General features: G+C 33.7%; 16 protein-coding genes, 1 long non-coding RNA gene and 3 pseudogenes across 25 annotated transcripts; 12 read left to right on the top strand and 8 right to left on the bottom strand.

Moving 5' to 3' along the window:
- Positions 1 to 1994: 1994 nt before the first annotated feature.
- On the bottom strand, positions 1995 to 14289 carry LOC110602446. Of its 2 annotated transcripts, none has more exons than XR_006348803.1 (12): positions 14003 to 14289; positions 13556 to 13620; positions 12446 to 12544; positions 12119 to 12251; positions 11693 to 11752; positions 10342 to 10401; positions 9877 to 9999; positions 7919 to 7990; positions 5325 to 5462; positions 4560 to 4715; positions 2855 to 3062; positions 1995 to 2243 (listed from the first exon to the last, which is right to left on the bottom strand). XR_006348803.1 is itself a non-coding variant. In XM_021739972.2 (12 exons), exons 1-12 carry the CDS (start codon positions 14225 to 14227, stop codon positions 2211 to 2213), a joined length of 1266 nt encoding a protein of 421 aa, XP_021595664.1. In that variant the 5' UTR covers positions 14228 to 14289; the 3' UTR covers positions 1995 to 2210. The 2 variants fall into 2 exon arrangements, 1 of the variants encoding a protein (XP_021595664.1); XM_021739972.2 differs by having other exon boundaries at positions 2961 to 3062.
- A 5062-nt stretch (positions 14290 to 19351) lies between these two features.
- On the top strand, positions 19352 to 28013 carry LOC110601905 (probable bifunctional methylthioribulose-1-phosphate dehydratase/enolase-phosphatase E1). The gene is made up of 12 exons (XM_021739300.2): positions 19352 to 19764; positions 20438 to 20574; positions 21893 to 21988; positions 22901 to 23020; positions 23514 to 23603; positions 24753 to 24932; positions 25130 to 25285; positions 26348 to 26497; positions 26581 to 26682; positions 26923 to 27032; positions 27116 to 27234; positions 27820 to 28013. The coding sequence occupies exons 1-12, from the start codon at positions 19533 to 19535 to the stop codon at positions 27909 to 27911; spliced, it is 1584 nt and encodes a 527-aa protein (XP_021594992.1). The 5' UTR covers positions 19352 to 19532; the 3' UTR covers positions 27912 to 28013.
- A 2064-nt stretch (positions 28014 to 30077) lies between these two features.
- Positions 30078 to 31282, bottom strand: LOC110602672 (VQ motif-containing protein 19). Its single transcript, XM_021740241.2, has one exon. It carries the CDS (start codon positions 30925 to 30927, stop codon positions 30229 to 30231), a length of 699 nt encoding a protein of 232 aa, XP_021595933.1. The 5' UTR covers positions 30928 to 31282; the 3' UTR covers positions 30078 to 30228.
- A 3790-nt stretch (positions 31283 to 35072) lies between these two features.
- On the bottom strand, positions 35073 to 40554 carry LOC110602671 (dynamin-related protein 5A). Its single transcript, XM_021740240.2, has 8 exons — positions 40087 to 40554; positions 39428 to 39619; positions 39107 to 39313; positions 38291 to 38719; positions 37737 to 37964; positions 37449 to 37644; positions 36285 to 36972; positions 35073 to 35477 (listed from the first exon to the last, which is right to left on the bottom strand). Exons 1-8 carry the CDS (start codon positions 40438 to 40440, stop codon positions 35291 to 35293), a joined length of 2481 nt encoding a protein of 826 aa, XP_021595932.1. The 5' UTR covers positions 40441 to 40554; the 3' UTR covers positions 35073 to 35290.
- Positions 40555 to 45085: 4531 nt separating this feature from the next.
- Positions 45086 to 45828, top strand: LOC110602696 (protein GRIM REAPER). The gene has a single exon (XM_021740275.2). It carries the CDS (start codon positions 45146 to 45148, stop codon positions 45590 to 45592), a length of 447 nt encoding a protein of 148 aa, XP_021595967.1. The 5' UTR covers positions 45086 to 45145; the 3' UTR covers positions 45593 to 45828.
- Positions 45829 to 48031: 2203 nt separating this feature from the next.
- On the bottom strand, positions 48032 to 53538 carry LOC110601620 (proton pump-interactor 1). Of its 2 annotated transcripts, none has more exons than XM_021738823.2 (8): positions 53343 to 53538; positions 52257 to 52669; positions 50917 to 51102; positions 50598 to 50777; positions 50287 to 50481; positions 49333 to 49431; positions 48736 to 49248; positions 48032 to 48637 (listed from the first exon to the last, which is right to left on the bottom strand). In XM_021738823.2, exons 2-8 carry the CDS (start codon positions 52629 to 52631, stop codon positions 48314 to 48316), a joined length of 1872 nt encoding a protein of 623 aa, XP_021594515.1. In that variant the 5' UTR covers positions 52632 to 52669; positions 53343 to 53538; the 3' UTR covers positions 48032 to 48313. The 2 variants fall into 2 exon arrangements, with proteins under 2 accessions (XP_021594515.1, XP_021594514.1); XM_021738822.2 differs by having other exon boundaries at positions 53307 to 53537.
- Positions 53539 to 57897: 4359 nt separating this feature from the next.
- Positions 57898 to 61417, top strand: LOC110600704 (beta-glucuronosyltransferase GlcAT14B). Its single transcript, XM_021737541.2, has 5 exons — positions 57898 to 58244; positions 58970 to 59694; positions 59807 to 59882; positions 59976 to 60091; positions 60591 to 61417. The coding sequence occupies exons 2-5, from the start codon at positions 59136 to 59138 to the stop codon at positions 61088 to 61090; spliced, it is 1251 nt and encodes a 416-aa protein (XP_021593233.1). The 5' UTR covers positions 57898 to 58244; positions 58970 to 59135; the 3' UTR covers positions 61091 to 61417.
- A 569-nt stretch (positions 61418 to 61986) lies between these two features.
- Positions 61987 to 73197, bottom strand: LOC110600703 (protein SPA1-RELATED 3). Of its 4 annotated transcripts, none has more exons than XR_002485716.2 (8): positions 72940 to 73197; positions 71462 to 72504; positions 71151 to 71308; positions 69583 to 70555; positions 64989 to 65181; positions 64591 to 64902; positions 62866 to 62925; positions 61987 to 62461 (listed from the first exon to the last, which is right to left on the bottom strand). XR_002485716.2 is itself a non-coding variant. In XM_021737539.2 (8 exons), exons 2-8 carry the CDS (start codon positions 72341 to 72343, stop codon positions 62273 to 62275), a joined length of 2742 nt encoding a protein of 913 aa, XP_021593231.1. In that variant the 5' UTR covers positions 72344 to 72504; positions 72840 to 73192; the 3' UTR covers positions 61987 to 62272. The 4 variants fall into 4 exon arrangements, 3 of the variants coding, with proteins under 3 accessions (XP_021593231.1, XP_021593230.1, XP_021593232.1); XM_021737539.2 differs by having other exon boundaries at positions 65014 to 65181; positions 72840 to 73192; XM_021737538.2 differs by having other exon boundaries at positions 65014 to 65181; positions 72940 to 73191.
- Positions 73198 to 76930: 3733 nt separating this feature from the next.
- LOC110602522 lies at positions 76931 to 88485 on the bottom strand (annotated as a pseudogene).
- Positions 88486 to 89680: 1195 nt separating this feature from the next.
- LOC110602592 (probable hexosyltransferase MUCI70) lies at positions 89681 to 99399 on the top strand. Of its 2 annotated transcripts, XM_043951215.1 has the most exons (10): positions 89681 to 91086; positions 91974 to 92168; positions 92831 to 93044; positions 93962 to 94071; positions 94152 to 94351; positions 94419 to 94466; positions 95755 to 95858; positions 97936 to 98123; positions 98211 to 98410; positions 99002 to 99399. In XM_043951215.1, exons 1-10 carry the CDS (start codon positions 90852 to 90854, stop codon positions 99212 to 99214), a joined length of 1707 nt encoding a protein of 568 aa, XP_043807150.1. In that variant the 5' UTR covers positions 89681 to 90851; the 3' UTR covers positions 99215 to 99399. The 2 variants fall into 2 exon arrangements, with proteins under 2 accessions (XP_043807150.1, XP_021595839.1); XM_021740147.2 differs by lacking the exon at positions 94419 to 94466.
- Positions 99400 to 101902: 2503 nt separating this feature from the next.
- Positions 101903 to 103418, top strand: LOC110601614. The gene has a single exon (XM_021738808.2). The coding sequence runs from the start codon at positions 102587 to 102589 to the stop codon at positions 103019 to 103021; it is 435 nt and encodes a 144-aa protein (XP_021594500.1). The 5' UTR covers positions 101903 to 102586; the 3' UTR covers positions 103022 to 103418.
- A 546-nt stretch (positions 103419 to 103964) lies between these two features.
- LOC110601615 (cytochrome c oxidase copper chaperone 1) lies at positions 103965 to 106214 on the top strand. The gene is made up of 3 exons (XM_021738809.2): positions 103965 to 104147; positions 105137 to 105309; positions 105658 to 106214. The coding sequence occupies exons 2-3, from the start codon at positions 105283 to 105285 to the stop codon at positions 105937 to 105939; spliced, it is 309 nt and encodes a 102-aa protein (XP_021594501.2). The 5' UTR covers positions 103965 to 104147; positions 105137 to 105282; the 3' UTR covers positions 105940 to 106214.
- Positions 106215 to 106870: 656 nt separating this feature from the next.
- On the bottom strand, positions 106871 to 107806 carry LOC122721935 (metallothionein-like protein type 3). The gene is made up of 3 exons (XM_043951242.1): positions 107647 to 107806; positions 107417 to 107464; positions 106871 to 107179 (listed from the first exon to the last, which is right to left on the bottom strand). The coding sequence occupies exons 1-3, from the start codon at positions 107694 to 107696 to the stop codon at positions 107077 to 107079; spliced, it is 201 nt and encodes a 66-aa protein (XP_043807177.1). The 5' UTR covers positions 107697 to 107806; the 3' UTR covers positions 106871 to 107076.
- A 3400-nt stretch (positions 107807 to 111206) lies between these two features.
- Positions 111207 to 115429, top strand: LOC110601237 (annotated as a pseudogene).
- Positions 115430 to 119035: 3606 nt separating this feature from the next.
- LOC110601184 (E3 ubiquitin-protein ligase RMA3) lies at positions 119036 to 121189 on the top strand. Its single transcript, XM_021738231.2, has 2 exons — positions 119036 to 119267; positions 120207 to 121189. The coding sequence occupies exon 2, from the start codon at positions 120212 to 120214 to the stop codon at positions 120992 to 120994; it is 783 nt and encodes a 260-aa protein (XP_021593923.1). The 5' UTR covers positions 119036 to 119267; positions 120207 to 120211; the 3' UTR covers positions 120995 to 121189.
- A 3596-nt stretch (positions 121190 to 124785) lies between these two features.
- Positions 124786 to 125865, top strand: LOC110602577. The gene is made up of 2 exons (XR_002485990.2): positions 124786 to 125386; positions 125516 to 125865. It is a non-coding gene; the product is annotated as an uncharacterized LOC110602577 (long non-coding RNA).
- Positions 125866 to 126433: 568 nt separating this feature from the next.
- LOC110602447 (choline transporter protein 1) lies at positions 126434 to 134121 on the bottom strand. 3 transcript variants are annotated; one of them, XM_043951428.1, is made up of 10 exons: positions 133701 to 134118; positions 131625 to 131983; positions 131320 to 131465; positions 130346 to 130529; positions 129609 to 129682; positions 129395 to 129508; positions 128421 to 128777; positions 127521 to 127781; positions 127024 to 127251; positions 126434 to 126766 (listed from the first exon to the last, which is right to left on the bottom strand). In XM_043951428.1, the coding sequence occupies exons 1-10, from the start codon at positions 133883 to 133885 to the stop codon at positions 126671 to 126673; spliced, it is 2004 nt and encodes a 667-aa protein (XP_043807363.1). In that variant the 5' UTR covers positions 133886 to 134118; the 3' UTR covers positions 126434 to 126670. The 3 variants fall into 3 exon arrangements, 2 of the variants coding, with proteins under 2 accessions (XP_043807363.1, XP_021595666.1); XM_021739974.2 differs by having other exon boundaries at positions 126434 to 126856; positions 133701 to 134114; XR_006348817.1 differs by lacking the exon at positions 126434 to 126766 and having other exon boundaries at positions 127116 to 127251; positions 127434 to 127781; positions 133701 to 134121.
- A 1416-nt stretch (positions 134122 to 135537) lies between these two features.
- On the top strand, positions 135538 to 136248 carry LOC122721202 (glycine-rich cell wall structural protein 1-like). The gene has a single exon (XM_043951131.1). The coding sequence runs from the start codon at positions 135538 to 135540 to the stop codon at positions 136246 to 136248; it is 711 nt and encodes a 236-aa protein (XP_043807066.1).
- Positions 136249 to 136742: 494 nt separating this feature from the next.
- On the top strand, positions 136743 to 138505 carry LOC110601151 (putative disease resistance RPP13-like protein 1). The gene is given in 2 exon segments (XM_043951523.1): positions 136743 to 137898; positions 137901 to 138505. Coding segments are annotated over 2 exon segments (1680 nt in total). The 5' UTR covers positions 136743 to 136823.
- A 41-nt stretch (positions 138506 to 138546) lies between these two features.
- LOC110601153 lies at positions 138547 to 139876 on the top strand (annotated as a pseudogene).
- The last annotated feature ends 645 nt before the right edge of the window (positions 139877 to 140521 follow it).

Here is a 140521-nt window from a genome sequence, read left to right as displayed (position 1 = left end):
TTTAAAAAAAAAAAAATTGCACCATCTATATTTATATTTTCTTTTTTCTTTGATAAGATGAATATTTTAAAAAAAAATAATTTTGTAGCTTCAAGTATGCCAAATGGAAAAGAAATGACCAAGAAAATTAGTCATCCATCTAGATAATTCACATGCCATGTTCAATTTCGTTAGTGTTGCTTTCATGATCTGTGAAATTTTGTTTCTTAATTTAATTAATTTGTGGTATTTTTCTTATAATTATGAAATAAATATTTAATTAGAATTTATATAAAAAATTTTTTTATCAACTTTGAAAATTACAAGATGTTAACTTATTTAACGAGTTATTATGATATTAAGAAATTTTAATTTGTATATTAATTAAAGTTATTAAAATAATTAAGCGTATTAATAAATTTTAGTATTAAAATGGATTATAATTCATCCAAAAGAAATTGCAATAGCCCGAACATCAAGCGTTAACGTCTTCGGCTCACGTGGCAATGAAAAGTTCGACCTTTTTTTTTTTGGCTGAAAAGTTCGATTGATAACAGTCGACAGAAAGTCCCTTTTAATTGCAGAAACCGCCACGTTGGTTGTGACAGGACGGAAGAGGAACATCTGACATCACCTATTCATCCACGTAGTCTCGCCACGTCTCACTTAGGACAAAAGACTATTTGTCGGTCAGAGCTGCGAGTCGCTTGAGCAGATATTCAGTGATTCAAGCTTACAATAATCATATGGTACCTCTCTAATTGCCTTTAATCCCATAAATACTTGAATATTTAATTGGTTCTTTTTTTTACCTGAGAGTGAAGGAAATTATACAATATTCCTATAGCATTAAAAATTAGCGTTTCTTCTTTTTCCCAGAAAATCTGTCATTTAAGAAAAAAAAATTCTCTAAGTAATTGTATATTAAATAATCTCAACAAAATAAAATAAAATAAAATATTTAAGGGAAAAATTAGTACATATACATACATATAATAATTTAATTATGAAGACTTTTATGCAGTTCTTACCATAATGAATAATTGAATTATTGAAAATATGATGGTTAGTATAATAAAATTTCTATGTTTAAAGTGATATTATATCTCTATTATTAAATTTAATTTGGGCAAATCATAAATGTGACATTAATAATATAATTTAATAATGGTTCATTATATGAAAATCTCTTACATTTATTACTCTATTAATCACAAAACAGATTAAATTTAATGGCATTGAAACTATTTTTTTCAAGTAATCCCTCATTTCTTGAATATATATATTTTTAAAATTCCTCAACAGGGATGAGCCTGTATGTCAAGTGCGTAGACCCTCTCATACAAGAACATAGCAGGTGCATAGCAAATTTGAATGATGCCTAGTTTTCTTTCACCATCATGAATTTAATTGGCTTTTGTCGGCAAGATTGGATTGGATTAAACTCAAGAGTTTGATGTTTCTAATGTGGTTCTCTATTGACTTTTCGTGGAAACTCTCTCCCAATCCTTTTGCAATTAACTATGATTATTATTGAATTCACACAGAATCCACAATTTTATTTTTTTTTCTTCTTATATATATATATATATATTAAATTGCAAGAAATGGATCTCAATACTTCTAATGTATTTTATAATTTATTATTAAAAAAAAAAAACTCTCATGAATCTTTAAATAAGTTTCCAAAGCATACATATATATAACGGCTAAATAGTTGGATATTATTTACAATGTTTGATGGTTCTGCTTTTATAGCAAATGAATGTTAACCAGATGTGTTCAAAGCTGAGGGAAGATTTTTATTTAAATCCAAGTCATAATATGATGAAATTCATACCAAAATTAGATTTAACACTTATACTTTGAATCCACTATAGACAATCAAGGAGGGGGATGAAAGTAAGAAGTAAGGTTAGGAGAGTTTTGGTGCAGTCAAATTATAAACTGAATTCCTAACTAATAAATCAGAAAGTAAAATAAATAATTTTTGCCCAAATAAAAAAGGGAAAAACTTAAAGAAAAACAATATATCGAAGCAACATTGATTGTACGTCTTAAAGATATCCACATATGAGATATGACCAACAATAATGTGAAGCTACAACAGAAGTATTAAATAAAAATAGATAAGTGACAGAGAGAGAGAGAGAAGAAAGAAATGACTTGGGAGAACTGCCAATTATACATCTAGAGTCACCACTGAGATACAAAAAATGGCTAAAACAGCTTCAGAAAAACCACCATCTCCTTTGCCGACGACTCTGCAATAAACAGACCAACATAAGTTGCATAAGTTGCAGTATTTCAGTAAGTTTCTAAAAGTTGCATCCCCAACATAATAACCTTAAATGGTCACAGGCTAAATCAAAGAAACCAAAGAATCACTTTAAATGCAACTAATGGTGGGACAACATCAGGGATTTAAATTTGGCACCTACCTTACATTGCAAAAGCAAAATGCAGTTGAAGGATGCACCCATAAAATAATGTTAAAAAGCCCATCTCCTTAGAACCCTATGTTAAAAGATCATGCAAGTGACCAACTTCATTATTTGACCCTCTATTGGTTTTTTTTAGAATATTTTTTCCTCAATTTTCTTCCTCCAAGACGAGAAAATTGAAGGTAGCATATTTCTATTAAATGCTTCAATTGAAATCGACTTTTAATTCTGAAGTCTCAACTGAAGTTATGATGGAAAAATGACCCAACTGCACTAAGTTGGAGACTTCTCACGAAGTTTAAAATGGAATGTGATGCAGACTACTGAGCCTTCAATTACACAAGTTATACCAGAATTTATCATGCCTAAACATAGCATTTTTCAAGTGTAGAAGTGGCCCTTCCATGAAATGGAAAAATGAATGGCATTACCATATTAGATTGTAACAGTCCAGATAATAGTCTTCCTATTTTTACTCGCTTTGAGTCCATAATATAGGTAAACCATCTAGTGCTTGAAACAAAATAATGGTGCAACCTTTTTATCCTTCTGTGATTGTATTACAATAGGATGGGAAAGGACTCCATTATTCATGTTCTGAACGTATGGCCGCACCTTCTCCTCTAAAATCTCATTCAACTGCAAATCAAAGTAATCACTTATAATGCTGATGATTCATAAGGTTCTTACAAAATGAGAGACAGAGAGAGAGAAGATGAAGAAAGCTGGATCAAACATAGAGCAGTGCTACATGGGAAAACCTTTCTAATACCTGGAAGCTCATACTAACAAAAAATATGCAAGCCTTGCAACTTCTTTTTTTTTTTTTCTCTCTTCAAGTATTTAATGTAGTACCAGTAGATACTGAGGATTTGGGTTGTGAAACAAATTCTCAAAATAAAGATAAACTAATTCTCGAGTTATTTGCTCAAAACAGTAGTCAATAATCTAGAAAAAAATCTCTGTATGTGTAGAGATCCTAGGCCCTATTTACAAAGCTTTGTACCCTAATTACATCAGGATAAGGAAACTAATCCTACTTTTATTATGAATCACAAATTAAATCAAATAAAGCTACTAATTTCAAAAAGAAACTACTATTTGTGCATTCTTTTTCATAAAATAAATAGTCCTAATAGTCCTAAAATCTTTAGGATTTATGTGGTTCTAAAGATTTTTCAAAGTTCAAACGTTTATAGTATTACTTTTGCATTTGTCCCTTACAACATTAAAGAGTCAGAGAAAACAATCTATAAAAAGCATATTAATTTGATGATTGTGCTCAAAAAGTGGAAAGACAAACTAATATGGAAGAACCTTTATAATTTTTCATTGAGCAGTAGCAAGGAGGCAGTAGGGATGGGCAGATGGTGTTAATTCTAACTTTCAAACTTTTATAGTATGACGGCACTGCAGATGCATTTGCCCAAGTGTAGGCAAACTACCAGTTCCAAAGAATGTTGCCATACAATAACTCAATTACATCTTGAACTTCTCATGGATTTTATTTGAACTCTCTAATACTTTGCATAAGCAAATGCCATCTACAAAATTGAAGTTCCAAAATGGCTTAATTTCTTAAAAATTAATATACTACATACATGCTCTCTAATATACTCTCTCCGGCCCACAAAGATAGGCTTACAATTTTTTCATATGAATTAAGAAAATATTATTAATACAGTTAAAGCAATAAATTTTGTTTTGTCTTTCCTAATTTGCCCTCTAGTTATTAAATAATAAATTTTAGTTTTTCAATCCATATTAAATAAGAGGACATTAGGAATCTTACAAATAAATTATCATCTCAAAAAGGACAGTGCTCTATAATATCTTTGTGGGATAGAGGGAGTAACATAAAATACAATGTGAAAAAGTCAAATATTTTGTATTTTCAAGAAAAGATTTCTAGTCTTCAACAACAAAGCATAAGACTTTTTTTTAAAATATATATATATATATATATATATATATATATATATATATAAAGGATCACATGTCAATTAGATATTGTAGCACAGCATGATTATGAAGAAAAGACAATCTGAAATATGCAATTCTACAGAAAATAAATGAACAGCAAAGAGATCTGGTCAAAGATTATGGGGGTGGGGAGCAGATGAAAGTTATACCAACCTTTTCCTGGCGCCATTTAGTTTCCCATTGTGCATCCAAAATTTTATCAGCAATTTCTCTTTGTGCGTTCAAAAGAACAGTCATCTCATAGAATTTTTCTGGATTTTTAAGATCTTCCTCACTCCAGGATGATGCATTCAGTGGAAGGTCCAGCTCCTGTCAACACACTGCAGTTAGCCGCATTGCCATTCAAACAAATATTTAATTAACATCTTCATTTAATTGTTTAAATAAAATAATAGCCAAAAACCATTATTAAATAATATAGTTTAAGAGATTATTATCAACATATTTGTTTAATAGTTTATTCAAATTGTGAAATTTGAGAAGTATAACCTGACCCAGCTCTCCAATTTTTAGTTTATTTCAGGTTGCATGCATTTTGAGGTTGGATTATGCAGGTCAAATTTAAAAAAAAAAATGTCACCTCAATATCCAAACAAAATCCATATTCTTGTTATTCCCATTCTCCAGATACTTTATTATTAATAAAAAAGGTGGAGAATTTCTGGAAGTTTCTGTTGATGTCATTGTTAATTAGTGATTGAATCTTCTTTTCTTGTCTCTGATCATTAACATAATGAAATCGCATAAACATTGAAGGATAAGTACTGATGGGTAGACCAATGGGCTTTAGCTCATTGATACTAGAATCATCCCCAAGGCTGCAAGATCTCGAGTTTGAGTCCCAGTTGGAGCTAATTATATCCAAAAAGAAAAAACAAAAAAGAACTGATGGGTAGATCAAATATGACAAATACTCACCCCCCAGTTTTGGGGTCGCGGTGGAGGGTCAAATTTCATGACCTCTACCTCTAGTGCCTTTTTGGCATTGTAGTATGGGATATTTTTCACAATCACAGGATCTTCCCTGGCTCGGACAGGATCTATTGATATCAAGGCCTGCGGATGATAAGAAAATTCAAATCTTAAAACTTTTGGCAAAAAAGAAGCACATGCCAATGAACCAAGTACAAATAAATTAAATTTCAAGTTTTTGACTGGCAACACAAGTAAAGCAATTAGGAGTGACATTAGAAAAAGAATTGCAGGATGATGTATTATACTTGATAATGGATATCTAGAAACTTTAACTCAGGTATCAACTTTTCATCATTTGCTATAGCCAATGACCTATATCACATGGTTAGCTAGATGTTCATTCTTATCCTAAATAAATCGAAATAATCATTTTTGACACTTCAGAAGTGATCAGAATAATAAAAAATAGATAGGACAAGCTTGCCATTTATTTTGTTCCAAAATAGTCCCCCCCCCATCAATTGAAGCAGTCAATAAGTTATTGAAGACGTAATTTCTTCTCAATTGGTTTAATTCCAACCATTTTTATCCTGAACATGAAAGACCAAAAGAGTCCAGAGACCTAATTGCCAAGAAAGATGTCAATTGGCAATTGTAAGAAATGCTCCATGGAGGACTTCATATTTGCATTCCCTTTAGGTTTGCAATTCACAAACATCCTTAACTAAATTGGAAAATGTATGTTTCAGGTGCTTCAAGCAGGGATAGTTTTGCTCTGACAAGCTCTCAAAATATGAAGCTATAACTACAAAAATAGCACATACCTAGCTAGAGAAACATTTACAGTGAGGTGAATGAAATATTTTGGGGAAAATTACTATAAGATCTATGGATTTTAGGGAAATTCATTGAGTGGTCCTCATAATTCTTAGAGGTAATTAAAATGTCCCTCAGTACTTGAAAATATAACTATTTACATTTCCATCCTTATGTTAGATAAGGCTAACAAATTCCACTAGTCTAAAGAGAAAAGACGAATTTGACCTTGTTTAAAATTAAATTAACCCCTCTATAAAATCCCTAAACCTAATCTTTTCATCTCACTCTCTCGATTTCACACTATTGATTTCACTCTCCCATTCTCACTCTTGCGATCTCACAAGGAAACTTTAAATCATCAAATATTCTGCTTACCACATCCTTTGAACCCTGTGTCTCCAACTTTGCCCTTGCCAATCTTGCAGGACCTACCCCCACTCCCAACCGTATTGATGGCCATCGTACTCCAAAGGCGACAGATGCTCACAAAATATCCCAAAAAGCAGATGTTTACAACTTCGGTATACTGCTCTTGGAATTGCTAACAGGAAAGGATCCCACATATTTGCACTTGAATGATGAGGAAGTAGACCTTCCAAGATGCCTTCAGTCTGTGGCTAAAGATGAGTGGACTTCAAAGGTGTTTGATCTTGAGCTTATCCGGTATCAAAATGTAGAGGAGGATACGGTTCAACTCTTGCAGCTAGCAACCAATTGTACTGCTCAACATCCTAATAACCATCCTTCAATGGAGGAGGTGAGAAGCCAAACTGAGGAGCTTTGCTCACATGGGGGTGACACACATCAAGATATTGAGCATGAAAAGTCCTCCCAACAAACATGCTCGATGGATCAGGTGCACCTCCACCTTAATTCATTAAGGTTTAACGAAAGATATAATTTGATCTTTCATTGTCTCCCCATTTCCAATACACTCACTACTTTAGTGTTTCCATTGTTTGTTTATTCTTGGTTTCATCTTTGAAAACTAATGAATGAGGGGGCATTTTTAGAATTATAATAAACTCTCTCTCCTCTGACCACCTTTTTTACCATCTTACTAATGAAAATCTTGACAGAAGGATGAACTAGTTATATTTTCAAGTATTGAGGGACATTTTAATTACCTCTAAGAATAATAAGGAAGACTTAGTGAATTTCCCTAAAACCTAAGGACCTTATAGTAATTTTCCTAATATTTTATCTTCTAGTTGGCAATCACTTTTAACATAATACATAAAATGTCTATAATCACACAAGTAGGATTATGTTACATAGGAAGTATAGGAATAAAGATAATAATGAGAAGTGCAGGAACAGGTGATAAAGCAAAGTAAGCTAGCATTTGGAAAGAAAATTAGTTAAGAGGCAGTTACTAGATCTCCACTTTGTAATTAGCAGTAATTAGGATACAAAAAGAGTTGGAATAGCTATGAGATTGTCATTCCAAATTAATATAGAATATTTTCTCTCTCTTTCTTCTACTCTTTCTTTACTCTCTTTCTCTATGCCCTTTACTTACTCCTCTTTTCTGTGACCGAGAACCTTGTTTCAACAGATCATTGCAAGAGAGCTCATTACAAACACATTATCATTATTACGTATATAACCATGATCAAAGCACCACTGCATGGACACATTTATTGTTAAGTATCCATGTGGACGTCTTAAATGTAAAGACTTGAATATCACTGCAGTAAATATCAGATACAACTCATATGTTAACCGTGTCAAACAACATTCGAACAGCAAGAATTAATGCAAGGAAATTGTCTTACTTCCTGCAAGTGCTCCCAGCCCGGTTTTCGCTTTGCTACCAAATCTCGTAGTTGATCATATCGCATAGATTCCTAAACAAAAGGAAATCAAATTGTCAAAGAATCACACAGCATCAATCACATTTTAACAACTGCTGTAAAGATAATGTTAATACAATTTATTTTTTTTACAGACCAAGCCAAAAAAAAGCCCTTTTTTTTGCATTAAAGAAAATAAATTTAATTAAGAAGAAAGAGGGTTACAAGGTGGAAGATTCAATATGTCAAATTTTAACCAATTTTATATCAACGACGTAAGAGAGATTAAAAAATAAAAAAGGAGATCATTATAAAAGGGGGAAAGGGGTTTTACTAGTCAAACAAATTGGGCCAGCCCTTTGCTCACAGTAAGTTTTGGCTGTGCTCAGCTGCAATGACGATTCAAAAACTAAAAGGATTGTTGATGCTATCAAGACAAATTAGACTAAGGGATTTTTTATTTATTTTTTTAGATTTTATAGTTGGAAAATTTTATGATTCAGAAATTCCTTAGGAATATTTCAAAGTTGTTTGCTGCTTAACTTATTTAGTACTGGTTTAAGAATTTCTTTTTTACTTTGGGATTGCCAATCCTTGCAGGAGTCAGAGACTCAGAGTAGAGATTAATTATTAAACCTCTATAAACACCTATGTAACTCAGGTTTTTGCTTAAGTTTTTGATAATGGAATTATAAGTATTGATTTGAAAGGGTTAGTGCGTTGCTTTTCTCTTATTCTTTCCCTTTGTTGCCACTGCAGTACAGTTTAGGGTATTGATCATAGCTTCACAACGGCCAGCAATTTTCTCTCTCGAGCAGCTGTAATTCAAACTCTTTCAGAACCCTAAATACATAAATTGCTTTCAACTTGCTCACCATAAAAGCAATTGTAAGCTAGTTCCTTAACCTGTCCTACATAAATTGAGCTAAGCTTGGGCTTTCCTTCAATCAGGCCTGTTTATAACCCTAGCTGAAGCAAAAATTCAGAACTAGGGAATCAAACAGAAAAGTAGAAATATATTCAAGATAACAAATTTGGATCCTAGACTGAAAGGTGGAATGTAACAACAACATGTTCACACTTCAGAGTAATGCAATTTATATGCATGGGTTTGCCAATTGATTGACGTGTAGGGGGCCTAAGTTTCAAAAGGTACAGCTAAATCTTTCTACAACTACAGCTACAGGATGCTTCTGCATGCAAAATAAGTACAGCAACTCCCCTTAATGAGCGAGATGATACAATTTTGCTCCAACATGTGTGACTGTTTATGCTAAGAACCCACAGGAAGAAGATACACCAAGATAGATCTTATAACTAAAACGAATTGAAAAATTAAAGCACACGAGTCACTCTGCATATTTTATTGCCACTGAAGTTATTAAGCATGATATAAGTGATCAACAGACAAGCTCTAGATCTTTCAAAAGATGAAGAATCTAAATCGAATGGAATTTAGGAACAAATCTGTATTCCATATAGCCAACCCAACCCAACCCAACTAGTTTGGGGTTGAGTATTGCTTCAGTTAAGTATATGTGATTAACTGACAATGGCAATCTTTAATTTTACATGTGGCATAAAATTTCAAAAGACATCCACAAAGTGCTTCTATCTCTCTTCAAGTTAGTTTCTAGAAAAAGAGGCACAATAAATAAAAAGTGGAGAAATGCATAGTAGCACAAACTTCCACCAGATAAATCTTCAGACAAATATCCCACCAATTATAAATAAATAAACAATTAATGAGCAGTTAAATAAATATAATACATGCACCTATGACATAAGTACACCACTTTGCTTGGTACGGGTTAAGAAGTACAGATTGAGTCAAAGAAGAGTGCTCAAGCAACACTAGACAACAGGTAAAACTATAAGATGTAAAACAGCACCAAAAAACTGAATAAGGAAAAGGGAAAGAAGCACAATGGACTAGGAACCTTGTACTGCCACCAAATTTTTTGTTTTACGTCATCATCATAGTTGAATCCACCCACGATTTGAGGCAAGGAAAATAACCAGAATGTAGCAATACTGGGATCCTTCATGCTGTCTACTATGTGCTGAAACAGCAAATAGAAAGAAGATTATCCCATTGTATAAAAATTAGAAGAAACTAACATCATGTCAAACCACCACTTCCAAAATTATTTGCCACCCTGCAGCTACCAAAGCATGGTGATAACTTTTCAATGAATTTGCAATCACCAAGCATGAGGAACTGTCTACAATAAAAGTAAACCATATTTTTCTTAAAGTCAAGTTTCCATTCTAGTTGTCAGATTGTATCTCTTTTATACCCTTTGACCATTATAATGAAATCTATACGCTCATTCAGACCCCCTGTAATCATGACAAAAGCCACTTCCTACAAAAAATATATCACAATAAGACAATACGCTAACCTCATAAGGGTAGTCCATCTTTCTCAAGACATTATAGGCTTTCCATGGAGGTTCCATAATCTGTGCACAAAAATGATCAGCTATATGAGGATGGACAATTTCTTAATCATGTTGGAAAGAAAATTAGAGCATGATACAATAACAAATAAGCAGAGTCTTCTCAAAAAACTAAGGGATCCAAAGTCAAACGATCTCAACCCACACACACACTCCCCCAATTTATTATCTGCTTGCAACTGATGTTTATTAACATAGAGCCCCAGGAAAATGCAGCAATGAATTGAATCATCAAAATCTTGGTGAGCACTCCTAACAACTTCTCCAGCATTCCCTAGCAAACTGATTAAAGTTTTTGCCACTTTTCCTTCTGAATGGAACAATGCAACACCTTTGTTTTCCCTTAGAGCTTAAAGATTGCGGATTTATACAACAAAAGTTTATCTTAGTGCAGCATAACAAAGAGTGAAAACCGAAGGGTATAGAGTCTATAGACAATTAGACATCAATAAACATGATGATGCAGGGGCAAAATTTTAATTTTAAACTAGAATAATCAAAACTAGATTGGGACTGGTTTATTTTTTATCTTTGATTATGTTATGACTTTATTTTAGAAGGCCTACAAGGCTAAAACCTTGTTCTATTTAGATATATGTTCAAGACCTTATTCTATTAGGACTTGAAATTCAATCACTTATTCTAGAAAGATTTGTTGTATAATTTAAACAGGGCTATAACGTTCAGTTTTAGAGCAAAATTATGAGAACAAAAAACCAGTTACTGGTGGTCCACTATTCTAGACCCGTAACCACAAAATCTGCACTTCTGTTGATCCTTCCATCTCTCTGTTCTCTCATTTCAATGTTCTCCTATCTTCTCTACAACCTAATTAAGGTAAGGATCAGCTATCTACATCACATGATTACTGATTCCTGGATATAATAGCCCAAGGAATTTCATCACTTCAACAATAATTGTTTTCCTCCAAAGAAAAATTACAAAAGAACAAATGCAATGCAGTTGATTATAGTTGTTTTGCAGTTGCAATATTTACACCTCGGTTGATGATAAAGTTGTACATGTTTCTAAAATGTGGTTATATTTTCAGCCATCAGAAGTCCGGAACTAATAGGGAATTAAAAAAATGGGTGGGACAATTTTGCTAAGTTGTAACCTCTAAACACATGAAATAAATTATATGCACCCTACTTTTAGACGCTAATTTTACTCAAGCTTATGCCGCATGAATCTCATTGACCGCCTAAAATTCACTCATAATTTATTCAAACTAAGGCAGTGCATTTATATTTTTTTTTTTCTTTCAAAAAAAAAAAAGAGCAAATCAACTCACATCATCTGCAGATATCCTGACTTGTAATTTGTCTTTGCATTCAGGACAGCCCATTACACCCTGAAATAAGTATCGCATCAAAGATCACAACCTAACATTTCATGTTCAGAAACTCTTGCAGAGCTATGACCAAAGAGCGGTAAACTATGAACATCATTATCCTGAATTAATGCAACCAATTCTGGCCAAGAAAAAAAAGGCAACAAATAGAAGTTTCAAGAATGTTGAAATTCCCATCTCAACTCAACCCCTAATACAGAAGAAAAAAAAAAGCTGCACAGTAAGTTGAAAACACATTCATCCGAATGTAATAGATTATTATAAGTGAGAAGAACCTTTCATTTTAGGAGAAACTAGCCGATTGTGTTTAATATAAAGGCAAATATGATAATATGCCAGGAGAGTAAGAGTAAATATGAATCTCACTGTTCCATCACAAGTTGGACAGTCTTTGGACGGCAAAGGAGTATTGAGATCCACAGTGGATGGAAGGTGCACCAACTCTGCTCGATTCTCAGCAATAGCATCTGCAACACATTCAGCTGTTGCTTTCTCTCCACTGCAAAAGAATAAGAATACACAGATATATATATATATATATATATATATATACAGCACACTAAATATATTAGATAACTCAATAGAGAAGCTGCAACATGTACATGTGAAGCAAGTCTCATTTCCAACCATAAAAGGTCAGCCAAATAAATTTTTTTGTCCAATGACTTATATGTTCTGAATGCACTAACGTACCTCCTTAAGGTGTAATTTTTCACTTGGTAGTGCACTTTCCCTGATCCTTTGCACATGATACACTGCAATGCCTGCCACCCATTGCAAGTCCGACAATTCCTGCATCATACAAACCAATATTATGCAACTTATCACTCAATTTCAGTTAGCATGTACAATTGTTTGCCGCTTTTCAAAAAAACCATGTCAATTACACATAAAGAGGTAAATAAGACACAGTCCTCATAAACCGTGCTTGTGGATAGCATCGATAAACAATACCCGTAAACAGTAACTGAAGCTCTAAATAATCAAAAACCCTGATACCATATTATGATGAGAATAATAAAGAAAAAGATGAAATAAGAAAATAACACAAGAAGATTTACATAAATTGACTAGGAGAACCTATATCCACAGGCACAAAACCACAAAGGGGTACACATTTATTTTTTTATCTTATAATATAAAATTTGCCTATCTATACTGGAAGACCCAAGACATACATCGTATAATACCATAAATTAATGGATTACCTAACTAAATAGGAATATATCATATCCCCTTAAATAGGAACATAAAAACATAATTATTCTACTTATTAGGAACACAATCCTACATTAAATAGGAATAACTTTCCCTAACACTCCTCCTTAATTGAAAGCATGGAATTTCATTAATTCCAACAGATAATAACAAACAGGAACTTGTAGGCCTTCAACTTAAGCCATGAAAACAAAATGTTAATTGGGAGGCAGATCAACAGTTCAAGTAGAAAAATATGAAATATTTGAGAAAACAAAAATCAATCAGCCTAGTACATTGATACAAAGTGTAGATTCCTCAAACATGATACTTCTGCATGCCTCATCATTTTCATCAGCACAACATGCAAAAAGAACTTGAAACATACACTGCTTTTTGTCAAAGTTAACTTTGTTCTGCAAAATATATAAAAGCCGATTTTTCAAATTTCCTAGAAAGAGAACTAATAACTTCATTGAACCTGTGAGTTACATAAGACAACATTCAGAGTTATGATAAATATATAAAAAGTATAGTATGATACAATAGCAAGTCCGAATATCACTGGAATAGTATAAATTATTAGCATAAAGTAAGCGCATGCACCTTTGACATATCACCTTCTTCCCAAGCTCCAAAGCAATATCATAGGTTCCAAGAGTAGCAACAGCCTGGAATCAAGATAAGGAATTTTTGCATATGCTTCCACGAGTCAACAACTCAATTCGATATTAAATGTAATGAATCTAACTTGGTTAAATATCAATTTACTGGATAGCAAGAAGACACTAGCCCGCAAAGCAGTCTGATGGACAAAAACCCAGTAATCCACTTTCTTGCGTGGCAAATTTAAACAAACAGTTGATACAACAAGTATGCACAAACCCAAAAATGAATTCCGTAATTGGATATGTAGAAATGCTAGAAACTGGCCACATACATAAACCCATTTGACGAAATGACAAGTAGAAGTAAGAATCGAAGAAGTATCGAAATTTGCGAAGTAACAAGCATACAGATATAGATTAAGACTAGCATAGAATGAACACTTACAAAGACAGAAAGATAAGAGAGCTTAGATATGAGCTCAGGGACACCAAAGCCGCGAGGAGCAGAGCCAGCAATGTCCAAGGCAAGAGTGAAAGGAGACAAGACCACCTTAATTGGGAACTCGAAAATGTCTATCAGTTGCTGGCCATGACGAGATATAAAGTTCTCGTATTGCTCGCTGGCGAACTTCTTCACATTCCTTATCAGGCGGTCGGTTCCTCTTGGCATTGCTCAGGCCGACGGAAGAGACGATGGGAGAAGATAAGAATTTGGTCGTCTAAACCAAACCAAACCAAACCAAATATATATGCACACTCTAGCTGCAGACTCCAGTAGACCATTACTCCAGCTGCGGCCCACGGCTGACCAAACCGATACCAGTCCATGTATCGGTTCGGTTCCATCGTTATTTTTCAATTCTCCAATTTTTAATTAATTTAATATTTTAATTCAATTTGATTTTTTATATTTCTTTTTTTACATTATATTTTTATTTTAATTTAGGTCTTAATGTTGTAAAACAAAATATGTAAATAGTAATAAAGTCAATTATACCAAAAAATATATATTTAAATTAAATATATTAATTATTAACTTAATATAAAATATATACTAAAAAAAATAACTTAATATTGTATTTTATAATGGTAATTTTTGAAAAATTAAAAATTATAATGTTCAAATTTTTTTTTATAAATAAAATTATCCATTTATTAATTTATTAAATTCTTACTATATAACTCTATTTTATTATATTAATAAATAATTAATTTATATTATAATTTTAATTACCTATAAAGTATAATTATTTTAGTACTATATAATATATTTAAAAATATAGAGCTTATATATAATAAATTATTTAAATAAATAATAATTTAACTATTGCTCATAATTAAAATAATAAAAATAAATGAATTTAAGATAATTATATTTTTTAAAATAAATACATATTTTTCAATTCAATTTCGACATAGTTTGATTGGCTATTAATCAGTTCACTTGAAAGCCTCTCTTAAACATAAAATAAATATGCATAAATTGATAAAAATAAAATTGAAAGTAAAATTTAGAAAAACTTAATATTAGGTATGCGGATTTTTAAAATATTAGCTTATTCATTTTTATTTTAAAATTATTCATTTAAGGGGTTATAAATATTGTAAGATCAACCCTTAAAGTGATTTTATTAAAAATTATTTATATCGATAGTTTAAACAATTCTTACATCGTGTTTTATTAAATTGAATAAATATATTTTTATATTAATGTATTATACTGCTTATTAATAATAGGTAATTGACTAATAAATATAGAGTCGACTAATTCATATTTTATTTATTATACACATTATATAGTCTAATTTATAGTATGTGTATTTATAGCACTTTAAATATAGCGATAAAATGACCGGTTTGTAACTAAGTTCAAATTTAATTTTAGTTTCTTCAAATTATTCGAATCTAGCCTATTTAACTTATATTGGAGTGATTCTACTCGGTTAAAAAGGTCGTACTTCAATTAAAAGGGAGTTATTTTTTTCATATTATCAATACTATTTAGTTTTATAATCATACTCAAATTATTTGATTAATGCTTCATTTAATAAAATTATTGAATAGTTTAATTGTAAATAATATATAAACATTTTAACTAAATAATTTTAAAATATAAATAAATTAATAAATTTAAAAAACCATAAACTTGATAATGATTTAAAAAAAGAATGATCACACGCTGAAAGAGTTGATTGATAAAATATTAAGAAAGATAATTCATTTTCACTTTTTGAGCACGTATCATACTATATTACTCCATTTTATAATTTTTATATATTTTTTAATTATCTTAAAATTATTATTCATTTTTAATAATATATAAATTATTTATTATAATTTCATTTTATTTTTAAAAGAATTTTCAAAATATTTTTTAATATTTAATAAAATTTAATATATTTAAAATAAATATAATTAAAAAATAATAATAAAATTATTTTAAAAATTAAATGAATAAAAATTATCTCAAAAAATTATTTATTAGGAAAATAACTAGTAGTATCGCATAAAAATGTGGCATTATTATGTTAAAAAACGTGCAGTGTCATAAAAAAATAATGAAAAAACATTTTTATGCTATCGTTGTAAAAATTTGTAACTTTTATTGTAACGATCCAAAAATCGGACCGCTACCGGCGCTAAAATCCAGATCGGCTTAAGGCCACTAGGACCCGTAGCAAGCCTAACATACAACTTGTACATCTGTTTAATCCCATACATGATCAACACATACATAAAAATTTTAAACTTTTCTCATTCATTTACCAAACTCAACCTGTGCATGCACAACTCATGAGTAGAACCATCAAACCCCACACTGGAGTCCTTATCAAATACTCCAATGGGGTAACATATTATATTTTAAGTTTGGTTTTGATAACATCATAAAACATTTCATTAACAGATCATGTAACCAAAGAGGGATTAACAACATACTAGGGTCAAGCACAACTATAAATCTCAATAGACATCATTACATTACATTACTATACATTACACTATTCTCATGTCCACAGCTAACTATTACATAAAACATAACTTTACTCTTCTTGACCTCCTGGCCTATCCCGTACCTGCATACCTGGGGGATTAGGGAAAGGGGGTGAGCTACTAGAGCCCAGTGAGCAGAAAAATAAAACATTATATTTAAAGTTCATGCTTTCTTGAAATGCATCACATCACAAACAAATCACATTAAGGATGAACTTGTCACCAATAGTCCTCTACATATCCAATAGTGCCAGGGACGTAGAATGGGTCTTCCTGGACTTTCTCTTACATTGTGTTAGGGACGTAGAATGGGCCTTCCTAGACTTCCATATCGTATCATCATCATACCATATCATATGAGGACTAATGGATCATTCAATGTTCATCCACATCAACAACATAATATGCAATGCAACATATTCATGAATTCTAATGCAAACAACCTAATATGTCTCATGGTATTCATGATGCGTGAATCATGCTAAAACTTTCATTATTTGCTTTGAAATATAAAGAGTCATTCTACTCACCTCAGGCTAGCTCAGACAAGACTCTGAAGCAGCTATCTCACTGCTGGAGTCCTCGGTTCCTCTGGTCCGAACCTACACAGGTGGACTCAAATGAGGGACCAAACACACAAGAGCATGACTCTAAAATACTTCCAAAAAACCCCCTAAAACACCTTAAAACAATCATAGAAATCATGCAAAGGAAGGCTGAACAGGGCACTTTCGGCGGCAAGTTCGGCGGCCGAAAGTCCCTCCAGAGCCGAAAGTCATGCACTTTCGGCGGCACTTTCGGCTGCCGAAGGTTCCTTCCAAAGACGAAACTCATACATGTTCGGCGGCACCTTCGGCGGCCGAAATTCTCTTCCAAAGCCGAAAGTCCACTTTCGGGGACAGGGTTCGGGAGCCAAAGGCTGGCCTCCACAGGCAGGTTCGGCGGTCAAAAGTCATTTCGGCTGCCGAACCTGAGTTCTTCCAAGGCAGAACTCAGCCTCCAATCATGCACATTTGCCTCCCAAACCATTCAATTCAAACACAACACTTCCACATCATGCATACACACATACATAAGCTCTTAGGGGTTTCAAACTATCCTAAACCCCAACTACAACACATCAAACATACATAATAACCAACATTGCTAAAAAACTCAACATAAACCCATAAACTCAAAATAACCTAAATATGCATTTCTACCCCATAAATCTTTATAAAACTTGTTTAAAACATAAAATGAGCTAAAGATCTACTCTTACCTCTTGAAGATCGAGAGGAGAGGCGATCTAACTCGGAGATGGGAGAAATCTCACTCCTTGGGTCTCCAAGCTCCAAAACTTGCTATTTTTGCTCAAATATCTTCAAACCAAGATAAAACTTGTTAAAACTCGAAAGATTGGAGGAAAACATCAAAAATCAACCATGGGAGAGCATGGACTCACCGTTGGCCGAAAATGGGAAGAAAGCTCGCCCGTTTCAGCCATGAAACCCTTATATAGGGGCTGGCCAAACCACCTTTCGGCAGCCTAAAGTGCCTCCAAAACTCATGCAAGTTCGGCGCCCGAACATGGGGTTCGACGGCCGAACATGGGGTTCGACGGCCGAACCTGAGCCACTTTCGGAAGCCTAACTCATTCACAAACTTACAAACTTAATTTAATGGTAAATATATCTAAATAAATTTAAAAAAATATCAGATTCTACTTTTCAATTTTTAATTTTTATTTAAAAAAATAAAAAAATAGAATTTAATCTACTAAACAAGTAATTAGTTTTAAGTTAGGTTCGATAAATATAAATAATAATATTATTTATTTAATAGTCATACATGTTTTATATATATATATATATATATATATGATTATCAATATTTTTCTCATTTTCACAAAATTTTTAAATGCGAATATCAAATTATAATGATAAAAATATTAAATTATTCTTTACTTTATTATTATGTTTTTTTTTTCAAATAATAATAATAATAATAGGGTTGGCGGTAAAACCAAACCTAATAGCGTTGATAATATGCATAAAAAAGTAATAATTGTAAATAATAAAAGCTACAAAATATACATTACCTATTAAAGTTAATAGCAAATTATAAGATAATTATTAAAGTTTTTAAATTATTTATTTATTTATTTATTTAAATGAGATAATAAAATTTTAGACGTAAATAACCATTTGAAAAATTTAAAGGTTTAAAAGACTATTTCAAAAAATTCAAAGGATTAAACGAATACTTTTAATTTTAAAAATACAATGGTCATTCACTACTTCAATTCTTCATATTTAAGAAATGTACAATAATCCAGCAGCAAGAAAATTAATTTAAATTTTGAAAAGTTTCACTTCAATCCCTAATCACATTAGCTCTCTCTCTCTATATGTACACACACAGTAGCATGGTGCATGCCTTAATTTAACATTAATTATATATTACATGGTTGATGTGAAACACTGACCTAATTTGAATTATTAAATAATATTAAACTAAAAAGTTTCAATAATAGAGCAATATAAATATATAATATAAAAAAATAAAAAAAATATTAAATAATTTTATTTTTAAATATGTGGATGTGAAAGCAGACATAGATGAGGCATTTGAATTATTTACATTTGTAAAATTTTTTTATTTATTTGAATTAATAGTATTGAATACGCAATTAAATTTTCGCGTTAATTATTACAATAATTAATCAAAATCAAAGTAAATTCCCAAAACAAAGCTATTAATGACAGTCAAATCCACCGCCCTATGAAGATTAAAGACAGTCAAACACCTAAACACGTAGCGCGCGTGGCCCAATAGAAACCCACATTTCGGTGAAGTGTAGTAAGCTTATCACTTCTCTCCTTCAACGGAATCGAATTCGCAGCCGCTGTCTCTCTCTAACAACAGCAACATAAGAAGGTTGCATTTTTTTTCAGCTGGAATAAAAAATTCTCTCTTTTTCTCTCTCTCTGAAAAAGCAGGCAATGGCAGCGGCCGCGGCACCGGCAATGGTGGTGAACGGAGGAGGAGTGAAGGTGGCATCGCAAGCCTATCTGGAGAGCAAGGCTGTGAAGGACACGAGGGTGTTAATAGCTGATCTCTGCCGCCAGTTCTACAACCTTGGATGGGTCTCTGGGACTGGTGGTAGCATCACCATCAAGGTCCACGATGACTCCATCCCTAAACCTCAACAGCTCATCCTTATGTCCCCTTCTGGTAAATGTTATTATTGCTATGCTATTCCCAAACTTAAGCCCTTCTCTATAACTGTGTAAATGTTGTCTTGTCCGATTACTGGTTATGTAGTGCATAGATTAGTTTAAAATTTGTTTCTTTTGACGGCTTTTGATTTCGGGGTATTTGTTATTTCAGCTCAATCGCTTGTCTGTGTTACCGTTGTCCCTGATTACTGGTTATTTGCAATTAAAATATCGGCAGTTCTATATATTTTCCATGTTGTTTGATTTTTTTTTCTTTATTTAATTAATTGCTAAACTGCATATCTGTGCCTGCATGAGTGCTTCTTTGTTGCTAGAATTCTGGGGTCTAAATTTTTCTAGCTGTTGGCCAAGTTCTGTAAGCGTCTATTTTATTTCAGTTCATTTCGTAGCTTTAGTAAGAGCTCAAATGCATGGCATGATCATCTAGCTGACGGTTAAATTATGGTTTTTGAGCCTTTGTCTGAGTAGAAATTCAGGTGCTACTTTTCAAGCTCAATTGTTTAGTTACGAGTCTATGCAATTTATGGCCATTTTTTATTCAGCTAAATAATGTCTGTTCGTATTTTTTGTAGCTTATGGGGGCTCTGAAAATTTTTCATGTTCATAAGTGTTTCAATCTGCTTTAACCTTCATATTTTGTTGAAACTCAGTTGTTTGGAATTTCCCAGGTGTGCAGAAAGAAAGAATGGAACCAGAAGACATGTACGTATTAGCTGCAAATGGGGATATCTTGTCTTCCCCATCTCCAAAGCCTTATCCAAACAAGCCTCCTAAATGTTCTGATTGTGCTCCTTTATTCTTGAAGGTAGCAATTTCTTCATTCGTAATCTTTTGTCTGCTAATAATTAGTTAACCATGTCTTTTTCTTTCTTTCCTTTTTTTTTTGCCTGATATCAACCAAATGATGAAAGTTGATTTGTCTCTAGTGGCATTCAGTTCTGAAGTGGGTTATTGCGAGTGCAGTTGCACATGGAATTTCTGAAATAGTTTACCTAGTCAATTTATTATGGTATGAGATAGATGATATGGTGTTGATGTTTCATTGGTTGTAATATAAGACCTTACTCATTTTTCTAATTAAGTTTGGCAGCAACAGTTTCCCAAATTTTGTTGGCAAAAAGGGGACATTATGCTTTAAACTCTTGACCACAAAGATTTATGCCAATTTTGGTCATGATCAAAATGAAGGAAAGAAAGAAGGAAACTTGAAAGTTGTCTAAGGTGGAGGTTGACATCCTTGTTGTCTTGTGTGGACTGCCCAACTCTAGATATTGCCCTACTTGCCTTAACAAGCATTTCAGAACGTTAGTTTCTACAGACTACAAAGTTTAATGAGAAAGCAGCCAAGAGCCAAATAGTCACTCACGCCAAAATGGCAGAGTTGTTTGATTGCAATATAACAATCAGCCTATTTTACATTACTTAGTTTTGTATATCTAGGTCTGGGTTTTGAAATTCATTTGACCTACATTCTATTTCTTGCAATCCATTCGAACAAATTACTAATTGAAACGTAAAAAACTATACAAAGCTCCAAGCACATTCTTATCATTAACCCCCCCCCCCCCCTTTTGAATTTTTGTAATCAGATGAGAACATGTTAGATTGCTTTTGAGAAAGAAGAAAGGAGATTGGTATAAGATTACAAGTTAATCTCTCTTGATATATTTCTTATGAGACATTTCACTTTGTTTAAATTTTACTTCAGTTTTTAAGCTATCAATTTCAAGTGGTGTTTGGGACTGAGTTTTCTGTATTTAAGGATTGCATGTAACACTGATGATGTTTGAGAGCTAACTGATTCAACAAAATCCTGGAATTGGAATTGTGTTTGTGAGACTAGGTCCTAAAATTATTTTAATTTATAACTTTGAAATTTGTACAAATGTTCTTGCTTGCCCTCAATACATTTATCAATTTTGTAAATGACCTTATTAAATGTGCAGTACTGCTATAATACTGTCTTATTTATGGAGTTTATGGTTATTGAATCTTCATGTGAAGATGATTGATTGCGACACACATCAAGAATTAGGATGCTTGTTTAGTCATTTTTCTATTTTTTGGTTTTACAATTTATTCTTCATAATGTTAAAATAAAAATAAGTTTCTGTTTATTCCAGGCATATGACATGCGAAATGCAGGAGCTGTTATTCACAGTCACGGTATTGAATCCTGTATTGTAACAATGGTCAAGCCAGCCTCAAAAGAATTCAGAGTAAGTGTTTGTGTGGCATTTTGATAATTACCAATCTTCTTTTCCAACTTTTTTTTGGTTATTTTGTTATGATCTCCTTTTCACTATTCACCTGTTTGGAATAAAAAATTTCACAAGAATTCAATTCAATTTATTTCTTTTCTATTAACTTTTTTGTTTGGAATTGAAAAATTCATTTTTTTTAAACTTACAAAATTTTCATATTCAAAGAAAATGAAATCATGCATGATTTTATAAGAATTCATTTGAATTCTTTTCTTGTGAAATGGATTATGCCAAACAAAGGATATAGCTTCAATGTACATTCCCGTCTCAAGAGAGATCTAGTAGAGTTGTTGGGTAATACAATTTTGCTAAATGTTGGGGGACAGGGGGAGAAGTGCTTCCTAATTTACTCTTTTACTAAAGAGAGAAGTTAGTTGTATATTAGGCATTAGGGACATCTTTATTATTATTATTATTTTCTTTTTGTAATTTTTCCAAAATCTTATTGGTTTATAAATTCAAAATGGTGAATCATTTTTCACAAGTGTTTGAAATGTAATCCTCATTAATCCATTGTATTTATTCTTTTACAGTATTGATTATGTAATTAACTAAAATTTAAAATTTTTCTTCTTCTAAAGATGGCTTTTTTACTGTAAGTTCTCTGTCATGTTGGAGGGTTTTGTATCACATGATCAGTTTCACTGTAATCTTTGGGCATAAAGTGATACACCCTATGAAATTTTTAAAAGGATGTATTTGTGATAAGTTATTATTGATGTGTCCTAAAGGGCCAGACTGTGCCGTATTTCATTTATTCTCAAACAATCAACATTGTGGCATATGCAATTTTTATATTCAACTCAACTGCTTCTGATTTTCAATTTTCTTTTTTTTTTTCCCTTTCATTTTTTTTAACATTTGCAGATTACTCATATGGAGATGATAAAAGGAATCAAAGGTCATGGCTATTATGATGAACTTGTTGTACCAATAATAGAGAATACAGCCTATGAAAACGAGCTAACAGATTCTCTTGCTAAAGCTGTATGTTCTTGTTATAAATTGGACTCTGAAATGCATGTGGTGATTCTAGCATATGATTTTTATCTCCATCTGGTGAACACAACAATACTGTTAGAGTAAATGATCAATAATCTCTGTGGGATAGAGCCATGGAACTTGTCTATGATTAGGCTATTGTATTTTCAGATCATATGCGTGTATCACCTTGTATTGTTGAGTTGGCATTGTGCCAATATGAACGTGTTTCTATTGTAGGACAACCTAGATGGTAATAGAGGGCTGAATGATTTCCTCCATAGGAAATTGTTTTGCCTTGAGATATTCAGTAAAAATATTCATAAATTATATTTTAATAGGAGGATCCATAATGCAGGCTTAGTGTTTAACAGAGCTGAATGGTGAAAAATGATCTATCTAGCTGATCCAACTAGTTTGGGATTAAGGCTTAGATGTAGTTGTTACTCTTATATATTTTAATGCTCTAGAATATTTGAACCTTCATTCATGCTTTCAGATAGAAGCCTACCCCAAAACAACAGCTGTGCTTGTTCGCAACCATGGCATCTATGTATGGGGAGACTCGTGGATCAATGCCAAAACTCAGGTTTGTGCCCACCTATTGAATGATAAGAACCAAGTTCTTGCCTGTTACTCATGCAAAATGTTTATCCATAAATTTTCTTCTCTTTTTTGGGTTTTCAATTTCTACCTTCACTAGTATATGTGGGAAGGTAGAAATTGAAAACCCAAAAAAGAAGTAACATCAAGAACATAACCTTCAGTGAAGAATGGCCTGATTAATCCAGTTATTGGATATTCTTGCCTGTATTTCATATGAGAAGTTGCAAAGAGCAAAAGTCATGACAATCTGTTGATAAATATTTCGATAGTTTCAAATGTGAAGAGCATAGTTTAGGGCATAGCTTTGGAAGTATTCCAAGTGCAAATATTTTGAAGGGGAACAGCATTTAAATCGTGGTACAAAACGTGGAATATAACTTTAGTAAACTAAAGGGTACGGATCATCCCATATATAGGGTGCTTTCCAGATTTCATTTTTGTTTAATGTTTTCGTGTTGGTTGTTATTGTACATCCTGAAAAATATGTTAAGGGATTTCAAATTGTGCACTTTTCCCTTGCAAATTCAAATTAATTTTTCTTATACATCCTGTTAATTATGGAAGGTATTTGTAGCAAAAACCTCAAGGAATTTGTTTGTAGAAACCTTATTGGTGTTATTTTGCTCTATTTTTTCAACTAATCTTTACTTCCAATATAGTTGGGGTTACTATATAGGTTTTACCCTGTACTTGGTTTAAGGCTACATCTATAGAAAGGTCAATGTCAATCATGGGTGCTATTTCACTAAGCCAAAAGGACCTTGAAATCTACAATTTTTTTTTCCTCCAAAAAAAGGTTAAATCAAATCCTCATTCTTTCTTAAGAAAATTTTTAAAATGAAATCCGATACATATATGATGATCCATTCTCCTAAATACAATATCATAATTTGCATTTTACTCCTGGACCTTTTTTGTCACTACTGACTAGCGTTACAAGGTCACTTATTTGAGAACATTGCTGATGTCAAAAGTTATATTTCATGATTTTAAATGATGTTAAACTGACTTTTTTTTTTTGTGCAAGCATATGCTTGGTTTAGGCTTTTTTTTTCTCCAGTGGTTGATTTTTCTTTCAGCATCTTGTTGCCTTAGAGAGCTCATTATGCTTTCCTTAATTGATGACCATCAGGCTGAATGTTATCACTATCTATTTGATGCTGCAATAAAACTTCATCAACTGGGGTTGGATTGGTCTACTCCAAGCCATGGGCCACTTCAAAATGTCAAAGGAATTCTAGGTAATAATGTAATGAACACATCTGTGAAGGCGGTAATGAAGGATTCAAACCATGAAATTGAGCCTTTGCCAGTAAGTTCTAAAATGCTGGCCTGAATACTACTAATACTTAATGTTTTTTAACTTTTGCCAAGTCCTGTACCTCAGCCACAGGGCTTTGTAGCATTTGTAATTTTCTTTAGGATCCATGCACTTGGCTTTGTAATGCGAATTAAAATATTTTACGCAATCAAATTTGCATTTTCAATTTTCAAATTATTTGTTTGCAGCGCTGCATTGTCCTCGACATCGAAGGGACTACCACTCCCATATCATTTGTTGCTGATGTTCTCTTTCCATATGCCCGTGATAATGTTGGGAGGCATTTGTATGCAACATATGAGACTGCAGAAACTCAAGATGATATAAAATTGCTGCGCTCCCAAGTAAGAACATTTTTTGTTGGAAGTTTTGAATGTCTGCATTTTGAAGGACATCCATTTGCACTAGTACATTTATTTATGCTTTTTATTGCAATCTACCTCCAACTAATTTGGGATTAAGGTTTAGCTCTGTCTTCCTTGCTACCTATTAAATTGTTTGATGTATTTTGATTGCCTCATTTGAGTATAGGGGTGCAATTAGGAAAGCTGAGTTGGTACAGAATACTTGAACTTGAATTGACTCAGAACCTCGAATAAATTTGGTCAAGTTTTTCTTTTTCTATTCATTACTAGGCTGAGTATGGTAGTAAAAAAAGTTGAGCTTGATTGTTCACTCTACTTGGTTATCGTTAAAAATTTCAAGTCAACTTCTTTTAACCAATTTTCAGTAAGTTTGCATACTTGATATAGAATATGATGTTTAATGTAAGTGTGTGTGCGCGCGCGCGTGTGCGTGTGTAAGGTTGACCCGGTGCATAAAGCATTCCATATTTTTGGGCCTTGGGAAGGGTTGCTTTACTTAAATATATAATTTTAAATTATATGAACAATTGAACACTTGTCAAGGTATGCAAGCTACTAGAATTTTGTGATACTAGATCTTATGGGATGTTTAGTGTTTATGGGTCTTATATTGAACACTTGAGCTAAAAAAAGAAAAAAAATTCAGCAAGTGAACACGGATGTTTAGTGCTTATGGGTCATATGGGATCTTATATAACTGATGCCGAGACAGAAGCTACCTGATGGACATGCTTTATTTCCTTTCCTGTTAGGAGTCGAAACTCAAAGTTTGACAAAGCAGGGCAGAACATTAAGATTAGGACTTGAGGAGTTAATCGTTACCCCTATCCGACAGATTTCTTGGGTGTTCAAGTTTATTTATGGCATGAAACAACTCGAAGCATGGGCTTAGCTTATTGATACTTTCTAGAAAACCCCACTTGAATACACTTGATTTTTTATTTGCGGACAAAAACATGTACTTGAAAAAAAAAAAGAAAAAACAGGCTCCTTAAAATATGTTGTTATGAATTTATTAATTTTTCATCAATCATTCTCCAGGTTGAAGATGATCTGACCCAAGGTGTTAATGGGGCTGTGCCTATTCCTCCAGATGATGCAGGGAAAGAGGATGTAATTGCCGCTTTGGTTGCTAATGTTGAAGCAATGATAAAAGCAGATCGAAAGATCACCGCCTTGAAACAATTACAAGTAATAAGAAACAATGTCTGGTATCTTTTGTTGTAACTGGTGTGGAGCTTCTCTTAAGATATTTTTATGATTTGACGCTGCAGGGCCATATATGGAGAACTGGATTTGAAAACAATGAATTGGAAGGAGTAGTTTTTGATGATGTACCAGAAACACTGGAGAAGTGGCATTCCTTGGGGATCAAGGTTATCTTCCTTAATCCTCCACATCTTCCACTGCCATAGTGAATTCTTGGGCTGTGCCAAATTCAAGAATAGTCTTCCATTTTTAATTGTTCCTGCTGGATGGGAAATAAAATTCATGTATTTTTTATTTTATCTATGTTTCTTTGCTGACTTGATACATTATTAGATGTTATTTATCTGGTGTTACTTTGTATTTTTGTTATTTCTGTGGTGTTGGTTACTATTTTTCTCTTGCTTCAGGTGTATATATATTCCAGTGGTAGTAGATTGGCTCAGAGACTTATATTTGGAAAGACAAATTATGGAGATCTGAGAAAATATTTGTCTGGATTTTTTGATACTGCTGTGGGGTAAGCTTTGTGGATACGCCAGTTCTGATAGATGTTTTATTTGGCTCAAGTAACATCTCATTATTCACCGCTATTTCTTACAGGAACAAAAAAGAAACACGCAGTTATGTTGAAATTTCAGACTCTTTGGGAGTTGACAAACCATCTGAGATTTTGTTTGTCACTGACGTCTTGCAAGAAGCCGTAGCTGCAAAAGGAGCAGGTAACTACTGGCTCCCTTTTTTAGAAAAAAGGACTGTTGCTAGGGAAACCAGTGATTTTCAAATTTTTTTGCTCAGAGTTCTTTTCACTTGACGACTTAAACAGATGATCTCTTGCCCTTATTGGGTGTCTGAATAGCAAAACCTGTACACAGTTTTAGACAACTGATCTGAAAAACATAATGTGGAAGAGTAATACAGCTCCTGTCACTGTAATTACTAATTTTGTCTATCATTCATAAAGGGGACGGATTGGTCGACTTATTTTGTTAGCATTCTTTGCATTCTATGAAGGGAAGAGTTATTTTTCTTCTAGAAATTAATGAATACAAGACCTAAGATGTTCAGACTTAGGTCACCCCGGATGTTTTAATACCCAAACGAAAAGCATATCCTTTTTCTGTGGAAATTCTTGTCAGGAAGAAGCTAGATTTTACCAAGTGTTACCAGGCATGATTGATGGAGGTTTTCTCAATTCGTCTTTAGTGGTGTCCAGTTAATGGAGTTAGAATACTTATGTACAACGACTTTTGAATTTTACATTTGTCTTGTGCTGACTATGCCTTGCATTTTCATCCATGTTTTAGGTTTGGAGGCAGTGATTTCTATCCGGCCAGGAAATGCCCCGCTTCCAGAGAATCACGGATTCAAAACAGTTAAAACTTTTGCAGAAATCTGATGAAATCAGACTTGTATTTGTGTAATGACACTATATATGACATGATTTGAAACACAAATGTATGCATAAAATAAAAGACCATGTCAGCTTTCTTATGTCCAATTCTGGCCTGCTTGCCTCTATTGAATTGCATCAACATGTAGAGCCTTTCTCATTATATTTTGATTTTGATGCTTCATCTGAAAAGGAATCAAAATGGGTTTCTCGTAATAAAATCATTGTATATACAGTCTGGTAAGATTGATCCCAATACGCTCATTAAAAGGATGAGAGAGTGAAGAAATCTAATTGGATTTGAGTCTCTCTTCGCAACAATATAATAAATATTTTCCAAAGAAAACAAAAACCCATTATTGCTTTCACGTTTCAGAGTAGATAAATTTTATTTATTTAGGAAAAGGGTATTAAAAAAAAGAAGAAAATCTAGAAAGCATCACGAGAGAACAAGGCACTTTTGAGGAATGTCAAAAGGAGCATTAGTAATTTGAAAGAAAATGTTGTGAAGATGTTGGAGAGCTTTTGCACCAAATATTATCTAAACAACCATCATCACCAATTGAAACAAACAACCCATTAAGTGTTGACATTCGCTAAGCAGCCTCTGTTGCCTAATTATTATTCTGACCACTTGGTGCATATTTAAAACCAGATAAAACATTAAGATATTTATAAAAATGACTTTATTATTCAATTGCTTTTGAAAATTTCAATTACATTTAATTACGACTAATCCAAGTTGGTATCATTTTGTTCTATTGTTTATTTCTACTTAACATAAGCTTATCTCATCCTTCCACTTTTGGCCACCAGACTAATCATCAACGGCTAGTATTTTTATCGATTTTTTTTTTTAATTCGCTTTTCTGTTCTATTATTTATATCTTAAATAACAGAACCTCTGAAATTAAGATTCTCAACTTGCAAACAAATTGGTAAGGGAAAAAATGGAGAGAGAGAGAGAGAGAGAGAGAGAGGGAGGCTTGGCGGTTCTTTGTCTATTTCATCAACGCAGTCCAGCTTCATGCATTGACAAAGTAAAAACATTGAACAGAAACAACAAAGAAAAGTTTCTCACATTTTCTCGGCTTTTTTCCCTTCATTTTCAATCATCATCATACCAAAGTCCCACTTTCCCTTTCTCTTCTCTCTCTCTTTTTTTTTTTCATATGAGAACGGGTCTCCTATAAGTCAAAAAAAGACTGAACCCAAAAAACAAAGGAAAAAAAAGAAAGAAAAGAAAACTAAATAAGCAGCTGCATGATTGAACAGCAGCTTAAAGTTGTAGGCTTGTAGCAAAGGACAACGACTTCCCTTCCTTCTTGAAAGAAACAGCTGAGATGTGCCATTGATTTCTTTTATTCACAGTTCCTTACATATACACTTTATACATTTTATTGGATACCCTAAATTCTGACAGCCTTAGCCACATGTGCATTCTCACAACTGAAAAGGGCACTCAATAATCTAAGTACTGCTACCACTGCAAGAATATCTTATGTTAAAGATTCAGTCTGCTAAAATTTTCTACAGTAGTCAGAAGAGATATTATATCCTACGCATACATTCAAAAAGAAAATTAAAAAAGAGAAAGCATGGTAGAGAAGCTACAAGGAGCAAGCTTCTCTAAAAGTAGAATCTCTCCAGTGTGATCAAATTACAAAGTTAAAGATATTGGTAGCAATTTCAGAAAGTTGAAGTTTCAAATTTGCCATTAATATCACTGCGCCAAATTTATTGTTTGTTCTTTAATATACGTAGCCTGCTACGACAATGATTGAGCAGAAAATTTTCCCTCGTATTACATTTGGAAGGAAACATGGGTGGTGCAAGTATACATGTTTTGAAAAAATTAAATTCATGTCAACTGTTGATATGTGTACTGTCACACGCACACAGAGAGAGATATAGAGAAGGAACACGAGAAGAAAGATGGTTCTGCACAGGAACGAGCATGGGGAAAGGCAGCCGCAAAACTCAAGAAAATAGTCCACTTAGCGAGAAAATGAAGTTCTGAGAATAAAAGATTCCTTTTCCCATGCTGATATATTGTCTTAAAAATGAAAATTTGCCTAAATAATATTGCCTGAGGCTAATAGTCCTCATTTATGAAATAGGCTAAAGAAGAAAAACACACAAAAAAAGAAGAATCAAAAGAAAGAAAGAAGCTAAACAAAGATCACTTAACCATATATTATCATGAAAAGAGAGATGAGATTGTACAATTAAACCAAAGATCACTACCTCTCCCTCAAAAACCAAAACCATCCAAACCCCATAAACTCCTGAAGCTCCTTTTTCTCTTCCATCTTCAAGAAAATCAAGATCCTGAAACTTTTGGTGAGGTCACTGGAAATAGTGGCAGCAATTGGGGTTCTGAATCTCTAGGTGTAGATATAGGCGATGGATGCAAGTAAAATCCCTTCTCCGCTATTGCTCTCTCCTCCTCTGACGAAGAATTCCCTAAAGATGGGGGGCTTTTGTTGAAAGGATCTTCATTAGTTAATGGAGTTACTGGGCTAAGTGTCAGCTTAGGGAAGTCAAGCAAGCTTGGAGACAAGATCTCCTGCTTGTTTCTTGGCGAAAATCCTGAAACCGAGTTGTTACTTGCAAAACTAGGCAACAAAGTGTTGATCATGAGACTGTTTTTAAAGTTGTTGTTTCTCCTTTCGTAGAGCTTGAAGCTATTTTGTTGTTTCTTTGGCATGCTTTTGATAGGAGGGATGGTGAAGTTTCTTGTAGTAGTAGAGGTGGGTGTTGGTGGTGGATCTTGAGCTGTTCTTGAGGAAGCTTGCTTTGCTGTTTCTGTAGAGCCAGTTAGCATCTGAACTACTTGTTTGAAAGTAGAGGTATCTGCTTGGACAAATGTTGTCGGGTAAGGGTTAGCGTCAGATCTGGAGATGGGTATTGGAGAGAAAGGTAGGGTGTGGATTTGGACACCGTTGTTGCTTCCGTTGCTTCGAGGAGAGTTTATTGGAGATGGGTTTTTGCTTTCTTGAAGTCTTGTTGTAGTTTCCATTGCTGAGTTCTTCTCTCTCTCACTTCGCAATTAGGTTCGCCTCCTTCCCCTCCACCACCACAACCACTGGAGAAAGAAAGAAAGAAATGAGAAATGAGCTTTTTGGGGAGGAGAATAGAAAGAGAGATGGAGGAGGAGTGAAAAACAAGGCTTGGTGAGGAAGGTGTTAAAAGGCTATTTGCTGATTTTGCTTCTTTTTGTTTTGTATTGCTTTTGTTGTACTTGTGCCACGATAACATATATCCGCTGCTCAATTTCTATGCTTTTCTTTTCTTTTCTTTTCTTTTCTTTTCTTTGTTTTTTCTTTGATGGGGTGATTGGCTAGGTAGAAAATGTCCCCAACGGCTTTGGAATTACAAAGAAAAGATCAAAACTTGAAAAGGGTATTGGTTGTATTTGGAATTTTTGGGCAACAAGCATGAGTGCCACCATTAGCAAAGTCTATAGGAACCCAATACAAGAACATATATATATATACACACATAAATGTGAGTGGCATTGACTTCAGAGCCCTGACTGCAAAAGACTCTTGTGTGATGAAGGCGACATTTGATCAGAAACAAACCATACCATAGCCATTCATTCATGAATCCCAATGCCTTTGTCGTTCTGTATTGTCAGCTATGTTCTCACTCTCCATCCCAATGTTAGATGTTAAACGAGGAAACATACAATGTTCCTGGCGCGTGTTATGCAGTCTCCAACAAAGGGCTCCGTTTGGTTTATTTGATTCTTGATTCGTTGCCCCTTGGAGGTATTGAAATTATACATACATATATTAAAATTGAAATAGATGAAATTTTAATTAATAGGAAGAATATTTAATCCCATAATTTTAGGTTATTTCATCAATTTTACTATTAGTATTTTAACACAACTTACTATTTAGTCCTTAGACATTAAGGTTAAGAAGATCTTTCAGTAATTATGGATAAAATGCAGCTAGGGTTTCATTATACAACAACCACTAAGATTTTAGGGCAGATAAGATATCAGTCACCTATATTGAAAAGAAAGGAGTTGAGCCACCATATTGCAAAATAGTTAGAAACATTTCTTTCAACTTTTGTTATTCTTATTTATTTATTTTAAAAATTACTGGAGATAATTTTGAAATAGGTCCAAAGAGACATACATGAATGTGGAATTTGAAAGCAAAATGTAAAATTATGATTATGTGATCTTTCATCAAGATTATAAAAATTAGAAATGATTGAATGAGAATGACTGAGTTGCTTGTGCAGATAACATTTCAGTGTCAGCAATGTTCATTCATGAATCATTTCTCTTTTGGTAAGCTAATCCCAATCTGCCTTTCCTTCTCTTACTTGTAATATTGCAACTTATAATGGGACATTTGATTTGCATGAATCACCCTTTTATTTTACAAAATAAAAAAAAATTAATTCAAATTTTTAATTTTAATTTCTTGCATTGCAAAATATATAGAAACTCAAATTTTTTTAAAAAATAAAATTATCAAAATTTAATTATAAGCCTAATTATATAGTAAGAAATAAAAAATTATGGGTGTACTGGTGATCACTTAGATCTATTGAAATGTTGACTTGCATATTAATAACTAAATTAATTTAATTAAATGGACAGTCATCAACAATTAATAAGTTACATATTTTCTTTTTTTTTTTTAAAAAAAAGAAATAATTAATTAAAAATTTATTGGGTTGGCGTTGACTTATATGTTAAACAATGCAAGAATTAGGTGATTTTTTTTTAAATTAAATTAAATTTAAATATATTTTTAAAGAATTTGATGCGAATTAAAATGTTAATAATATTTTATTATATTTTTAAAAATAAAAAATTAATTAATAATTTTTTATATTATAAAAAATAAATAATAATTTTTTTATTAATACGGACACCACGTAAATAAATATAAGTAAATCACATTAGCTTCAATCAATATTTAAAATAATTTTTTAAACTTTTAGTTTTTAAAATATTTTTCAATTTAGATGAGTAATTTTGAGATTATTTATAAAAAAAAGAAGTATAGGAAATTAATTTAAAATTTAATTCGGGTGGCAGAGTCAAAATTTTCAAAAAAATAAAAATGTAAAACGTACTATTGACATAATGATTGCAGTGTGATAACCATAATTCCACCAGCAAAATTTTTGATATGGCATCACATGATCAATCATTGAAAACATAGAAGGCGAGGATCCTGAATTAATAAAATAATTAATAAAAATAAAATATATAAAATAAATATATATTTAAAAAATTTATAAAAAATAATAAAATATTATAATTAAATTATAATTTATTAAGTTATTTTTTTAATTAAAATATATTAATAATAATTTTATTTTTAATATTTAAAAATATATCTTTTTTTTAATATAATTAAATAATAAACCGATTAATAATTTATCTCTCATTCTAGTATGGAATCCACTTTTAATAATATTTATCATAAAAAAATAATTTTATTATAAATATTATGCTTAAACTCATAAAAAATAATAAACATAATAATTGAATATAATATTTATAATAAATTTTATTTTTTTAAATTAAATTATTTGACCTATTAATTATAAAAATAATATTTTAATTTCATTTTTTTATATTCAAATAATCTAAATCTATTATCTATAAAAAAATAATACTTAATTTATATTTAAATATTTTTAAATTTAAATTATCTAACCTATTACTCATTAAATTTATATTTTTAAAATTAAATTATTTTTTAAATTTAAATATTCCATGAAACTTATTAATTAATAAAAATTAATCATAAAACACTTTTATTTATAAATATTTAAAATTTATTTCTCTAAATTTAGATAGTTTAACAAATAATTTTAATTATATAAATAAATTATAAACTAATTAAGTGAGATAATTACTTTTTAATAATAAAAATAGTATATAAAATTAAATTATACAATGAATAAATAATTTTTTTTAAAAAAAATTTATGCATTGAAATTGAAATTTTAAAAATAAAAAATAAATTTTTTAAATTGAAAAATAAAAAATAAGAGGAATAAAATAAAATAAATAATTAAAATTAAATGAAATATTATAGGTAAATAAAAATTTATTTAATAGAAAGATTAAAAAGTTTAATTTTATAAAATAAAAAATATTTTAATTAAATAATTTTGAAATAAGGAATAATTAATAAATTTTTTAAATATATAAAAATCTAATATAGCTCCGTTGAAAGTGAGTAATATTTAAATTATTTTTTTTACTTTATTTTAAAATTTAATTTTTTAAATGATAAAACTTTTAATTTTTTAAAATATAATTTTCCATAAGAATGTAATCGTTTAAATTTTTATTAAAAAAATTCTTTTAGGGCCGAATGCACTATGAGTTTTTTTTTTTATAATTATTTCTTTGAATTTAATGAATGAGTAATAAGCTGAATAATAATAAGTAAAATACACAGTTGAAAGTAATATTTTCTATTTTTACCATAAATATGAATAATTTTAAAATAAATACATAAAAATACTCAAATTCCAATCTGTTAGGCCATTGAATCCATCATTGACCACAACTTAAAATTAGATAAAAATCTAAGTAGATAAATGCTTAATATCTAATCCACAAATTTCTGATTTAACTCATATAATTATTTATAAGTGAAATTATCCCTTTTTCTCAAATTTCCTTAAATTTCTGATTTAACTCGTATCAAATCCACTGCCTTTTATTGAAAAAAAAAATGTTATTGTATATCTCCCAGTATATATCTTTGAATCCACTGTATCTCCTTTTCTTCTTTTAGATATTTCAAATTTTCAATATATTGCTAAATTATTTCCAATTTGTTTCCCTATGTATTTAGTGATTGCCTTGCCTGCTAAACATGGAGTGATGGAAGAACCATGTAAAAGTATGTAGGGTGTTGCAGAAACAAGTGAATATTTGGTGCCAATCAAATCAAACTTGGAATCATAATTTCTGAATATATTCCATGCACCCAGTTAAGAGAATCAAACTTCCCATGACAGCTATTGTGTGAAACCCAAACCTAACTAAAGTTGACAGAATATTTAGCTACTGTCTTCTCAGTATTATAATTTTAACTTCATGACTCTCACTAGCAGGAACCATTGTTGCCATCTCCCCGCTTTAGTATATTACTAACCATCTCATGAAAGGAACACTCGAGTAAATTGGGCATCACAAGAAAAAAAATATTCTGTACATAATAGCAGGAGCGGAACTTTTGCAACTATTATAACTTGGTTATCAAATAATGAAATGGTTCCGTCAATAACAAGCTAAGAGATCAACGAGCAGGCCCTGCAGTGGGAACTTTGCATTGTTCACTAGAAGTGAAACATTTGAAGGATGTGGAACTAGGCTGCCATCAAAGAGCACGAGCAACACTTTTGAACTCGCTCAAGCAGGATTGGAGTATTTTCTGACGCTTCTGAAGAGATTGTCGCTCATTCTGTAGCACATCAATGGCATCCGGTGCAACGAACATGTCCATAAATTTCTCATCACCTACAGCAAACAAATCCAACCCTAGAGCCACAACGAGCCTATCCCGGCTGTACAAGCAAGAAAAAATGAACGATTTCCTGTCAGTTCCTCTAAAGCAATGTGGTGATTACTAAAATGTAGGACATGTAACCATAACAGTTATAATATAGTCTTAAAAAAATAAGTCAAATCTAGCTCGCCTCAAAAGAAGGGCACGTTATCCTATCACAAACTAATTTGAGAATTTAACACATCCTTTCACTCCTTGACTAAACATCTGCAGAGTAAAAAGGACCAAACACGGGTTAAAACAATTATGAGCTTAAAAAATAGACCGGGACTCGTTTATATCCAAAGCTAGATCAAGACCAGGGAGAAGCTCGCTTTCAGAAAATAGTTGATTTGAGCAACTCTAAGAACCAGAGCTCTGCCAATAAATCAGAATATAAACAAATAACACACCTTGAACAAAAGAAGGTGAAATTTTTGGATCTTGAAGAATGTTTGTCTTAAAGAACAATAGCAGGAAGGCAGGAGTTAATAAATGAGAGAGTGGACTTGGAAATGGATTAAAGGGCCTTCCATATACGAGTATAATATTGCAATTTAGTGCCAACTATGAAGTTAAAGAAAGAAAGTTGAGGTGAATAAAATATATATATATAAAAAATCCGTTAAGCCCCACAATCAAGATACCAGTTTATCACTTGGATGGCAGCCTCATCTACACCTTGTGGCGGGTACTAGGACAGAAAATTAGAGACCATTAAGTTAATCCCTGAATATCAACATATATATTTTGCTACTGGTGCATTATTTTTTTAAAATTCATTAGGCAAACGCTTTTGATACAAAATAAGACAAGGGAAACTCACCAGGGGGTCAAAAAGCCAGAGTTCAAGGTTGACATTACACTTCGCTCAACAAGAACTTCACGTATCCGTGCAAAATGCTGTGCAGCAGATGAGCATATTTCTGAGTAAGCTGAGCAAGATCTTGAACCGCTTTCCCCATTTCCAAATAGAGGACCACCACCGTTTTGAACTCTACAATTTTCGCTATTTCCTGTCATTCTTGAAATCCGCTTTCTTGGGCCAATTTCAATGCAGTTTCCATGCTCCTTCTTTGCCACACCATATACCACATCGCATGGTTGGTCAGGAGATGGAGTCTCAGGCACAGTCATTTGGCTTTCTTTGAGTGCTTCTCTAGCTTCTGCTCCTTTTCCTGGAGTGGTTTGCTGTACTTTCTTCTCTGGAGGTATGTTCTCTTGGTCTCTCATTGTTTCATCATGAGATGATTCCCTGGCATCTGATAGCTCGAAATAAAATGAACCAGCAGATGCTTGGTTTAATTTAAAAAAAGATGTCCCACTCAATCCAAAGCCTCCTTGAAAGTCATTCTCATAACAAACTTGAGAATATGGGCTGGTAACTGAATCAAGATGATGTCGAACTAATTGCTTACATTGTTTGGCAAGATCTCTTACGAATTGATTGTAAGCATGCCTTAAGGCAGCATAAAAGCCAACATATCCATCTATATTTCCACTTTGCTTTGCATCTGCAAAATTGGAAAATAAGTTAAAGTTTGCAAATCATTTTGGAACAATTAGCATTAAAAAGACTAACAAAAAGATTAGGAAGGAGAACATTGTTGTCAATACTAACTGCTTAGATGCTGTAATCACATATCTCAGGATTTGAAAGTGAATATGATGTGGAGACAATAGGAAGGAAATAAATTCACCATTGTTGGTGGAACTCTAGCCGTGTACAGTAAATGAAATTCTACGCACTAACAGTAAGACGCATACATTTGGTTAATGATATTCTTTGCTAGTAAAATACCACAAGGCAAGCTTAAGTTTCTAATTCCATGACCTATCATCCAAGAAGCCTAAATGATTATTCATTGTCCAGTAAGTATCAATGCACTACAGGAAGATACCATTGCTTTTCCCTTCATAGGTTTGCAAAAGAAAACGAAAAATCTATCAAACAACTTGGCACAGGACAGCAAAGACAGTAGCCTCTTACATTCTGAATTACGAAAACGGTTTCTTTCTAGAGCAAGATCAAAGAGGTTCCCTAAAACAAAGGCAAGCCTATCACAAGCAGTGTCAAGAAGAGGAGCAAGCCATGACCGGGCAGCAGCACGGGCAATCTCTGCAGCAGCTTCTGTTACACCTCTACCCCCTCCTCGGCCAGCATGGGCAAGCAAAATATTTGCCACCTGTTTGAAGAAGGCAATGTTTACCATAATCACATTCACATTCCCTAGATTGAATTACTAAAAAAAAACAACTTGTTTTTGGAAATATTTACCTTCTCTCTTGACACTGGGGGGCATTCAATGGAATATGCAGCACACCTGAACTCATGTATCACTCTTTCAAAAGCAGCTCCTCCATAGAGCCTGAGAGTAGCATTAGGAGGTTTTATGATGACAGTAACGCCTGGCCAACTCCCAATACCACTCTCTGACTTCTCCTCTTCTGTTGTTTTCCCCCACTGCTCTGGTGCAGGATCTGCTGCTCCATCAACCAAAGCTCCCTTCACCAGCAAACAAAGGCCACAAAAAATTCATAATTCAATTAAAACCTTAATTGCTAACTCATGTTGCTTTCTTCAAGTTGAGGAAATATTTATTTTTGGTACAATATATATTTAAGGGCAACCTACAATGAAATATAACATGAACAAAATGATAAGTGATCATACAAAAAGTTGAAAATTAGTCCGATAAATCTTTGATCACCATTAACAAAAAAACATTTCTAACTAACTGAAATATTATGGGAAAGAATAATATATATACCCAGACGAGACATTACAAATGGTCTAGAACAATTTGCAAAATGGCCAAATGTATCACTTACCACATTACTGCAAATAGAAGCTGTGCACAACATTGCAGATCTGCGCAGCTGAGCGACATCAGAAGTTGCCTCTATTTTTGAATCCATCTTTGCCAGCTCAGAGGCAACTTCACAGCAGCGTTGCTCAAGTAAAGCTAGTGTTGCAGGAGCAGCTTCTTTGTATCTTTTCTGCAGCTCTGATTCCAAATAGTCCCTCAGACTGCTGAAACCAATATAGGGCCTAAACTTTTCTTCATCAAACCCTCCTTTAATACCCTCACGCAAATGACGCACAATTTCTGAATCCACCTGAGATATTTGCCTGCGGAACTCATCATTTGATATGGTGCTTCTGTCCTTCGGTAAAGCAACAAAGAATGGGCGAGTTCCCTCACCAAGGTACCCACTTGCACTCAAATATCGGTCCACTTCCCACCGATCACTAAATTCCTGCAATGGAAGAACCCCTTACCATCAGAATCATGGGTTACAACTTGCAAGTCCAGTGCAAGAGTTAAGTTACCAAAACACAGTTCTGCAGCATGGAAAAAGATTTCTTTGTTCAGCCATTTAATTTAATAAAATTTAATGATCCGCAGTTTTGCTATAATACAAGTAAACCAAAGAGTGCCATTGCGTGTTATGTTTTCATGAACAAGAATTTGTCATTCTATTAACTAATAATAACATCGTAAAGGTTGTTATAGTGATCACAGAATTAGGAATTATCATTTCCGATTTATCTAGTGTGTGAATTGATCAAGTTAGTTGATGTCTCATTTACCATTGCATTAGTTCTTCTTTTGCAAATAAACATTAAGAGAAGTACAGAATTACCTTGAGCCGATTGTCAAATTTAGAGACAACTATTATTGTCCTTCTGAAGCTTGGATCAATCTCCCGAATTGAATCCAACCATAGAGATGAGCACCATTCCACACTACTTTGTTGAAGGAACAAGAGAATGCGGTGGGGAGGGCTGGCCAATGACTTCACCATCGAAAGAATTTCTTCAGGAGTTTTCTCTGGTTCCCCCTTCTTTGCCTGCCAAAACTTTTCAAACCGTTACAAAACTGAAACTATAATAATAATAATAATAATAATAAAAGTAGCCGATTTTTATCTTCTATAATAAATTCAGTACAAGACATATTTCACCTTAAGAACAAAGCCTGGGGTATCAATAATGGTGAGGTTAGGACAATGTGCATATTCAGCTCTCATCACAATAGGCTTGGAAGAAACTGCAGCTTTAGTCCTTTTCAAAAGTGCTTCTGTACGTGATTTTATAATATCTGCAATAGTCGTGGCTGACACAACAGGGCTTCCATATTCCTCAGAATCCTCTTCCTGTTTTAACAGCTAGCATTCAGTAACTTGTATGACTAGAAACGCCAAAGCTTAACAAAATCGCAAGTAATAATATAAAAGAGGTAGCAGTCAAAGCAAAAAAGCTCACTCATCAGCATTTAATTAAAGGCTATGCATTTCAACCGTCTTAAATCCAAGAAAACCTTATGGTTATTCTGCAAAGAGTTATTGAACGGGAAAGCAAGTTCAGAAAAAACTACTACACCTGCAGGCATGAGCACGCATTCATGGAACCAAAAATCTAATGTCCAATATGGATTAAGTTAGTTTAACTTAATTCATATTGGAACCTACCACTATTTCATTTTCCAACATCTCTTAGAAACCAAACAGAAATGCAAATCCCCAATTGTCAAAGCCCAATAACCTAACTGACCAAAAAAAATCCCCGAAATATCAATTTTAGGCATGCCATGATAATACAAAATGAGAATCCAAAGATGGACCTGAAAACGACAACGGGGCTCCACAGCAGTATGATCATGGACCATCTGGAGAATGAGAGGCCTGCGGGTGCCCATCTCGACCTCGCGGACATTGAAGCGGAAGCCGAGTAGTGCTTCGAGAAGCGAACTCTTGCCATCAGATTGTCCACCAAGTGCTACGATCTCAGGAATAGGAAGTTTCTCTCCGAAGGCTACAGCGGCTGCTTGCAAGCGATTGTAGGCCTCGAATCTGGAACTGGAAGAGGAAGTGGTGGAGGTGGAGTTTGGGTTCTGTTGCTTCCTGGAGAGGGACGAAGTGGACGTCGATGATGGTGTTTTTGTGGGCGTAGTTAGGTAAGCATTTCCAGTTGCCATTGTGAGATTCAAGAGAAATCAGAAAGAGGGAGAGGGATGGAGCCTGAAGAGGGAGTTTTGAATTTGAATTTCTTTGAGAAGGGATAGAGACGTTGGATCTGAATCTTTTGTGCCCCAAAACTATTGGGCCTAATGCACTCCATTTGGTTAGCAACTGAAAGTAAAACATTTCTCTAAAATATATTTTATAAAAAATATTTTTATGATTAAAATAAATTTTTGTAAATTTTAACAAAATGATTTTATTTTTTATAAAAGCAAAAAATCATTTGTTGGAGTTTAAGTAACTAAACAGGTCTTAAATTTATTCCTAAAGGAATATTAAAAACAAACCAACAACAAATTATTAATTTTGATTTTTTTAACTCTAACTAAACGTTTATTTACTAAATATCACAAGTAAATCTATATAAAGATTATCAATGATGTTTCTCACATATTCGATTTAAATTAAAAAAATTAATATTGAATTATATTAATTTAAAAATTCAGTTTAATTTTTTATTTATTTCAATTCAATTTAATTTTTAATTTTAAAATTTTTAATTATTTCAATTTAATTTGTTTTTATTAAAAAAATAAAAAAAAAATTAAATCAAACTGATTAATAATAATAATATATTATTTTTAATAATAAAGTGGTATTAAATTATAATCAATATTAAAATATTTTAATTAAATTTTAAAATATTAAAAATAAAATATAAAAAATAAAATATTAATTAAATTGAATCAAATCAATTTAATTTTATAAATATTAAAATTTTAATTTTTAATTTTTAATTTATTTAGTTGAATTCAATTTAATTCAATTTTAAATTTGAAATTTGTTAATAATTGAAATTATCACCGAATTTCGATACATTTCCATAAATCTCATTCAAGCATTTTTTTATCAATATATTTAATATCCTTAGCCATGATTTTTTATTGGTCAAAATCAGTTGATAAATTAAAAGAAAATTTAAAAATTTAAAAATTTAACTATTACTATTGTTCATTGATAAATTTATTGGTAAAAAAATAAAAATATTTTCCATTAAAATAATAAATCTATTTTTTAATTAATTTTGTAATGTTTGAAATTATTTTCTTATTATAATTGTATTTCTATTTTATGTCCATTAACTATTAAAACTACATAATAGCTGGTGGAAAATAAAGATTGGTAAATTAAATAAAAAAAGAAAATGATTGAGAAAAAGAAAATGAGAAAATATTAAATAAAATGAAAGAATAATAACTAAAACGAGAGAGTGATGAAGAAAAATGACCAAAAAAACGTATAAAAAGGATGTAAACAAAAATAAAAGTGGTGATTTTTTAATAATGAACAATGAAAAAGAAAATGCGCAAAAAATGATAGAAAAAAAGTGAAAAATAAGAGAAAATATGATAAGTAAAGAAAAAATAAATAAAATAAAAAAGAAAATGAGAGAAATAAAAAGGTGCAAATGAGATAAAAAAAAGAAAAAAATGATAAAAAAAATATAAAATGGGAGAAAATAAAAATACTAAAGAAATAAAAGAAGAGAAAATAGAAATAAAATGGAAAATTTTAATGTTAATATTTTTATTTTTAAATTATTAATAAATTTGATATTAATTTCCATTGATAATCGTATGTCTTGTAGTGTAAACAGTTTGGAAGTAAACGCAAAATATTAAATATATATTAAATGTATAGAATATTATTTTTAAAATTTAATAAAAATTTATCAAATATGCCAATAAAAATTGGTATAATAGAAAAAAACTTAAACATTGGGGTTTACTCGTAACAAGAAAAAAATTATTATTTTATTTTAATTACTACTATTAAACTATTACCTTAATTATCTAATATTTGTTAATTAACGCTTGTTTTAACGGATGAAAACAAGGTAATTGATATGGTATAATAAATTTATCTCTAAAAAGACTAATTTCTTGTAGTATAATAAAACTTTTAAAGAGATTGCTTTTATACATTTATAGACTTAATTTGGTGGTAAGTATATTTGAGTAAATCTGAGAGATCTAATATTCTATTTTTTCAATCTCTAATCTCCATTTTAAAAAAAATTATATTTATAATATAACGATAATAATAATATAATTTAGGTATAGAATTCACATAGACATGATGCAAGTTTCTATGATCCCTTTGTGACTCGATACTCTCGCATTTTTCTTTTTCTTAAATCTAACTTCTTATTTCCCCTTCTATGGAAGACGATCTGTGTCAATTGACTATTGAAAAATAAGAGGTTGTTGTCCCTATTAAGAGCTTAAGAGATATTCTGATCGTCACTTATGATCCAATCAATTTTCAGAATATGCAGATCTCTTTAACATGTTTATGGCGGCAATTCTCAGACAGTTATTGCATTGAAGGATTTGGTTCCTAATTACAAGCCGAACATTTTATTTTTGATGAAAACAAAAACTCTTAGTTCTCGTATGGAATTTTTTTCGTAATTTTTTTACATTTTGATGGTTACTTTTCAGTTAATAGACAAGGATTAGGAGGATGCATTTCATTAATATAAAAGAGTCATGGGTCTATTTTTGTAGTTAGCTTTTTTTTAAATTTTATTGATTCGGTTGTTTCGGAAAGTAATATTCAATGGAGGTTTATTAGTTATTATGAGTTTCCGGAATCGCAACGATGACGTCAGTTTTGAAACCTTATTCGAGTTTTATCTTGTAGAAACTCTCTTCTGTAACTTTATTCTGGAGACTTTAATGATTTATACTTGAGAGATGAGAAAGAAGGAATAGTATTTTTGCCAAATTATCTTATGCATAGATTTAGATAGACACTTGAGGCGCATTTTTGTCAAATTATTTTATGCAGGTGTTTGATTTTGAATAATTATAAATTTTTGTTAAACTTATAACTGATATTTTTATTAGATGGATTGGTCGTAATACTACTCTAACTGTTCATATTTTGCCTAAAGAATCTATTAAGTATAATTGTCTCTCTGTCGGGATGATATACCTCTTTATTTGATTGGATTTTATTAATACAATAAGTAGATATACTTAAAAAAAAATTCACATAGACATATTTCCTTGATTTAGTGAGGAAATTTATTAATTTGGATGCAAAATAAATGCCAAGTCAACGACCAAAAGAGGGTTTTTATTTATAGAGGCAATCGATATTGTGCTGATGAAGGAAGCCTTCCACCACAGCTTCCATGTTTTATGCACATGGACTATATTAATTAGCACTACCCATTTGCTTATATGCTAACATTTTTTCAGCAACAAACTTAATTACATCAAATTAAATTTATATATACCATTGTAAAACCCTAGTAAATAAAATCATTTAATATAACCACTCTCTAATAAAATTAATTAATTACAAACATTGAAATAAAAAAATTCAAAAATTAGTTAATATGCTTATTTAATCAAAATCATATATTATAAAAAAATAGTCAACTTCTAGTAACTTGCCTTTTTTTTAAAAAAAAATCATCACCATTATTTTTTATAGCAAGAAGAATTAGAAGAAAAACACCGACTGCCCATTGCCCAATTACATACAAGATTTGTTAGGTATTTTTTTGAAACAGCTTTTTTCGAGAAAAAAGTAATTTTAAATATATTGGGTAGATAAAATTCAAAACTAAATTTATCATACATATTTATAAAATTTTCAAAATTATTAAAAAATTTTTTTTTTGCCACTAATTTTCATCCCTAACGTGCCTAATAATAGGAAGCTAGGGTACTTATTTGCACATGGAAAGGTATGACTTAGAAGGGCCAAAATAAAGAAGAGAGAGAAAAAAAAAATGGTTACTGAGTCAACACGCGCAATCTCGGTTGGGGATCGGTGAAAAGGGCCAAAAAAAATCATTATTAAGATCTGTGCGCAGCTTATTTGTTAAATGTAACGAATGATAATGTGCCACGTCTCTAATTTGATTGGGTGTGATCATGGGTTGGAAAGCGTAGACTAAAAGGTGGATTCAACGCGTTTGCCGCCGGGAAAGAAGATCCTCCGCACGTTCACCGGCGACCTAGCCTTCCAGGTCAAGCAAATAGCTAGCAAGTAGGAAGACTTATCACGTGATAAGAGCACACAGACCAGTGATAACTTCTCCTCCAAGTATCCTAGTTTTTTTTTTCTTTTAAACCTTTTACCCTGGTTTTCCAAGAAACTTTTAGCTTTTTTTTTCGTCGATTAATCCTAAATTTAACAAGACGACACCCACCATTGAATTTTACAGAAATTATAAATGTAAGAAAATAAAAAATAATTACATTGCTGATAAATAGTAGATAATTTAATGGTTAATATTTCATATAATTGATAAACAGCTGATATGTCCTACCATTTACCCCCCCCCCCAACCAAACAAGAAAATCCCACTATTAAGCATATGCATGTCCAGTGGATTGTTTTAACTTAATGCAGAGCGCCAGCTTTCGTTTGCATTAGTCAAAGCAAATACTTAATGAACTCAACCGAGAATCCAGAGTTCTATCGTGGAAAAAATTAATTAAGAATGCTTAAACTCATTAAATTAATCAACAATTTAATAATCCCTACTAATGAAAATTCTATAGTCAATAAGCATTTGCTTTTTGCTTGGATTATGAAATAATTTTATTACACAAACTTTCAGTTTAAAATACCATCCATGAACCTCCCTTGCTTTACACTCCTGTGGACAAACTTCTTCTTTCAGAGGAAGAGAGAATGGCTCCTTCTCCACTCAAGCTCACTACCATTTTCTCCGTCCTCATACTACTGATCCTGCACACTCAGCAGACCCTGTCCACCGATATCGACGACGACGAAGAGTATGTTCTGGACACTCCTCTGCCCAATCTCAGGTCAAGAAGCAGATTCTTAGCCACTGTATTAAAGAAAGGTGCAAGTTGCAATCCCATTACTCGCAACATCTGTAATGGGGTCTCAGCTAACAATGGGACGAGCTGGTTACAGTGCTGCAAGACACATTGCAGGAATATCCTCGGAGATGAAAACAACTGTGGCCTCTGCGGTAACAAGTGCAGGTTTGGACAGCTCTGCTGCCATGGAAGTTGTGTTACTGCTGCAAATAATAATGATCACTGTGGCAAGTGCGACAATAAATGTGCTCCAGGGACTTCATGCAGCTTTGGATCATGTGGGTATGCTTAAAAGAAATTAAATATTTAGGGCATAATATATATAATATATATAGATGGATTTAGAAGGAAAGGAATAAAAAGGATAGTTTATCAGAGATTATTAGCTGATATGTTCTGGCTTGGGCTGCATTATTTTTACAAGGGAAGTGAGAGTTCAGAAAAGTTTTAAGTTTCGTGCTTTTGTACTTAATTAACAAGCTTGAGTTTTTATACATGAACAATATATCACTAATAAAGAAGCTTGTTTCAAAGTGATTCTTAAGTTATGTTTGTTTATAGAAGGTTATCATTTAAGAGATAATGATCGTTATTGATTTTCAAATCTTCTTTTGTCTTTTTAATATTTCTTAGTTTGATTATGACGAGAGTCAAATTGCAGTGATCTCACTCGGCTGCTATACCATAATATAGGAAATATGGGCAACAAACTTCACTTATTTATCGACCACAATCGAACTGAATGAGAACATCTAATTCAGACATTTCATCAAACAGCAGTACCCGTTTGAGTTCAGCTTAAAAAAAAAAAAAAACTCGATCCAACAACAGTAGTTTGCCATAGATTAACTTAATGGGTATCCCATATCAGATGACGCAAGTTAATTTCCTCCTAAAATCAGCACATAACATGCTTTTAGAAGCCAGGTAGTCGTCGCGGCAGCCTGTGGCAGGCATTGCTAGTGGACAAGCCGCCGAGATAGAAGAGCTACGAGCTTTTTTTCAATTCATGCATTATAACGAAAATAATTATCAAATCACGCAGAATTTGAAAATATTTTTAAATTTCGTTTGTCAAACGGATGTGTTCATTGGTATCGAATAACGAAATCACATGCTACGGGAGCGATTTCTTGTGGCTGAAGCGGACATGTTCGGCACTCACCGCAGGGTCCATGCATGCATGTCACTGCCGAACATGTCCAATCTCACAGACATGCAGAAACTTATGGCTGCCTTTAGACATGTCCGGCACTCAAAGTGCCGAATATGTCCACCTTGCATGCATGCTATAGGCATATTCAGCACTCAAAGTATTGAATAATTGAATTGCTCCCGTGGCACATAAGTTTGATGGTATTAAATTTGAAACCACACGGTAATTCGATACTTTGGATGTCGAACTGATATTTGTTTGATAATATAACTATAGAACATATCCATTTGATACGAAAAATTCAAAAATGATAATTATTTTTATTATAATACATGAATAAAAAAAAAAAGCTCGAGCAGCTACTGGTGCAGAATTACAGTACGGAGGTGGATTTGATTCTCTGGTAGTTGGCTAATTGCCGCTTAATGTGGTACGGTTAGTAACTGTTCGTTGTAAAATCATTTTTTGGGGAAGTTTTTTTCTTTTTTTAAATCTCAATTTTAAAGCAGGACAGAAAGGTGAATACATAAATGAACATCTTTACCATTTAAAAAAAAAATAACAGTGATAGTGTCAGCGCAGTTATTTAGTTTAATACTTAATTAAGAAAATTATTATAAAATTTTTTCAAATTAATAATAAATTTTTTATTATTAATTTATAAAAATTTTATTATTAATTTATTTAATAACGAATATAGATTCACTATTATGAAACTCGTTCCTAATAAATAGTAACGGGTTAGTAATTCGTTATTAATTTTATAATAAATTTATAATGAAATTTATTAATAAATTTAAAATTTATTATTAATTTGATGAAAATTTATATATATATGTATATATAAATTAAATTTATTATTAAATTTAATAACAGATAAAAATGAGTTACTAACTTATAAAATAAAAAATAAAAAAAATATATTGAATCTATATTTCATTATTAAATTTGTTATTAATTTAAAAAAAATATTTAAAAATTATGTTAAAATATTAATTTATTTCATTATATTTTATATTAAATATTAATTTAATATTTTAAATTTTATTAATTTTATGAGAAAATTATTATAAAATTATGAGAAAAATCTAAAAAACTAAAAAAATGTGAGAGAGTGAAAGAAAATGGGATAAAAAAAGAAAATAAGGAAAGAAAGAAAATAAAAGAAAATAATGATAAAAATTAGAGGAAATAAAAAAAATGGAAAAATTAAAGAAAGGGAAAAAAGAAAGAAAAAGAGAAAAATAAAAAAAATAAGAAAAAGATGAAGAGAAAATGAAGAAAAATAAAAGAAAAAATAAAGAAAATAGAATAAAATAGAAAAAATAAAGATTTAACTCATATTCCATTATTGATCAAACACTAATACAGATGGATGATTAAAATAAAAACAACTAAACTATTGATTGTCACAAATAGCTTTAATGCAATGTTTTATGAAAAAATAATTTATATACGAAATTCAATAAAAATAATTTATTTTTTAACCATTAGATTATAACCTTCAAAGAAGAGAAAAGAGAAAGAAGAGCACAAAACATAAGCTGAAAAAAGAAAAGGGGAAAACTCGTCAACTTGCCGAGTAAAGCAAAGGTTTAACATTCATATGAAAGTTAAACTCAGCCAAAATTTGAAAGAACATAAGAACAAAAAACAAACAAAATGTATGTTCTGAAATGTACGAACTACTACCACCAACATTATGATTTATGAGCTTTCAGTCTATCTAATCCAAGGACAGGATAGGATGCAAACCAACAAATGTCTTAATTCCTGCTACTACAAACCTAGCCACTCGCATGCTCCTCAAGCAGAAAATTGTCCACAAGTCTTCTACTTAATCCTAGTTCCAAATCTTCAAAGAAAATAATAATAATAATAATATCCCAGAGCTACAAGCACAAGTAGCAAAGCAGCAGCTGCAGCGCCAGCCCACATCCAATAGTTGGTCGACTTTTTCCTCCTCAGGATAGCTTTTGGAAGTGAATCTGTGCCCCTTGGCCTAGTCCGGTGCCTCACAACGTTCTCCTTTTTAACTTTTGCCTTCCCTGAAGCAGGAGGCTCATCCTGCACTTCAACCTTTGCAGTTTCTGTTTCCTCCACAACTTCTTCAGCTGGTTCCTCAGATTCAGTTGGAGGTGCAGATGCTGCAGCTTTCTTCTTCAATTTCTTTTCACGCTCCTGTAAGTAAACATCACAAGTAATATTTAAGATTCTAAATGCAAGCAAATGGTAAATAGTAAGCAACTACCAGATAAAAAGGAATAAGTAATAATTTCCTTGAGCTTTTTTTCAGCTTCCTTTTGAGCTCTTATAGCTGCTTTAGCTGCAGCTTTTTCAGCCAATTTCTTCTTCCGCTCCATGGCTTGTTTAGCCTTTTCCATCTCTTCTTCTCTTTTAAGCTCCTTCAATTTTGCTTCATCAATTTCCTTCTTTACAGGAGGATTCTTTTGCTGCTTTTCTGACACAGAGATGTCATCAGCCACATCAACCTGCTCTGTAGTGGCCTTTGAATCTGTCTTGCTTGCTTCTTTCTGGACCTTCTGGGTGGGCATAGTATCCTTTTGTGGAGTGGATTTTGGTTCTTCCTTCACTCGTTTAACGTTAGCTTTTGCCACTGGCTCTGGTTCAGAGGGTACTGCAGCCTCCAAAACCACCAATGGCTTCTCATCAGGGTTTCTAATCCGTCCATCCCTGCTCAACTGTCGACTGTCAAGTGATGGCAAAATTCTTTTCTCGTAATCATCCCTGAAGGCCTTGTTATTGCTCCAAAGGGCCATGAATTTCTCAACCTAGATGGCATATAAAAACACAAGATTAGAATGTTGCAACAATAAAATTAAAAAATAAAAGAGATGCCAGACAACTACTCTTACCTCTTCACGGGAAAGCTCCTCAAGAGCCTTTATATCTTTCTTAGCAGCAAGGTCTTTAGCTTCAGTCATGGTCTTGCGGCTACTATAGAAGTGAACATTCTGATAGAGACAAGATACTTTAATCCAAATGCACATTGACAATAAAGATGAATCAAGTCTAAATTGAATTTTCCATAAAGTGAATAACCAAATAAGAATGTCAATTCAATAATGTGCTAAAACAAAAGTACAGCAAGGGAGGAACAGATGAGGAGAACCACCATAAGCTTGTTAGTGTAGGCCGTTAAATCTTTCTATGCCAATATCTACTTTCGTATAGTTGATTTTACAGCAAGCTGCAAAGAAGAAGAACAAGAATAGACTCCTAGGCCTAGCGGATAAATGCAAGAAATTGCAAGAACATGATGTCAGATTCTCCCAAACACGACTTTCTAGAACAAGATCTCATGCAAAGGGATTTTGTTTCTCATGTTGCTTCAAATAGAAGCACAATATTTACCCATGGTAAATGGCCACGGGCTCAGCTTCTTGATCACTTGAAACCAAATCCATCAATCCACTCCACCCATATATATCTTCTGAAGATTACGAATGATTAATACTAGGAAAAATGGAATCAATATGGTTGCAATCCACAATCTTCACCGCTTCCATCATATATAAAAGTGAGAAGTTTTGGTCCAAACCCTTGTTCTGAAAATTCCATATCCAACCGACTCAACTAGCAAAAAATCTACAACATTAACTCCCAAAATGATGCAGAAAAGGACAAATAAAAAGAAAATCTAAGTTTGCTTTGGATATTACACGCCCAACAAATGCAGACAGCTTGGCAATACGTAAGTCACATGCCCAAACAATATTTTTTAGCAAAGCACTTAAGTTCAAAAAAAAGTGCCCAGGTTTAATAAAAATTAATTGATTCAATTAATCATTGACATAGAAGAAATATACCCCTTCATCACGTTGTTGCCTTAATGACTTGATGTTGTCGTATGCTTTGTCCCTCTTCTGCATCACAGCTGTCAGATCATCCTGCAAGGACTTGATTTCCGCATCTAATCCACTGACTTTATCCCTGATTTGGTTAATTCTTCCCCAAACTGCCTGTTGCTCTTTTCTTACTCCATCCAAATCCACACCCATAAGCTACAACATCATAAATATACCAAGTTAGCATGTACTTGCCAATGAGATGGAATATTCACAACCACTAGAGAAGTTAATGAAACTACAAAATCAGCCAAAACTATAAAGTCTCTTACTTTGACCTGATCTTGAATAGCTTCTTTCTGGCCCAACGAATCCTGAATCTTTGCTCTCATAGCAGCATTAGCAATTACTTTATCCCTTGTCCCCTCAAGCTGCTTAATTTCTCTAAGTATTTGCTTCTCTTCTGTTAATGGGATGCTCTCGTGCTGTATGCGATATTTCAAGCTGTATATCTAAATTCACAAATACCAGAGCATGAGGCAATTAAAAATGCAGCAAATATCACTACTACAAAGAAATTGTTGAAAAACATTACAGAAAACAGTAGCAATTAAACAAAGAAGATCAATAAAGCTAGCAATTAGAACATACAAGATCATTAAGTTCTTCCTCAGATGAACATATAGCCCCACGACCTGCACTGTTTGTGTTTCGCAGCTTGCCCAGTGCCTGCTGCAAAGGTTCTATTTCCTTTCTCTTCTCATTAAAAATTGTTTGGTACTGTACATTCTCATTTCTTAGAGCCTTCACTTGATCCAACAATTCGGCACGCTCTGACTACAAGAGAAAAAGGAAACAAATAATTTGAATTAGCTGTTTGGAGCTTGGAACAAGACTGGCTTAATTTTTTGTCTACAACTTGAATGCAGTCCTATATTAATATGAATCGCAGTCAACACAATAGAATGATAGTCGCCTCCTCATAACTCATGTTTCAACAGCAAATAACTCTCAAAATCCACATGGTCCAACAAATGTGAACCCCACATTAATGCAATGCTGCTAAATGATCCTGACATCAAAACTCTTTTCAAAAACCACAATAAATATGTGTGCAGCCAAGATAGGAGGAAATGGGGAAAAAGAAATCCTCAAAAAAACAGAAACAGTAAATAGTAATATACCATACACATCAAATTGGTGACATGCACATTTACTAAACACTTTAATCTGAGAGACAATTTGATCCGCTACTCGGTTATATTAATTAAAAAAAAAGGGGAGTCATGTCAAAAATCCATGAGTTCCATTCTAACAATCTTTGTTATTAAACATGGAAATAAAAGAGAAAGATAAGACAAAATTCCTCACGTCATGAACAAGAAACCTTGACTTATTCCGCTTTATCAATCATGCACTCACATAAATATAGCCCCAAGAACTTTGGTTTATCAAAAGTAATTTGATCAAAATGATTCCTACTATATCCCATTTTAATTGTCCTTTTAACTTAACATAATTCAAGAGGATGGACTAATTAAAAAAGATTATTTTAAAACAAATCCATCACCAAAAGCGGTAAAATCTTGGTTTCAAATGGCTTTTATGATAAAAGGTTTATAACATTTAGCTTGTGCATATAAGGTAACTAATTTGTCAGGTATAAACTTCTTTTGTATAGAGCAAGCATACTTGAGTTCCATTATCCTTTGTCGTTTTTTACGAATTCTTTACTTTTCAAAAAAGGACAGTTCCAAAACAACAAGTGACAGTAACATATCAACAAGAGACAGCACAGAGTGAAGTGGCTTGTGCATTAAGTACAGTACCTTTACAGGCTGAACTATCATAATTGCTCCAATATTTGTTAGATTTTGAGAATAACTAACAGTTGGCTAATGGGACTATGAAAAGAAAAGAAAATGTCTATCTTGATCATACAACTGAATAGATAATTCAGGCGGTCAGAACAAGTAACCCTTTTAACATACCCTCTTTGCTTTCAATTCTTCAGTAATCTGAAAACGGGATTGATTGCTCTTCTGAATCTCCCTGTCAAACTGATCAATTTTGGCCTTTACTTTTGGATCATCAAATGGTCGGCATCTTACAAAAAAGAATGTATGGATCTGCGTTGGAGCAGGCCACTCATCAGCTGCATCCTTTGGGAACTTAGTATCTGCAACCTCATCCCCTTCTCTTTTATCTGGCTCCTCCTCATGTGAACCAAATTTTATATGTTCTTTGATCCCAGATTCGCTATCCAGCTTTCCATTTTCCTTCTCATGCAGAAATGAATTGTCTACTTCAACAACAGTCTCAACAGGTACTTGAGACATCTCAGATCCCATAACCTCCACGCCCATCCTTCTGAGCAAATATCAACCTTGAAAAATGAAACCACCTGATTGACCAAGAAATAAAAACCATGTAAATAACATTTCAACAAACAAACACTTCATTATATTACCAATCACAACAAATCCATTTGTTTGGCAATCGTTCTTGATGAATGATCAAATAATTGAACAAGAATAAATTAAATAAATTGAAGTATTCATTAATCTGTGAATATACAAATCTTACTGACCAGCAATTTACCACAATAAGCAATCGAATAGAACATAGACCGATCGTTGAATGAGAACACCAAGACAATACAACCGAACCAACTAGATACCAAAGGAAACCCAAAAAGACCATGGCCATGCAATTGATAAATCAAATCGGTTAACAAAAAAACAAATGGAAAACAAAGCTAATTCAATTGAGCAACAAAACAATGATCGCATAAATCACATTAAATCATGAAAGAAAAAGAATCACGTTAATCACAAAGATAATACACACCAAACAAACAAATCCAACAGAAACAAGAAAACCACAAAGTAGATCAAAATAAGGAAAACAACACTAAATGGTCTAGATCAATATATACTGACCAAAATGGTAAATAAGCATAATGGGAAGGGAGCGGAATGAAAGAAAGACAGAGAATTGATACGATAATAGAAGAAATGATAAACATGGCGGATTTTTACCAGATAAAGAAAGGAAGGGAAGCAGAAGAAGACCACCTCTTAACAAAGGGCCCCAAGTTTCAAGTTATGGCAAAAACCAAACAAAATGGGTCAGATCTCAAAACTCTCTATCTATCTCAGTGTTTCTCTTTTTCCCTGTTTCTGATTTCTTTTGTTTTCTCTTTGGAGAGAGAGAGAGAGAGAGATAAATGATTTTTCAGTTATCTTGTCGCGGATACAAATTAAGGATGCCTATCAGTTACTCTTTTTGTTTTTGTTTTGTTGGATATTTATTTTACCAATGCCGCTTTATAGCAATTTTTTTTTTTTAAAAAAAAAAGCAGTTTTATATTATTTTTATTTTAAAATATAGACAATATAAATAATATAATAGTATCACATTTTTAATTAAAAAAAGATACTATTTTGTTTTAAATTATCCTTTGTTACTTTCTGCTATTCAAATAAGGACTATAATGAAAGAATTAAACTTTTTTAATTTAATTTTTTATTTTATAAAATTTAAAATTGTGATTTCATAAAAATTCATGTCATTTTAAAAAAAATCCATATATCGTTACATATATTAATTTTACTTTTTTTTATCTCATATTCCGTCCAAATGTTAAAAAAAAATAATGTCTTGTTTATTTAGAGAAAATAATTTATAATTAAAAAATACTTTTATATTTTTCATAAAAATTATTTTTAACAAAATAACTTATTTTTTATTATTTAATTTTTATATTAAAAAATAAAATTTATTGGTAAATTTATATATAAATCTTGATTAGAAATTATTTTTTAAAATATTTTTTTATTAAACAAATATTTTTCGTCGATTATTTTAAATTTAAAAAATATACGGAGTTTAAAAAAAATATTTAACCAACTGGATAATTGATTGGCTCACGAATTGGTTTTTAAATTTTAAATTCATTATAGTATTTTCAAATTAAAATATCTTAAAATTAACTTTTTCTTAAAGAATCTCTATTAAAAACGGTCGTTTAGCAGTCGCACCAAACAGAAGGTGCAAATGGAAGAATACAGATAGCAGTAATTGCAAGTGTATTTATTTTCAATTATATTTTATATAAAATTAAGTTTTTTTAAAATAAATAAAATTAAGTTTAATAATTAATAAAAATTTAAATATAAATACACCTTTAATTTGTATTTCAAAAATTTTATTTTTTTTAATTATTTTAAAATTATTATCAATTTTTTAGATTATAATAATATATAAATATTTAATAAAATTTAATATTTAAATAAATATAATTAAAAAAATAATATATATAAAAAATAAAAATTACAGAATAAAAGAAATATTAATTTAATTTAATATAGAATGGCACTATACATTTGGGTTGGGAACACGTGGCTGGTGTGAATCCATGGGGATTTTCCTTTTGTAGCATTGCATCGCGGACACGTTTGGTCGATGATTACGAGAGCGCCGTTTGTTTCAGTCTTTTAAGTTGAAAGTCATAAATACCCCTATCGTTTAGAGTAATTTTCCTAAATCTCATTTGGCAAGTGCAAGGTCTGGTATGAACTGGGAATCTCCTCCGCAGCCGCAGGTCCACTAGATATGTGATGTTGCCATTAAAAGCCTGCGGCTGTTTTAACTAATTTGGTGTCTTTTCCCCTTTTATTGATTTTTTCAACTGTATAGATTCTTCAAATGATTTTTTATATATATATTTAATAAAATCTATATTTTTTTTCAATAATAATAGTAAAATTGCCTGAACATCAATCATTACAATCGTAGCCTCTTTAAAAATATCAATTACAAAAATATTTTTCACCTTATGACAATCGGATCCTAAACTCTCCCATAATGGTGGAATTTGCATTCTAAAAGTTAGACTTCAATTTTATTAGGGTTTAATGTATAGGTCTACTCTTAAGTCTATTTTAATAAATCGAATTTAGGGTAGGGCTATAGCTGAAAAATTTAATTTCGAATATCTATTAATTTTACGGAATAACATATTTTGTGATATTCAAAATCATATTTAAATGATGCTAAATGAAATTAAATAATCGTATAATAAATTCATATATACAATCAATATAAGTGTGATAATAGAATACAAGTATAAGATGATAATTACATGTCATTAAAAAAAATTAAAAGAAAAATAGAGTGGGGACAAACTAAATTTTACATAAATATATTTTAAACCTATCTTTTATCGGATCTCAAACACCGCCGATTAATAAAAAATATTTTTTTCATAAATTAATATTAAATTAATTTTATAAAAATAACTTTTATTTTAAAATAAAATTAATTTACTAAGTTTTCATGAAGCACAGTTATATGTTATATATAAAAATTTTATTCATACTTTTTTAACATTATAGCTAATAAAAATATTTTTTTGAAATATTTTTATTTTTCGTAATTAATATTTTTAATGGATATTGAGAATTAAAAAACAAATTAATTAAGTTTATAAAGATAGACAATGCTTGATAATGATCATCAATTTTTAAATTTGATATTTGTTTGTTCTCCTTCTCTTAGATGCTGAGTTTGTTTGGTAGCTTCTATCGAATCTCTAGCGTTGGTGATTTATGATAATTGCAGAATACATTTTTTCTTTTAGTAGTTATTCGCTCTATTGTTTAGTGCAAATTGATGTTCCGTTGTGTTGCATGCAATGGTTTTCGCTCTTTATTGAAATTGCAGCTTTATTTAAATTTTTTTATTTATCCGTGTGTTTCAGTTTGGTTTGATTTTAATAAAATTAATTTTTTTTTAATAATAAAGAAATTTTTATAAGTTTTTAAAGTATTTTTGACTTGTTTGGTTAATAACTTTTAATAGGAGATAGTGTTTGCATATTATTTTTTCAAATTTATATTGGGATTAATTTTTATCTACCCATAAAATTTTAGTATAAGTTTTGTTTTGTATATGATATTGTTTTACATTGAGTTTTAGTGTGGACGCTATGGTTCATGTATAGGCCGCCTCATTGTTGTGGACTCTCTCTCTTGTTTGGTCATATTTTGAAATGGGCCTTCAGCAAAGCTCACAAATAGAGCATTTGCCATCCCACTATAGAAAGCTAGCTTTAATTTTAGTCAAATGCTATCACTATCACACCAGCATAGTGCACAGCAGTCGGTGCCACATGTTTCCAAGCAACGCCAAGTTTAAGCAATGACTCTCATTGACATTGCAGGCTCAGCCCCCATCCACACCCAAATTGGGATAAGTCAATAATCCAATCAACAAGAAGGAAATATTCGGTTATCAAATCAGTAAATGTGAACAATAGAATTTTTTTTCTCTTTCTTAGATGAAAGTTTTGATATTATTTAATAAAAATAGTATATGTGTGTGAGGGATAATCTATACTTAGAGGAAAATAAATTTATTTATTTATTTTTATGTTTAATTAAGAGAAAATTGAGAAGAAAAGAAAAATAAAATTTATATTTCATTCACTATTTACTCTCAAATTGGAGAGAAAGCGGAATGATTTTTTTAAAATAATTAAAATATTTTTATATTTTATCAGTTGTTTTTAAAAATTTAAGGATAAAATTATAATTTTTAAAAAATTATTTTTTATAATAATCGTTATATTTTTTATTTTTCTTCTTTTTTTTTCTCCACCTATCTAAACAAAATGTAATATTATGAACAAAATTTGAAAACAAAGGGACAGACGGAGAAATGTGAAATGTGGGAGATCAGAATCAGCTACGCACCGCCTCAAACGAAATCTTAAATAGGCCAACAAACAAACCGTTCAGTGTTTAAAACGTGACGCCCATTTAAAACCGTGGGGCCCATTATAGAGCTGACGAATGATATTCCATTTTTTGAATTTCTCTTCATTATCTATTTGATTTATAATTAAATATATGCAGATGCAGTTGATTTTAGAGGTGGGCTTGGTCAGCCCGAAATTTTCATCCTATAGGATTTTGGTCTAAAGGGTCATCAGTCAGGCCGGACATGACCCGGACTGACCCTCTATTTTATGATTTTAATAATTTTGGTTAGCTTTTAAATTTTATTAATTAAATAAAAAATATATTTTATTATAATTATCAGATACACCAGTGTTTGGTCAAAATTTTTAACTCGATCAAGATCGAAATATAATTAATTATAAATATTTTAATTGACTGGATGAGTTAATAAAAATAGCATGGGATAAAAATATTGAATGCATGCAAAAATTTTGGTGGGATGGGTCAGCTGTCCGTCTCCTAACCTATATTTATTACAGTATGCCATTTTGCTCATTTATTTTACTGTAATAATTTAATTCAAAAATATTTAAAAGTTTATAAAATAAATAAATATTTTAATTAATTTTTTAGAAACTAAATAATTAATGTTTATAATATTTAAATCAAGAAACCAAAACATCATGTTCTAATCATTCTATAATAACACTAACTTTAAATATTTATCGGTTATATAAATAAATATTTATCTCATAATGATTGAAATTAAATAATTTATTTAAAATATAAAAAAATAAAGCTATAATTTTGAATAAACCTAGAAATTAACAATGTAATTTACTTTTTTTGGATGGTATAAGGAAACAGTTGTTTGTAAAGTAGTTTTGGTTGGCATGGGCGTGTCGGGTCAAATCCTAGGAGCTCTCTGCTTCTCTCTATCTCTCCCAATATAACGGAATAACTCCTAAACATCGGCGAGAGAAGACGAACAGCAAAAAGCAACATACGCAGATTCTTTGTACAAACTCAACCACTTCGCTCTCTACACACGTCCTTTTTTCGAATACTCTCTCTCTCTCTCTCTTTTTCTCTCTCGTATCATATCATCTAATTTATTTAATCTTAAGTTTATAGGTTTCTTTCTTTCTTTTCTCTTTCTCCTCTCTAAAGCTTCTCTCTTTCTTTATTCTTCAACTCCCACATAGTCTGAAGTTTTTTCAAGAAAAACTGCAGGTTTTGTTTCTTGCTCCTTAATTTCTTTACATATGTTTTAATGGGAAAGCTGATTTATGTTCGTTTCTTTCTCTTTTATTTTTTTTCCCCATTGTTTTTAGCTTTTGGGTTGAGCTCTGTTTGTCTGGGATTAGATCATTCATGTTAGTTCTATTGATTTAACGATTTAAATCTTAGATTTTTAGATTTGGGTATTGTTTCTTGTTGTATGATCTCTGTTTAGCTTATGATGGTTGGTATGGTTTTCATTGAAATCAACTTTTTTTTCTTCTTCTTTTTCTGATGTGAAACTGTTGTGGTAGTAACAGACACCTATGCTGGGATCTACAATGAATGATCGAAACATTTCCCATTGTAAAGATCAGTAATTTATGTCGTTTTCAATGGTTTCCTCTGGAAATTGGACACCTTGATAGCTCATTGATAATGAAGATTTAACTAATTGTTTTTTTCTTGATTAATTTATTGGTGTTTCTCGATTTTCTTGATGCATATTCTGTCCCTAGTTATTAATATTTTTTTAACATACAAACATGCTCTTTCTCTCTTTTTCTCTCTCTCCACACCCTTTTCCCATGATTTTTATATAATATTATAATTTTACCCTTTTCTGTCGGCATTTAGATCAAATAAACCAACTAGATGCTCACGCAATCTTCAATTTCCTTGTTAGCAGAAATTATCATTTTGATGTATTATTTTATTGTTGGTTGTTGATTCAACAGCTTTAGCTGCACTTCAGCTTCTGCAATTATTTTTGAGGAAAGTATCTGTTGCAGCATCCACAGGAAAGTTTTCATCTGGGTTATCTGTGTCCGTTGAGATGGTGGAGGAATAATCAAATTTGGGATGTGAACGATCGGTTGCCGGAGCCGATGATAAGGTCTAGCTATGGGGTCCCTGAACATGGAGAAGAAATGGGTGTTCCCTTTAGTGATAAGCTCTCTAATATGCGTGTTCCTTTTAGCAACTTCCTTAAACATGGGTCTTGTTTCTTCACTGCATACTATCAACCAAATCGTAAACATTTTTCAATCTCGAAACCAATCAATGGAGGGGTATGCAGAAATGAAAGTTTCACAGAAAAATCCCTCTGCTCCAGGAATCCCACGATTTGCTTACTTGATTTCCGGGTCTAAAGGTGATTTGGAAAAGCTATGGAGAACACTTCACGCACTTTACCATCCGCGGAATCAGTACGTTGTTCATTTGGACCTTGAGTCTCCGGCGGAGGAAAGATTGGAGCTTTCTACTCGAGTGGAAAAACATCCCCTTTTCTCCAAGGTTGGGAATGTTTTCATGGTCACCAAAGCTAATATGGTTACATATAGAGGACCCACCATGGTTGCTAATACTCTTCATGCTTGTGCCATTCTTCTCAAGAGGAGTAAAGATTGGGATTGGTTTATTAATCTCAGTGCTTCTGACTATCCTCTTATAACTCAAGATGGTTGGTCTATGTCGTTTTACTTGTATGCATATTCTTCTTCTTCTTCCTCCTCCTCTCTATCTGTTTTTGCTGTAGAATCATGATTTTTGAATGATTGCCTTGGAATCTGCAGATCTTCTTCATACATTTTCAACCATAAACAGAAATCTCAACTTTCTTGAGCACACAAGTCACCTGGGTTGGAAGGAGTGAGCTCCCTCTCTCTCTCTCTCTCTCTCTCCCACATACAAATTGAGAAACCATATTCAATTAATGGTGAGTTGTCTAACTGTGTCATTTAGGGAAAAACGCGCAATGCCGTTGATTGTCGACCCTGGTCTCTACTCAACAAAGAAGACAGATTTATTCCCGGCCACACCTCGCAGAGGTTTGCCAACAGCATTCAAATTATTCACCGGTTAGTATTTATGATTCATCATTTTTGCCCCTTTGATGCTTTCTAATAAGTTTGCCCACTGAGGTTCTGATTCTTTGCAAATATAATTATTGGACTAACAGTGTTACAAAGAAACCAGTTGAAATCTTCTTGCTTTTCATTATATGCTTAGAGATATTCGTACAGTTCATGTCCACGCCTCTGTTCTTTCTATTGGCGATTGCAAGCTTCAAGCTTCCTACAACCTTATCTTGCTTTTGGGATTTTGTTGAGAAATATGAAATTCAGTCATAGATGATATATCTTTAGTTGCATCAATAAAGCTGTTGTTCTCCAAGTCCTCAACAGAAGGGGATGTGTCTTTAATAGGGTGCCGAAATTATGATCTTTAGACACTTCAGCTAAGCAACAGTTAACTGTTTCATCAGTATCAGCTGTGCAGTAGAATTGATAAAAACCAGAACAGCTTTTGTGTTTCAGTTCTTTTTTCCATGACTAAACAACATCCATTGTTGTGCAGGTTCAGCATGGATGGTTCTCACACGTTCATTTGTAGAGTACATAATTTGGGGTTGGGATAATCTCCCGAGAGTTGTGCTCATGTATTACACCAACTTCGTATCCTCACCTGAAGGCTATTTTCACACTGTAATATGCAATGTTCCAGAGTTTGCTCAGACAGCCGTCAACCATGATCTGCACTTCATATCTTGGGACATGCCCCCCCAACAGCATCCACGGATACTTACCCTTAACGACACGAAGCAAATGATAGACAGTGGTGCTCCATTCGCTAGAAAATTCAAACATAACGATCCTCTCTTGGATAAAATTGATAAGGATTTGCTTGGCCGGAAGAAAGGAAGCTTCACTCCTGGAGGGTGGTGCTCTGACAGTCCCAAATGTACCAAGGTAGGAGACCCGAATAATATTAAACCGGGTCGAGGAGCTTACAGATTTAAACGTCTCATAGCTAGGCTAGCTCTGACATCAAAGCTTAAACAAAATCAATGTAAATAGATATTTCCCACGAAAGTTTCATGCTTGCAGTTGGAGAAGATTTCAGAAGTTGTCGGAGAAAAAGGATTTTGATGCCGGAGTTGCAGCCATTGTTGCATGATTGTCAAGAGTTGTACTGCCATTACAATCATAAGAAATCTAGTATAGCTATAACACATTTACTTCGTCATTTTAGAGGTTCTATTCTCTTAGAACAATTGATTTGCACTTGCTCTCCTTGAAGCTTCTCCACATTGCTATTTTCATTTTTCACCCCTTCTGTATCTTCCTTCAATTTTTTTGGCCATCATAAATAATTAGAAATATTTTCTTTTTTCTTTTTCTACAGTTTGGATGTGCAAATCTTCTGATAACAGAATCACAGCTATGATTTCAATGGCATTCATGTAAACTTTCACAATTGCGTATGATTTGGTTGTGATTTAAAATCATGAAGCCAACCAAACTTTAAAAAGAAGGAAAAGGAAAAAGAACTTGCAAGCTTAGTGGAGTAAAGAATTGAAATTTATATAGCTAATATAATATAAGATCCTTGAGATATGGTGGTTGACAGCTAACTTAAATACACCCTAAATAAATTAATCTGATGGCTTTCATCATGAGAATTGGAATCTCCTCTTTTTTTTAGTTTAAAAAAAAATTCTCCTAATTATGCTTCTAGAAGTGAAGCTCCCGAAGGGACTAGGGAGTATCAAATACGCAAGTGGTTGACTGTAATGGAGAAGAAGAGTGTTTCAGAAAGAAGAAAAGAACGAGCTGAAGTCATTTCCATGTCCAATGATACCTTCATTAAAAACACAGTTCCAACAGAAAAATCGCACCAAAAAGAATAATTCTCTCAGAGATCACTACATGCTCATAGCAAAACAAATTAACAACTAAAAGCACAGCAAAGATATACAAGGAGAAATCATTTATAATTTCTTTTTCTCTTTTTTGTTTCCATGAATTTTTATCTACAGTACAGCAGATCCTGAGCAATATCTCAGTTCATTAATTGCATCCTATATGATCTAATCCCAAAAATTGTTTTAGTAATGGCAACCGTCAAAGTTCCTGTATTATTTACCCTATCTTAGCTTCACAGTTTCCTATTTTGCATCCGTTTCTGCCAAAACACCACCATTGTCTTTTTTTTCTTTTCAGCAAATATAATGAATGGTTTAAGGAGCACAGACCAAATTAAACCATCTCCAAAATTTTGATATTCCCTGTAGAATTTGCAGCAACTAAGGTAGAGGACTGGGGTCGCCAGCAGACAGAAGAAATAAACTGTGCAGGATCATCCATTTCTTGACCTGAAAGTGGGTCGGCGTTGCTGAACTTGAATGATAATGCTGGCATCGGGAAGGCCTTATGGTAGATGAAAACCTATTCCACATTCAAATACCAAATTAAGAAAATAAATGATGATTGAGAATGCAAAAATGAGGTTGCATATTTAAAGCAATTAGTGTTGATGAGGTGAAATTTGGGCTGTTTTAATACTATTTTTGATGCTGAAGTTGCAAAACCATTGCCCAAACTTTAGCACTGTTACTGTGAAAGCTAATCTGTTGTGCAGCTTGTGCTGCATCAAAAATTTATAAACAAGGTGGATGTAGAGGAAAATCTAGTCATCCAATATCAGTTGAAATAGCAGGAGATATTGAGAGCCAAACATTTTATAAGAGCTTTATAGATAACGAGACTTCTGATAGCTTCACAATGTATGTAATGTAAAAGCAATGTAAATAGCCTTTAAATATTTCCAATTAAGAAGACATATGAACTACCTCATTTGTTTCTGAGCCAGTTGCAATGTAGCCATCTGATATTGACAAACCCACAAAGTTCTGCAAAAAAGTAGAACAGAAATGGACAATAAAATGTATGTTCAACACACTAATTTCCACTTTTATACGATATAAAGTTAATATATCAGGCTAAATAGCACAAGTATTCCTACCATTTATGACAATAATTGACTTCCATATTAGCCTTATCAAATTGTAAAAAATTGGTATGTTGGTCAGTCACATCTTTCTTCAAACAAATAAGTTTCAGATTCAAATTCAAATCCATGATCAAAGGATTGGTAAAGATTCTGTCTTTAACCAAAAAAAACAATCTCTCTTAATAATTCAACAAAAGAAAGCGAAAACCAAACAAATTGGTTTGTTTGACTTTTTCTTTTCAAAATTGGTTTTCAGTTTTATTTGTTCAGCCTTAAAGTTAATTACATCACATGGGCTATAAATATACAAGTCTACAACCTTCTTAAAGATATGATGTTTAAATTGTAGGAGAGATCATCAAGTGGGGAAAAGATCCTTAAACTAAAGAACCTTTTCAACGTAAGCCTTGTATTTTTTACCAAAATTTTAATGCAGTAACTCCATAATTCGATTCCACAATAGAGTTGGCCTTTCAACATTTAAAATGATGGTGATCAGTCAATTGCATGTCTTTGATCAAGTGCTGAAAATGCCAAACATCTCAGAAAAAATTGGTTATGCATGGCAGTGCTTCCCCATACTTCTATACAGTAACTCACAATTTTATTTGAACCAAACATCCACATTTGTATTAAACATGTCCAAAATCCATTATGTAATGGTTTTTGGGGGCCGTTATTCGTTATCCCGTTATACAACGGCTCCCCTGATTTGCAGGCGTAAAGGCCATTACGAACGTTACGCAACGGTAACGACCGTTTACCGACCGTTACGTAACAGTAAAGGCTGTTACCAGTAATTGAAATTTTGTTCCCTATTCTCATTTTCATTAGTTTCTATACTTTTCAGCAGCTTCAAAAACTATATTTTTTAAGTTTTCTCTTCGTGTTCTCTTTCAAATTTCAATCTTACTTGCACATTTCTCATATAAGTTTAGATCCATTACAAACTACTATATTTCCAAGCTTCTTTCTTCTAAAAAGTTAGTTAAATTTTATGTATTTTAATTTTTAGTTATTTTTTTTCCTTTTCTAAAAAATTTTTTTATCAATTAAAGTGTTAGTTTTGAGTTAAAATTGTACTTTGAGCTATTAGTTAACTCGATTTATAAAGATTATGTTGGTTTTTCTTATTTTAAATTATATAATGTTTAAGTTAAATTAAATAATCTATATTTCATGTATTTATATTTATTATATATTTGTATACGTTGTTCTGAATTAAATTTAATTAATTCATTTCATTTATAAACTTCGCAAATTGTTTTGAAAAATTTGTATAGCGCCGGACTGTTACGTTATAGCCATTACAGGCTTATTTCTGTTAGTCACAGCCGCGACTGTGAACGTGTCCGTGACCGCGATTTAAAACCATGAGCACTTATACATGAGTTTGTATTTGCTGTTCCATAATACTATGCAAACTTTGATTTAGTTTTAACTGAGATGAGTGAACCAAAATTCACAATGAAACTTAAATGAATAACAACTTTGATCCAATAGCTTTCATGGAAGTCCTAAAACACAGTTATGGACACTTTGTATAATGGAAGAATGGATGTACCTTAATGTTCATGTGACCTGTGAATGATTGAAGGGGAGTATCAATAACACGAGATGCGCACATTGACAAATCCCAGAGCTTTAATGTGTTGTCCGTGGATGCAGAAACAAGATTCATTGGATCTAAAAACCTCACATAACTCACAGTTTTGTTATGTCCAACCAATGTGCACAAAGGAACTTTTGAGTTGCGAAGATCATAGTAATAAATTCTATGATCTGCTGAACCAAATGCAAGAGAACGGCTAGAATCCAAGGGAAATTGAACAGAGCAGACATTGGCTTTTGTTCTGATTGTACCAATACTTACTCCCTGCAGTAACAACCAACGTAAGAGGAACAACTTATCATACATCCAGAATTAAATATACACAATAAGAAATTAGATGACATTAGTACGTTTAGTTTCAAAGCTGACATCCACCAAGTGCAAAAATAGAATTGCCTGATTGATATTCCATAGCTTAACAGAACAATCGTCACTCCCGCTGGCCAACATTGTTGGATCTGCTGTTGAAAAGTCAATGGACCATATTCGTCTCTCATGTTCTCTCATTTCTGTTAGTACTTGACTTCTTGTGACATCCCACACCTGAATACATTAAGCAACTTGTTCATTATCAAGTAATATTGTTAGAGCGTGAACATAATCTGTACATAATTATAAGAAATTACATAATCATAGGCTAATTGATTGATAGAGGATTATTAGGAGTTAACTTAACAAGGCCTTATAATCTGTATATATACCCCTTACTTCAATGAAAAAATATACTGAAATTGTTCAATTATTCCTTATCTTATTACATGGTTCAGAACTATTCCCGTAAATATTTAATTTTTTTCTCTCCCGTCAAGTTTTAAATTTTTAGAGACTTAGGGTTCTTGTTCTTCTGTGCTACCCATCTAGGGTAATATTTGTCTCTCATGGTCCACTTAGGAAGGATGCCGAAGTCGCCTTGCAGCTCCCTTGTCAAATCTGTAGTTCGTTTGCCGTTTGGGTATTGAGTGGAGGTGTTTTTTGATACTGTTCACTGAGTTAAATTTTGTCATCTTCCTTTAATTCGTTTGAAGGTATAGGAGTATAAGGTTTTGGTTGAAATGATTTCTGACAGTAAGACCCATATTACTAAAATTACCCCAACGTCTTCAGTAGAAGCTGAGACAAATAAAACGTGTCTTATTTCCTCTTCATATAAATGGCTCATTGATTCTTGTGCCACGGATTACATGACAGGTAATTCTCATATTTTTACTAGCTTTCGATCTCATAAAACTCTTTCTCCTGTTATTATGATGGGTCAACCTATAATGTTGAGGGTTCTAGGACTGTTAGACCTACTCCTTCTATTACCCTATCACCTGTGCTAAGTTTACCTAATCTTGCCTTTAATTTGTTCTTTGTGAGTAAACTTACCAAAGACCTAAATTGTTGTGTTTCCTTTTTTCCTAATTATTGTCTCATTCAGGATCTTGTGACGAAACAGATTATTGGTAAAAAATATGTATCGAGTCTCTACATTTTGGATGCATGGGTGCCTCAGTCTGTTGCATGCTCCAGTGTCGTGTCTCCATTTGAAGTACATTATCGATTGGGATACCTTTCTTTACCAGTTTTGAAGAAGCTATGCCCTCAATTTCATAAGGTATCTTTACTGGAATGTGAGTCATGTTATTTTGCAAAATATCATCAAAGCTCTTTAAGTCTTAGAATTAATAAACGAGCTGAGTCTGCTTTTGAATTAGTTCATTCAGATGTTTGGGGCCCATACTCGATTGGATCTAAGACTGAATTTAGATATTTTATCACTTTTGTAGATGATTACTTTAGAATGACTTAGATTTATTTTATGAAGCAACATTCAGAAGTGTTTTCTCATTTTTCTGCCTTATGTGCTGAAATCAAGACTCAATTTAATGTTTCTTTGCAAATTTTGCGGAGCGACAATGCTAAAGAATATAAGTCAGAATCATTCCAGGCTTATATGACTCAATATGGCATTCTTCACCAATCGTCATGTGTTAATACACCCGCTCAAAATGAGGTAGCTGAAAGGAAGAATCGACATCTCCTTGAGACTGCTAGAGCTCAGTTGTTTCAAATGCAAGTTCCTAAGCAATTTTGAGCCGATGCTGTCTCATTAATCGCATGCCTTCCGCAGTACTAAATGATAATACTCCTTATAATGTTCTCTTTCCTAAGAAACTATTATTTTCTCTCGAACCTTGACTGTTTGGCAGTACTTGCTATGTTCGGGATGTCAAACCTCATGTGACTAAACTTGATTCTAAAGCTTTGAAGTGTGTTTTCTTGGGATATTCTCGCCTTTAGAAGCGGTATCGGTGTTACTCTCCAGACCTCAACAAATATCTAGTCTCAACAAGGTAGTCTTTCCCGAGCACGTTCCTTTTTATCCTGTTACGCAAACCTCTCCTAATCAAGAGGAGGATGATGAGTGGCTCATCTATAGAATTATATCTGGGACCTCTTCGAATATGCCTTCTGCTATATAATTTGATGGTAAGATTCCTCCTAATACTCAGCCTCCTGTTAAATCGTCAGTTGTTTAAGTTTGCTCTCGGAGGCCAGTACCTAGGGGTGAGCAGTATTCGGTTTAAACCGAAAAAACCGACCGAACCGAACCGATTTGAAAATTTGGTTTGGTTTTTTATATATTTCGGTTCGGTTTGGTTTTTAATTTCAAAAATTTCGATTATTTCGGTTCGGTTTAGTTTTGATCAGAAAAAAATCGAAAAAACCGAACCGAACCGATTAGTGATAATAATATATTTTTTTAATAATATAGAGAAATTAAATCATATTAAGATTAAAATATTTTAATTAAATTTTAAAATATTAAAAATAAAGTGTAAAAAATAAAAAAATTATTAAAAATCGAAACCGATCAAACCGAACCGAACCGAATCAGACCGGTTCAGTTCGATTCGATTTTCATAAACACTAAAATTTCGGTTTTTCGGTTTATTCGGTTCGGTTCGGTTTTGAACCGAACCGACCGACCGAATGCTCACCCCTACCAGTACCTGATGATACATGTCCTGTACCAGAATCTTCTTCGCCATTAGATCCATCACCGAGTGACTTTGACCTCCCCATTAGTCTTCGTAAAGGTAAACAACAGTGTAAATCTCTATATTCTGTTGCTAACTTTTTGTCTTATGATCACCTGTCTCCTTCTACCTCCTTAATTGTTTCTCTAAATTCTATTTCTTTACCTAAGACAGTTAAAGAGGCCCTCGCTCATTCTGGATGGGGTGATGTAATGTTTGAGGAGATCAAGGCTCTAGATGAAAATCATACTTGGGAACTAGTTGATTTACCCTCTGGAAAGAAGACTGTGGGCTGTAAATGGATTTTTGCCATCAAAGTCAATCTAGATGGCTCCATAGTGAGGCTTAAGACCGGTCTTGTCGCTAAAGGTTATGCCCAAACCTATGGCGTTGACTATTCTAACACTTTTTCTCCTGTGGCAAAAATGAGCTCAGTTCGCTTGTTCATCTCCCTAACTGCTTCTCAATATTGGCCTTTATACCAATTAGATATGAAATAATGTATTTTTAAATGGTAACCTCTAAGAGGAAGTGTATATGGAGCAACCACCAGAGTTTGTTGCTCAGGGGAAGTATGGGAAAGTCTGCTATTTGAAGAAATCTTTGTATGGTTTGAAGTAGAGTCTCTGTGCATGATTTGGCAAGTTCAATGAAATTGTTCAAAAATTTGGGTTAAAAAAAAAAGCAAGTGTGATCATTCAGTCTTCTATAGAAATTCAGATACTGGTATTATTCTCCGTATTGTATATGTTGATATTATCATTATAGGGAATGATAGTACAAGGATCTTTCTCTCAAAAACTACTTGCATGCGAGTTTTCATACTAAAGACTTGGGTCAGCTTAAGTATTTCTTAGGAGTCAAAGTCTTGAGGAGTAAAAAGGGGAATTTTTATGTCTCAAAGGAAGTATGTCCTTGTCTTACTCGCAGAAACTAAAAAGATGAGAGCTAAACCATGTAGCATACCAATAATTCCTAATATATGTCTTACAAAAGATGACGGAAACCCTTATGATGATCCAAAGAGGTACAGGAGGTTGGTTGAAAAGCTGAACTACCTTATGGTGATGACTCGGCCAAATATTATTTTTACAGTAAGCGTTATAAGTCAGTTCATGTTTGCACCTATGGTGAAATATTGAGCCGCTCTAGAACAAATTCTACATTATCTAAAAGGGACTCCTAAACTCGATATACTCTATAGAGATCATAGGCGTACACTTGAGTGTTCTTCTGATGCTGACTGGGCGAGATCCAAAAGTGATAGAAGGTCGACTACAGGCTACTGTGTATTTGCTGGAGAAAACCTAGTGTCTTGGAAAAGTAAGAAGCAAAATGTGGTATCCAGATCCAGTGCTGAGTCAGAATATAGGGCCATGGCTCAATCCACTTGTAAGATTCAATCATCTGCTGAAGGAAGTTGGTATGAGATGTTGCGTCACCCGTGAAACTTTGGTGTGATAGTCAGAATGTTCTTCACATTGTTTTCAATCCAGTATACCATGAGCGGACTAAGCATATTGAAGTTGACTGTCATTTCATCCGTGAGAAGATTCAAGAAAATTTAATCTCCACTAGTTATGTGAAGACAGGAGAGCAACTGGGTACTCTAGTCAGCAAAACTTTAAATGGGCCTCGAATAGAATATCTTTCTAATAAGTTGGGCGTGATAAATTTCTATGATCCAATACGAGGGGGAGTGTTAGAGTGTAAACATAATCTATACATAATTATAGGAGATTACAATAATCATAGGCTAATTGAATAGGATTATTAGGAGTTGGCTTAACAAGACTTTATAATCTGTATATATACCCACTTATTTCAATGAAAAAATATACTGAAATTGTCCAGTTATTCTTTATCCGATTATAGATATAAAATGAAGATAAAAGATAAATGAAATAAAACACCAACCTACCTGCACCACACCTTCAAAGTTACTTGAAGCAATCTGGCTTTTAATATAACTATTCCAGCATACACTGCTCAGCTTTGACCTACTAGCCACCTCGACAACAGGATAGTGGATGTCCCGATTTTCATTTATAATTGTATCACATTCAAATATTTTTATCTTTTTATTCACACCAGCTGTAGCAAAAAATTTTCCATCACGGTCAAAGCTAAGAGCACACACTAGGTTTGAAGAGTTTAACAAATCGCCTTGCTTCAAATCAGCCTTAACTTTTAACTTATTGAATGATAGATACTTGCACAAACCCTCAAGAAATGGACTTATCCATCCACCACTTCTGCTCTTAATGTGCTGCTCTTTTGGTGCTAAGTTATTGATTGAGCTTCTTTCAGTGACAACAATAGAACCTCTCCCATCACTACTTATCGGTGAATATCTTGTGAATGGTTTTCCTGATGGCCTAACTGGCCTGCATCTTGTCAAAAAATACGCAGACTCTAGTTTCTTAAAGTTCTTCATCAATCGTGAACTTTTGAAAAGTAGACTTTCTTGAGTTTCTGTGAGCATATCTGAGTTCTGACCATCATTTAGATTATCATCACATTCCTCTACATTGAGATTCTGAACTCCTGGTCGAAATCGTTTTCTAGAACCCAAGCTACAAGACTCATCATTATCAACAATACTCAATGGAGGGAGATTTGATACTAAATTATCATCCTTCACTCTTTCTGGGCAAGACCCTCCCGTTTTCTTAAGAAATGTTTGATGCTTCATAACTTCTTCAATATCAGAAGAAATATGAGAAACAGTATCTTGTAACTTATCAGCAGCTTCCTGTTTTCTTTGCTGTATAAGCAAAAGGAATTCCAGCAACAACTCCTGCTCCTCTATTCTCTCTCTGAGTTGTATTGCTGCTTCGCGTTCTTCCAAATTTTCTCTTGGTTCATTAAGAAACTCACTCTGTAACAACTCACTGTCAAACAAACTCAAAAGAGTTAAGACCATAAAAACTTGATTTCATATACGTTAAATTAATATTAACTACAATGCCTTTCTCTCAGAAGCAAGCTTCTTCACAATATGAAGATGAATGAATGGAAGCAGCAAAATGCAGACGACATTAGGAAAGGTACATGATTATCTAAATATGATATAAAAAATGACTATATGTGTTTCAAAAGGATTAACATGGACTTACATATTGAAGTTGAAAATTAAAATTCAGCATGAGAGGAAAGAATAGACTTGGGACATAGCAGTGCCATGCACAATAAAGTCACAACAAAGCCTTATTTTTACATGGCTACATAAAGATGAGAAGCAGTTTGTTTGAAGTCCTAAAACAAGTCTATCAAGGCATCTAGTTTCCATCTTCAATTGATAAGGCATGGTAATTTCTTGCACAACCATCTGTGAGATAACGACTACTCATTTGAACAAAAACTTGAAATTGTACCAACCTATACAACAACACAATTAAAATACATGCCACTGCTAAAAAAGCAGAAAGGGGGAAAATGCAAATAATATATATGTGCGTGTGTGTGTGTAAGGAATTGCATGTTCACCTCATTTTTGGCCGACTACTAGGCTCTGGGTGCAATAACCATAGGCAAAATGAAGCTTCTTTTGGCCATTTCAGTAGCAATTGAGGAGGGAGAACCCGATGTCTAAGACTAGACATAGTACTGCACTTGTCTTCTCTTGAGCTGAATGGGCAGAACAACTGTTCAGAAGTAGAACTATATCATATGAGTGTAGATAGAAAATCAAGCACGGTTCAAAAATTTCAATCCAGGCCATATAATTACATCCTTTTTATTCAGTTTTTTACTTTATTAATTTTTGATGTAAGAAATGCAGCACTTTCGTTACAGACCTCAAATAGAAGAACTCCCAATCTGTAGATGTCTGAAGCACAAGTGCTTGGTGAACCAGCAACCTCTTCAGGACTGCTGTACCAACCGGTCTCCATGAGCAATATTTGCTTCATTGGAAAAGGTTGCTTCCTTTCTTGTTCCGCTTCTTGCTCAGCGTGCTTTCTATCATTGATTTTATCTTCTTCAGTCTCCTCATCCAGTTGTGTATGTGCTGCATGGCCATGAACTGAACTTGACTGAATGCAACTAGCTTCTGACAAAGCATTCTTTGGAGTAGATGCAGACTGAAAATCTTCATTTCCTAACCTACTTCTCTGCTGGAACATGTCTCTAGGCAAGGAAGAAGACGAATTTTTAACCTCCAATATTTGAGTATTGAGTCCATCTTCCAAAGAATCCGATCCAGAATCTGAACAAGAAGCAGACTCGATGAAAGAAACATGGTTAAATGATGTCATTACGAAGCAAGAAGGCCGCACATTATGAACAACAATTCCTTGTGAATGTGCCAAATTTACAGTCTCAACTATTTGACTAAATATATGTAAACATTCAAATTCATCAACGGCTCTTTCAGGTTTGTCCAGCCACTGTCTCAAGCTAACATCACCCCATTCTATGGTTCGTGCAAAAGGGTCAACTGTAACTTCGTCCTTGTACCCCCCAGAAAAACCAACCTGGCTTTTGAGGTTATGACGCGCCAGCGCAACCCTATCAGTCTCCTTTCTAAACCCAGAATCACGAGTTGCAGGTCTTGGATTACAATCTGAGACTCTGGAGGAATTTAATCCCCTGGAATTATCAGACTTCCGCCAAGCGGACCCAGAAAATTCATCCATGGTTATCCCCCTAGAGCTGCGCCAAGGCCAGAACAAAAGCATCCATGAAATGGAGGGAATCTCCAGCTTCTACCCAACTCTCTCATTTCTACTGCGACCACCTTCAATCAAAACGTCATTTCCATGGACAAGCAAAAAGAAACCAACTCTATCATCAATTCAAAGCTCAACAACTCGGCTTCTCAACTATAAATGCCGTCTCCCTGCTTGGAATTAAAGCAAATAAAATGAACTCTTAGCACGTAAGCTTTTCATCAGACAACAACACAGACACCTTACCACCAACAAAAACCAATCGAAGGTGAAGAAAACTAAGTAATCTTAAGAAAATCTAGGCTAGTAAATAAAGAACAACACACCCATTTTGAACAGATAATTTCTTTAAATTCATTTTTTCCTGGTTCATCCACCAGAATTATAACATATTGATTGCGTTCACATCCTCTTTACACGACAAAAAAACAAAAGCAACACCACCACAACCAACCAAATTAAAATGCAATAAAAATATCCAAAGAAAAGAGAAAATTGAAGATACCCTCTTCATAATACAGGATCACACACGCAAGACCGCATTAATACTGCCCTCTTAAAAAAGAAAAAATAATAAACCACCACCAGAACCAAAAAAAGCCCACCTGTGTCCTAGGGCTAGAGAGGGAGAGAGAGAGATGAACGAGCACCAGCAGCACCAAGAAAGGGTCTCTCTTCCTGCTAAACCAACTTGAATAGAGAACCACACATCACTGAGGCTTTAGTTACATTCTACAAAGAAACACGACAGCCTCAAAAAATCCCTTTATTTTTCCAAGCAAAAAAAAACGAAAGAAAAAAAAAACAAAGGGCACCACAAAAGTCCCACACCACTCCTCCTGTCAATAAATACAACAAAAGGGTTTTTGTTCTTCCCTTCTCCAAGTATATTTAAATAAATTATTAGTTTCTTTTTGAAGCATAAGGTTCACTCTCTAGCTCTTCCTCGTTAATCGTTATCATCCTGCTTTGTTCCATTCGGGCAACGTGGCACCACCATGGCCTCAAAGCTCGTTTTCGGACAGAGGCAAAAAGGTAACTCTGAAAGACCAGTGGGCCATGAATTGCAAATTTAAAAAAGAAAAAGACTAAGAAGTTAAAAATATTAAATTGATCTGGATTTCCAAAATGGGAAAACCTTGGAACTGCGCCAGCAAAAATGAATAAATTATTCACTCAACACATATTAAACTAATATAATCTAATGATGGGGTGATTCTGTAAAGTTGAAACAAAACAAAATAAACTATTAACAAATGCTTAAGAACTTTTGAGTAGAATCTCCATTTTTTAATCACACAATCTTAATAAAAAAAAATTACTCAATTACCTAAATGAGAAAATCAATGACTTGTCTAGAAAAAGAAAAGAAACTAAAAAAAAAAAAAGAAAGTTTGGTAAACTAGCATGATTCTTACAAGAGATGCAGTGTGCTTGTGGTGGGTGCCTTTGATCCTTAAAACTGGAGATGGGTTAATTAGATTTGTGCCGGAAGCAATGTAACCGGCAGGTGAATGGGGTCGGGCAGGCGGCTCAGGCAATGAGCAATGAAGGGACAGGGAGCATTTGGCTGCTGGGAGATTGCCACGCTTATGTCTATTAAAGTTAAAAGAAGGCTCTAGTTGGGGGCAAATTATAAACCAAATGGAACAAGTGTTCTTTTATAAATACAAGTGTCCAATAAATTTTTTTTAAAAAATTATCTACACGTAAAGAGTATTGCCTCCTCTCCCATAAACAAAAATTCAGTATTACCTCGCATAAATTTCATAATTTCTCTCGTGTATTTTTTTTATAATTATAGTTTTAATTTAATAATAATTATATTTGAATAAATATGAGAGATTTTAAATTTTATTTTTTTAATTTTTAATTTATATTTAATTTTTTTTTTATTTTACTTAATTAAATATATAATAATTAATATTATAAATATTTTATTATTATAATAAAATATTAAATATTAAATTTTAAAATAGTAAAATTGGGTTAGGTATAAATACAACTAATACGAAGACAATAAGTTTCCCCTTTACACGTTAAGATAACACATCACTGGGTTATCACATCAATTTTTTTTTTTTTCAGTTTTTGAGAAGACATGAATGAAATTGAACTCTGATGATTATCTCTTTATTTGATTACATCATAATAAAATTGGTATGTGACAATAATTAATAACAATTAAAATAATTTCATTTATTTTTATATTACCTTAAATTATTGAATAAAGTTTAATTTTATTATATTTTATATTGTAAAAAGTGTATAAATATAAAATTTATTATTATGAAACTCTTGTAAAAAGAACACTTATTTTATTATAAGATATTAGTATTAAAAATTCAACTAAGTATTTAAAAAATAGAATAAATTTAATTAAACATGTTTCAATATGTTTATAAAAAAACATTAAATTATATATAATTATAATAATATATTATTATATTTTAAAAATTTGAGATTTAATATATTAATATATTTTAAAAAATTAAGATTTAAATTTTACAGCAAAGCGCTGCTTTGCGAAGAAGTTAATTAGTAAAAAGCAAAATTCTTTCTTCGTTTTGCCTGTGTACTTTTCGTTTAATTATGAAATATTTTTCTTTTTATTTCTCTGAAATTTGAGGAGAAAATCCTAAAGGAGAGAGAAAATAATTTTCTTAAACAAGAGAAGTTGGTCTTATCGTCATGGAAGAAGAGAAGCTGGATTTGATTCCTTATGTCGAGGGAGAAAGCACTGGGTTTATCTTTTTTGGATTTAGAATATGGCAATCGAATAAAAATAAATAAATATTTTTTAATTTATCATAATTATAGTAAAAAATATTAAATTAAATTTATATAAATTAATAGTAAATTATATATAGTTCTTAAAATTTTATTTGAATAATAAAATAATTTTTAAATATATATTTTTATTATAATAATATTATTTTTTATTAATTTTATTATTTATTTTTATTCATATTTTTATAATTTTATTGAAAATATTAATAAAAATTTTAAATATAAAAAATAAAAATATATAAAATTTATAATATGGAATATAAATATTAAGTGAAATACTTTAATATTTATTATTAATATGTGATATTTTATGTAATAAAAATTTATTTTTAATAAATGTTTATGTAATATAATATATATTTAATATTGTATAAATAAATATAAAATATATTTAATTTTAATATAAAATTAAAATTAAAAGATTATATATTTATTAATGATATAAAACTTTAAATATTATATTATAATTTATTATTAATTTATATAAATTTAATTTAATTTTTTTATAATTATAAAAATTCGAATTTTTTATTTAAAATTTAAATTAAATATAAATATAAATTATCATCAATATTTATTTTTTTTAAATACCTCTCTAAATTATAAAAAAAGACCCTTAATTTTCGGGCTTAGATTTTCTTTTTGTCAAAACTAACTTTATAGTGAAAATTTGAAATCAAGAGGGCTAGACCGTAGACCCTATGTAATAAGTACTTGAAATCAAGAGGGCTAGACCGTAGACCCTATGTTCATAAATAAGTTTATTTTAATTTTTTTAGTTAAATAAGTTTATAACTGTCAATTAGATTTTATCATATTAAAAAATAATATCATTTTTAGTATTAGTATTGTTTTCATTTTTAATATTATTTTTATTAAAAATAATATTTAAAAATTTTAGAATCTATATTTTATTATTAATAAATTAATATTTTAGTATGACATTAATATTTTATTGTAAAATTTATCTCAATCTTTAGTCAATTTTCAAATTACAATTAAATCTAATGTTAGGAATCCTTTCAATTAAAATTTGACCCACTTATTTAGAAAAAAAAGAAAAGAAAAGAAGAAGAAGACGTGGCATTCATTAATTGAATGAAAAATTAAAAGTAATAAAAACTAAATCAGTAGAAAGACGCTGAAGGGAGGGCCAGTCTTTAATCATCATTCAGGTAATTAATTCAATGATCCGTCTGCAAGTCAGCTGCAAATAAATTTTGAATGAAGAGAAGAGTATCATTTACTTCAACATTAGAGAAGAAACCCCACTTTTCCAAGAGCTTCAAAATCTACTCTGCAATTAAGCATGGTTTTAACAACCAAAAACAATGTCATGTTTTCCGGATACTCTACAGTTTATGACTAGTAAAAAATGCTCTACAAGGATAGCTCATAAAGTTAATTTCCACAACCGATGTGAGATTCAACACACCCCTCACGCCCAGAATTTTACTGGTGCGTGACATATTTATGGGAGGTCCAACATCGGATGGGGAGACTCTGATATCAAGTTAAATTTGGGCCAGACCTAATTCACCCCAAAAGCTAGCTCAAGGAGGAGGATTATTGCCTATAACTCATATAAGGGGCACATTACCCCTTTCCACAACCGATGTGGAATTCAACATATAATGGACAAATTACAGTGGCAGAACGAAAAGTAAATACAAATGAGGAACACAAAAATAGTGAACACCAAAATAGTGAACTTTGCGACCTTTTTACCCATAGACAACCTAAGAAATATACAAGTGAATAACAAAAACAAGAGATCAGTCGACAATCAAAAAGCATGAAAAGAATAGTCGTTAAGCATTCACTTGGAAAACAGAGAGAACATGTCAATAAACCATCTGAAGTTCCAAAAGTTAGATGTTCTGAATGTGTTGCTTAAATGAAGACAATATGTACGAAGAAGTTGCAAAATAACACAGAAATTTGACAGTTAGAGAACTGTCCCAAGTTTTTAATTTTTGGATGAGAAATTCCACAGATGACACAGAGAGAGATCCTATACTTCCAAGGGCTGGATCATCATTGCTAATTCTTCCATCGTCTTTTTTATGAGAACCTGCAATGCCCTATGACTGTTGCTTTTGATCCTTGAAAAGGGATTATTCCTTTAAGGATCATCGAAACCTCGCCATTAGTTTTGGAGCTTCTGGCTGCGATGAGCCAGACCTTTCTCTGCAGTATTCAGATAATAAATTTCTTCTTGCTGCCACTGAGCCTGACAAATTTGACAATTCGGCCCCAGTAGAAACTTCTGAAGCATCATCAAGGTTTCTACTAGCATTTGCCAAAGAAGCAGGGTGGACCAATGGCCCAGAGTGCGAGGCTCTCTGATGCTGATGTTCCTTCAGATTGATACTCAATTCTGCAGCTTGTGATGGTCTAGGTGGATCTATTGGAAAACCAGAAGCTATTTCTTCTGGATGAGGATTAAATTGCTCACTCCGGCTCTTAGAATTTGACTGACCTTGTCTTTTCTGTGAGAAGAAAGCAATCTCATTAATATGACAACTTAATTCAAGCAATACATCAAATTGAACTAAAAAAAAAGAAGAAGATAAATGGAGAAAGGTGTAAGCATTATACTATGTTAGACATTGCATAGACTTCATCTCCAATAAAACACAGGAATTACAGACCTTGAACTTCTCCCTCCGCCCCATTTTCTCTGGGCACCAATGCAGAGAAAATACCCAAGTGCTACCACCACCAACTTATTTTTCGAATAACTTACAATGAACTATTTTCTTCCCCAAACAGAGTCTTTTCTTCTTTTGTTCTTGTAATTTTAAATCCCCAAACCCCCTCCCCCCTCCTCCCAGGATCCTTTTAGATTCCCTCTCATCAGATTTGTGAGCTCTGCCATGTACTAGAATAATGAAATCCAACAAGCCAACATCACAACCAAATAATCACAAACCCTTGTGTATATCTATATACTAGGAATATGAAGATTTACCTGCATTGATATGTGTTGACCAATATATAAAGTTTCTAATTAGAAGATTCAAATATTTGGGATCCCAATTAGGCTTGATTTAAGGATTTTATTCTTATTGTAAATTTTTCTAATTTAAGATTAATTCAATTGGAATAAAAAAAAAATTTTTTTTCAAAATTCTTTATGATATTAGAGTTCTTTTCCTAATTTTTAGAGTTTAAATTCAATTTTTACTAAAACCCTATATCTACCTTTTTGGTATTATTCTATCTAGATGAAAAAAAGAGACTATCGGTGACTAAATTGGTCATTTAGATAAATCAGATTTAAGAAGATGCTCAAGAAGAGACAAAAGAAAATAAAAAAAGTCATTGTGCAGCCTACTTAGTATCATGAATCTTTCTTTTCCATTTGGTGAGTTATCCCTAAACTTTGAGCACCTTGATGATCTAAATAAACCAATTACTCAACAAAAAAGTTAGATTTTACACAAAACACTATATTTCTAACTTTCTCTCCTATGAGTCTTTGTCTCAATTCTATAGTATTTGCTTTGTCTATTTCCTCTGTGTCTATTACACAGGATTGAAAGGTAACTCTTACATATTCTAAATGGAAGGAAGTAACGATTGAAGAGAGAAAGCACTGGCAAAAAATGAGATCTGGGAGCTTATTACTTTCCAATCTGAGAAGAAACTTGTTGGCTGCAAATGGGTGTTCACTATGAAACACAAAGTAGATAGATCAATTGAAAGATTAAAGGCTAGACTAGTGACTAAGGGATACACTCAAACCTATGGAGTGGATTACTAGGAGACATTTGCTCCTGTTGCTGATAGGCGGTTGTCGAAGCCGTCAAAAATAAACCTATTAAACAATCAACAATAAACTTGTAGATAGTGGCAATAGGGTCGAACCACAGGGAATTGACACTAATGATTTTCCTAATAATGACTAGGTCAAGTAAATAACAAGTAATTAAAAGAGGGGGGTTTGATTTGATGAGTTAAAACTAAATAGCAAAAGAAAGCAATAATGTAAAGATGAGTAAATCAATAAGAGAGAAGCTTCTAGTTGAAGTATGGATCTATTTCAGATTGTTTAGAATTGATCATTGATTCTTTAACTCTCCTATTTATTCCAATAAATTAGTTTTGGATGTGGAAGACGCTTCTCACAATCCAAATTCCTCCTTAGTTCTAGTTTGATTAGGAAACGTTCGCTAATCAAACACTAATCAACAAGTTGCCAAGGAACGTCCTTGGGGCATTGTAGCATCGAACAACTGTTGACTGCATTAAGACTTAGAGAAACCCAATTCTATCCTTGCCAACCGCGTGGTCAAGTTTAGTTTATGCAATTTGATTAAATGTGTATTTGAACAACCTAAGCAATTACGGACCTAAATCATTCAAACAATATTACTTAAGCAATTTAAAAGCAATGGGCCCTTATTGATTCTAAAAGCAAAGTAATATTTATGGAAAGCTCAAATTGCATAAATATTGAAATTAAATAGAAGTTTAACAATGGAGATTTAAATCTCCCAATTCATCACAAAATCTGAAATTCACCCACTTCAACTAGAAAAGAAGGAGTTTAGCCACTCATGGTGGACTAAATACACAAAAAGATGAAAAGAAAAGAAAAAGGAAGATGCTGGAGAGTTTCTGGCGAGTTCAATCCCTCAGCAGAAGATGCCTTTGCTGGTTTGGAGGCTGCCCTTTTATAGTTGAAGAGTTACATCCTTCTAGGGTTTTGAAATCCCTCTTTAATTTGGCTTGTGATTCCTCTTTTGATGTTGAATTTAATTGCAACTGGAATTCCTTAGGTGAGAAACTCTTTCGTGGCTCTTGGAATTGTTTTGGTAGTGATTGAATTGGATTTGGACTTCTGAAAACTTGAAATTCGGTTTCCTGAACAATTTCCCGCTCTGCTGTATTTTCTGCTGTCGAAGTGATTTGCCCGGTGATTTGACCAGTTTCTTCAAGTGATTGGGCAAATCACTGACCAGATCGCTTCTCTGTGAGTCAATCCTCTATGTCTCTGCGAGTGATTTGGCCAGTGATCTTCGAGTTTCTTGGGCAAATCACTGCCCATATCACTGCTGTCTGTTGCCTCCGGGTTTCTGCTTTAGCTTGATCTGTGCAGTGATTGGAGCAGTTTAGCTGGTGATCTTGGGCAAATCACTGGGCAAATCATCCTTCTGTACTTTTTCTGCACTTTTTCTCCCATTTTCTAATTTCTTCCTTTTCTGTAAAAACAAGATAAAAACCATAAATTAAACTAAAAAATGTGTAAATAAGCAACAATAATTATGATAAAAATGTGGCTAAATTATGCTTGATCAGTTGTGTAACAGCCCGGACGTGATCCCCGGCACTGTTACCGCTCACGGCCCAGGGCTATCCCTCGCCTGGCCTCTTGCCACCTCGGGCTTTCCACTGGCGTCGTGAGCAGCTCTTAACATCCCTTCACCCTCACGGGTTCCAGGCAGGATTTGTCCCTCGGGGGAGCCATTACGGCCCGCCCTAGCCCGAGTGGATTTGGCCCAATTCCTTCCTCTGGGAATTAGGTCGCCTCCCCCACTGCTCGAACCCTTGACCTCCCACTTTAAGGGAATAGTCTGGTGAGAGTGAGTACCAATTGTGCCATTGGAACAATTGGTACTCACTCTCACCAGACTATTCCCTTAAAGTGGGAGGTCAAGGGTTCGAGCAGTGGGGGAGGCGACCTAATTCCCAGAGGAAGGAATTGGGCCAAATCCACTCGGGCTAGGGCGGGCCGTAATGGCTCCCCCGAGGGACAAATCCTGCCTGGAACCCGTGAGGGTGAAGGGATGTTAAGAGCTGCTCACGACGCCAGTGGAAAGCCCGAGGTGGCAAGAGGCCAGGCGAGGGATAGCCCTGGGCCGTGAGCGGTAACAGTGCCGGGGATCACGTCCGGGCTGTTACATAAAAAAGGAACAATTGGTACTCACTCTCACCAGACTATTCCCTTAAAGTGGGAGGTCAAGGGTTCGAGCAGTGGGGGAGGCGACCTAATTCCCAGAGGAAGGAATTGGGCCAAATCCACTCGGGCTAGGGCGGGCCGTCATGGCTCCCCCGAGGGACAAATCCTGCCTGGAACCCGTGAGGGTGAAGGGATGTTAAGAGCTGCTCACGACGCCAGTGGAAAGCCCGAGGTGGCAAGAGGCCAGGCGAGGGATAGCCCTGGGCCGTGAGTGGTAACAGTGCCGTGCGAGAAGGGCCGGGCTGTTACATAAAAAGGCGCCTTTTTATGTAACAGCCCGGCCCTTCTCGCACGGCACTGTTACCACTCACGGCCCAGGGCTATCCCTCGCCTGGCCTCTTGCCACCTCGGGCTTTCCACTGGCGTCGTGAGCAGCTCTTAACATCCCTTCACCCTCACGGGTTCCAGGCAGGATTTGTCCCTCGGGGGAGCCATGACGGCCCGCCCTATAACAGTGCCGGGGATCACGTCCGGGCTGTTACATAAAAAGGCGCCTTTTTATGTAACAGCCCGGACGTGATCCCCGGCACTGTTACCGCTCACGGCCCAGGGCTATCCCTCACCTGGCCTCTTGCCACCTCGGGCTTTCCACTGGCGTCGTGAGCAGCTCTTAACATCCCTTCACCCTCACGGGTTCCAGGCAGGATTTGTCCCTCGGGGGAGCCATGACGGCCCGCCCTAGCCCGAGTGGATTTGGCCCAATTCCTTCCTCTGGGAATTAGGTCGCCTCCCCCACTGCTCGAACCCTTGACCTCCCACTTTAAGGGAATAGTCTGGTGAGAGTGAGTACCAATTGTTCCAAGTGGCACAATTGGTCCTCACTCTCACCAGACTATTCCCTTAAAGTGGGAGGTCAAGGGTTCGAGCAGTGGGGGAGGCGACCTAATTCCCAGAGGAAGGAATTGGGCCAAATCCACTCGGGCTAGGGCGGGCCGTCATGGCTCCCCCGAGGGACAAATCCTGCCTGGAACCCGTGAGGGTGAAGGGATGTTAAGAGCTGCTCACGACGCCAGTGGAAAGCCCGAGGTGGCAAGAGGCCAGGCGAGGGATAGCCCTGGGCCGTGAGCGGTAACAGTGCCGGGGATCACGTCCGGGCTGTTACAAGTTGCCAAAATGAACTCAATCAGAATATTGTTATCTTGCGTTGTCAACCTTGATTGGGATTTACAACAATTTAATGTGAAAATGCATTTCTCTATGGAGACTGGGAGGAGAAAGTTTATATGGAAATCCCTCTTAGATTTGCTGATGAAAAAACACAAGAAAAGATGTGCAGGCTAAAAGAGGCTTTGCATGGGTTAAAACAGTCACCCAGATTCTAGTTTGATCGATTCAGTAGAGCTATGATTTTCTTTAACTATCAACAAAGCAATGCTGACTATACCCTATTTATTAGACATCACAAGGGTAAAATTACTCTTTTTATAGTCTATATTGATGACATAGTAATGACAGAGGATGACACTAAGAGATGACTCAAATAAAAAAGCTTTTAGTTCAGGAGTTTGAAATTAAAGATCTAGGAAAACTGCAATATTTTTTGGGAATCGAGGTTGCCAAGTCAAATAAGGGAATCTTTATTTCTCAGAAAAAAATATATTCTGGATCTTTTAGCACAAACTGGTATGTTAGGTTGCAAACCAGTAGAAACTCCTATTGAGAGCAATCACAAGCTACAAGCAGGATTGGTGAATCAGTGGATATGGACAAATATCAGAGATTGGTAGGTAGACTAATTTATCTGTCGTATTTCCGACCAGACATAGCATATGTATTCAGTTAATTTATGCATGATTCTCGTGAGTCTCATATGCAATCTGTTTTTCGCATTTTGCAATACTTGAAGTCTGTTCCTGGGAAAGATTTCCTATTCTCTAAACACGGTCATCTTCACACACATTCATTCACAAATGCAAATTGGCCTGAATCTCTTGATGATAGAAGGTCGACTAGTGAATACTGTACACTTGTGGGAGGAAATATTGTTACTTGAATAAACAAAAAGTAAAGTATTGTTACTCGATAAAGTGCCGAGGTAAAATATAGAGCAATAACATAAGGTGTTTGTAAATTCCTATGGTTGCAGAGATTGTTGGGGGAATTGAAACTACTGGAGAGGGTCAAACTCCTCTTGTACCGTGACAATAATACTGCCATGAGTATAGTTCACAATCCAGTTCAACATAACCGAACAAAACACATAGAGATAGATCAATACTTTATTAAAAAGAAGTTAATAAATGGTGTCTTGAGATTAGATTATGTGACTTTCGATGAATAGCTAGCTGATGTGTTTATCAAAAAGCTCAGAAACAAAACTTATCATTCCTTGGTTTGCAAGTTGGGCACGTATGATATCTATAGACCAACTTAAAGGGGAGTGTTGACCACATAAATTTTTGAAATCCTAATTAGGCTTGATTTAAGGAATTTTATTCTTATTGTAAATATTCTTAATTTAGGTTGATTTTTTGTGCATAAAGATCAATCCAATTGAAATAAAATAAAAAATTTCTCTCAAAATTTTCAATAAGACTAACTCAGCATTGGTATTGGGTGCTGGGATTGCTCTGGATTCTCTTGTTCCTCTTCTTTCAATACCAGGTCGCTGGACCTTGGGTCGAGTTGCTTCTTGTTTGTTAATGAAGACGAAAGCAAGAACATCAGCAACACTGTCCTAACTGGTCATGACTTTAGAAGTGGTGGATGCACAGGAAAACAGATCACTAGCTCATCAAGCAAACTCATAATGAATACAAACCAACAAGGCAGCGCGTCAGACCAATGCAGCCTAATTCTATCTCAAAATAACATCAATCACAGCCCTAAAATCAGATATTAAAGGAGGACCATCCTAGTTTCAATGGAGGCCGCTTCTACATTTTGAAAACGCCGAGAACCACAATGGCCAAAATTTGCAAATACAAATTTCCTTTAAAGTACAAAGTAGGAATTTATGATGTCAGAAATTGCAGGTCAGCAACTGCTGATTAAATAAACATTTACTCCATTCAGATATACAACATTTTGATTTTTTTACAGTCATTACCTTCTGGCTTCCTCATCCCGTAGCTTTGCATCAAACTCATTTCTGGGAGGATACTTGGGCAGGCTTGAAGGATTACAAGGAAGAGGTTCTGTTGTAAAGAACTGTACCATATGCCAAAGAAGTCGAGGTCTATCAACAATAATATAACCTTATCAATAAGTACCAACCACCAACTACCAACCTCAACAATAGCTATTTATGTCTGATTGTGCATATACATATATGAATAAAGGATTTGATACAAATTGTTCCTAACTGATGATTTGCGATCCAGAAAATAAGGTTTACAAATGGTTCTGTAAGCTTAGTTTGAGAGGAGGGTGTTCCTCTCCTTTTATTCCTTTTCTCTGTCTGTTAGTGACGTGTAATGGCCTTGCTTCCATTGGGCTACCCGTCTCTGCCATACTGATACGAACGTACGAGAGTATCAGATCTCTGTTCCATGCGTAACGACCATTTAATTCTCCTCTGGCATGCATGCAGAAGGACCCGCCAGGCGGATGGACTGGCCACATTCCCTCTTCTGGGCTGGACTGGAAGATGAGATTAAGGCTGAGCCTAGAGGGGTCTGATCATTGGGCCGAAAAGGCTGGGCCGACCTGATTGAGAAATCTAAGTGGAGCTCGGTCCTAAAGCTGAGCGGGCTGGACCTGGCTCATGCGGGAGACTTAGAAACCTTCACATCATGGGCCGTCATCTTGGGCCTGACCTTAGACCGAGGTAGTGAAATCCAGCGGTTATCACTAACCAATATGAAACTGCATAAATCCATATTGGCCCCAATTTTCTAGACTAATTTTCACTTGCAATCTCTCAACTTTGGATATGTTTTCAAATGCAAATGGAAGAAATGAAAAGGTTCAGCTGTACTTGCAAATGGCAATCATGATGACGAACATAAACATTAAAGAGAGCGAAAAAGGAAGAGAAAATAATGGGATTTAGATAGTTATGTAGTCATCACATCTTATTCCAATTGTTCTTCAAAAAAAGGGGGGGGGGGGGGGGGGAATGCAATGCCTATAGTGCAAAGATAAAAGGTGAACTGGAAAACGGGAGTCTGAATGAAAATAGCTGCTGAGTCCATACAATATTCAATTAACTGCTTGATGCAGCATAGGAAGATCCAATAAACTGCTGCTCCTACCCTCTATAGCCTAGAGGATGCACCAGGCAAAGATACCCCATAAAAAGTTGGAATGAAGTTTCCATTAATTGGAGAAATTCTAAAATATTTCCAATTATATTTCATACCTCACTGTTCAGAGCAGAAGCTGCAGTTCCACGATCTACAGGGTCAATAGAAAGTAGGGTCTCCATAAGTGCCAAAGCTGATGCAGGGAATTCCTTAAATGTTTCTGCAACACAGCGTTTATAAGGTTGTTGAGATTTAAAGATAGTCGCATGAGGCAGTTTTGATTTTCTCCAGTAGTCTTCAGAAGGAGAGCCACACAGCTTGAAAATTTTATGCAGTTCCTCCACCTACAAGATGGAGACAAACCAAAACATTATGACATAAAAAACTGAGACGTGCTAAACATAGAAAAGCACAAACAAAACATGCATCATAAGATAATCATCTAATTTCTAGTTTTGCTTTTGTTTGCTCTTTTTCAACAAAAAATGCTAAAGGCTGAAAATTGCCTAGACAAACTCCTCTCATTTTTTCCATTCTCAAGTATATTAGCTTCTTTAAGTAAATTTTGACCACATAATTATTTGCACTATAGCATAATGTCTTGAGAAATAATAAGTGGGTAAATGGAAGGGCACTGAGGTGGAGAACCCCAAAAGACAATAATTTATGGAAAAGAAGAAAACAAGAAATAGAAGATAATACCTCAGTTCTTCCTGGCATAATAGGCTTGCCAGCATACAATTCAGCAAGTATGCAACCTGCACTCCATAAATCAACAGCAATTCCATAGTAAGTGGACACAACTTGTGAGTGGTTGAACACGAGTTGGATCATAAAAACTTGCTAGACCAAAGTCTGCAATTTTTAAGATACCAATGTTGTCGATTAATAAGTTGGAACCTTTTATATAACGATGTAGAACACCGTGGCTGTGGCAGTGATCAAGTCCCTGTAAAAGTTGCTGCATGTAACATTTCACCTACCAACAAATAGTTAAGTCAGACCTTATTGCTGGGAGGAAATGCAAACAAGCATATGACAGACATAATTCCCTATGAAAAAGCTTTGTCAGTACCTGTGGCTCTGTAAACTTCAGACCAGGAAGTGAGGCAAGCCCAGCCAAATCATGCTTCATGTACTCAAATGCAAGGTACAAACTGCAAGACATTCTGGATGTAACTAGGCCCTCAAGTTTTACCACATTAGGATGGTCAAGCCTCCGCAATATGTGAATTTCCCGGGCCATAAACCGAACACTCTCAGGTTCCAGATTATCAAACCTTACTTTCTTTAATGCAACAATCTTCTTTTTATCAAGGTCACGAGCTCTATAAACATTACTGTAAGTTCCCTGGCCAATCTGCATTAAAATAAGTATCAGCAAATTAAGAACAAGAAAAAAACACCAGGTAATTTAATGTGAAGAAAACAGTAGATAAGGGAAAAAGGAGAAAGCATTCAACATGGCACGAAGAATAAAACATGTTAAATCAGATTAGCAGATCAACCCCCTGTGGCAGAACACTGTTATTGCCATGTCTTTAAGCTAGTCAAGGAAAGCATGAAAAAGCTCATTCATGTTGAGTTCACAGGTCAAAACTTATAACCCCCCCTCCCCCAATGTGCAGATTGACCTTCAACCTTACTATGTAAATATCTTTGAGAAACAAGATACACTACTCATCAGCACATTTTAAACCTTTAAGCATCTGGGTGAGTATCACTAATTACTTCTTGCTAATTGCATAACAGGGGGATCCCCCATGCTTCTGTATTGTAAATTATTTAAACATTGAAAGTCATTCAATGGTCAACCAAAACTCTACTACGAACACAAGAGTCTCCAACTTTAGAAAGTCCACCTGTAAGCATGTTACAATTACACATTGGATCAGTAAAAGTTTAAAATATTATTGCTTTTACTTTTGTACCTTTCCACCAGCTGGTGTATCAAGAAGGGAAAAAAATCTACAAGCTTAAAGCCACTGGATGGCAATAAGCTTTACTTCAATACTTTTTCTCAACCTATCTTTATCAAAAATTTGCCACCATACCCATCCAACATAGCCAGTTGTGGCCGCACCAATAAGGGACATGTCCTAGGACGCACTTATTATAGTAAAAAGGTTCTCGTTCTCACTTGCAATTGTGATTTTCTCTCAAAGAGCTCCAAGAGGCATGTTCTTTAACCTTTCAGTTTTTGAATTAACACATGAATTTGGATTACAATAGAGCAGCATTTATTCAAAATAAAACTCTAATCTGAACTAACTTCAACTACGTCAATTAACACAAATAAAAGGTCAATCATTGGTATATTATAATATGATATACAGTTAAAAAGAACTTAACATGCAAGATCAAACGAAAAAGCTTACTTTATCCAGCTTCTCAAAAGAATCTGCACGCCGTGGCAGCCATCCCTTGATTGCTTCTCCAGCCACTGCAGCCAGCAGGAAGGCCATCCTGCTGCGACCTGCTCCCCTTCAGTCGCTTTTGGTATACTACCCATCCCTGGATGTTGAGCAACAGCATTTTCCATCTTCTTCCTCTTCCTATCAACGTATTCACCTCCATGCAATCTAACTGAAACATTTGACTGCTTATCAATCAACATTGCCCTTCCATCATCATATCGATCTTTTTCTCCATATGCTTCCTCTCTCCTAAAAGAGGTGGCCTTGGATGCCCGCAAGTCTGATGAGACCTTGCTAGTGAGCCGTTCTCTTGGGTTGTCTTTGCTATCCTCAATTACAGAGGGTTTACAGCAAATGCAACCCATTTTGCACAAAACCCACTGCTTTAGAATCAATAGTCACTTTTCAAATTTCTTATTTTTACAATCCAATGCTCTTTTTCCTTTCCCATTTTCATAAAAGAAAAATAAATATTCCAAATTTTTGTCCAATTTTTGTTAGTTGTATCAAACAATAACTACCTTTGGAAAGTAATATTTTTCAAACTAAAAGCATATCAAACTTGTGTTTTAGATTCGAAACTACACCAAAATCAGCCAGTAGTTAGAAAATGCCTGATGAATATTCAATTGTTGTTACCACTGGAATTGTTTCGTCGTTGAGACACCATTTGAATAAAAAATAATTTTATGGAGAAAAATACAGATTTTATTTTATCTCTCCTTGTTAGTATTTGGAGGCAAGACGATAGGTTAGTTTAATACCATGAAAGACATGGAAGATGCACTGTTAAATCAGTATATTTCATTGCTAGACGCCTTAGGAAAGCTTCTAAACAAGCAAACCTTGCAGCTGCTGAACCAAGTTCTTAACAGTATCTAGAATCATTCCGCAGGGAAACTTGGAAGCTTAGCCTTCCATCTAAACTATTTATTTTCCTCTAGAGTGTCCTTTCAGAAAAACTTCCTACAAGCTTGGTTTCAGGCAATTCATTTACGCTTTAACTCTTACCATCTCTGGACCAATCTTTGTCGGACATGAACTCAAATGTAGCACAAAATTGGTTGTCTTAAACTTATAAAAACACTACATAAATTAATAGAAAAAAATAAGACAAATAAATCACAACAAAAAATCAAGACCTTCAATTAAACTCCATAGGCAAATACTCAATAAAATACCAAAAAGTTAATATTTACGTCCTATTTAGAGGAGAGAGGACAATTCACAATCCAGAACTTCTCAAAAGAAAAAAAAGAAAAATTCTCTTTGTTCCATACCAGAGAGGAGAGAAATAGCTTAGTTGTATGCTACCATTGCCGCAAAAAGCATTCTCAACATTGCATAAAATTCTTATTTACGCAAATTTAATTCTCTTTTTCTTTCTATCCTTCGCGAATTAAGGTAATTTTGAGTTTCTTTAACTAATTTAAACTTTGAAAATAATGAGAAAAGTTAAAATTTCATAAATGGATAAAAAGTAATGACGGTTGTATGTTTTTTTCTCCTTCTTCTTTGGTTGCTTTATCAACAATTGGTGATTTTTTTTTCCTGTAAAAATTTAAATTTGTCAAAAAAATACATCAATTACAGAATTTCTAAATACCGAAACCTTATTTTCTCGCAACTCAAATTTATTTAAGTTGTTTAAATTATAATTTCTAATCATTCTATCTTCCATAAACTCGTGATTGTGAATTCGTGTGACAAAGGAATGCGTTTTTAGAACAAAAATATCTATGTGCACTTTTTTTTGACTGAATTTATGATTTTAAATTTATATTTAAAAATAATTTTTTAAAAAATTTAAATATTGAAAAGTATTTTTTAAAAAATTAAATATTTAAAATAATATTTTTTAAAATTTAAATATTTAGTAAAATATGATTAAAATTAAAATATATAATAAATAAAAATATTAAAATACTGGCATGCATTTCACATTTTTATTTTAAAATGTAAAGATAGAATCGTTAATAAGGAAGATACTCCGAATAAATCGTAGTTCTGCAAAAAAGGAAATGCAAAAATTACATGTCTCTCAACTGACAAGTTCATCCTCAACCTGAACTTTCAAGTGCCACACTTTCATTTGTTCTTTTTGCATTGTATCGAACAGAAAACATTGGCATTCCAAAGACGGACAACGCTCACTGTAGAGTTTGAACGGAAAATGAATGTTTACGAACCCAATTCAGAGCTATACTAGTATTCAAATCTGAAATTTGGGGATTTCGAAGCGCGTTGTCAGAGGCAAACCCATCTCTGGATTTTTGGGGTGTGTTATTTGATTGATAGATATCCTGCTTTCCTTCTTTATGCGTGTTTTTTTTAGTTGGGTGTTTGATTTAAACAAGTGAATGTACTTGGGTTCTGGTGGATTTGAAGTGTTGCTTGTAGAGTTCGAGATTGTGATTCAATTCAGGAATCAGTTTGACTGGAATTTCTTTGATTGGAGTTTTTGTAAGACATTGGATTTTCATAGAAATAAAAATGCGGTTTCGAGGTGGTTTTGTCGTTAACGTTTTTGCTCGGAGTATGGAATGATTTTTTGCTGGTATTTTTACGATTGGTTTTATAGATGGAGACCGGATTTTGAAGCAAATGAAATGTGGTTCACTGGTTTGCATATGGAGTTTTCTGTTTAATGTGAATAATAATCGAGTTTGCTTGCTTGATTTTGTAAAGAGATTTGATTGCATTTCGATAGTCAGGAGCTATTTTAGGATTTGAGACTATATACTTGTTAGTAGAGTGAAATTTAAGCACCGAGTTCAGTCTTGGGAACTAATTTGTTCTCAAGTTTTCTGTTTGGGCCCCAGTTTTTATGAAACACAAGGTTTTTGTTTTCTTTCTTGTTTGAGCATTCCTTCTGATATCACAGCTTTTAGATTTGAGCGAAGTAGATTTTACCTCGTGAGATTGATTTGATATAGAATTGCGGGTGTCTTTTATGTGAATGACAAGGAGCTTGTAGACACAGACAGAAAAAAGGGGATTGCAAAGTGAAATTATTTGTATTCAAATAATTGAACTACAAAAGAAGCAGGTTATGATTTCTATGACTAATGTGGACATGGTTTTCACAATATAGTTTTTGAGAGTGGTTTTGTAATAAAGGAGATGAAAAGTGTGGTTGTGTGCTTGGAAGTACAATGACTGGAAGGTCATTGAGTCTACGAGGAAGCTATGGGTCATCACAGTCTTCAGCAAAATTTCCAGCCATTGCACGGAAATCTTCTTCAAAGATGCTTATACCAAGTCTGAGGGAGAAAGAGCGCGTTCTCCCTGTTATTTGTGGGTACTTGGGGCAAAGAAGGGTTGCAATGATACTTTTGGTTGCACTTGCTCTCCTAGTTTTCATTTGGGGTTCCATTACGGTTAGCAAAGGTTTGATTTAAACATGTTTGCTATTTTGTTATAAGCAAGAGCACTAACTTGATTTAAACATGTATATTATTGCTTTTGCATCAAATTTGTATAATTTGGGCGTGTCTTTGTTCTGATGTAGTTCACTTTTGTCATAGATGACAATTGATTAAAAGTAGCAAGCAAATAATCTGTTCATGAAGGATTAGGCATCTATTTATTAGTTTTCATTGTTTGTTCTTTACACATTGGTGAAAGCAAAAATGAGTCTAGTCCCGTGGTTGAAGTGAAAAATTAGATATAGTATTGAATTGGTTACCAAATGTTTTTTTTTTTGGTGGAAAGTTTATAATTTGAATAATTTGGCTATTCTTTCTTGCATCAGAATATATAAGGGGTTTAATTGTTCTATTTCTATGTGAAACAGTGAACCAAACCTAGGACCTTGTTTCTTGAATTTATAGAGGAATCAGCCAGCACTTCCATTTCCAGCCTCATTGAATTATTCTAAACTTGGAACACGATTTTTTTTTTGATATGTAGGGTCATGCCAAAATTCCTGAGATTCTGAATGGGAATTCAGCATGCCTAAAGACAGGACTATCTATGTTACCCTTTTCAGGACCACACATTGGGTACCATCATTCGCTAGTAGCTTTTTTTTTCCCGACAAATATTATGAATTCTGATTCAAGTTCTTCATGGGAAAGCAGACAGAGGGAATTCTTATTTTCTCATTTAACTATTGGCAGCAATGCATATGGAAATGCAGCTTGATTAGAATAACCATCAACCCAAAATGAAAAGATCCTATTAATTTGTTTCCCCATTCACCTAGGATGTCATGGTATTTCTTATTAGGTTATTCACTGCATTTTAGTTTATACTTTTGTATGATGATGCAACAGAAAGCACAAATTCAAATGCTAAAGAATCAAATGACCCTTCACTTGATGTTCACACGGTGCTAAAATTTAAAATGAGTGATTATTCTCCTCTCCATCAACATGCTGGTGCAGCTAGTGGTTCATCAGAACATCCATGCAACAAATTTGCACTCCCTCCTCCCCCTCCACCTGTTGGAAGACAGCTTGGACCACGTCGTAAGTCTTGAGATTCTTGATGGTGGTTGCTCTTCATCATCTTGTTTTAATTATCTGCGCATGATTAATAGATTGTACTGCACCCCAAGTATGAGTTACTACTGGTGCATGAATCTGTGAGAAAAAAATAACTTCTTGACTTTTTGATATGAATATATTAAAAGCTATAAATAATTTTCTTACAACTAGACTCTGCCCTTTACTTTAATTAAAGTAAGAGTGACATAAAGCTGCAATCAATATACTATTGGCATTATCATTTTAGTAGCTTGAAGAACTAATCCATATGTGTGGTTCTAAAAAGATGAACCTGTGGACATCTTGACTTGATAGAGTATGAGCCTGTTTAGCATTGAGTTTGGAGGCTAGAAAAGTGCTTTTTAGAAAAAGCACCATTTTAGATGTTGTTGGAAAAAAGCAGTTTTGGAAAAACTGCTTTGTTATTTGGTGTTCTCATGACTAAATATCTCGAAAATAATTTTAAATTTCTTTTAATATTTTCTAAATAGTACTTTTAAGAAAGTGCTTTTCTCGACAGCAGCTCTAACAAAAATGTTAAACAGGCCCTATGTCAAAAACAAAAAGATCAGTAAAACTACCTGAATTTAGTATGTAGCCTGTTCACATTAATTTTGGTTTTGTTCCTCTTGTATGTCCTTCAGCCTGTTCAGTTTGTTACATACCTCTGGAGCAAGCAAGAGCTAGGATGCCACGTTCTCCATCAGTATCACCAGTGCTTCGGAATCTAACATATGTTGTTGATGAAAACCCACTGAAAACTGAACCTCATGGAGGTTCCAATTTTGGTGGATATCCTTCTTTAAAGCGGAGGAGTGATTCTTTTGATATACGAGAGTCAATGACAGTGCATTGTGGGTAGGTACCATTCTCTTTTATCTTGTTGCTTAAGTGAAATTACAAGTACGGAGACATCCTGAATGAATTTTTCATGAACTTTGTTGTACATTGAACTATGGTGCCTCCTGTAGATATGGGTTTCTTGTGTCAAAAGAATGTGAGGGTAGAGTTGTCCACTGATAACACCCATGGGGAAAAGAATGAAATAAGAAAAGGCACGGGAGGAAGAGCAAACAATCTTAATGGACATTTTTCTGTGTGGCATGTTGGGACTACTACAACTGTACAAGATATAAGTGAGAGATACAAGGGGGAATCTGAGGTAGTAAAGGATGGTGAAACAAATGGGATGCAAGTTGGTAGATAACTGATAATGAAGTGAGAGAATGTTGATAAAATTGATGTGCAAGAGAATTTTGGTTGGTGGTTGACATGAAAGGTTTGAAGGATTTTTTTAGGGAGAGAGTGGCTGGGATTTCCAAGGTTGATCCCAATAACCCAGAAAAGGGAAATAAAGGGGTTATATATAGGGAATGTGATTTTGAGAGTCTTTGATGATATGACACGGCGCACAATCTTGAGGAGTGGACAAATTTTTGTTTAAAGTTCAAGCCCACTACCTCCGCCTCCTAAAGACATATGGGCTGACCAAGTGCATCAAGAAAGGTCAAGGGGGTGAAGGTGAACCCTTTCTTGACCAGCCTTGCTCCTATCAAGCCAAATCTACTTAACCATTCAATAATTTAAGGATTAATCCACTAGGTCAGTCCTTTTGTTTTCGTAGTAATGTCTATTTTGCTTCTTCTCCTTCTTCATCTTTTTTTTGGCAAGAATTTTTGTTTAATGTAAACTTTTAGAGGAATATATTATGTTGTGACAAATTCAAGTTATTTATGATATATGTGTCTATCTTCTGATGCATATTCTTTTATCAGATTTGTCAAAGGACGTAAACCAGGTCACCAGACTGGATTTGATATTGATGAAGCTGATCTTATGGAGTTGGAGCAGTTTCATGAAGTCATTGTTGTATCAGCTATATTTGGTATGGTTGTGCTTGTGCATAAGCCAGTATACTAAAATCTTGTTTTATGCACACTTTCCTTATTGTTGCTTCTTTTCCAGGGAACTATGACATAATCCAACAGCCCAAGAACATTAGTGAAGCATCAAGGAAAAATGTTCCTTTCTACATGTTTGTTGATGAAGAGACAGAGACATATATGAAGAATTCTACTGTCCTGGATAGCAGTATGAAGGTTGGATTATGGAGGATTATTGTTGTCCATAACATTCCTTACAATGACACAAGACGTAATGGAAAGGTAACTCAGTTTACTTCAGTTTTGTTGATTTGCCTCTTTCTGATGTATCTTTCTTAAATTTCTTTAGGCATCAAAGCTGGGGCAGGGATTGCTTGCAACACGCAGGTTACCTGAAGTGGGTGTTTCTATACACATCGTGCATGCGTATGTCTGCATGTATGCCTGCATTATAATTCTGTTAGAGTTGGGAATTTAAAAAGTAAGTTTGAGAGAGAATGAGATTTGGAGTTGTGTTTATTTCTCATTCCAATTGGAGATTAATAGACTTGCAGCAACATTTCAACAGCCTTTTCTGGAGAATCTCTCTCAATAAAGTAATTTTTTTAATATGGAAAACAAAAAGAAAAAATCAAAGGAATTCCAAAAAGGATCCTTGGCCCAGGAACTCTTTCAATGGATGATTAGACTCTCTACTCCCTTTTATTATCTGATAAATTCTTCTTGATGTAACTTACCTCAGCTCTCATGAATCACATGTCAGACAGCTGCATTTCTCGCCTTCCTTTTGGATTGCCACTATTCTCTCTAGCTGCTCATTCCTACTAGAAATTGCTGCTATTGTCTATCATGCCTGGATATAAAGGGAAATAAAATGTTATTAGCAAGAAAAATTTAAAAAAATAAAAATAAAAGGAAAACAGAATGGGTTACTAATCAAGAAAAAAAAAATAAAAAAGGACCTCAACACATAGAATGACTTCTTGTGGCGCTCATGTTAAAATTGGAAACTTCTTCTTAGGTTTGTGGTTTTTGAAATTTTTTCTTTTTAAATAACAGTCCATGGCCATAAGGACTTGTGTGTTGGACATTTAGGTGCTTCTTTGGAAAATACATATATTGGTTTGGGCAGGCTCACAGCTACTGGACTGCCTTTGTTGATTTCCATTCCAAGTAAGTAGATATCAGGTAGTGCATGTAAAGTACATGTATGACTGTAGCATAACTAAAGAAGAGTAGATATTTGTTTGTCTGCAAAGCCTGCAATGATCTGGACTCTCTCTCTTCTTTCTTGAGAATGATTGAATGCTTAAAATCTTTGGGTCGACCTAACACTCCAGATTGTGAAAGTATTAAAACGAGAATTATTATTTTCTTCTTCCTGTTTCCTGTTTCTTATATATTGTTTAAAATGAAGAAGCCAGGTTTTCTTTTGAGTAATTCGTTTATAGTTGGCTGATATCTAGGTGGGTAATAAAAAATTGTTAATACAAATCCTAGCATAGCAACAGATGTTCAATTTTCTGGCAATTGATCACCTTATAGCTTTTCATTTTGATCTATTTAAATTCTAAAACACTTATTTGTGCTAAAAGTCATTTTTAATTTTATGAATTGATTTTCAAAACCTTGTGTTATTGTACTAAGAGGGAAGGATGTTGTTGCTCTGTCATGGAAATGGGCAGGTCCCAAAGCTTCTGTTGCATAGGATCTTACCCAATGTTCGATATTCCATATGGATTGATGGAAAACTCCAGCTTGTTGTGGATCCCTATCAAGTTCTTGAGAGGTACAACCCATTTTCTGTTTGAATTTGCTTTGTTTAGTGGTCATGAATAATCATCGAGATATGTTTTTCACACTTTTACTTTCACTTCCCAACTTCGTGCATATTTCTTTTAAATTTCTTGGGACATCAATTTGATAAGCATCAAATGTTTTTTCTTGCTATTTGGATCGAATAACTAGGCTTGATTATGAAATTTTGTCAACTGCCTGTTAGTATTTTAAGGTTAATGCTTGACATTTGAGGCTTTTATCATAATTTTTAGGGTCATAAACAAATTGAACCCAGCTGAGTTTCCTATTTCATGCTCTGATTAGTCTCCCTCGTACATCAAGCTTCACCCCCTTTTGTTTGTACTCGGGCTTGGATAAGCTTGCTGAGTTCGCACTCAACATAACCAGCACTTTGACTCCAAATAACTTAGAGTTAATTAAGCAAAAAGGCCACTGAACTGCTCATAAAGACAAACTATTCTTTGAAAAGAAATATTAGAGATGAGATAGAAAATATAAATATGTGTTTAATTTAACAAGTGTCATGCAACAAAGTAACTTAGAAACTTGCTATTGCGGGTGAAATGGAGTTTTATGTTACTTAAAATAGAAGTTGAAGGGTTTTATGTTACAAAATAAATAAAGTCTATGTACTTTACTGTTACACACCCTAAGTTGGTGTATCATTTATGTAAATTATCCACCTTTCTACTTGATATGGGGTAGTCCACCCTCATTTCATAAAACACATCAACTTGGAATCTCCAATTTGAAATCCTAAATCCAACCAATAGATACGGGTGTGCAATCAGTTGTTTCAATATCAAACTGAATTGATGTAACCGAAAAATGAAAATTTAAAATTATGAGAATTGAACCAAAGTACAAAGAAAATAAAGTCATTCCAAACAAAAAAGTTTCGAGTCGTTCCATCAGTTTTGCTGTTATCTCTCCCTCAACAAACACAAGATCGGCAGGTATAAGCAGAAGAAATATGCAATCTAATAACAAAAATCCATGCTCATACTCAATTGCTTTATCTGAATATTTTCAGCAATACATCATCCAACAATTGTAATTCTAACCTTCAAATAAAGAAAAAAACTGAACATTCAAGTGATCAACAACCAATGGTAGAAAGTTTTCAATATACGTAAAAAGTCAATTGAAAACAAAATGAAATAATAATCACAAATGTGCATGTTCTTAGTTCCCTTCAAATTTCTATCTCAAACCAAGCCTAAACACCAAATTTCCCAACAAATTTCACTGGGGAGACACATGCATGGCAATTGGACTCTGGAGTATCTTGTGCTCATTGAGCATGGAAACCATGATGCCAAGTGATTGCAAGGTCGAGGAATCACAGAACCCAGAGCCCTAGAGCTTAGTTACCACCGAGAGGATTTGTGTCAACAAGTACAGAGTCAAGCATCAAGAGACGAGAATGGATGGACAGAGTCAGTTCCAAATGGCACAAGAAGGGATTAGAATCTAAAGGGTGCTAGGGAATTCAATTATTAGAGGGCTGTGGGCCTGCAAGGGAAAAGGTTATCGGCCTGCTGCATTAGAAGACTAAAAACATAGGCCTGTTTATTAAGTCAAGGAGAAAGGATGATGAGTCAAGCCTCTTTAATAAGCCAAAATCAGCAGTTTAGTTACTATTCTTTTTTTTTTTTGGCTAAATAAACAAACTGAACTGAAAAACTTTCTACAAAATTGTACCAAACTGAACTTTTTACACCAAAACTGAATTAACATGGTTCGATCTGATATGATTATTTTTTGGTTGTGACCGAAGTTTGCTCACCCTATCAATATGCATTCCCTTGGGAACTAAATCATGTATAAAGCAAATAATGCTTTCGCTACATGGATATGAATATGTCATCATCATGCTGTTTCATATCAGCGAACAAGTTTGCATGTGACTTTTGGATATATTAATTCATTTTAAAGTAGTTTTGGTATAAACATTTCCATTGTAGATCATCATGGATTGCATGTCTGGACTGGACCCTAAACAGAGGAATTTACAACTTTGATAATTAAACTAGTTAAATTTTATTTTTATTTTTGGATTTCAGGTTCTTGTGGAGCCAAAATGCTAATTTTGCAATCTCAAGACATTACAGGCGCTTTGATGTGTTTGAAGAGGCTGAAGCTAACAAAGCTGCTGGAAAGTATGACAATACCTCCATTGATTACCAGATTGAATTTTATAAAAGGGAGGGCTTAACATCATACTATAGTGCTAAGTTTCCAATAACTAGTGGTATGTGCTTCATTATGTTGAATTGAGTGTTTTCTGTTTTCCATCATTTATCTCTATATTTATATCTTTATGACTGCGTTCTTGCAGATGTTCCAGAAGGTTGTGTTATTATAAGAGAACATGTCCCCATTACAAATCTTTTCACCTGCTTATGGTTCAATGAAGTTGATCGGTTTACTTCTAGGGATCAGTTAAGCTTTTCCACAGTACGGGATAAAATTATGGAAAAAGTTAAATGGAGCATTAATATGATTTTGGACTGTGAAAGGCGTAATTTTGTGATTCAGGTATCTGCTTATGTATTGTCAATGACTTGTATGGGACATGTTCTTTCCAGATAAGTTACTAACTTGTTGACATTGAATGAATTATAATTTTATAACAATAAAACCTTATTTTCAGAAGATTTGTAGAAAATTATAATTTTTTTGAAACTATATATTTTGTCATATCATCTTAAGTTTGTGTTTATGTGAGCATCTGGACCACAGCACTAAGATTTGCCCTAGTTTGCTGGTTGTCATCATCTTTTTTTCTTATAATGGTAGTGCATATTGATATGCTTTCTTCCCCAGTTTCCAGAGTATGAGAAGTTGGGTGCACCATATGGTTTTGAAATGTAAAATCTGAATGGCTTCTCCGCTGGGTGTATGTGAGCAAACTGTCTGTTTGTTTCAACTTCAGTGATGTAAATTTGACACTATTTATTTTTTTCTCCATGTCTTCAGCATTTGAAGCTAAAATTCACCTCTGCAAAGCAGATTAGGAAGAAGTTAATTAGATTTAACATGAATCATGCCTGTCCATGTTTTGATAAAAAGGTCATGTGAACTTTTTGACTTTGTTTGTATGCTCAGCACTTGATTTTTGACATACAGGCTTATCACAGAGACTTATTAGAGCACAGGTCCCCTCCTGTTACCCCTGTTATTCCACGTAGGCCGCCTCTGAACCGCGATAGTGGAACTGGAAGGACTCCAGGGAAGAATCCTAGGCATGGGAGGTCTAGGAGATCTAATCCAAGACATCACCGCAAGTCTGTTGCTGGTAATAGGGACAAGCAAGTCATTTCACAGGCAAGAAAAATTTAACCTTTTCTTCCTGTTTCTACTCCAGGGAATAGGATTTGTTTACAAGTCTTAAGAATGATCAAAAGGTCACGAGTCTCAAAATTTTGTTTCCAAATTGTTGATATCTGTTGATTCTTTTATTGTTGTAAATACATCCAACCAAATAATTACATACAAACTGCAATGATTCCTTGCCATTTGATTTATGTTTCTTGATGCACATCTTTACTTTCATCTTTTAACCTTATTGTTGTGGGTTTCTTGAACAGTAATGGTATCAAATAGGATGAAGATGATAATGCTTCACTTCTATCAATTGTCAGGAAAGAACTGATAAACACTCAAAAGTGATACTTTCAGTCCTCCCATCCCCTCTGTAAACTGAAAACTAAAAAGAAAAAGAAGAGGTTTTGCATAGGAGAGGTTGGTCCCCTTCCAGAATTTGCAGTTCAGAAGGTTTGTTTATTCTTCTTTCTTGGTGGGATCACAAAAAGGAAGAAAAGGTTATGGGTGGAATTACATTGCACACGAGCTGAAAGACAGAAATGAATAATGGAAACAATGACTTTGTACCAGCAAAATCTAACAGCTGTGTTGGATGCCTCATGTCTCCTGTGATGTTTTTTTTGCACTCTTTTTATGAACAATGATTTCCCATTTCTCTTTATGATTGATATAATAATGTGGTTGTCAGGTTGGGTTGGCATACAGCGCAAAGCATTAAAGCAATACAGCTTCAGATATAGTAAAGTATTCCAATCCCACGTTGCAACCCATCATTCCATCCACCATTATCCTCATTTTCATCTCTCTTCACTTTTGACTATCAAATAAATAATTTATTGATAGAGTTATGGTTCACTACTAAAAAATAAATGAAATTTATGGTTGATATAAACATATTAATAAATTAATTATGACTAACCAATCCAAGCTTGATATTCGAGATGGGATCGCTTGCCACCAAAGGAAAGTCGTCCATGGAAAATCAACCATATACGTCCATACCCTTTTCGAATTCAAGACACCAAACTAAAATTTTGGCTAAATTGTTCTTTCTTCAAAAAGGCACCAACAAAAGTTCAAAATATAGTTCCTTATTATTTATTTTAAATGACTAATTGTAAAACGGATTTAAATAATAATAAAAATTACTTATTATATAGATACCTTTTGACTTTTGGAAATTTTTCTTTACAAATTTATAGATAAGTATTTATTAATTATAAAAAAATTTAATGCAAATTAAAAAAAATAGAATAAATTACTAGTCTGATAAGATTTTTTTTGAAGGGGAGAGAACGAAAAAAGGGGAGAGAAAGGAGAAAGGTGAAAGGTGGGAAGAACAGAAAGAGAAAGAGGGAGGAGAGAGACTAGCCTCCTGTAGTCGCACTTTATCGGAATAGATTTTTAGATTTTTGATGACTCTTTTCTTATTTGGATGTTTTAAGAGGCTGGATTTATTTTTTCCTACCTTTGGATAGGGGAGAAGTTATTATTATTATTATTTTTATTTTAATTGTTTGTGCCTCCACACTCTCTCTTGTTGGGATGGCCCTATGAGACTTTTGTTTGTTGGCAGCTCTTTTATTTGGTTTAGTTGTAGGTTTTGGCTTTTATCTGCGAGCGGAGCATTTTGGGAAATTTGTATTTGAGATTTTTTTGATTCTCTTTTGAAAAAGGAGATTTGACTCAATGACAAACTTGCAATTGAGATTTTTTCAATTCTCTTTGGAAAGGACATTTGGCTCAATGAAATTGGCATTTTAAGATCGCATCGCTATTGCCGTTGTTCGACTAAGTTCTGCTTCTAGTATTAGTAATGGAAGTTGTTCTTATGTTGAAAGTCTCTATATTTCATAATTGCATGTGGGTTTACTTAAGTTTTTTTCATTTATTGTGTTTATTTTGTTTGGTGTTGTGATTGCCCTATATCAGTCATATGTGATTGAATGTCTAAATAGTGGTAGTTCATCAAAGCGGTGTCTTTGGATAGATTGTGCTTTGCTTTGATTTCTAGATATATTGTTTTTTTATTCGGTGGTTTGAACTAAGTGCGGTTTTTAATTTTTAGATATATGGTTTTTTTATTCAGTGGTTTGAATTAATTGCAATTATAGTTGATAATATGTTATTTAATTTTAATGGCTTTTAATTTTTTTTATTTTACAAGTCTCTTTTACTCTGCTCTAGATGCTTGGAAATACAATGAATCATTGTATAGTTAAAAAAGGAAAAAGATTAAAGGTAATTGTCCAATAAATAGAGATTCTACTCTTTGATGCCTAAAACAAAAGCACACCGTTGAGTAGACCCATAAGTCCGTGACCCACAAGCGTTAAATTGGGTAGCAGATCAAGCAGAAAAGCATGACATTTTGCGGATAGGTGACGTGATGGTATGCTTTCGAATACGTATCAATTTCCATTTAAAAATTAACTTTTATTATACTATTTATTAAAAAATCATGATAATAATTGTTTCTATTTCAAAAAAATCGTCACAATTGATTAAAAACATACCATAAATAAAAAATAATCATCAAGACCAATTTAGGGCGATAGCAAAATATATATTATTTATGTATATCAATCTAAGATCAGTTCCATTTCCATTCTGTACTCTGCCCTAAAGTTTGAAATGCTGTAAGAAAGCATTGTAGAAAAAATTGAAAATATATATATATCGGATAAGATGAATTAAGATAGGAATAATGACATAAGAAAAATTTCTCCAGAATTTGTATATATTAATTTTAATTTTAAACAAGGAGACCCACAAAATTATGAATTTGTATCCATTAATTAAGCAGAATGACAGCAACCCTTGTGCTTGTATCCAAAATTGAACAAGAATCTCCCTGCTAAAACCCCACTCCAGCCCAGCGTCGATTCGTTTGTTTACTTTTCTTTGCCCCTTCAGTCTTCTTGTGGTTGTTGGATATAAAGCTTTTTTCTTTCTTGGATTTCTCTCTGCGACTGGGCTCTACGCAAAAATTTGAGGTTAGAACTTTCGAGGTTTTTGTAGCTGGAAAAGTGGGCTCTTTCAGTTGGCTAGAAAATTGAAATTTAAGTTGTTTATGTGTGGTTTCGTGTTTAATATGTTCCGATTCTTCATTTAAAGTTATGTTACATTTGGTTACGAAGACCTTTTTGGTGTGTTGTTCAGTGGGTTTTCGTTTTTGGTTTTTTGTATGAATCCTGGGTTAGGATTTTGGTGGGTGATTCCATCTCCTTTCCCTTTCTGATCGCCCATTAACTCGAGATACAATTAGGGTTCTTATCAATTGGGTTCTTATTGACAAAGTACGTTGGCTTTTGTTGTTAAGCTATTTGTACTTGATTTGTGTCGGAAGAAGGGGAAGATAAGAAACTTTATCTTGTGCCTGACCAAATGGGCTCATCTGGGTTCTTTTTGATATGTATGCTTCATTCGTTGATAGCTCTAACATGTGGAGCTCTGATGATGTTTTACACAAATGAGGCGTCTGTGTTTGGCCATGGCATTGAGGTAGCTTCTAAGCTGAAAGGATCAACACCCCATGATCAACTCTTGATCCAAACCTCTGATTCCTTTTCTGGGTTGCTCTTGTTTGCAATTGGTTTCTTGTTGTTCATGGTGGCATTTGTCAAGGATAGAGAATTCCAAAGCTTTTTTGCAAAGGGTTGTGTGCTGATTCACGTTGCAGTGGCTTTCTGGAGAATTTACTTTGAGTGGAAGCTTGAAGATCTGGCTCATGATTTGCCAAGGCAGGTTGTAGGAGATATTGCATTGGCTCTTTCCTGGGTTTTTTTTCTTGTTTACTCATGGAGAGAGAAGTATGATTAGCGACAGCACACAGTTGGCCTTACTGAACTTGATCATGCCCTGCCCTCTGGGGCTTCGTTTGAATAAATTTCAGCTGGAATTAGTGAAGAAAGCTGAGTTTTCACAGGTGGGATCTTTGGCGTTCTGGTGTGCATTGTAGAGTGAAAATATAAATTGGAGGCAAAGGTGGTAAGCATAGATAAGATCCTGGATTTCTGCTGCAAAATCTTGTTTATGAGATCTTTAAAATGGAGGTAAAATGGAGATGGCCAATGAGATCTGCTATTGGCATATTTTCTTTCATTTGAAGCTTTAATTTAGCTAATATCATCAATCTCTGAACTTCCCACTAATTCGATCTTGTCCCTGTATATTTGATGTTGAGAAATGTGAATTCTGAAATTTTATTTTTGCTGCCTTTCTCTTGCTGTTGTAGCCAATTCAAAGAGCCCTTTTTTTACCTTATTATCAATGCTTTGCAGGTTTTCTTTTAATAAATTAATCTGGGATGTTAGACGGCAACTCCAAATCCAATCCTACTTGTATTTGATGTGGAAAATCTTGACTTTTTAATTATATCATTGAATTTGTGCTTTAATAAATAAGTAAATCAACCTAAGCACGCAACTTATACCCAGGAATTCGAAATTCTAGGCGGTGATTCATGCTGTGAGAATATGCGGTTCTCGAAGTAACATAACATCCTCAAAAGGATGTGTGGCCTGAGTTGTTGGAGCGACCTTTTCTAATGAGTTTTTACGTCAACAAAGGCTCCGGAGCTTCATGGAAGATGTGCAGCGCGTTTTTTGTTCCTACTACGGTAGATCAAATAGCTTACTGTGGGCTTTAAATGTATTTCTATTAGAGGTCTTGGGTCTACTATAATTAAAAAGTCATATTTAAATTATAATAATAATAACTATTCTTTTCAAATTGTTAAATATTGGAGGAGATTATGTAATTAACCCTAACCCAAAAGAAAAGGGTATAAACGATGTCATTTTATACACCACGTAAAGCCTCTTCTTTTCTTCAGGTTCTCCAGCCCATAGTTTCTTGATTTCTGGAAACCCAAAAACCCTCCCAGTTCAAAATCAACCCCCCAAAACTCAACCTTGCAGTCTCTGAAACATCCTTTCTCAATCAGGTGAGTTTCTAAGCCTAGGGTTGCTTCTAACCCTTTTTTCTTCTCAGCGGAACATATAGCTTCTTGAGCAATTGTTACATGCAAAAATAACTCGTGTTTGAATTGAACCTTTGAGTGTATTATTTCGATAGTTAGATTTCAATATTGAAGATTCAACTAAAAATTTACAAAATATCTAATGGATAATCAACATGATATGTCCTTTGCAAAATTATCCTCCTTTTCACTTATTCTATTCAAGCTTATGGTCCCTCGCTTCCTTTCTAAAATTTCCAACGGTCTTCCATAATACCGATTATAAGTTCCTCCTCTTTTTTTTTTTTTTTCTTTTTTTTGTTTGAGTTTGATATCCTTATGTTGGACGAAATAGCTATGTTTTAATTGTGTCAAGTTGTTTGATTTCCTATTTTTGTTTAGTTGTTGATATTTGTTGTGATTCAGGAGCGAATTATTGGCATCAATACTGTATTTATGTTTTTTTTTTGTTAACAATTTTGTTTTCTTTAGTTGCATTTTTTTTTCTAGGTTCGCTTTTCTGGAAAATCTTTTTGTTTCTGCGAAATGAATAATGAAAGTTGTTGTGATATATGAAGGGTTAATGCAATTTAGAATGATGAAGTGGGAGATTCTGAGGGAGGAATGCAAATAAAATTACTTCTTATGCTATAGTTCTGTCACTCATGACAAATTAGATTTAGCTAGAAGTGAATTGAACATCCAATGTGTTGGATTTGTTGGTGTAATCTCATTCTCTTCAAAGGTTAAGAATTGCAACTTGATTACACCTTCCTGTGTAGTCCTAAACTTGTTGGTAGTCTCCATTGCTTATTTCTGGCTGTGAAATTTATTGGGAAGAGGTTGAGTAATGATTATTGTTCTCTTAGTAAATACCAAAGGTTAATTATTTTTTATGCAAAAATATTTAAGTAGAATGTTTAATTTGAGTCAACAAGCTTCAATGATGTTCAAGGATAGATATCACTTTTCAGGGCGGTGCACCTTGCTCTTGAACCAGTGATCATATCATTAGTGGCATATGAAGGCACTTGGATCAATGGTCATCTGATTTAACGAATAAGGCCATGCATTTTAAGATATGTACAGCATGATGCAAATTATTTATGCATTTTAAGTTATGCCCAGTATGATGCAAATTATTTTGGTAATCACTTTCATTATTCCTCTACAGTGTTGGTGGATATTTTTGCCCTTCTTAAAGAAAATGTTGATGATATTCATTAATGGGTCCCAACTTGCGCTAAAATGTTTGTTTTAGAATTCCATTAGAAGTGTGATTGCTATGTAGTAGAATAAGTTTGTAATGAGAGATTAATGGATTTCTTATCTATATTCTGGCTAGAGCAGAGATCTATCCGATTTCTTTTATGAATGACTTATTAGATGCTATGCAGCAGAGAAGAGATCTAGCTTCTTCTTCTTCTTCTTCTTCTTCTTCTTCTTCTATTCTTTGATTTGAATTTGATTTTCTTCGTTCTTTCTTGTTCTCCAGAGTCCCTCTTGCAGTGATATCTTTTGGTCCTTTGCGGCAATGGGTGGGCTGCCTTTGCAAAATGCTTCCTCAACCTTTGCTCTGCCAGGATCAGGGCAAAATAAGGGTTCAGCAAACTCAACATCTGTACCAGAATCAAAGCCAAAGAAGAAGATTTGCTGTGCCTGCCCTGAAACCAAGAAGCTGAGAGATGAATGCATTGTGGAGCATGGTGAAACTGCTTGCACAAAATGGATTGATGCTCATCGTCAGTGCCTTCGAGCTGAAGGTTTTAACGTTTGAGATCGATTCAAATGGTTAAGTTGATGACTTATGTATTTTGGGCCCTAGGATACCTGCTTTTTGGGACTATACATACCAAAATAGTTGAGGAATAAAATAAGAAACAGGCTGTTTTTTCTTGATAACTTGTGTTTTGACTTGTGCATTTTATTGAAAATATGAGGCAGTCTTCACAATTCAAAGTAGAAGAGAGCACATGATTTGACTGTAATATTTGGTTGTCTTACTTTTGTGGGTGGTGATCTTCTAATGTATTCTTGAGTTGCCATTGTGCATTGTGCTGCTTTCTAATAATTTTATATATTATTTTTCTTGATTTAAAAACTTGGACATGAGATCAATGGCTCAGCTCAAGCTATTGCATATCTGGAAGGATGACTCCCGTGAGCAGGCGCGTATTTTTGTAACATCTTGATGCGCGTATTTTGTAACATATTGATGTTGTTTCTTATCTGCTCACTTGGAACCATTCATGATTTTGCCATGGACCCATACTGAGAACAACAGCAACAAAGCCGAAATCCCAACTGATATAGAGAACAAATTCTCAAAAATTTAAATTTACTGTTAATTGCCGATACCTATAGTGGCAGGCATCCGATTTCTTGTTTTAGTGTAGAGAGCATATGCATCCAGCTTTCTTCTTTACCTTTAAGTTTATGTGTGGAATTAGTCATTTTTGTGTGGAACTTCATTTAGGGAATCTTCAGGTTCCATATGCAGGGTGCTTCGCTGAGATAACGTTTGTAATTACAACTGTTTGACTTCTATATACTGTTTAACCAGTAAATACATTTAAACAGACAGTGTGCTCTGCTAGTTATTTAGGGACCCTTTATCAATGGAGAAGGATGATTATAAGCTATATATACGAATCAAACTGTTGGGGAACGAAAAGACTAGATAACTGGAAAAGATGATCAGTAGCAGGTTTATACTAATAATAATTCATTAACTGAGCCACACAAAGGCCATACGGTGATATGGCCATTACACGACTGTGCAAGGAAATGAGTATTTCACCCCATTCCCACATGCTTTACAACAGAGACAAGGATTATTTAGCACAATCACATTATTAGCAACTCCCCTGCAGCCTCACACTCACACGACCCTATATGTTTTGCTTTTATAAGTTTAGTGACCACAAGTGCAAGTAGTGCAGGTGCAGCCAGCAGCGCACTTGCACTTGCCGTCGTTCTCGGCGGCAGGAACCTCCATAACAATAGTGGAGACGAAGCTGCAAGAAATGAAACATCCCATTAGTACTGGAATCCAAGTGTAAAACCTAAAATCAAAGTAATCAAGTTCATAACATATTCATAGTAATTATCTTGTTTTGTTATTGTTATAACCAAGCTACTTAACTGTTGAATCAAAATTAACCCTCGTATTGTATCATCTTGAATAAGATATTACAATTCAAGTGATTATATGTTGGGTGAGATTGCTTATTAATTGAATTTGCTTTGCATACCTCTTCTCAGTCTCAACTATGTCAGCAGTGTAGCTGCTGCCCTTCTTCCTGCAAATATCAAAGTGCATAACATCAATAATCAACACACAAGTTGCAGCTAGCAAGGAAACTTCTTCAAGAAATTAAAGTAAACAGGCCTTACACAACCAGGTTTTTAACTAAACCAACTGTAACCCTAATATCTTCTGTAATACTTTGTGCTGCTAAAAGTAGGGTTTGATGATACTTACACGCACTGGCTCTTGTCAGCGCAGTCGCAGTTGCCGCAGGTGCTTGACATGGTGGTGGACTAACGTGAAAAAGAAGCTTTGAAACTTAGAAGGGTTACTGAGTTCTTGTCGCAAATGGCTATATCTTTGCTCTCGGGCATGCATGAATTTATAGAGAAGATCACTGGAGATAGAAGAAGAGAGAGGCGCAAGCAATGAAGGGATGTGGGGTCCATGATGAGATGGGTTGGAAGGACCCACTTAGGCATGAGAGGAGCACACGCCTCTCTAGGAAAAGTCCGAAGGAATCTTGATAATGGAGGTGCTAGGCCATGTATCCTCCTCTCATGTCTATTTCATCTTTTATTTTTTTTCCCAAGAAAATGCATATAGTTTCTTTTCTTTTCCATTTTGAAACAATCCAAGAAGCTTTATTATTTGCAGATAGGAATAATTAGTTAAAAAAAAATATTTGCAGAGACATGAATCTTGTTCTTATTGGTTTAAAATTTAAATATATAAGATTTCTTTTTAATCAAATTAGGTTATGCAAATATATTGTATTAGCTTGTTTGTGTACAATATGTTTATGCTAGAGTACGAAATAATTTATCCATTTATTTGAAAAATGAATTTTAATTCTTTATCTAAATAAAAAATTCCCTTTCCAATGTAATAATATCTATAGAATTGGGGATATATATTTCTTTATATAGAGGCATAAGTAATACTGACCATCCAAGTGTTAAAAGATTCCATTTAGACAGGAGTTTTCTCAAAGATTAGATTCTTATTCTCCATGAGCAAAGTTTTCTCTTTTTCTTTTTTATTTTTTCTAAATTTTTATTTTTAATTTCAATTTAAAAAATGTTAGTAAATATTTATTATTATTTTTAAGATTTTATTAAAATAAATATTTATTAAAAATATTTTATTTTTTAGTGAGTGTGTATATAATTTAGTTTTAATCTTAATGTTATATATTTCTAAGATTTTATTGGGAAATGAAGAACAGCCTTACATAGATGCTTTCAATCTTTCTATCCATGTTCTGCAAGTGGGAATATCAACATATCATGCATGTCTTCTTCTTTGCCTCTCCACTTTCTTTTCTCTTTCTCTACATGTCACAGTCATGATTTATATGATCCAAGGATAAATATTAAAAGAAAAATTCAATAAAATTTCCTTCTCCTCAAATTTTTACATGAGTTTATAAATATTAAATTATTAAATAATTGAAAAATAAAGTTTAAATAATTAGCATTTTCCCATTAACAAAATAACCAATTATGTTGTGGATTCTTTTTTTTTTTTTCTCATTTTTCTCTTATTGATATTAATGGATTCTGAATTTATATTTTAAATATTAAATTTCTAAATTTTTATGCTTATTATTCAAAATATTTTAAATTTAATCGAAATTTAAAAGTATGCTTTTAAACATCTCATGTAAAATTATTTAATTTAATTTAAATTTTCAATTCATGATTGAACCAAAAAATACAATATACTGTTTGATAATAATTATTTGCAATAACAGATTTATTTTGACGGTTATAAATCTATTTTTTAATTTAAATAAAATATAAAACTTTGACGGTTATATTCCTTTCATTTCTCTTAGGCTTAACACTCCTTTTTTCTTTGCCCTGTCCACCATCCTCTTCTTCTTATTTGACAATCTACTCTTCTCTTCCTCCCCTCTCTTAAGCATTTAATGCCCCAAGCTCTTAAAATTCTTTTCTTCTTGGCTTGCAGGTCTGGTCGCAACTCTTTTCTCTCCATTTTCTTCTGCAACTTCTTATAATTGCGTCTTCTTCTTTTTTATTTTCTGTCCTTTTGCATGTTATAGAGAATTAAGATAGTGATAGAGATGTAGATCTTACAGCAACTATTCTCCTGTCTTCGGTCCTTCTGCATGTGATTGATAGAGTTTAAGCTCTTAATCTATTTAAAATTTGATGAGTAGTTTCTTTTAAATTTATTTTGTTGTAATGGATTTGATTGATATTTTTTTATTGTATTTGTGTTATTTTTTTTAAATTTTTATTATATTTTAATTGAATTTGATAATTAAATTTGATTTGATATTTTATTTTACATAATTTATGTACATTGTAATATATTCCCTGTTTAATTGTCCGATATTTGAATATATGCATAGGAGTAAAAATATTATTTTTCATCTCAAAAATCTGTTTAATTTAAATTTTAAAATTGATTCAGAAATAATTTAAAGTGAGGGTATTGAATTTGATATTTAAAATTTTAAAGTTGTTGAATTGTATGACTTTTAAAAGGATTGAACTCTCCGTTTCAAAATAATTAAATTAAATTGAATCAGTTTGATTTAATTTTTTTAATATTTTAATTTAATTTAATTAAATTTATATTATGATAAATATTTATGTGATTTTTCAATAAAAATAAAAAAATTTAAATGAATAGAATGCTGCAATTATAAATAAAATTGAAAGTTAGAAATTTATAGTTTAAAATTAAAATTTTTAACTATAATTATAAAAAACTGCAAAATTGTAGATTTTCTGTGAAATAGGCATAGGCCTTATTTTAATCAAGATTAATTAAATAAATTGTCATATTAATGACGTGATAAAAATTAATTTAACCGAAACGCAAGTGACCAAGTCTAGTCCTTTTGAGAAAAAGAAAAAAACAAAAACTCTCTGGAGTCCAGAACCATCTAAACAGTAGTGGCCGCCACGTGTCCCTCTCCTGGCCTTCCCAAAAACCCTACATCAAGATTTAAATTGAAACCCCAAATCATAGCTTCCTCCAAAACCCCTACAGACGTAAAGCAGTTATTTGCCAAAGGCTCTGCCTCTTCTGTCTCGTTCTCCCCAATGGCAACAGGGATGAAGCTATTAAAAAACGGCAAGTCGTTCCCTGTCCATCTTCTCCGTGGCTCGGTTTCCGGTGTTTCCAGGAGCATACGAATGGAAACCAAGATTGTTGGCGACCCAAGATTGCAGCTACCGGGCCCTATCCCTGCCCAATATTTCCTCGGGAGTCAGCCTAATCTTGGCTCTGTTTATCATGCTCCTCTAAATGGATGCAACACGCTTCTGCTGTCCAGATATCGTGGCTCTATAAAGTACGATGACGATGATATTGAGGATGATTATCCAGGTAGCGAGGAGGATTTTGATGACGTTGACGAGTTTGAGAGTTTTGATCACGACGATGACGATGATGATGTGAATGATTATGACGACGATGATGACAACGATATTGATGTTAGGAAGCGAAATAAATGAATGTAAGATTTGGAATGTGATGAGGAATGACAATGCTAACGATTTTGATTCTAGGAAGCGAAACAAATGAATGTAAGATTTGGAATGCATGAACGCTTGATTTCCGTTTTAGATGGGATGATTATCATTTCTGAAATAATATCGTTTTGTTTTTTCTATTAATTGATAATTTTGTTATGATATGTATGAGAAATTTAAATTTTTGTATTTAGAAATAAATTTTTATTTGGAAGCTAAAAAGCTTGCACATTAATCAAACTAGGCCCAAGGTCCAGGCTCATACAACAAACTCTAGTCTACGCTGGTGCATTCTGAAGAGTGACACCGCCTCCTTGCGGCTCCCATCGTCCAAGAACAGAGGCTGTAAAAACAAGGATCCAATGATGATTACTGCCAATTCTTTGGATCGTATGCCAGAGAAATCACCGTTCTGAAGACCAGGTCAGAAAATTTAGGTACAGAAAACAACAAACTGGGAAGTTTCTCAGGTAATTAATTAATTGCTAAATAGGCAGAAATTCAAAGGGCCGTCTCATACACTTGCAATTTCAAGTGAATGACATCAAACAAATTTCTTTAAAAACATTGTTAGATCATACCATACATAAGCAAATGCCAGGCGTCCATTATCACTTACCTTGTCAACCTGTAATTAATAATATCACAAACTTGAAACATCGCCACTCGGGCAGCAGAGCCTCACCTATAACTCACCAGCACAAACTAGTGTTTCCATAACTTCTGTAGAATTCAGCAAGAGGTAGAATCCACAATATCTTATTGCCATGAAACTCCAGAATTGGCTAGCTCTCTTCATTTGCTTTGTCTCAAATATTTCAGCTATCACCTGCTGTCTTGACAATGAAAGAGCAGCCTTGTTAAGTTTCAAATCCCAACTTGCAGACCCATCAAATCGGTTGTCCTCATGGAACGGCCGAAACTGCTGCACTTGGCATGGGATTCGTTGCTCCAACATGCTCCATGTTGTCTCTGTTGACCTCCGGAACCCCAATCCGACAAGCTTCATAGTTAATATGACTTCTGAACTGGTTTCCAGTTCCAACTCCACATCGTCTGCCCTCATTGGCTCCATCTCTTCTTCTCTTTTCACTCTTGCTCACATCCGTCACCTTGATCTTAGCTTCAACAACTTCCAGTTTTCAAGAATACCTACTAGAATAGCAAACCTTACTCACCTTACTTATCTAAACCTATCAAATTCTATGTTCAGTGATTCCATCACAACACAACTTGCCAACCTTACATCTCTAAGATGGTTGGATCTTTCGTGTTCTTTGCAAGTGCCAGATTTTTCATCCATTTCATATAATTTATCTTCTCAACTGACAGTGCGAGCTGGTGTTGAATATACATACATCCCTGGTGGCTATCTTTCTTCTTCCAATTTGGATTGGTTGAAGGGTCTGCGCAATCTAAGGGGACTATTTTTGAGCGGCGTTGATCTATCAGAGGCTTCCAAGTTCCCTCAATGGGCTAATCCTTTATCAGATCTTTTCAATCTTAGATCGCTTTGGTTATCCAATTGCAAAATTATGGGGAAAGTTCCTGTAAATCAGCTTCTCAACCTCACTCAAATGTATGTGTTGGCAATGGATTTCAACTCTTTTACATCCCAAATTCCTGTTCGGTTAGCGAACATGACCTCTCTTTTAGCCCTTGTTCTCACTGGCTCAAACCTGAAAGGTACGATCCCTTACCTTCCACAACTGCAGGAACTTCATGTGGGTAACACCAATCTTACAATTGATTTGGAATCAATGTTTGCAGTACCATGGCCGCGGCTAAAATTTTTAGACATCAGGTCTTCGCAAGTAATTGGTTCCATTCCACCTTCATTTGCCAACACAACTTCATTGGTCACTTTTATAGCCTATAATTGTTTTATAGAGGGCAACATACCTTCTTCCATGACAAACCTTTCCAGGTTAGAAAGGTTGCATCTTGAATTGAACAGGCTAGTGGGTCAAATTCCAGCGTCAAAATTCTTTAGAGGGAAAAATCCCAGATTCAATTTGTAACATTTCCTCTCTCCAATATCTTGCGTTGTCAAGCAACAATCTCTCTGGAAAATTACCTGACTGCATTACCCATTTCCCCAAACTTCAGGTCTTATATCTTAGTTTGAACTCTTTCACTGGAACAATTCCGTCATTGACTTCCTTCTTTAAGAGCTCCAATCCATATATTGTAGGTCTAGGATATAATAAGCTAACTGTTAAATTAGACCAGCAGCTTTTTTCACCCAGCTTCCAGCCTCAAGTCTTAGACCTAAGTTCGTGTAACATTTCAGGTGAGATACCAGATTTCTTATCCAATCAGACCCAGCTTGCATTCTTATCTTTGGCATATAACAACTTGTCTGGATCAATTCCATCCTGGCTGTTCCATCTACCAAACCTCGGTTGCTTAGATCTCTCTTTTAACAGACTGCAAGGATTTCTGCCACCAACAATTCAGATGAACTTGTTTTTTGGTCCCACAATTTTGAACTTGGCAGGCAATCTTCTTGAAGGCTTAATCCCTTCCCTGCTGGAGAACATAGACGCCATCAATTTGTCCGCAAACAATTTCATAGGCTGCATACCGCCACAGATAGGACTGGGGAATGCAAGATACATATCCTTATCGGGTAATAAACTTACTGGTCAGATACCAGTTTCTTTCTGTCAGGAAAATAATGCAATAATGCTCCTGGATCTGTCCAACAACAGCCTCTCAGGGAGTCTCCCTGGTAGTTTGGGAAACTGTACATCTCTCAGTTTTTTGAACATTGCACACAACAACTTGAGCAGTTCAATTCCTGCTGTTCTAGGAAATGCCAAAAGTCTCAGCAACCTGGACCTAACTGGCAATCATTTTGAAGGTCCTTTTCCAGCTTTTATTCAGAAGCTCCAAAATCTGGTTGTACTGAAAATGGGATGCAATAATTTTGCTGGAAAGATTCCCCATTTCATTGGAGACCTCAAGAACCTCCGCATACTTGTCCTGAAATCCAATTTCTTCAATGAATCAATCCCTCCAGACATAAACAAGCTAGAGAAGCTTCAAATCATGGACTTTTCAGACAACAAACTCTCTGGCACCATTCCTGAGAAACTAGATGGTTTGAAGACATTGATAACTCGACCAATGGATGGGGACCTTCTTGGTTATGTCTTTTCGGCAATGTATGCTGGTGTAGAGCTAAGCATGGGATACAAAGGACTAATATACAGATTTGATGTGGTCAGGACATACCACAGTGGAATAGATATTTCCCTGAATGCTTTAACGGGAAACATTCCTCAAGAAATGACTCTTCTGAGAGGGCTTGCAATGCTTAACCTCTCTCACAATGCTCTTTCTGGGGAGATCCCTAGTGGCATAGGAGATATGAGTGGCTTGCAATCACTGGATCTTAGTTTCAACAAATTGACAGAAGGAATCCCAGAAACCATAAATCTTCTGGACTCCCTTGGCATCATGAACTTGTCGTACAACAATTTGAGTGGCAGGATTCCACCAGGGACGAAGTTTGACACATTGTCTGCGGATGGCTGGACCTATGTAGGGAATGAGTTTTTGTGTGGTTCTCCTCATGCCAAAATAGAATGCAAGATCAACGATGGCTCATCTGATCAAGAACCTGTAAGTGAAGATGATACAAGTGAAAAGTGGCTGTTGATTGGAATTGTGTCAGCTGGCTATGTTGTTGGTTTCTCAGGATATTTTGTGGTTCTGAATTTGTTGAAAGAGCGATGGAGAGAGGGTTACTGGATGGCTATTGATAAGTTGGCATCAAGAATCAGTGTATCCCGTTAGGAAAGAAAAGTATTTATGTACTACCTTTTTTTTTACCAATTTATTATTGTACCAGCAGATGTGATTAGCCCTTAGCTGACAAATGTACCAAAAAGAAAAAGAGCAAAGTTTAAATGAACTGAAATAAAATTAAAAATTAAACTAAAGTATAGTTTAAATTTAATGAATAGCTCATGTGTTGCACAAACAAATTTATCTAGTTTTGATAAATTTTACTGAACATGATATAATGTACTTGCAATGGACCAATGAGCTTTAGCTCAATAATGAAGTAAATGGAGGATGGAGTTGGGGAATTGCGTACGATTGTTAATCAGCAGCAGCAGGAGGAGAATGAACTTCTGATAAAGCAAAATCCAGCAGAAAATTTATCCTCTTCAACATCAAAAGTCTAAGTTTGCGAGTATTTAATGAATTTCACAGGGAAAAGAAATTGTGGGTGTGTTCTGCTAAATTTTCTAGGTATCACAGCACTGACATTTTCCAGGCTGCTCATTTTGCAGAAGGTGTGAGAATGGAAGATTATGATCAGCTTGTAAATGAGCTAGAACAACTACAAAAAGATTGAGAAACTGAAATTGCAGAACTTATTTACTTGAGATTTATTTACATGAGATTGCTAATGCTTACCTGAGTCTTGAGTTGATTAGATAATACAGGACTATTTAGACTCCGTCAGGTGTTTTAACCAATATCGTTTGGTTAAGACGAAATAAGAGAAAAGATAAGCTGAAAGACTAAAAGTCTTATTGAAATTTCTCAAAGATTGAAAAGTGAGTTTCTAATAACAAAGTGAGACTATTTATAATAAAAATAAAACCCTAATATGCAAAATTATGAAAATACCCAAAATATTCAAAAAAAATAATTAAAATGCAAAAGTTAGCCCCGATCCAAGCCTGTCGTAAAATCCAAGGCTAGTTACTCCGTGTCATTCCCTTCCACTTGTAAAGAACTCATCCTCGAGTTGTCATCAGCAGGGTAGTACTGAAATAGATCTGCCACATTAAACGTCTTAGAAATTTTCAATTCATGTGGAAGGTCAAGAACATAGGCATTGTTATTGATCTTCTGAATGATCCGGAATGGACCAATCTTCTTGGCGTCAAGCTTTTTCTGTCCTCCACCACGCTCCTTGCGTAAATACACCATAACTTGATCACCGACATTGAAGGATTTAAAACGCCTATGTTTATCAGCTGTATCTTTATATTTATCATTGGCTTCCGTAAGACATTGTTATACTTGCTTGAGAACATCCACGTGCTGCTTTGCCAAGTTGTTTGCTACAATACTGTTGTAAGCAAATTCCACCTGGTCTTAGAGGATTTCACTCTCCTTTGGACTCATCTTATAATGAGGCAGATTCGGTAATTTTGATCCAGGAATGAGATCAATCTGATGTTGGATATCCCGCGGAGGTGGAAACTTTGATGATTCCTTCACTATCTTAGGAAACTCTTTCAACAGCTCTTTGATGGGTGGTGGTAAAGATGGTGCCTCATCCATTGTACTTTTTTCTCTCACCAATAAAGCCAGTGTGCCCCCAGATTTCTCAACTGCGCCCGATAGCTTATGCACTCCAGTAGAAATAGCAACAACATTCTTCTCTTCCACTTTAGAATATTTCGCAGAACCGGAAAGCAAGATAGTAATCTTCTTTTGATTCCACGTGAACATGTATGAATTCTCCTTCCCTTTATGCAAAGCATCAACATTAAACTGCCAAGGGCGACCTAGCAAAATTCCACAGCAATCCATATCCACAACATCACAATTAACAGGTTCAGTATAAGATTTACCGATCGAGATAGGCACGCTACAGATTCTGTTGACCTCAATTGTCTGTCCTTCCTTAATCCATCCGACTTTGTATGGTGAGGGGTGAGGCTGTGTAGGCAACTGTAATTTTTTTACCAATTGCTTAGCTATCAATTTCTCACAACTATAGCTATCGATAATTAGCCTGCAAATTGCCTCTCCTACTTGACACTTGGTCTGGAAAATCTTCCTTCTTTGCGTCTCATCCTCCTGTTTAGTTGAGCATAAGATTTTCTTTACTACATAGGTGACTGCCTTTCCCTTATTGTCGACTACAAGATTGGCGGCCACAGGATTGGTGACTGGTTGGGGGTGTGCAGTGGCGGCGGGTTGGTGGATTCCCTGCTGCAAGGTCAATTGTCCAATCATCTCCCTCAATTCTGCCAAAGATGCCTCAATCGCAGCAAGTCACGCCTCTTAGTTATCTGTCATGGTCGAACTTCGCTCTGATACCAATTTGATACAGGACTATTTAGACTCCGTCAGGAGTTTTAACCAATATCGTTTGGTTAAGACGAAATAAGAGAAAAGATAGGCTAAAAGACTAAAAGTCTTATTGAAATTCCTCAAAATTGAAAAGTGAGTTTCTAATAGCAAAGTGAGGCTATTTATAATAAAAATAAAACTCTAATATGCAAAATTATGAAAATATCCAAAATATTTAAAAAAAATAATTAAAATACAAAAATTAGTCCCGGTCCAAGTCTGTCGTAAAATTTAAGACTAGTTGCTCCGTGTCATGAGATGATGAACAAGAGCACAAATTGAGAAGAGAGAACATTTGAACAAATTTTGAATCTTTTTGAGTTCCCTTTAATTTTTTCATTGATTTTGATCTTATAAGAATTTATAATCCTTATTCCATACAGGTGTTGTTATTATTTTGTAAAATTTATCTCAAATGTGAAGAAAAATGTTGTTACTCATATGTACTATACATAAATGAATTCTATAGAAAATGTCAAAATGCTTAGAGATATACTAAACATTCAATGGGTAGTGAATTTTTATGCTTAGAGAACCATTCTCAACACCAACATTGTCAAAATTCAGGTGGACTGCAGATTATGTATATGCCTATTGGGGAAAAAAACATAAAATTTTAATTGCAGAACTCCACACTCATACTTTGGTTAGACTATCTCTGTTCTGCTTGGGTTTGATCGGTCGTTGGACCTGTACGTTCCGGGAAGCACATCAAGTCAAACCTTCAATCCCGCAGAAAGTCAACGTTTGCCATCCAACGTGTTTTGATAGGCGTTTCTTCGTCGACGTCCAGTCAGCATAGTTAGCTGAAACAAGGAAAATTCCTAGTTTCCTAGAAGTATGAAGTTGCACCACCTTCCAGATGCTGACGTCACGTACAAGCTTTTTTAATATAATTTTTTTCTTTCTCTCGGCTCTCTTTGTTCAAATGAATTATTTTTTAAAAAATTTAATTTTCAACAAATGGCTGATTATTGAAAAAATAACTTATTTTTCTTATAACAAAAAGAAATGAATAGTTTTACTTTTGAAAAAGTAAAAAGAAAATGATCAATTAAATAAATAAAAATTTTAAAATATTTAAAAACTTAGAAGTTGGTCAGCCTTAATTAGTTGCCCTTCTAGTTTAATTCACTTATTAAAAAGCAAATAGAATATCTCCAATTTTCTGTAGCTCAATTTTGTTTTTGGTGTTGATTTTATTGGTAAAAGTGAGGGATTTTTTTTGTCAAATCCTGAATTATCCAGGAACTTTCTCATGTCTTTCAAATCTATTCAAAGTGAGGAATATGAATATCTTAGTATGTCATTCTCTACTTAAAAATTAATAATTGAATATATTAGTCAGACCAATAGATAAAATAATTTAATTTTATACTCATATTAAGTTTATTCAAAATACATTTATTATCATATTAAATTTTAACGTGTAATTTTAAATAATTTAAATATTTAATAAATTATAAATTTAGTATAAAAGTATGATAGATAAAATTTAAATAGTTTAAATGTCTAAATATATATTTAGTCAATTATTTATTCTTTATAAATAAAAACTCAACAATCTCTTAATATTTAATTTAAATTAATAATAATTTTATTATTTCAATAAAATTTAATGTTTTAATTTTATATTAATCTAATAAAAAATATATTTCAATTAAAATAACTATTATTTATTAATTTATATGAAAAATTAAAATAAATAAAAATTATGCAATTTTCATTTTTTTTATAAATAATATATATTGAATTAAATTAGATAGATTAACTTGTTGTAGTGTATTTGTAATGACTTATGATTGGTGATATATAAAACTCCTTTTCTTAAAAAATAAACTTATTATAGCGTATAAATTTTGACTCATAAAATAATGAGTCATGAAAGGAAAACATGTTAAAAACGTTAATTAAAAATATAGAATTTTTGTTTTTACGAGACGGCACGACGAGTCACCGTTTCTATTAAAGGCAATACAATAGCGTTAAAATTAGAAAAAACGCGGTTGCATAGTTATCTGTGTATTAAAATTATCCAAGAGGTCCGCCGACTTATAATTATATAGATGCAGCCCCCTTCAATTCTTCTCTCCCTGTATTTCTCTTCCATAACTTTCAGGACAACCAGTTCAAGAATCGCCTTTTCATTTTGATTGTACGCTGAACCTAAGTACCTAACCTCTCTGTTCGTTGCCATTCCCTCTTGGTCTGTTTCAGTTTTTTTCAAAATCGGTACGCTTCCTCTCCCTCTACCTATTTCTCCTTTTTATTCTTTTTCTTTTTTTTTTCATTGTGGTTTTGTTTTAGAGAATGCGTTTTCTTTTGTGTATGGTTCGATTTTTCTAAATGGTTTTTGATTGATTTGCTAATCATAATTATTATGGCAATAAATCTGTGGCCTTGCTCTCATTTTTTGAGATGGGCCTCTGTTTTATTTGTTTCCGTAATTTTTTTGGTTGTGCTTAAACCCCAAATGCCTATAAGTTCTTGTGGGTTGCTTGAATTGTACAATATTGTTTGGTTGTGCTTTTGCAATTATGTTTTGATGCTTTTTGTTTTTCTATTTGCTTCCCAAGGAAAAGGATGTTTGAATTTTAATGTTGGGTTCCCCTATAACCATTTTCTTTGTACTGCCTTTCAAAAATGAATTTCCTTTTTTGAATTACCCTTTGTGGTAGTTATTCATGTGGAATACTAGCTGAGGATTTCAGCATTTGTATTTGAGACTGTATGATTCGATTCTGTTTTTGATCATCCATCATTCTTGGGTCAAGGCATCTTTGCCTTATTTGAATTCTTGAATTAACATATTTTTTTTCTTTCAATTGTGGTTGCTTTTATAAGTCTTATTCATCTATGATCATATAGATGCTTAGCACATCGTGTTTTGAGTAGCTGCTCTTTCGCTGTTTGTGTTATTGGACATTTGAACCTATTGGATATTATTGCATTTCCTTTTTCTTTTTGTTTTCTGCGCTCAATGGATTCACAGTGTCCAGTACTGTGTTTATTTTTTCCTTGTTTCCTAATCACGCTAGCAGAGACTAATATGCGCATATATATGTACCTCAATGTGTGTAATGTCCATATGCTTTGATTTGGTCCCCCCTCTATCTCTCTCTCTCGGTATACTTCCATCTGAATACTAAGAAACCTTGAATTTTGGAACAGATAATATGGCTATGGAACCAAGCTTCTACGAGCGTGAGGTACACTTTGAATCTGAAGAAGATGTTACACTTAGGCAGAAATGGAAATCCACAACACCCCCAACAAGCATCTTAGATGATGATGGTGATTGTTTTGATTGCAGCATATGCTTGGACTCGGCACATGATCCTGTTGTCACTCTTTGTGGTCACCTGTATTGCTGGCCATGCATTTACAAGTGGATGCATGTTAAATCTTCTGCTGCAGATGCTGATGAGCAGCATCCGTGCCCTGTTTGTAAGGCTAACATTTCCCCAAATTCTATGGTGCCCCTTTATGGCCGTGGCACATCCCGAACTGATCCAGAATGGAAGAATTTCTCTCCAGATGTAGTCGTACCTTGTAGGCCTCCTCCTGTATTGAATACATTGATTAGTAACACTTGGCAACAGAGCCAGCAACTTCATCCAAACTTCTTTCAGTCACAGCCACAATCCCAGTCCTTTTATCACCAGCGATATTTCCCTAACCCGTATGGAGGATATGGGGCTGTGGCCTCATCAACTCTTGGTGGTGCAGCAATGAGTCAAATTTTTAATCCCATTATTGGAATGTTTGGAGGGATGATATTGACAAGATTTTTTGGGACATCAGACACAAGTTTGTTAGCTTATAATTCCTACCCAAATTCTAACCACCTGATTGGAAGTTATAGAATGAGGAGGCAGGAGATGCAGCTTGAAAAGTCTCTAAATAGGGTGACGATCTTTCTTCTTTGTGGCCTTATTCTGTGTCTTCTCTTGTTCTGATCATATTATTTAGCAGCCTTTGTATATTTGTATAGGGTATTTCAAAGAAGCAATGAAAATATTCACAGGGATATAGATGGAGTAGGAAATTTTAGTGGGAACTCACTTTTCGTGATTTCCCTATGGCATTCTTGTATGTAAATAAATTTTATTCTTTACATAGATATCAAAGTCTCATTGAGTTGTGCTGCTGTACTTGTTGATTTTCCTAGAGTTCTGGCTGGCTGTTTCTTTACCATGGACACTACCACATGGAATGCAACGTATGCAATCTTTCATTCAAGTCAATTCAACTTTTCTCTATTATGCATTAAAAAAGAAAAAAGAAAAAAACAAGTTGGTTTGCTAATTAAGAATTGACGTGCAAGTATTATGTAATTTGACTCGTCAAATTTCTAATATATTTTTAGAAATATCTATCGTATTAATTTATATTTATATTTAAAATTTTAATTTGAATAATCAAATTAAAATTTTTTGATTTATCATAATTATAATTAAAAGAAATAAATTAAATATAAAAAGTTACTAATAAATTATAATACGGTCTTTAAAATCTTTTATATTAATAAAATATACAGTTCATTAATTTAAATTTTATATTAAAAGTAAATTTATTTTATATAATATTAAATAAATATTTATTATAAATAAATTTTATTTATATAAAATATCATATATAAATATTATATATTAAAATATTTTATTAATTAAATATTTTATTAGAAAATATATATAATTTATTATTTATTTTTTCATATGTAATGTAGTACTTGTTATCATGATAAATTTAAAATATTTGAATTTATTATTTAAAATTTAAAACTTTAAATATAAATATAAATTAATACAAACATGTAAAGTTTTTATCCCTTACATACATATATATATATATATATATTTTATAATATCTTCTTCAAAAGGCATTTGGGATTAGATTCAGGAGCTTCAATTTCAAGTAGATAATTTGGAATTCAATGGGAAATTAAAGATTTAGGTTAGATAAATTCATTTGAATTTAGATTTACACATCATGACCCTTTCAATTTCCTCCATTTTTTTTCTTAGAGTGTATATATATATATGAAGTTGTAAAAAATAAAAATCTAAATGAAAAAATAGTTAGAACTTTTTATGTTTAATGATATAATTAATATGATTAGAATATCAGAAGTCATAATCAATTACAAATATGAAATTTTTAATTTTTAATTTTAAAATATTAATTGATCCAATCAAATCATAGAAAAATTTAAAGATATATAAATGCACAGATATGGATATAGATATATAGATGGTCTTTATTTTTATAAAAAAATAAATAAATAAAACATGGGTCTTTTTTATATAATTATTATACATTTATACGATTTTAAAATAATATTTAGTGTTAGGCGGGAGTAGACATTACATTAATTGATTTGTATTAATCTTTTTTTTTTTTTTTGAGTTTCATTGATATAATAATATCTTTTTATATTGAAAAAATAAATTTCTTTTTATCTTAAATGTATCAAAAAATAAAATTACTTAGTATTATTAATAATTTATTAAATATTACTTTAATTTTTGTAATAAAACAATATGAGTAAAAGCGTATTAAATATTAATTATACTTTTAAAACTATTTAAAATAAAAATCAGTTAAATTTTATGCGATAAAATTAATATTATTTATCATATAAATTTCAAATAAATATTGAAAATGCTCTTTCTATCTGAAACTTATTAAGTCTGATTCTATCTTCTTTGCGAAAAATTATATTTACATATTAAAATTTATTTTTGAAACAATTAAATCAAATATTTATTATTTATTATTATTTTAAATAATAACTTAAATTAATTTTGAGCGATCATCAACTTTTTTTTTAAATGAAAATCAAAAATTAAAAAAATAAAATATGAAAATTTTCTAATTTATTCAGATTCACCTACCACTAAATTAAGCATATTTGAGATGTCAGCATAATCAACTTTATCCCTAATCATTTCATGAATTTTTTTTATTTTATTATTAAAAACACTATAATTAATTTCCACCTAAGCAAACTAAAATGGCAATAAATCCCTAATTTTCTAAATCTTACATTACTCCTTCATAGATTTCAATTTTTTTTCTTTTTCCTTTTTAATAATTATAGGTATTTTTGGCTAATTAAATTAATAATTATAGATATTTTTGGATAATTAAATTAAAATTAAATCAAATCATTTATTCTAATAATCGTTAATGGATAGGTATCAAATTTAAATACATATATAAAGCTCCTAGCTTTACTTTTTATCCACTTCTAAGTTAGGGTCTCTTCTCTGTATGGATTGAATTGCAATCTAATAGAGTTTGACTAATGGATTAATCGAGAATAATTATGACGAGATTATAAGATCATATAATCCTTTTTATAATATAAAAATTAATAAATTAAAATCTGCCAAATCTAAAAAAAATCGGATATTAGAAAAAAAAAACTAATAATTATAATAAATAAATGAAAGTTTCCTATCCCCCCCCCCCAAACAAAAAAAGCACCGACAGGTGACTCAAAAAGCGGATTAAAAAAGGAAAAAGAAAAAGAAAAAGAAAAACCTAAGCATCACATTGTGGAGTCCATGTCCCAAATTCTGCAGACAGAAGCTAGCGGTGCGATTTCTCTAGTACTTGAAAAATCTATGTATGATCTGCAAAAGAAGAAAAACGAGTTATTACATTATTTTCAAAAGAATCGACAAAATTCACTTAAGTATATCCATAAAATGGGTTTTAGATCCATATTTTCTGTAATAAATTAAATCACCGACAACCACATTCCCGTATTTCTGGGTTCATACTTCCAGTTTCATCGTTGGTTGATTGACTTGTAAGAAATTTAATGTAATGTTGTATAGAATCTCCTTCAAAAAATTATCATGCCACAGAAAGGAAAAAAATCAAATATTGAATTTCTATCAATTTATGGATATGCTGAGGAAAGATTACACAGCAGCTTTAAATTGTGCACATATTGTCCTGAATTATAATGGCTTATCTAAATACTTAGTCTATGTTGAATTGAAGGATGCAAGCGAAAGAACGGGACGAGCATATTGAGAGGTCAATCAAATTTCAATTGCACAATGATACCAAACATTTGGAGGCAGTGGTGTGGTGATATTAGGCCTGAATGTGTTAGAGCCACATATCATGGGTGCTCCCATGGCCATGCACAGTAACTGGGGTGCAAAACTGGCATCCCTGTTGACCTTCGAAGCCGAACGTTGTCGTTTAATTTTCCTTTGGTTAATGGAAAAACAATCGAATTCTTCAATGTTGTTCTTTCTCCAACTTTCCAGCCAAGTTGCTGTTCCTCTTTTGATTACTGTTCCGTCCAATTCGAATGGTTTTGCTGTCTTCTTCTTCTTCTTCTTCATCTCCTTTATTCTATAGTTTGACTTAAGGAGAAACAGAAGAAATGCTCACATGTTGCAACTCATCGATATTGGAATTGTGTACAAGACTGTGGAATATCGAGTTTCGATATCAGTTGATGCCACTTGTACAGTGGAGCATTTATTTAATTTTTCCTTGGTTGCAGAAAATCTTGAAATTGATCGATAAGATCGACAAGTTGATGGAGATATCCTAGACACGGGAGTTGATTTTCTCTTGTGCTGTATCAATCAGGCGCATGACTTAGGGAATACGCGTGAGCAGAATTGGAGGAAGAATTAATAGGGTTTGAAATCTAAAATCACTAGATAATGATCTCATCTGGTGAGTATCTCAGCAACTCTTGACAAAAATATCTTATGAAATGTAGGACTAACGATTAGCAAATTAAAATGCCACATGAAGTTATTATATTTAAAAGGGTAAATTATAATTTACTACCACGTAATTTAACAATAACCCATTAATCTCATAATTAGGAAACGTAGAATTAGAGTTGATGAAGCAAGTGGTATGTAGAGAGTAGCCATGGGTAGCCATAGTGGTGCTTCAACTAACCTTTATCTGGTTGTGCATGCTCTCCCACTATAACACTGTTAAGCTTTTAACAACTTCAACTTGCTATATTTGATTATGTGGGTCTTTAATATCTCGCAAAACCATGCGCACCACTTCTCTGCCAACTTCAACAGAGAGATAGAGTCCATTGCAAGTTGCAACATAAACCCACTTGCTGCCTGAATTTGGTTCTTTGATTTGTTTATACAGCACTATGGGCTGTGTTGGTCTATGTTATGTGAAATTTTGTCTTGTACCTCAGCTCTCAATCTGTATATAAAAGGCTCAACATGTGGTTATAGTAATCATATCAGTACAGGTTTGTGAATTGTGTAGTCATCAAGCCATGAAGCCTTTCTACTTATGTCTCTGTCTCTTAACTTTGCTTCTATTGGCTTCCACAGGTAATTAATATAATTTCTTACCAATGACAATTGTACTAGGGTTGCACTAGAAATTTCTTTTGCTTTCTTTGTAAGTGTCCTAAACTAGAACAAACAGAGAAGTTGACTAATATGATGGTGTAATAACAGCGGAAATGAGGGAAGTGAAAACAGAGGATGGAGGAAGGTGCTTTCAAGTGATGGACCCAGATGGATGCAATCTCTCATCTTGCAGACAGCGTTGTCTTCAGCTCAAGAATGGGAATGGTGTGTGTGTTTCCAACCTGAAGGAGGGCAATTATCAATGTGTTTGTTACATCAACTGTTGAACGTACTCCACCTTCTTGTGATTTTCTTGTCTTAAATGGCGTGTTTCAAGTCTCAGTCATATCCACTGTGTGTGTAGTAATAATCATAATGTGTTCCGTGGGAATATTATTTATATGAGTACGTAATAAAATTCAAAAGATGTAATGAGTTCATGCATCTTATTAAATATTTATTGATGTTTTTATATAAAAAAAATAATTTTAACATGTCAACTTCATTTGTATCCTATTTAATAATCTCCTTAAAACTTTATTAAAATGTAATTATCTAACTTCTCTTATTGATAAACTCATGTTTGTAATTCACACATGCTGTCTGATGCTGGGATGAGATATGCACTTCAAACCCAAATTAATCCAATCATGGTTTTGCTCAGACTTCATCAATGGGGAGCAGCAACTTGATGGAAACTAAAATAAAGATTAGAAAGAAAAAGAAACTGAGAAGAGAAAATATTTTTAAAAAAAAGTGAAATAGTGTGAAATAAAGAAAAAAGTCGATGGGATAAAATCTTGTGGGTTTGTTAATATTTTTTTGTTTTGGGTTCGTAAATTCTATATGGGTTTTAAATTTTTAGGTTATTGATTTTCTTTGAACTCATTTTAATTTGTTGATTTTGCGTGAATTGGTGATTTTTTTAGGTTATTGATTTTCTTTATTTCAATTTTTAAAATCACTATTCGAGGAAGTCTATCTTTCCTAACAAGAAACAAGGTTTGAAGGTTAAACCAGCAGCCATTTCGGGTCTGAAGCTCCCACTAGAAAATATACAGGGATAACAAAAATATGAAGATTCAGACCACCTAGCTACAGCAAGCAGTAAAAACTATCTTGAGAAAAGGTAATTGATCGACAAATAATCAAGGAGAGGGGGAATATGATCAGACCAGATTTTTCTAACTGAATACTTCAAGTGATATAATTGGATTTTCAAATTCCACTAAGCAACTTATACATTGACATGTTTGAGTAGGATCATTGGGTAAGTCTCTGCATCTCATTTTGATCGTTGAGGGTCTCAATAAGAAGAGGAGGAGCATACTGTGCTGTACCTTGGTGCTCATCAGAATCCTGGCAGAATGACAGAATGATAGTATCAATTGACATCTCCACCACTGCAAAGAAAAGAGTTGAAACTATATAACCTAGACCCCAGCAAACCTGCCCCCAAAAAAAAAAAAAAAAACATTTGGATCGTCAGTAATCATAGCATAATGAAGTTTTCCATAGTATGTGGAACTAAGTCATATAAAAACATACCAAAACAGGAAACAGCAGTCATATAAAAACATACCAAAACAGGAAACAGCAGTCATATAAAAACATACCAAAACAGGAAACAGCGGGGAGGATATCTTGTTATGACCAGATCTATATTTGTGCGCATCCAACATGAGGAAAGCAAAAACAGCACTCGAGAGGCTGACACATAATTTTCCCAGACTTAGAATGATATCTCCAATCACATTCACCCTTCCAATCCTAAGAATGTTGTTCATTATCAATTCATTTGCAATTGCAGATGCGTTAAAGAAGCTTTTACCCATTATAGCTATCTGCAAAAGCCACAAATAAATCACACACCAACAATTAATATCAGAAGTGGCAAATATTAGCAATATGAGTTATGTGACGGTGTAAATAAAGACGCAACGACGAGAAAATAAAACATCTTCAATGCAAATTTCCTTTCCTTGTGTAGTCTCAACATCCACTTGACAAGAGGGCAATAACTAACACTATATAGGTGAATCCAAAGAATCATGAGCAATCCACATAACTTGTATTTTGAACTTTTCCTGGAGATTTGACATTGCTACATTACCATTATGTAAGCATTGCGGTTCACAGATTTTATTGTCCACTCAACACATCTCAGAGAAAACTGTGAAGTATGATGCACCATCTTTCCCATGCAGCCATCAGGTGTAGTCTCAGCAACTTTCAGTTTGCGACGGATTGAATCAAGCATGAAGCGAAATGATTCCACAAATGACACAATCAGGGAGCCTAGAGCAACAGAACCAAGGCTGTATCGCATAAGCCGCTTCATGGAGGAGAAAACTGGAAGAAAGGGAATCTCTGGCTGCATGGCCAGAAATTAAAAGAAAAAATCAATTCATGAAACCAAACAAAAAAAAAAGGATAGCTTCATTTATTGAAGAGATTGCAGGAAGATAAATTGCAAAATATCTGCTCAGATATATACAACATTATTAAAAATGAGAGGATTTTAGGATATCTACAACAAAATGTTAGATGCACAGAGGTCAGAAAGTTCGATCACCTAAAATGCCAACAACTTTATTGCATGCAATAAAACAGATCAAAGCGGGTAGAACCACTAGTTAGTAAGCTCCCCATAAGTCTGCATGTTGTACACAGAAACATAAAATTGTTTTGAATTTTCATAATATAAAATTTCAAACATAGGAACATTCATGTCCAGACACATTATCTAAGTTTTCAGATACAAAGCAATCACGTATCTTTATATGCATGTTTACACGAAGTACCTTACATTTCTTACTTGTATATGATTGCAACTTTTGTTGAAGACAAATTTTTTTACTACACAAACAAAAATAAATTGTTTCTTCAGAGACTAAGATGTAGCCAAGTCCAAAAATAGCCTTGAGGCTTCCTCAGACTGGACCCATATAAGTACGGCATAAAAGTTTCAGAAACGTGATAAATCTAAAGTGTGTATGGCTAGGTCGCTTACCGATGTCTCACCACGAGCCCAGTAGTAGGAGGCAACTGAACCAGCAATCACAGTTGCAGAGCATGCTATAAAAAATTGTGTAGCCCAGTAACATCCAAACAGGTGGAAGAAGATAGCAACTGCTATATGAGGAGTATAATTGATGCTATAGCCACAGCACCGATCACAGTTAACCCGTTTTGACCCAAGATCATAGGCACAGCAATTGGAATTGCAGTCATTCTGGACAATTTGGCCAGAACTAAAAAGATGAAAAGCAGCTGAAAACCAGAACGTATAAAAAATTGCAAGGACAGCATATGGTACAACTGGAAAAATTATGAGTGCTTGAACTTCTCCTATGACCTTTGCAGCCACCTGCACGAAGATCAAAACCTTAATATCACATTCTTGTTCCTTAAAATTTTTTTTTAAAAAAAGCATATGGTCAGAAGCACCTTATGCAAGAGCAGAATTCCTAGTAACTTTTTTTTTTTTAATTTTAGAATAAGTTTCTAAGCATCCAAATGGTCAATTGAAGGTGCAGCTTACCATAATTGCCAAACGCAGATGTAGCATATGCTTGCAAATTTGGACTTGTAATTCAATGAAATCCAAATGCAACTAAACATGATGGATATCCAGTCAAGAAAGCTTTTCAAATATCTGGTTGGTGTTTCCCCTAGACAATAGGCATATGAGAGACCCTACTTGTGGAAGATTTCTAAGAAGCTAAGACTTAGCAGATCTAATTGCATGTACAAGTCATCCCCAAGGTCGGGGAAGGAAGAGCACGCTTTTGTTCTGCAGCTCAACCTCATTGAAAGATATAACATGTGTGAACTTCCTCAAATAGACGCCAGCATTTAACTTATTTTATTTGGAGTATAAACCAGTGAACATTGAACCACCAGAGCATTAAATTTGAGTCTCACAAAAGTTAGTAAAACCATTCACTCTACATTTTTATATTGTAATATAAGACATTTATATACCTTGAGGACAGATGTTGCCCTAAGAATGCGGCGAATGATGGCAATTGATGTAAGGACAGCAACAACCATTGCAAAAGTCATGAGAACAGCAGCAGCACGGAGATGGTTTTGTTCCTGAAAGATGCCAACCATCATTTCAGTAACACTCATGCACATGCAGACATAGTAACAAATTAAGAGAACAATTCTATGCTCAGTGAACAATAAAACCCACCCGTCCAGATACATGGTAATATGGATCATGCTCACCAATGATAGGAGAGATGGCATCATTTCCAATCCATCCAGCTAAAAAAAGAAAGGAAAAGGAAATTCAGGACCTCATTCTCATGTCCAAGAAAATTATCACCACATTCAAGACTACAAGGATCTCCTACTAAAATCGCAATATGAGACTTTGGAGACTTAACAAAGAATAAGGATACAGTCACCATGAAATTTAAGCAAAAGTTGACAATGCTAGGCAAGCACTCATTACATACAAGGGCCACATATTTGAACAGCACTACCTCTTCACTACAAAATTTTAAGACTACAAATTTGTAGCTAATTTGTTTCTATGCTCATCCTTTCATCACATTTGCAAAGTCCTATTGGAAGAAATATTTTTATAAAAAAATTTATATCGAAAGGAAACAAACACTTAAATATCCTACTATAGCATGAGAGAGAGGAATTCTAAAATAGATCATTAACAGAAGCACAAAAGTAGGGCTTCAGTAACAATTATCTGCAAAAATAATGATGCTGCATGTGAAATCAGAATTTAAAGCAGATGAACATCAATAAGGTTGAAACTTGAAAGTCCAAACCAATTGCAAGTATGGAGCAGGGCACAGCTCAAAAACAGCCTTTTACTAAAATCAATAAAATATTTTCTGGGAGAGGTCTGGCTAAAAGATTTTTGTTTCCCATTTGCGGGAAAGGAAAACAAGAAGAAATATTTCTGACCTTTCAAGTAGTAAAACATTGTTACTGTTATTATGAGAATATCAAAGAGAACAACTGTTATCCAAGGCATTGCAGCAACAAAATGCCGAATCATCAGCAGCCAAATCACGGATAAAAAAAGCGGCAACAGTCCTCCACAGACAATCAACACAGGCCATGCCTTTCTAACATCAGCCATGTATCTCTGCAAATTGCAAATAATGGACTTTGAACTCTAGAAAACACTTGGTTATCTCAATTGGAAAATACATGAAAATAAACAACCAAATACTAAGATAATTCAATGAAGCATATCTTATAATTACTTGGAATGCAGTGGTCATGGTCTTGGTATGGGTACATGGTATGTCACTTAGGACATGTTTGGCTTGACATTTGAATGTAGCTGATAGCTACTAAACATCCAAACAACTGAACTAACCTGTTTGGTGAATTCATCAAAACTGCAGAAGATAGCTAATAGACTATATCCATTAGCTACAGTTTATATTAGCTTCAAAATAGGATTTTTTCTCATCAGCTAATAGCTGATTTTATTTTTCTATGTTTTGTTTAGAACTATATCACCTTCATAAAATTTATTAGTTATAAAATTTTTGTTGTCTCTAAATTATTTTTTTATATCAATGAATTATTTTTATAAAAATAACAAATAAATATAAAAAATACTACAAAATAATAATTAAACTAGTAATAATGTTCATACGATAAGACTCTCCAGTAGTTTGACAACTATCAACAGAACATCTCAATTAATTGAGTGCAACTCCTAACTATAATAGACATGCATGAAGACAATAATATTTTTTTGACATCATATTAGATTGGTCATGGCAGAATCCTTTTTCAGAAATTAAAATCCAATTGCCAAAGTAAAATGCAGAAACTTGATACTGAGAAGAGAACTTATGCATTTTTGTCTATAAAGTATAATGATTCTAATGAAGCAATATAAGCAAAAAGTTCCTCAACACCTTCAACACAGATGACCGAGCATTGATGGATTTGTGAATGGATTTGTCTATTATAATGTCCTCATTGATGTTTACTCCACCCATTTGCTGCCAATGCCGCAATGATATGTTTGATGCATGAGCAATATACTGACACCTCCAAAAAACTGAGGTTAACATAAACAAATCAGTTATACCACAAGATCATAATTACAGACAAATACAGTCCTAAAATGAAGCAAAGGATTGCAAGATTTCTAGTTGGCCCCAGATTTTATTATCATGGAAAGGATAATTGACTCATAAACTCAACCTAATTCACTTACCATTTACAGTTGGAAATATAACAGGGTAACAAGGACCCTGGAGTTGAAGGGATGTGTTCCTCATTTCAGGAGTAAGGAACTCGAAATAATCATAATTCCTATCAATCCAATCTTCCATTGATATACGGATATCTCCCTCCGGATAATCACAAACCCAATTTAGAGCATCTTCAGATGGAATAGGGCAATCCAGTAAACATATACTCCGAGCATTGGCCAACTTGAATTGGCTGTTCTTCAGACCACTAAGATAGACCTGGTTTGGATTTAACCAATATACAAGCTCCAATTCGCGAAGTTCTGAATTTGCATGCTTATCACCACACACATTTCCTCTGTAATCAAGCCCATAAGTAAGCCTGGTAAACCACAGAACAGTTGATCATGATAATGAATATTAAGAATAGAAAAGGTTTATTGCAGTAAATACCATATCATAATAATGCTAAGAGTTAAAGCTAGCAACAAGAAAATGCAAGAGAAGATACAATGCCAAACAATATTTTGCTGATTTGAACCAGCAATCAGTTTTTACAAATCCCATATCAAATGACCAGGTGGGTGGTAAACTATCAGTACCAATAAAACCATGTGACTCGCATGCTTGCAGACCAGTACCCTACTCTTTCAGTTATAAATTCATGCCTTCAACAGAAAAAAACAATCCAGCGCCTTATTCCAAGAATGAAGAAGATGAAGAAACAAACAATAGAGCAACAAATAAGCCAATTATGACAACTTGCACAGATGCCGAAGTCAGTTACTATAAAATAAAAGCCACCAGCCAATGCAAGATAGCAGAAGACAACTTGTAAAACCATTTCCTTTTGCGAATTAAAACTAAAACCAGAAATAACACCATAAAGCAGAAAAGTATACCAAAATGAAAACAAATCTAAAAGCAAATAACAAAAAATAATAATGTCAAAAGTAACTCTTCCTGATTAGGAGATAAAGTTTCTCAGGAATCCATGACAATACTCATGTGATACTATATGCTGAACCTTATTAAAGGAAATTTCTCACTCATTTTCCCTTTCAACTTAGTGACTTACAGACTCTCAGTGGCAGATGTATAGCCAAAAAATGAGGGGTTCAACTGACCCCTCTTTTTCTTTTCAAAAAAATGTCGTTTGTATATACATATTTTTATATATTGATCCATCATAAATTTAGTTCTTGAACCTTCTTTCTTATAAATTCAAAAGTTAGAGACAAAAAAGCATGTTATGCATTGAAAGTTTAATTATTTTTAAATTCTACTCTAATACAATTCTACATAGTATAAATTAATAAACCACTATGAATTACTTATACAGAGATATGTATTTTGATAGCACCAATGATAATATAAATTTTTTTATACTTTTCAAAATACTACATTTTTGTTGAGTCTAATTGTTTATTATCTTTTTAAGTTTTTAATAATATTTTATAATTTTTTTATATAATTGTCCTGGGGGGGAAAAAAAAAAGAGCCGCAGACTCCCACTACAACAAATTGCTAAAGATGATACAAATTCTGCTATACAAAATGCAGTAATGTAGGAAAGAAATGGTATCTTCTAACCAGAATTTCTATTAACTGGACATCCTTAGTTCACTGTCTACTATCCAGCACTCAAAACAGGGCAACAAGAAAATGTCTATTTACAAACTGAAGGTGACATTTTTCATATGTTTTCTTTGCTTTAATTGTCTTTGCAGCCTCGCTATAAAGAAAAACTAAAGAAAGAAGAAAGATTTAACATAAATAATAGCTAAGAGAAAAACCCAATTGAGATGAAAATAAAATATTGTCTAAAGCATGCAACCACAATTAGAAAGATCAACATAGTACTCAACTGCAGTATCAGTAAATTTATCCTACAGGCAGTCTTTTTCCAAACAAAACTGGAAAATAAATGCGAACAAATTAAAGGAGATCCCATACACATTTGAAAGCCAAACAAGATACATCATTTAAGAGACAGTGGATCACATGATAAAAAAAAATCATAAAATAAATCGAAAATACCAAAATTAAGAGATACCCAGATGAGGTTGGAATTGGTTTAGAGCAAAAAAAACACTGACCTTAAGGGGTTTCCTTGGTTAAATCCAAAGCTAGAGTTAACAATCATTGCAATCCAAAATGCTATAAAAATGACAAGAAATGCAACATCTCTGCATTTCCTATTGTGCCTAATTATTCCACCCATTTGAGCACTTCCATCACTCGAGGGGTATCTCCCTATCACCGCCCCCCAAGGTCCTCTCATCTCTACTCGTGTGGGCTGTCACTGTGTGTGTGTATAAATATACATATATCTGTCTCGTTATAACTATCTGCCTAAAATCTTCAACAAGCAGAAAGAGAGAGAGAGTAGAAAGAAAGAGGGAATTCAGAGAGAAAAAGGGAGAGGCATTTAGTGAGAGAAAGGACAGTAGTAGAGTGGAAGCTAAAAAGGGATGCGAAAACAAGAAGAGATGCTGATGGGTGTTTCAAGTCTGCAATTAATAATAGTTTTTATTACTAATTTTTGAGTTTTCTCTTCTTTTTTTTTTTCCTTAAAAGCGAGAAAAAGATATGATTAGTTTAATAATCTTTACTTTTGATTTTAAGACAAGATATTATACTGTGTTTTTGTAAGACTTCCAATCTTAGTTTACATAAACCATGTCTTTAGCCTTCCATTTCTGTTTCTAACTTTTCAGTTGGCTCGGCTCATCAGCTAAGCATATCCTCTATCATTGCACTTAAACAAAACAAAATTTAGGAATTATTTTAAAAAATAATAAAAAAAACTTCTTTTTTGTATATTTTGCTGATTAATAGTCAGACAAATATTGATGAGTAAATGTCTTTGAGAAAGCTTATCTTCTGCTTTTATATATCCATCAAATTTCTAAAAGAACAAATAAATAAAATTAATAGATAAAACTATAAATAATTTAAAAACTAAGATATAATTTTTTGTTTTAAAATTCCAACATAAGATGAATAAAAGGGCCTAAAGTGTTATGAAAATAAATTTAAAAGAATAAATTATTTAATTGTAGCTCACCAATATAAAAAATTAAAAATAAATTGTAAATTTCCCAGCTGGAAATATTAGCCAATAGCTAGTTGGCGACGCCGAGAGAAGAGTGTGGAGAAGTAACCAAACAAGGCTTAAAAGAATCCAGATTTTTGCGCCGCGGAGGTGGCTTTGTTTCTCTCCCTTTGTGCTGTACGTATTCCCCTGCCACAGTAACCGTTGATACCTTTGAGCTCACATTTTGAGAACCACAGCGCTGGGGTCCAATGGATAGCTACCACGTGGAATTTCACTACTGTCTGTTGATAAATTCTTTTTTTTTTTTTCAAAAATGTTTGTCTAGTTGTCTGTTTAATAAATTTTCCTTTTAAACATGCTTAATATTTAACATTTAATTAAATAAAAATGAAATAAATAACATTCAGACGCCAAGTTTAGCGTTTAATGTAACGAGGCATTGTTCTCTTAGTTACTTATTTACTTTTAATAATAAAAATTATTTAATTTTAAAAGAGGAACAGGCGACATGTGTATAAAAAAAAAATGATTCCTAAACAAAGATGTTTCTTACTCCATGCTTGTATTGTGAGACATGACGTTCATGTTTTTCACACATAAACTAAGATGCTTTTTCTTTTTTAAAGATCAACTTCTTTAGCCGTAAATGCCAACAAGAACAAAAGTATTATCAACTTGTGAAATGATTCCTAAAACCAAATTAAGGACAAGCTGGAAATAGGGATTGATGTCTGATGCTCCTATTCACATAAATAACATGACTCCGGATTCCAGGACTAAACCACCAGAAATGTCGTGTAGTTTTTATCTTCTTGTCGTTGGAAAATCTAACTCTATATATACATGCTGCCATGCGAACCAAAGCAAGAGCGAGTATGCATTTCATGAAAATGATTCAACTAAAAGATGTCGTTGTGGGCTTCTTGGTCTTACTAGGCTTAAGCTTTAGTTTTGCTCACAGGGTTCTACTGGACTCCACTTCTGATCAACATTCGCTGCAACAAGATAAAGCTGTTGGTCTAAAATGGGGAGATGCCGCGGGAAAAGGTATTGGCATTAGTAGTAGTAATACTGGCTCTGGCTCAAATGGAGGCTCGGACAGTAGAATTGGTAATGGGGTTGGGTCTAGGAAATCTAGTGGGGATAGCTCAGGTGTAAGTGATAGTGGTGGAGACAGAGATGGAGGTAACGTCCAAGCAATGCCACGTCCAAATGGTGTTGGAGGTGGCTTAGGAGGCGGAATAATATTTAGTCATTTCCCAAGACTACCTATTTACTATATTCCAGTAAGTAGTCTTCCTGGTGCTGGCGGTGGCAGCGGCGGTGGAGGAGGAGGCGGAGGCGGCGGGGGAAGAACGGGTGGTTACAATGTCCCAGGGGCACTTAGTGCAGTTGGTGGAGGCGACGGTGACGGGGGTAGCACGGGTGGTTACAATTTCCCATGGCCATTTAGTTCAGGTGGTTGGGGCGGCGGCGGCGGCGGCGGCGGCGGCTTTGCATCCGGAATTCCTCTACCCTACACGGAGACTTGTCCCCTAGAATGTATCACAAGTGGTTGGAGAGCGAGCAGGAGTCTTGCACCATAAACATAGGTTGAAGCCCCACAAACTAAAGATGTTATATATATATATATATAAAGAAATACTAAAGATGGACCCCAAGAGTTAAAGCTCCATGATTAAGCTTACTGCAAATCATATTGAGCACCATAGTTTGTTGTTCCACTGTAGCTTCAAAGCAGTTCAAGAATAAGCTCAATTTACTTGAAAAAAATAATTAGTCCTTTACAGAATAAAAGAAGAATACTTGCATCTTAACACCGTCTCTATAACAAAACAGAAGATTTGAAAGATACCAAGGGACAAAATAAAACATTGGCAGAAGAACAATGGTAAAGAAGTAGTGGAATTTGGTTATAGAAATGCCCTTCCAGGGTTTTAATTCGTCACTTCAGCCCATCTTCCATGTAACTAATTCGAACAGCCCATTGCACAGTACCAGACACGCCAGCACTAGCTACATTTGCACATAACTTCCAAGTCAAGTCAACACCCTCCAGGAATCAAACAAACACAACTCCTTGTAAGTTCTTAGATCCAAATCTGTCTGTTTCTTCGGTTGCATTTCGCCATTTCCTCAGCTTACCGTGAATTGGACAAAAATGGCTGCTGCCTTGGTAGGAGGATCTATTCTCTCCGCTTTCCTCCAGGTTTTGTTCGACAAAATCGCTTCTCCCCAAGTTGTTGATTTCTTCAAGTGCCGAAGACTTGATGATGGATTGCTCCACAAGTTGAATTCAACGATGATAAGTGTTGGTGGGGTTCTTGATGACGCCGAGGAGCAGCAGATTACCAAGCCAGCCGTGAAGAATTGGCTTGACGAGCTTAGAGATGCTGTTTATCAAGCTGATGACTTGTTGGATGAGATTGCTTATGAAGCTCTGCGGTTGGAGTTAGAAGCTGGCTCTCAAACAACTATTGATCAGGTGAAAAACTTTTTCTCATCTGTTAATCCATTTAAGAAAGGGATGGAAAAGAAATTGGGAGAGATGCTTGATCGACTTGAATATTTAGTTAGGCAAAAGGATGTCCTGGGTCTAAGAGAGAGTATCGGGGAAAACCCATCTTCACGCAGAATGCCTACAACCTGTCTCGTAGATGAATTTGGTGTTTATGGTAGGGAGGATGATAAGGAAGCCATCATGCGGTTTCTTCTATCCGATGGGAGTCAGCTGGGTGTGATTCCCATTGTGGGTATGGGTGGGGTTGGTAAAACCACCCTTGCCCAGCTTGTTTACTACGACAGCAGAGTGCAGCAGTGCTTCGATAGCAAAGCTTGGGTTTATGTTTCTGAAGAATTCCATGTTTCCAGGATAACTAAAGACATTATTGAGGAGGTCACCAGAGAGAATTGCTATGCTAGGACTTTGAATCAGCTTCAGCTAGAGCTCAAAGAGAGTTTAATGGGAAAAAGATTTTTCATTGTTCTAGATGATGTTTGGAATGATAAACATGCTGATTGGGACACTATGCAAAGACCTTTGAAGTTTGGGGCTCAAGGAAGTAAAATTGTTGTCATAACACGTAGTAACAGTGTGGCAACTGTTATCCAAACTCCTCCAATTCATCATCTAAAGGAATTAACTGATGATAATTGTTGCTTCTTGTTTAGAAAACATGCATTTTGTTATGAAAATACTAGTGTACCTCCAGATTTGGAAGCCATTGGTAGAGAAATAGTAGAAGGTGTAAAGGCTTGCCTTTAGCTGGAAAAACACTTGGGAGTGTCTTGCGCTTCAAAAGAGGTATCAATGGATGAGAAAATATATTGAGGAGCAATATGTGGTATTTGTCTGATGACGATATTCTTCCAGCTTTGAGATTGAGCTACAATTACCCCCCATCTCAACTAAAAAGATGCTTTGCTTATTGTTCATTATTTCCTAAGAATTATAAATTTCAAAAAGAGGAAGTAATCCTTTTATGGATGGCTGAGGGTTTGTTGGTTGAGCCCAATGAAAAAAAGGAGATGGAAGTTGGTGGTGCCTACTTTGATGATCTTGTATCAAGGTCATTTTTACAAGAATCAAATAGTTATCGGTCTTGCTTTGGTTTGCGTGACCTTGTCAGTGATTCGGCAAAATATGTCTCTGGAGAATTCTGCTTCAGGTTTGAGGGTGACAATTCATGCAGCATTGAGAAAAAGACTCCCCATTTTTCGTACTTAAGAACTAAATATGATGCCTTGGAGATTTTTGGAGCCATATTCATCTAAGTTTTTGCGCACCTTTCTACCCGTGGGGCTATCAAGCGGGAACATGTGGAAATCCGCATACATTGTTGACGAGGCACTGCATGTTTTATTGCAAAAACTTGGATACTTAAAGAGTGCTGTCTCTTTCCCCCTATCGTAATATTGTCAAATTGCCTGATTCAATTGGTGGCTTGAAGCATTTGCGGTATTTGAATCTCGCTGAAACATCAGTAGAAAGATTACCTGAAACTGTGAGTACTTTGTATAATTTGCAAATTTTAATCTTGTGTGGGTGCAAAAACCTTGTTGAGTTGCCAATGGATATAGGAAGTTTGATCAATTTTTGTTGTCTTGATATCAAAGACACAAGATTGCAAGAGATGCCACCACAAATGGGAAAACTAAAAAATCTCCAAATATTAACCAACTTCGTTCTAGGAGAATATGGTGGTTCTAGGATGAAAGAGTTAGGTAAGCTTTAGCATATTCAGGGAACAGTTCATATTTCAAACCTTCAGAATGTTGTGGATTCTGAAGATGCTTTGGAAGCCAATTTGAAGGATAAGAAGCAACTCAAGGAGTTAAAGTTGACATGGAATGGTGATTGTGACAATTCATTGCATGAAAGAGTTGTACTGGAGCAATTACAACCACATATCAAAGTGCAAGGCCTTTCAATTAGTGGCCATGGAGGTACAAGATTTCCAAATTGGTTAGGAGACTCTTCTTTCTCAAATATGGTTCAATTGTCAGTTTACAGATGCAAATACTGTTCCTCCTTGCCACCATTAGGGCAGTTGGCATCTCTACAGTACCTGTTTATCAGCGGATTTGATGGGATACTGGTTGTTGTTCCTGAGTTCTATGGAAGTTGCAAGTCCATGATGAAGCCTTTTAGATCCCTAATCTCTTCAGTTTTCGAAGAAATGCCACTGGCATGAATGGACTTCTGATGTAGATGAAAATGAAGGTGGGGCTTTCCCTCTCCTCAGTCAGCTTTGCATAATCCATTGTCCCAACCTAAGAAAGGCCTTGCCTAGTCTCCTTCCTTCTTTAAGAAGGCTTGAGATCAGAGGATGTCAGAAGCAGCTTGTGGCCTCTCTTCTTCGGACTGCAACCATTTGTGAAATGGAAATGGAACTAGTTGACACTTCACATGACTTGTCATTAGAGCAATTTGTCTTCTGGGTTGTATTACCTCAATGCCAGGGAGTTCCAACCCCTAGATTCCTTGCTGAAGAGAAAATGGAGCCAATAGGCTGTTTTCCCACTACTTTAGAGATACTTATAATCAGTTCCTGTGTCTCACTGAAGTGCTTCTCTCTAAGGTTGTTCCCCAAGTCGAAGAGTTTTTCATTCTACTTATGTACCAACCTTGAAGCTCTTTCTGATTCTGAGGTAAATCACGAAGATGTCACATCTCTTCATACCTTGACAATCTCTGACTGCCTATTTTCCTAGAGGAGGATTACCTGCACCAATTTTGAAACACCTTCATTTAATAGATTGCTTGAATTTGAAATCCCTACCTGAACATATGCCCTTACTGCTCCCTTCCCTTGTGGAATTGGAAATAGACAATTGTCCAGAGCTGAGTCTTTTCAATATGAAGAATTGCCCCCCAGCATAGGATCAATCAATATCCTGAGTTGCAACAAGCTCATTACTAGTATTAGTTTATTGCTTCTGTTACTTTAAACTCACGTGCTTGTCATGTGTTCTTATTTATTTATTTTTTAATTGCTTTAATTATCTCAGATATAGTCTTTAGGGATCTGAAGATTTTTTTTTCCCTTCGTGCTTTCAAGCACTACTTTAGTTGTTGATTTTAGTTGCGTCAATTTCTGCTTTTCAGTTCAATTCATCACTATAAATGTAAAGGAAGAGTTCATGAATAAAGTGATCCTTTACAACAATCTTTCTCTTCTTCTTTCTGTTTGAAATTATTCAATATTTTTTGTTATAATTTTTGTCTTTGTTCTGTGTTTTCAATTGTTAAACTAACAATTGGTATCAGAGCCCTGTTCTTGAAGGGACTTGTGAGATGGAACCTGAGGGGAGTTTTCCAAAAGCTCCGATCATCTTTGACGGAGAAAATTATGAAAT

The sequence above is a fragment of the Manihot esculenta genome, chromosome 15, assembly GCF_001659605.2.
Source record: "Manihot esculenta cultivar AM560-2 chromosome 15, M.esculenta_v8, whole genome shotgun sequence".
NCBI lineage: Eukaryota > Viridiplantae > Streptophyta > Magnoliopsida > Malpighiales > Euphorbiaceae > Manihot > Manihot esculenta.
This window is presented reverse-complemented; position numbering and strand designations above follow the sequence as displayed.

What these genes read in the sequence shown, in the direction of transcription:
- LOC110602696 (XM_021740275.2), top strand. Translation starts at nt 45,146, where the DNA reads ATGGCTCCTTCTCCACTCAAGCTCACTACCATTTTCTCCGTCCTCATA.
- LOC110601620 (XM_021738823.2), bottom strand. Translation starts at nt 52,631, where the DNA reads ATGGGCGTGGAGGTTATGGGATCTGAGATGTCTCAAGTACCTGTTGAG. An exon ending in GGCAACAACGTGATGAAGGG is followed by an intron (nt 49,432 to 50,286) that starts GTATATTTCTTC and finishes TGTCTCTATCAG; the next exon opens with AATGTTCACTTCTATAGTAG. An exon ending in AAGCTGAAAAAAAGCTCAAG is followed by an intron (nt 48,638 to 48,735) that starts GAAATTATTACT and finishes GTTTACTTACAG; the next exon opens with GAGCGTGAAAAGAAATTGAA.
- LOC110601905 (XM_021739300.2), top strand. Translation starts at nt 19,533, where the DNA reads ATGGCAGCGGCCGCGGCACCGGCAATGGTGGTGAACGGAGGAGGAGTG. An exon ending in CAGCCTCAAAAGAATTCAGA is followed by an intron (nt 21,989 to 22,900) that starts GTAAGTGTTTGT and finishes TAACATTTGCAG; the next exon opens with ATTACTCATATGGAGATGAT. An exon ending in GGCATTCCTTGGGGATCAAG is followed by an intron (nt 26,683 to 26,922) that starts GTTATCTTCCTT and finishes CTCTTGCTTCAG; the next exon opens with GTGTATATATATTCCAGTGG.
- LOC110602446 (XM_021739972.2), bottom strand. Translation starts at nt 14,227, where the DNA reads ATGCCAAGAGGAACCGACCGCCTGATAAGGAATGTGAAGAAGTTCGCC. An exon ending in AAAAATTACACCTTAAGGAG is followed by an intron (nt 12,252 to 12,445) that starts GTACGTTAGTGC and finishes ATTCTTTTGCAG; the next exon opens with TGGAGAGAAAGCAACAGCTG. An exon ending in AGATGGACTACCCTTATGAG is followed by an intron (nt 10,000 to 10,341) that starts GTTAGCGTATTG and finishes TTGCTGTTTCAG; the next exon opens with CACATAGTAGACAGCATGAA.
- LOC122721202 (XM_043951131.1), top strand. Translation starts at nt 135,538, where the DNA reads ATGCATTTCATGAAAATGATTCAACTAAAAGATGTCGTTGTGGGCTTC.
- LOC110601614 (XM_021738808.2), top strand. Translation starts at nt 102,587, where the DNA reads ATGGGCTCATCTGGGTTCTTTTTGATATGTATGCTTCATTCGTTGATA.
- LOC110602671 (XM_021740240.2), bottom strand. Translation starts at nt 40,440, where the DNA reads ATGGCAACTGGAAATGCTTACCTAACTACGCCCACAAAAACACCATCA. An exon ending in CCGTTTTCGTAATTCAGAAT is followed by an intron (nt 36,973 to 37,448) that starts GTAAGAGGCTAC and finishes CCAATTTTGCAG; the next exon opens with ATGCAAAGCAAAGTGGAAAT. An exon ending in TCTGGCTTTTTGACCCCCTG is followed by an intron (nt 35,478 to 36,284) that starts GTGAGTTTCCCT and finishes TTGCTTGTACAG; the next exon opens with CCGGGATAGGCTCGTTGTGG.
- LOC110601615 (XM_021738809.2), top strand. Translation starts at nt 105,283, where the DNA reads ATGCCCAGTATGATGCAAATTATTTTG. An exon ending in GTATGATGCAAATTATTTTG is followed by an intron (nt 105,310 to 105,657) that starts GTAATCACTTTC and finishes CTTGTTCTCCAG; the next exon opens with AGTCCCTCTTGCAGTGATAT.
- LOC110602592 (XM_043951215.1), top strand. Translation starts at nt 90,852, where the DNA reads ATGACTGGAAGGTCATTGAGTCTACGAGGAAGCTATGGGTCATCACAG. An exon ending in AAGACAGCTTGGACCACGTC is followed by an intron (nt 92,169 to 92,830) that starts GTAAGTCTTGAG and finishes TATGTCCTTCAG; the next exon opens with CCTGTTCAGTTTGTTACATA. An exon ending in TCAATGACAGTGCATTGTGG is followed by an intron (nt 93,045 to 93,961) that starts GTAGGTACCATT and finishes TTCTTTTATCAG; the next exon opens with ATTTGTCAAAGGACGTAAAC.
- LOC110600703 (XM_021737539.2), bottom strand. Translation starts at nt 72,343, where the DNA reads ATGCTTTTGTTCTGGCCTTGGCGCAGCTCTAGGGGGATAACCATGGAT. An exon ending in AGTAGTCGGCCAAAAATGAG is followed by an intron (nt 70,556 to 71,150) that starts GTGAACATGCAA and finishes TTTGTTTGACAG; the next exon opens with TGAGTTGTTACAGAGTGAGT. An exon ending in CTGGCTCAGAAACAAATGAG is followed by an intron (nt 62,462 to 62,865) that starts GTAGTTCATATG and finishes AATGTGGAATAG; the next exon opens with GTTTTCATCTACCATAAGGC.
- LOC110601184 (XM_021738231.2), top strand. Translation starts at nt 120,212, where the DNA reads ATGGCTATGGAACCAAGCTTCTACGAGCGTGAGGTACACTTTGAATCT.
- LOC110602672 (XM_021740241.2), bottom strand. Translation starts at nt 30,927, where the DNA reads ATGGAAACTACAACAAGACTTCAAGAAAGCAAAAACCCATCTCCAATA.
- LOC122721935 (XM_043951242.1), bottom strand. Translation starts at nt 107,696, where the DNA reads ATGTCAAGCACCTGCGGCAACTGCGACTGCGCTGACAAGAGCCAGTGC. An exon ending in GCTGACAAGAGCCAGTGCGT is followed by an intron (nt 107,465 to 107,646) that starts GTAAGTATCATC and finishes TGATATTTGCAG; the next exon opens with GAAGAAGGGCAGCAGCTACA. An exon ending in ATAGTTGAGACTGAGAAGAG is followed by an intron (nt 107,180 to 107,416) that starts GTATGCAAAGCA and finishes CATTTCTTGCAG; the next exon opens with CTTCGTCTCCACTATTGTTA.
- LOC110602447 (XM_021739974.2), bottom strand. Translation starts at nt 133,885, where the DNA reads ATGAGAGGACCTTGGGGGGCGGTGATAGGGAGATACCCCTCGAGTGAT. An exon ending in AATGTTTTACTACTTGAAAG is followed by an intron (nt 129,683 to 130,345) that starts GTCAGAAATATT and finishes TTCTTTTTTTAG; the next exon opens with CTGGATGGATTGGAAATGAT. An exon ending in ATTACCATGTATCTGGACGG is followed by an intron (nt 129,509 to 129,608) that starts GTGGGTTTTATT and finishes GGCATCTTTCAG; the next exon opens with GAACAAAACCATCTCCGTGC.
- LOC110600704 (XM_021737541.2), top strand. Translation starts at nt 59,136, where the DNA reads ATGGGGTCCCTGAACATGGAGAAGAAATGGGTGTTCCCTTTAGTGATA. An exon ending in TCCTCTTATAACTCAAGATG is followed by an intron (nt 59,695 to 59,806) that starts GTTGGTCTATGT and finishes TGGAATCTGCAG; the next exon opens with ATCTTCTTCATACATTTTCA. An exon ending in AGTCACCTGGGTTGGAAGGA is followed by an intron (nt 59,883 to 59,975) that starts GTGAGCTCCCTC and finishes TGTGTCATTTAG; the next exon opens with GGAAAAACGCGCAATGCCGT.